At 37.7% G+C, this 117,193-nt stretch overlaps 4 protein-coding genes across 7 annotated transcripts; 2 read left to right on the top strand and 2 right to left on the bottom strand.

The window, feature by feature from the left end:
• Positions 1 to 6,564: 6,564 nt before the first annotated feature.
• RBP4 (retinol binding protein 4) lies at positions 6,565 to 13,323 on the top strand. The gene is made up of 5 exons (XM_086467287.1): positions 6,565 to 6,693; positions 7,325 to 7,461; positions 7,620 to 7,726; positions 9,395 to 9,607; positions 13,235 to 13,323. Exons 1-5 carry the CDS (start codon positions 6,565 to 6,567, stop codon positions 13,321 to 13,323), a joined length of 675 nt encoding a protein of 224 aa, XP_086323413.1.
• A 1,345-nt stretch (positions 13,324 to 14,668) lies between these two features.
• Positions 14,669 to 20,388, bottom strand: FFAR4 (free fatty acid receptor 4). The gene is made up of 3 exons (XM_086467222.1): positions 19,855 to 20,388; positions 18,946 to 19,074; positions 14,669 to 15,076 (listed from the first exon to the last, which is right to left on the bottom strand). The coding sequence occupies exons 1-3, from the start codon at positions 20,386 to 20,388 to the stop codon at positions 14,669 to 14,671; spliced, it is 1,071 nt and encodes a 356-aa protein (XP_086323348.1).
• An 11,292-nt stretch (positions 20,389 to 31,680) lies between these two features.
• On the bottom strand, positions 31,681 to 43,874 carry CEP55 (centrosomal protein 55). Of its 3 annotated transcripts, none has more exons than XM_086467062.1 (8): positions 43,817 to 43,874; positions 43,459 to 43,718; positions 39,097 to 39,162; positions 38,166 to 38,307; positions 35,826 to 36,142; positions 33,868 to 33,939; positions 32,940 to 33,065; positions 31,681 to 31,887 (listed from the first exon to the last, which is right to left on the bottom strand). In XM_086467062.1, exons 1-8 carry the CDS (start codon positions 43,872 to 43,874, stop codon positions 31,681 to 31,683), a joined length of 1,248 nt encoding a protein of 415 aa, XP_086323188.1. The 3 variants fall into 3 exon arrangements, with proteins under 3 accessions (XP_086323188.1, XP_009960420.1, XP_086323187.1); XM_009962118.1 differs by lacking the exon at positions 43,817 to 43,874 and adding an exon at positions 41,422 to 41,706 and having other exon boundaries at positions 43,459 to 43,641; XM_086467061.1 differs by lacking the exon at positions 43,817 to 43,874 and adding an exon at positions 41,422 to 41,706 and having other exon boundaries at positions 32,940 to 33,059; positions 43,459 to 43,641.
• Positions 43,875 to 45,726: 1,852 nt separating this feature from the next.
• MYOF (myoferlin) lies at positions 45,727 to 116,902 on the top strand. Of its 2 annotated transcripts, XM_086466707.1 has the most exons (55): positions 45,727 to 45,814; positions 51,763 to 51,818; positions 52,706 to 52,797; positions 63,078 to 63,186; positions 64,474 to 64,558; positions 66,753 to 66,913; positions 67,435 to 67,563; positions 69,046 to 69,108; positions 69,218 to 69,268; positions 70,866 to 70,896; positions 71,346 to 71,461; positions 72,177 to 72,303; positions 74,361 to 74,464; positions 75,340 to 75,408; positions 75,528 to 75,571; positions 76,001 to 76,083; positions 78,399 to 78,437; positions 80,936 to 81,060; positions 81,530 to 81,646; positions 82,013 to 82,190; positions 83,043 to 83,167; positions 83,691 to 83,797; positions 85,976 to 86,168; positions 87,194 to 87,349; positions 88,382 to 88,513; positions 89,884 to 90,047; positions 91,869 to 91,983; positions 92,103 to 92,208; positions 94,123 to 94,265; positions 94,570 to 94,743; positions 95,866 to 95,977; positions 97,405 to 97,482; positions 99,291 to 99,472; positions 99,566 to 99,724; positions 99,889 to 99,987; positions 100,280 to 100,441; positions 100,964 to 101,129; positions 101,748 to 101,824; positions 103,265 to 103,321; positions 105,554 to 105,565; positions 106,883 to 106,981; positions 107,544 to 107,669; positions 108,445 to 108,600; positions 108,718 to 108,809; positions 110,120 to 110,290; positions 110,809 to 110,957; positions 111,170 to 111,309; positions 112,289 to 112,377; positions 112,463 to 112,558; positions 113,175 to 113,316; positions 113,603 to 113,702; positions 114,608 to 114,801; positions 115,780 to 115,889; positions 116,267 to 116,414; positions 116,867 to 116,902. In XM_086466707.1, the coding sequence occupies exons 1-55, from the start codon at positions 45,727 to 45,729 to the stop codon at positions 116,900 to 116,902; spliced, it is 6,234 nt and encodes a 2,077-aa protein (XP_086322833.1). The 2 variants fall into 2 exon arrangements, with proteins under 2 accessions (XP_086322833.1, XP_086322834.1); XM_086466708.1 differs by lacking the exon at positions 103,265 to 103,321.
• The last annotated feature ends 291 nt before the right edge of the window (positions 116,903 to 117,193 follow it).

Below are 117,193 nucleotides of genomic sequence, written 5' to 3'. Positions count from 1 at the left end.
AAATTATTTCATGTTTCTGGCACTTTCAAACATGACTTTGCTATCATCTTTCCTAGCAGTTTTTTGATAAGATAACCTATTAAGAAAATACTTTTTAATGTAGAATCTACTATATGCATGGCAGTTTAGCAGTGAAAAGTAACCTTGCACAGTCATTTTCCCTGTACTTTTAAAGCCAATAATAATTTCCTTTTGGCTTTGATTCTTTTCTGTGCTGACGTTGTTTGATTTAAAAACATGAGCAGGGTGCTATATTTTTCAAATAGTTTGAATTTCAGAGAATATCAGAAATATGTATGCTTTGTGATTTTAATACATATGATATCATTTGCCTTTGACGTTCACAGTTACTACAGAAATGAAACTATTTATGGAGCAGTTCTTAGTTGTAGACCATTCCTGAGCCCTTGTGATACATGTAAACTCCTAAGAAGGATAACTGACAGACGTCGTTATTTAAACAGATTCAAGCAGCACGTAAATGTCAAAGGTATTTATAAGGTTTCCTGGTTCAGGTCAGTGTTTGCATCTGAGTGTCTGTCCCTCTTTATAGCAGTTAATATGGTTCATTCAGTTAAGATTTTCTGAAGAAACACAGATCAAATGTGTTTATTTCAATTGCATGGTTTTTGATGTGGATAACATTGTGGCCACTGTCTGGACATCTGAGATTCATATGTGTAATCCAAGAAATTAATATTCAGAAATATTATTGATTTTTTTGTAAATGATTAGGTAATGAGAGGTTCTGCAGGTATTTACAACACGTGCTGTGTATCCCTAACACAGGTTTTGGCATTGAAATGTTTTGGTGTCACTGATCTGGTATATTTTGGGGACCTTTATAAACAACCTCAACTTTTATATTTCTTTTAAAATATTTTTCTGTCCCTTTTCTTAAAGTAATCTTAAAAACGTGAACACAGAAGATAGTAAGTTAGCTTTTTTTTCCATATGGCTGCAAATTTTCATGGTCCCTTAAAACTATCAGTGATTAGCTCTGGGGGTTCATGAAATAGGTAGTTGTTGTGGTTAAGGCAGCCAGCAGCTAAACCCCACACACCTGCTTGCTCAGTGTGATTGGGGAGAGTCAGAAGGATAAAAATGAGAAAACTTGTGGGTTGAGATAAAGACAGTTTAATAGGTAAAGCAAAAGCCACGCACACAAGCAAAGCAAAACAAGGAATTCATTCACCGCTTCCCGTTGGCAGGCAGGTGTTCAGCCATCTCCAGGAAAGCGGGGCTCCATCACGCATAACGGCTACTTGGGAAGACAAACACCATAACTCCAAATATCCCACAGTTCCTTCTTCTTCCCCCAGCTTTATAGGCTGAGCATGACGTCATATGGTATGGAATATCCCTTTAGTCAGTTAGGGTCAGCTGTCCCAGCCGTGTCCCCTCCCAACTCCTTGTGCACCCCCAGCCTACTTGCTGGTGGGGTGGTGTGAGAAGCAGAAAAGGCCTTGACGCTGTGTAAGCACTGCTCAGCAGTAACGAAAACATGCCTGAATTATCAACACTATTTCCAGCACAAATCCCAAGCACAGCCATGTACTAGATACTATGAAGAAATTTAACTCTATTCTAGCCAAAACCAGCACAGTAGTCAATCGAGGTTTCAGATTTTAGGGGAGATTTCCTGAAGTAAAAGGCCAGTGTAGCATGAAGGGATTAACCTGGGTTGCCAGGTGCACTGTAGCTTTGACCATGAGCATGTGTTTCTTGGTAGCTTGGCACGAATTTTAGTATGGGGACTGAGCAAAGGGTAGCAGCCTTTTAATCTCATCCAGTCTCGCAGTTACTCTCAGGTGATCTTGGGTTACCTGACCATTTTTTAGTTACTGAGAATATTACTCAGCACTGCTGAGAACAGTCTGACTCTGTCTTCTTCATAACCCCCTGCCAGATATTTATCCACTAGATAAGATCCCCCCAAGCCTTCTTTTCAGGATGAACAGTCCCAGCTCTCTCAGCCTCTCCTTTTGTTTCTCTTATTGCTCAATGATGTTTGTGGCTCTTTGCTGGACTTGGTCCAGTATGTCTATGTCTTTCATCGTTCATAGTTTAAAGTTCTCCTCACCAGGCAGGCCAGTCTGTTGGCAAACTTTACATCTTTGTTTCCATTTTAGTAATACATCTAGAAAAACCTTTCAATTCAGCATCATAATCCTCAGAAAGGTTTGCTAAAGAGAATAAAGGTACCATTTTAAGCTGTTTGGTTTAAATATTGTTTATACAGAGTTCAATGTAAATTTACTCCTTAAGCAGAATGTCACGTCATTAAATTACAAAAACAGGTAGCACACAGGCTGGCATGGTGCAAAGGCCAGTCTTTTCAATTCCATTCTGTCCTTGACCTCTGTACTCAGACTGCCACCAAGGGGAACAGTTGTGATGGTGACAGTGCACATAGTTGTCACTTACAAAGTACACGGAGCTCCTTGGCTCCGTTCATGCCATTTGTTGTCTCTTGTTGATATGAGTCTGGTTCCACAGGGCAGTGGCTACACTTGCATCCACTGCTCTGTGCACACAGCAGTCATTCATTCCCCTGTAAAATCTGCCTCTAAGAGTTTAATGGATACTTGTGTTTGTGAATGGCACTCTATAAATAAATAACCATAAGACATCAAAAAGTCTTTCAATCTATATACAGTCTGGCTGGAAATGGATGCTCCATTTCCTTTTACCAGTTCTTCGAGTCAGCTTTCTTCCAAGAGCTAGACTTATTCTTGTGACCACAAATAAAATTCTAGTTCTTTTAGTATTTAAACTTCAGTGTTGCAGTGTTAAAAATGTTTTAAATAGTAATTTGGCTCTTGTTTCTTCCTTCTTACTATAAAGTCATAAATGAAACTAAAATAACACCTATAATGAAAGCTTTTTTTCTGCCATTTCCTTTAAAAATCTGACCTTTTCTGTCTATCTTCTGTTGCTATTCCTAATGGAAAACACTTCAGAATTTGAAAGGCTGTTAATGTAAAAAAAATTTCAGTCACAGAATTGCTGTTGGAAGTTAGTCCCTTTTTTGGCTTCTTGACAATGTTCAAAGGTAGAAGACTTTTTTCCCCCTTCAATTATGGTTCCAAAAAATATGTGCTAACTTTAAAAAAACTTTCTATAATATTCAAAATACGCTGCCAGCTTCAAACATCAGGATGGGAATCATATATGAAATATATCAAGCTTGGTGTTGAACTTGGCACAAATTTTGTAAATGTATTTTTTTATATTAGAAGTTATTTGCATGTTTATGTATTATCAATATTTTAATAACTATTTTAAATTTACTTGTCTGAGCTTTCACAGATCCCAGCAGTTATTTGATTCTGCAAGGGGTATATCCAGCTTCCAAAGATCTGGATGAGGATCACTTGCTGGCATCATTTCTTGACCGAACCCATAGCCCAAGTCAATCCCAATGATAACTAACTGAGACAAAGTTTACGCTGTTTGTGGGTTTACATAGTTGTGCTGGCATAGCTACATCTGCTAGGACTGAGAAAAAATTCACCCTTGAATTGCCATAACGATGCTAGTCTGCCAGCAACCTTCCATCCCTCTTCCAAAACACTCCCCACCTAGACGTGACTGACAAGAGAGGAGCCTTTTTGCTTAAAAAGTTTGTCTCATTCAACTAAAGAAGTGATTTAACTGTAACTGTGAAAGGACTTTATTAATGTAAACTGTGTCTCAGGTAGGCAGAGTTGGAAGTATAGCTAAACCAGAAGAGGCATAGAGCCAAACTTTCACTGTGTAACCTTCAAATTGTATTGACTTGCCCAGGACCTCTTCTGCAGCTCTTGAAATCTGAGTGAAAATGTTAGTCTGACTTTACTGTAGCTGTGCTCCCACAAGTCCACAATGATAACAGTTTAAAAGAAGAGTTTTCTCAGGCAATGCCTGGAGTTTATAGAGATCCCAGACTCGAGGAGCTGAATTGAATTAGGAGTTATAATTAATAAGTCTCTGCCAGGCACCTCCACCAGATATGAGTTACCAAACACTGCAGAGATTAGCGGAGGCACACGATTAAAGAAATGCTGAAGAAATAAAGAAATACAAAGTTACGTGCTTCTGATCTATTTTTCTTGATGACCTCTGATTAATTTAAGAGGCTGTAATGGCTCTTGCACATATTTAGAACTGAACTACTAAAAATTACTAACAGAAGTGAATTTTTTTTTTTCAGTGAAACCTAGGTTGGTCTCCTGTCTGTAAAACTGCTGAGGACAACATGTAGTAAGTATAATGAGACTACTGACCTAGATTTTCAGAGGTGGCCAAGTCTTATCAGGTTTCGATTCATTTGCACGGGTGACTGTAGATTCCTTTGAAAACCTCTGACATAATTTTCATGGATAATTATGTTATTGACAAAATTTTATAGGAATAGATTTGATCCTGAAAGAACCTCTCTGGGAATATAAAGCAGTATACAGATTTTTGAAGAGGACAAACTTAGGAGAAATAATAATATTTCAAACGGGCAGATAATAAAGAAATAATTATTTTCTTTGGTATTAAAGAAAGTAATATATTTAAAGCTTATAAATTAGACTATAATCAGTGATGTGAGACATTGAACAAAGAAAATCTATGTTAATTTTGATCTTGTAAGTACGATGAATTCATATATTAAGACTAGTGGGTGTTTTGTAAAAATGCATATATATATCTGGTATCACCATTGCCAGAGGCTGAGGAAAGGTTCTAAAAGCCACCAGAGGGATATAGATTGCTGCTGCTTCTCCAGTCTCTGTGGGAATTAGCAAACTTGAAAATCTCAGTTTAAAAATGGAAATGTTGCCTTATTGAAAACCTACTGTTGAAAGTTTCAGGACAACCAATATGCATCAACCTTTCTGGTTACCTGTGTTAAATATGTTCTTTACTCCATACAGAATCTTCGTATTAAACGTAATGGAATTTTTAGTGTCTGATGTTATCAAGGGAATCAAAGGCTTCAGACCAGACTTGGAACAGATCTGAGCATTTAATGTTTGAGAAAGTGAGCAAAAAGTCTCCAACACAACGCAGGAAAGGAAGATAAATCAAACAGACTGTGACACTGTTTGCATTGCATATGAAAGAGCTCATAACAGGCAGCAACAGTAAAAAGTTTGATATTTTTATTAATACGTGAAAGGAATAGAAGGCTGAATTAAATTTCTGGGACAGGCCATGCTGAATAAATTGTTTTAATTCTGTACATCAGCTGCTATTGAAGTGTTTTTTATACGACACTGGTATTTCCATATTTAAATTACATTTTTGCTTAAGTCTTAAATTAATGAAAACAGACCTTTCAACTAACAACCTTCTGCATTTATACTTTCAAAATTGTGAGGGGAAAAAAGTAGGTGAGTTCTCTTGCTAACAATCATTCCTACCCTGCTCTGATTGCATGTCTAGAAAATAATTAACAGGTTTTCTCTAATGCTTCCTAAAGATGTTGAAACAATAGAACAAATATTGACTGAGAGGCAGCAAAACTTGCCTGGACAGGAGAAAATAATGGTTTATATAACTGAAAACAGTTTGCCAAAAATGGAATAGAAATTCTGGAAGCTCTGATTTTAAATTGATTTAAAGGGCCAGATGTGGTGTGTACATGCACTTGCGTACTTGCAGGCCACACATATGTCCTGCCACCTTTGCAGTACCACACAGAAGTGCTCTTTTGCCTTCCTGAAGATTTTCAGGGCCTTAGTTCCTGTCCCTAGGAGCTGATCATGCAACAGTTTAGCACCTGAGCCAGGCTTTGGGAAGCAAGAGGGAACCAGTCACGAGTCACGAAGAGGTTCTGTCATGACCAGCCTTTCAGAAACATTAGCAGAAACTTGCAAGTATGATGTTTGCCACTGTTTATCAGGGGATGAGAGGAAAAGAATTTGGGGAGGAGGTGGAGGAAACAAGTCTGCACCTTGTAACTGGGTTGAGCACATTGGGCAAGAAGGACTTTAGACTGCAGTGTGTAAAAATCACAGAGATGGAGTCAGCTCACTCTCCCCCATGCAAAGATGGGGTGCCTCTCTTTCCCTTTGTTTTCCCCACACATGTGCACACCCCTTCCCCCAGGTGCGAGCTCTACCTTTGGGTTAGGAAAACCAAAGAGAGGCATTTGCTCCTAGCGCCTGCTTGGCTGCAGGTCAGGGTCAAAGACCACCGGAGCCCACGGGTGTTACGCAAGAGGCTGTTATGAAGGGCTCCAGCCTACAGCACGCATCAACCCGCCTCCCTACTCGCCCTCCAATGCTGGCTTTGTAGCTCAGGGGGTTGCGAAATACCCAAGACTACATAAAGAATTCTCTGTCTGTATGCCCCGCCACTGCCATCAACACTTGGGCTCTCAAGAGACTACAGGGACCAGCACAATTTGTAAGGGACTCTGCTGTGGTGGGCTGGGGACAACCACGTGCCTTGCCTGCGCGTGCATCAGGGAAAGCTGCACGATGACCTGGGGACCTGTCAGGGCGTCCTTCCTCCCTTCCTTGCTTGTGTAACAGAGCCTGTTTCTGATGCTATTCTCTGTCTGTTTGCTGTTGCTGCAGGGACGGGATGGCCCACACAGAGAGAGCTCTGCCCTGGCTACTGCTGCTGGCACTGGTCTTGCTGGGCAGCAGCACGGCGGAGCGGGACTGCCGAGTAAGCAGCTTCAAAGTCAAGGAGAACTTCGACAAGACCAGGGTAAATCTTCTTTCTCTCCTGGATCTGTGATGTCTTGCCTAGCTCCTCTTCCCAGGCTACAAAATCTGGCATTCAGTAGCACCAGTGTGTGCACATTTTCACTCAGTCGCAGACTGCAGTACTGAGAAACAGCAGAAGTGTGTGATGTTGCCTGCAACTCCAGAGATGCTGGATCCAGATGCATCTGATAAAGGAACACTGCAGAAACTGATGTTTAGCAGACTGTTCTCAAACTGTACAGTCTAAACAAAAGGAGGGTAGTGACTTGGTTGTTTCTACAAAAAATTAGTACTCCAGTGTTTTCAGATATCATTGCAAGAAAAAACATTTATACATAGATATGTTGAGATCTGCCCATTATTATACTCTTCCCACCGAATTTTGTGCTCAAAATACTGGACAACTGCAGATACAAATAAGATACCAAAAAATGTCGGTTCTTTCACAAACCCTGGCTGTGCTAGGACATTTTAGTGGGTTTATGCTGTTGGAACAGCTAAATTTGTTTCTTGGTTGCAACTTCGAGGCATAGTGTCAAAGATCTGCATGTCCTCCCCTTTGTCACCTCCCCTAGTCTATAGTGTTTTCCGTATTTCTAGGTCTAACTGCAGCCTTTGTTATTTCCTTGCAGTACAGTGGCACCTGGTATGCCATGGCAAAGAAAGATCCTGAGGGGCTGTTTCTGCAGGACAACGTGGTAGCCCAGTTCACCGTAGATGAGAATGGACAAATGAGTGCCACTGCAAAGGGCAGAGTCAGACTCTTCAAGTAAGCTGTTTGGAATCTTCCTCTTGTTCCAGTTCACTAAGTTTCTGCTTCCCTTACTGGTGCTTTAATACTACCTGTTATCCCTGTACTAGTCACACAGTCACACCAAATCTATGCTGTTAGGTTTGAATTGACGTTTTCTTTCTCTCTGGTTACAGTAACTGGGATGTCTGTGCTGACATGATCGGCTCTTTCACTGATACAGAGGATCCTGCCAAGTTCAAGATGAAGTACTGGGGTGTTGCCTCTTTTCTGCAGAAAGGAAGTGAGTACTTAACTATAGAAGATGCAGAACTACCTGGGAGCCTAGTTATGTTGTATGTCCATGCCTGGGAAGGAAAAAGTAGTGCTGGATTTCTTAAACACACTTAAAACGCATAATAACTGTCATACAGCAAAGCCTTAACATGAACAAGGTAATCACGATTTTTTTATATGGGACAGCTGGTTGGCTTTCTTTAAACAAGGCCTTTGTATATCTTTGCATTTCTTTTGTTTATTACCCATCAATATAATTGAAGGTTGCTGGAAAGAAATGAAAGGCGGGCGAAGTATTTTAAGTATTGTTTTAGTTCAGAACCTAGTTACCGGGTGCTTCTGTGCTCTCCAAGAAGCCTAATATCAGACTTGGCCAGGCAGAGAAGAGGATTTTGCAATTGTTATTTTCTTTGGTCTCATGTCTGCAAATGTAGAGATTTATCTGTTTTAAGAAACAAATACCATCCAGTGTGTGTTCATGTGTGTGTGTGTATATGAATATTTTTCTGTCAGCTGTCACACCCTATGGAAAATTAATTTGTTGAGCCAAGTAGTGATTCAGACACCTGTAGCTCAAGTAATTTCCATGGATTGTTTCCAAGAGAAGCGGGTGGAATGTGGAAGTGATTGGAGCTCCATTCTCTCCAAAGACACAGTTACAAAGAATGGTTTGGATGCCAGTTGCTCTTGAATTGTTGCTGAATCTGCTCACAGCATGCTGCTGAATCATGTTTTCTTGAATACGTTAGATTGCTGGCTGAACCCTGACTCTACCTTTCTAAAAACTGTGGTCCCCACTGACAGGAGAGATGGATGAGAGAACAGTGTTGCCTCCAGCAGTGCAGATATAGCTCAAGGGACATCTTTTGCTCCAGGAGGGGAAGGAGCAGAGATGACACTTTTTACTGCAAGCACCTAAGTTCGTTTCTGTTAGCACAGGATATCTGTGTGACCAGGTTTTTATCAGATTACCTAGCTAAACAGTTAAGAAGTCTCTGAAGTTGTAACTGTGTCTTGAGAAGAGGGTTTATGACAAAGCCTGTAGCAAGCACACTTCTAACACACATGGAAACTGCATGATAATATTTTTCCTTAAAAATACTGTTTAAGTAACATCCCTGGTAGGAATATAGTTCCTATGGTTTCCAGTAATCTGGAGCATGACCAGCATGATGAAGAGCACATTTAACTTTTCCGTTTTTTTTTTTAACTATTTTCTGTCTGACGGTTTGCCTTTTTTGATTTAAATAAGAAAACTTTCTTTGTACTTCATGGTGGCTACTGTAATACACAGTTCTTTTTTTGTGTTTGTTGCCACATTTTATAGTGATGTTCAGGCATGGATTTACAAGACATTTATTAGCACTTCTTCATGCTGCTTCAGAATAACTGTGCCCATGTTAGAGGAGAAGCAGTGGTGCCAACCATTTCCTCTTCTCTCCATCACTGTCCCTGATAAATATGCTTATTTTCCTTTTTTTTAAAAAAAAACTCCCTCCAAAACATGGAATGAAATACTGGACACAGGATTAAACCAAGAGCTAATCGGTTTTCACTTATACCAATCTTAATTGTACTATTTTCTTTACAGAGTTATGGCAGCCAATCTCTTTAGATTTACTAGATTTTACTTGTGTGTCTAACAGCATTGCTTCTGTGCTATGGTTTCTTCTAGATGATGATCACTGGGTAGTGGACACAGATTATGATACTTACGCTCTTCATTACTCCTGCCGCCAACTAAATGAAGATGGTACTTGTGCCGATAGCTATTCCTTTGTGTTCTCCCGGGACCCCAAGGGATTGCCTCCAGAGGCACAGAAAATTGTCAGACAAAGGCAGATAGACCTCTGCTTGGACAGAAAATACAGAGTTATCATTCATAATGGTAAGAACATTTTTTTTCTTAAGAATTTTATTTCAGGGTTTAATGAATAAAGCACTGGGAGTCTCTTGCTCATTGAATAGCAGATGCATTAGTCTTTTACTTAGTGGCTTGTAGTACTGTCTTTTGAAAACTGGAGGTTGTAGTAAGTTATTTCCAGCTTTTACTTCCCTTATCTGAAGGAGAGCTAAGGTGTATAGCTTTTTATGTGGCATATCACATCAGCTGAAAAAATAATTAGAGGGAGTTGTAAAACAATTAAATCAATGTAGTATGAGTAAACATAGTAAGGATAAACTCCGCAGTAAAAGAAATTGTGTCTCTTTAATCAGAACTCTTTGCCTTTCTCAATGAAATAGTTGTTGAAGGGAATAGAATGTATTTTCAAAAAATTCTTCCAAAAATTCTTCATGAAAGGCTTTTAAGGAAAATCAGAAATCTTGGAAAGGGTACCTTATAGCAGACTTTTTCTCGCAGGTCCTCCTGCCAACTGTTTCACAAAGAGTTGTGAAAGAGGGACATATCCCTCATGCTGGAAGTAAGACCATATCTTGAGTCATATAGTCAGGCTGAGTTTGCAACACAGGGAAGGATACGGATTAGCTCACTTGTGCCCAAGTATATTAGAAAAGGCCAAATGGTAATTTCTGCTACTTCTATCAGTGTTCTAGAAGAAAATGTAACATATGTACTGATAAAGATTACACCCAGAGTGAAGAATAATAAAGGATGAAGAAGACAGATCAAAATATTTAGGACAAATAAAATAGTAGTGTAGTCCCTACCCCACTCTTGCATTCTAGAAGACACAATATCTATAGAAGACTTGAGTGGTGAATCAGCTGAATGTGAACACCCAATGTAATGCTGCCGCCAAAAGAGTTACTGTGATTCCTGGATGCATAAACCAAGGTTTATGCAAAAGATGAATTTACTATGAGATGTTCTGCTCGGCATAGGTCTGCTTGCTATGTCACGTTTGATGATAATCATAACTGGAAAGGGTACTGAGGATGAATTAGAAGTTTCAAAGAGCAGAGAAAAGGATGGAAAGTTTGTAAAATGTGTCCTCTAGTGAGTGCTTCAAAGATCTCAATCTTTTCTCATCAGAAGGTTAAAGGCTGACCTGAGCAAAGTCTGTGCTTGCCCACACAAACAATGGGAATTGGATAATAAAGGACTTGCAAACATAGGAATAATAAATTAAAATGGATGGAACTTTAAACTGGACGCATTCAGAGCAGAAATAAATAGCCATTTGTTTAACTCCAAAGGTCATTAACCTTTGGAACAGTTTACCAAGAGCTGTTGTATGTTCTTCATCACTGAAGTCTGTAAATCAAGATTAAAGGCTTTTCTAAATGACATGTTAGAATCAAGTGGGATTGACTGAAGGAACTTTTGTGTACTATAAAGAAAGTCAGAATAGATGAGCAGTCAGCTCTTGTGGCTCTATTACCTGTTCATCTGATCTATAAACAGAGTAATATATTGCCGTGTTGTAAAGTAGGTGTGCTGATAAGAGGGTGGCTGAAAGATCTGCTAAGGTGGGTGGTGTTTAGAATACCGATTAGTGACCTGGAAAAACTGCCTGACAACAATAAAAATAAAAACTCTGTCTTGAATGAGAATTTGGAGACAACATAACAAACAGCTGAGTTTTAAGGCAGTCAAGACTAAGACATAAATGCAAGTGAAATTGGCTTTTGTGAATGATGTGTATGATTGCATAAAGGGTAGGATAGAAAAGAAACAATGTCATTATATAAATTGGTCATATGTTCTTGTTTTGAATGCTGCATTCACTGCTCTTCAAATGAAGTGCAGCAAGAATAAAAATTTCTGAAGAGGAGAAAACAAAATAATGAGACAACTGAGGATGTTTTTGCATTAAATCTAAGATAAAGTGTAGATAAACAGCTGTTGTGCTTTGACTTAGAGGTGTGTGTTATGGTGGTTCCTTGCATTTCTGTCAAATCCAGAGAAAGTACTATCCCCCTGTAAAATCAGGATATTGGGCTAGTCCAGGTACTGGTCTGATTCAGCATGGTAGAGTCTGTATTTCTTTTAGTTCTACACTATATGAGGCTTGCAAGGCAATAAATGTATTATCAGTCTTCGCAAGAAAGTATAAATCAAAAAGAAAAAAATGAAGTTATTAATGTATTCATAATTTGCGATATATTTTTTCAAGTATCTCAGAACTTCTATAATAGAATGCTTGTATATTTTCACGGAATATATAACTAATAGGATAATTAAAAAATAAAAGCTCAGAATGTCTTTTTAGAGTTCAGCCTTAAATATACTTTGACTTCCTAACCTTACTTTAAAAGTTGATCTTGCTGCCTCTAGTTTGTTATATAAATAGGAAATCTATCGAGTTGCTCCAGGAGCAGCATTCTTTGTCTGCTATCCTAACTTACATTCCGATGTTAGGTGTTGAATGCAGTGTCTGGTAAGACTGTGTGAGTTCCATACAGTTTGTAAATGAAGACGAGTAACCTGGGTCTTTAATGTTGTCTGCTTTTTATTGAATATTATGCCAGAGTTTATCGTTATAAGCCCAGCACCAAAGTGTAAGTCAAACTTAAAACCAGCAATTTGCATTTTCCCCTTACTGTGATGAGGACCTGTAATTACCTTAGTGTTAGTCAATTCTGAATTCTCCAGTATCATTAAGCCAAAGTTCCTGCAAAGCAAGTACATCTGGGAATGAGAGAAAGTTTGTGAACTACACTGAAAAAAAAACCCATTTATTGAAAGCTTTGTATCAGAAACTCTTACAAAATTCACTTAATTCCTCATGTGTGGAATGGAAGCCTTGCTACTTTATAGTTTTAATTCTGCTATTAAGAGCTACAAAATTGGTAGCAAAAAAAAAATCCAACTTCAATTGTGTGTACTGACCTGCATTCCCGTTACTGTGGTAAAATTCTGACTGACATTAATAGATGCTGCAAGAATAGGCTTGTATCTATTTCTAATTGTGCATACTCTGCCTATGTCTTGAAGCTAATTTTTTTCCCAAAGATTTTTCATTAGCTTTTTTAATTAATACTGTACTCAAATTACGTTCCCCCCAAACCCAAACAGATATACAAAATTCACCTGGATGGGAAAAAAATCTGAAATATCTGTTCTTTGTATACTGGCTCTTTAAGGCAAAAGAGAAGTCTAGGAAATTATGAGGTTTTATGGCTGTAACTTACAGGTAGCTCCTTTCCAAATATGGATCAAGCTATGAGACACTTAGTCTCTCAGAGCAATAGCTCAAGTTGCTTTAAGTTATGCAATGTGAGCGTGGATATCACAGTGGGACTACTTTAAATACAATATGATGTCACGTTAGTAGACTTGAAAGCTGTATATGCTGTTAGCATCTGCTAGAAGGAAAAGAGTGGTATATTCCTTCAGCTACTTTACCATTGCCATTAGAAGTTTTGGAGGTCAGGAGATTCTTATTTTGTTGAAAGACATTTTTAAATTAATGATTTTTTTTAAAGACAAATAATTTAAAGTAAGTGAATAACACTTTTATCACTGATCTATCCAGTACCTTGTTTGCCAAAGTATTAAAATGCTCAGGATAGATGTAACAGATCAGACGCATTCCTGTTTTGTTCCAAGTTGAAAATGCTTTGGAATTACAAACTGCAGAGCAAGGTGTTGGCATTATCATTACAAGTAACAGACTGCTGGGCTCAAGAGCTTTTTAAAGAAATTGGATACTTATGCATTTTAAATTTGGTGAAAGTTTGTATATTTTAATTTTGTCTAGTGTGGTTGAAAAACAAAATTTTTTCTGTGTGTGTGTTTCAGGATTTTGCTCTTAAGGAGATCCAAAACTATGGAAAGAAACCATGTAACAGCACCATGGATGTAAAGTTAACACATTGATCGAGTGTTCTCTTTAAAACCTTTTAAACAGCTTCCTTTAGATTTTGAGTATATTTATCTGAGCTGTGTAGCTCACCTTGTTAATAAACCAATGAAACATTTTAATAAATTCGGATTACAGGGGATGCAAATTGTTTGTATGCAAATCTGTACATATGTAGACATTGGGTTTATTAGTAAACCATCATCTTAATGCACTGTTTTGAACTGGTGACAAATCGCGATAATTAAGAATTTAATTTCCCTTTTTTGCGGTTTCAATTTCTGACTAAAAGAGTTTTAATTAAAAAAAAAAAAAGTATTTTAATTTCTTTTCAAATACAATTATCATATTTTTTCTAGGAAATAGTGGAAATCGTTCCCAATAGCATTTTAGAAAACAGGAAGGAATTTCAGTGACCCCATATATCACTAATTAACTTTATCATACGACTAATGAAGACACAAAAAATATGCATCTTTAAAAAAAACTACTTTACACACAACAAGTAAACATTCATTTATTATTTATTGTTTATAAATTAACAGGCATTATGTCCATATTTTTATTTTAGATGGAACCAAATTGGTCATTCACTTGGTGACAACACATGTTTATCATCTTGTTTCCTGCCCAAAATGGGTTAGTCTGCTCAAACCTACGCTCAGGCCGTCAGTTATCTAAGTGTATACTCAAGTGCATTTTTTAAATGGGATTTAAAAAAAAAAAGCAGATACTTTCTGAGGATGTAAATTTTCAGTAAAACGTTGATCTCTCTTACTCAATAGAAAATAAAGACTAAAAATGGATCAGGTGCCCTCTTGATATAGATTCACTATAACTTCATTCAAGTCAATGACATTTATGCTAACAGAAAATGTACCCTCACAGAAATTAATTCAACTGGTAAGTACTTATTTCAACTATTTTACAGTCACCAACTTCACTGCCGTATTCCTATTTATTTCAGTGTAAGTGTAGAATTCAATCCATTGGATTAAATTGTCCAAATCTTACTGAGGCAAAGCAGTGAAGTCAAGAGAATTTTACCTGCAGAAATTAAAAATACAGATTTAGCTTTTTTCCCTTCTCTGGCATATAGTACTATAACATAGTGACCTACACAACCTGGGATAGTGTAGACATTAACATCCAAAGTGTGGCACAGCTCAGACTTTAAATAATTATCTAGTAACAAAGGACAAATTTGGTTGTTCATGGTTAGTTCTTCTTGCAGTGGTTTCTGTACCAGCGCCATGCCTTACAGGGTTCCCTGTACAACAGAGAAGAATTTGCTGACATTTACGCCTGAAATGGGCAACGTTATACAAAATTGGATTGACAGCAGAGTTGGCAAATGTAAACAACGCTATCCAAAAGAAAACTGATGGCAAAATATTTAAATCATGTTTGTAGCTCTGGACTAAAATTAAAAGAATAATTATTATAATTGGGCTCCACATGATGAAGAAGGAGATCATCAACACAAAGAGGGCTTGAAATAGTTTGTAGTCTTGCTGGGAAACACGAATCCGATGATTTGTTGAATAGGCTAAACCAGCATTTAAACTCCTTCTTGATGCTTTTGTAATCTGCAGTAAAAAAGAAGAAAGTAACTTTCATTGAAACCTGGGAAAACTACTAACACATTTTTCAAGTGCAACAGTAAATCTTGGCGCATGATGTTTCCTGTTTTGAAAAGTGACTACAGAAAATGCAACACAGAATTCCACTTTTACGTTTTGTTAATACTTCCATTTCAAACGTTCTCACTTCACTAGGAATTTTTCTTCCTCTCAGCTGTGAACTCACCTCAATATTAGTCAAGCTGGTTCTTCTCCTCATGGCTCTCTACCGGCTATAAATACTTTTCAGCATAAAATAGCCTTAATTACTCATGAAATTCCATTAACTTCAAATTATGACCTCATTTGTTCTATCTAAATAACTCAATTTTTTTTTACAAATGCCAACTGGAACATAGTCAGCAATCCTGTTGACGCGCAAGAAGGAAGGCAGTCCAATTTTCTGATGGCCATGCTGATAGTATAAGGTAGGTATTAGAAGGAGCATGAATTTATTATAGTAACTAAATCACAGAACCACAGAATGTTAGAGGCTGGAAGGGACCTCAAAAGATCACCTAGTCCAACCCCCCTGCCAGAGCAGGACCACCTAGAGTAGATCACACAGGAATCATGACACCTTTTACATGTGAATGGGATTTTATGTTAGGTTTTGTGTTTTCCAGTGACTAATCAGAATTGCTTTCTATGAACTAACCTGGAATCTTACAGATCCTTTTGTCACTACGAAAATCTGTGTCATGTAAAAGTACTGTCTGATGTAATAACCAGACTATGGGTAGTTTGGGAATCTAGTACTCATAGGTGTGAATCATCTGTCATTAGGTAGAGTATTGAATCCCAATGGCTTGCAAAAAACTCTAAACCTCATCCTCTACATCGCTGTCTTCACTGAAGTTGGCACAGCACAATTAAGTCTGTTACATTCACATACCTGATGCAAATTAAATAAAATTGAAATATTTAGCAAACATATTTATGCTAAATAATTGAGATGCCGTTTTACCACCTGCATGGGTAAAGAAGGGATATTTTCAAAAGCCTGGGTCAATTTGGTATCTAAGTAGGAAAGTCAAAAGGCGTAAGACTCTTCCTGCCACTTCTGTGTGTGACATTTCCCTGTAGCAATAACTAAAGGAAGGATAACACTAATACTAGTAATGCTTAATAGCTTCCTGGTTCAAGTAAGGATGAAAATGGTTATATATATATTGAATAATTTGTCATTCTTCCTGCAGTTTTCTGAATTTGTCACAGAGGCAGATTGTCTAGAATAAATACTTATTAAAAACCTAGGCATCTACCAAAGATTTCAACAGAATGTAGGTGTATAAATCAAAACCCGTGATCCAAAAATGGGTTTCCCAGCAACTGCTGAGCCTGAGAAGGGGACAGTCTCACTAGCTGCTTGCCTGATTTAAAAGGGGCAGAGAATTCTGATGTTTTGAGCATGTAAAACTGTTCCAACCTGATGATCTTCTGCTGTAGCCATCCGGAATCCAGAAACTAGGCTAACTCCTTCAAACAATCCGATCCAAGAGCTGTTCTCAGAGAGCCCCTAACCTGTCTTAGTAAGAATGAAGGCTTCACAAAATACAAAGGACTAATAGCCACTTTAACATAAAAGTGGAAAACCCAAGTTCTGGACCCTCAGCCTCCACTGTTCAAAATGGCTACAGAATGCCCTCACCAGATACTTTTGCATCCACCTCTCCTGCTGGAGCTGCGCCACCCAGAACTACGACCGCAAGAATCACCAGGATTGCTGTAAAGAAGATGCAACTCCATCTTAAGGAAGTGCTCAACTGAAATGGGGTGGCAGTGATATGTTTTGGATCCCTTATTTTTCTGCCTAGCGTGAGGAATCTAGACACCTATCGTGGGCATCTGGACCACACTCTGAGAACCAGGAACTTAGAAGTCATGTCTATACAAGTGCGTAACTTCCAAAACATAAACGTCTTTACTAGTTTTAGCCTCTTATCTAAGTCTTGCCTGAGAGGGGGAACAGTGCAAAACCAAATAACTTAATTACAAATCATGGCTTCTAATCTGTCATTTTTGCCTGCCAGGGTTCTGGGAAGTGTTATGCAAAAGTAACACTCAGTTTCAGATTAAATTGTAAAGTATACATTTGTAGAATACAATTGTTAACAAATCTGAGACCTTAGATCTGTAGTGAATCATAATCATCATAGATGCTGTGTTATTTGACTACATGAATGCTTTGAAATGCTTCCAGCAACACTGAGTGTTGTACTCTGTGTACACCAACATTGTGGAGTCTTCTCACAAAGTGAGAGTGAATCTGCTCTTGGGAATGACTCAGGGGTTAAGACATTCTCCAGCTGAGTTCTAGTTGCTTCCTGCAGAGCTGCAGGAAGAGAGAGAGAAGATTCAATTATAACAGATGGGATCCTGCTATGGGCCTTGTTCCTTTTTCAGTTTAGGAGAAAAGGTAATTCATCTTAGCATCTGTGTTATCAAGTTGGAAAAGAAACATGAGCATGGCAGCATGGGGCTGTCTTATAATCCAGTATTCCAAACATTTTTGAGGGCTTCAAGCTCCCTAAGTGCCATTTTGTTTTCTAAATTTACTTGCTGTAATCTGGAGTCTACAAGGACAAGAGGAACATCGTTCCTGTCCTGGTCTCTGACCAAGGACCGCATCACTCCTTGGCCCCAGTCTTTTGAAGTTCTCTCAAAGGGCTCAGGCTCCCTGCTGAGTTACTGAATGTTCTTTGCCTACAGCAAATACAAGGTTGCAAAAGGCAAGTGGTTTACTTCACTAGAAGAGGTCTACCTAATGCATTTACCTCAAGGTTATAATGAACCTAGAGAGCGTACAGAAACAAAGAGGTTATGATTTTGATTACTGGTTTAAGCCTGATCAATAGGGAAGTACATGTAGAGTCCAGATTCTAGGTCCTAGGTTCATCAAAACGTGTATGTGCAGCTCTGGTGCATGTACCCACAGCCCCTTGGTGCTCGGCATTTCATCAGTTAATTCCCTGCTCAATAACCTGTGTATTTTGAGGTTCCTTTCCAAAACCTGTAATTTTCCTTATATATAACATGAGAAGTTTACTTACCTAACAGAAGAATCAAGAATCTTTTGGGGGCAGTTGCTAAAAACTAGGCACTGCAGCACCCAGTTTGAAGATTTTTAGCTCTTTCTCATTCAGTTTTTGGAAGAGGAAGGAGTATGAAATCAGATGGTTTAAAAGGAATTTAGGTAACTAATATCATGCTTGCTAGAATACAGATTAAAACTGTGGAGCCTGATGTCTTGGCCTATATTTCAGCAGTTAAACAACATCCACTCAGAAACAAAGCGGAAGCAAAGTATTTAATTAACAGTTTTTGCTTGCAAAGTTTGAAATTGTGGAAGAGTCAGTGTAATCAAACAAGATCTGTGTACTAAAAATACATGCAGAAAATGAGTAGATTAAAAAGGGATTTTTTTTTCTGGTCCTGCCTCTCTTTGCTTTCTTACCAATCCCTTGTGACTCAAGTTTAGGCTCAAAGAAAGCAAAACCTAGTTTTTAGTTATTTCAAATGCTTGACTCTTTAGGAGATTGACAGTCTTTAAATATGAACAGCACATAAATGGAGAAGTGTATTAAATAGTATATATAAATGAACTTTGTGTTTGGCTTCTGGTAATGTGCACTTCAAGCATGTCCTCAGTTGAAACGTATAGGCTGTTATGTACAGGTTGAAACGTCTCATTTTATATCATGTACTTACCATTTACTGAGCAAATTATGTCTATTCCCTTTAGGTGTATTTGTATTCAGTGACAATATGTTGATGCCTAGTGAGTTACTGTTTACTTCTCTTTGTTCTACAACAAATTTAAAGGAAAAACATACCTGTAAGATTTTGGAATAACTGATGACAATGACTAATCCTGGTATTAGAAAGAAAACAATGGCAAAGGTCACATCCCAAACTATTTCTCCTGCAATGCTGGGCCAAACCAAGGTGCAAATCTGAATCTCCTGGTTACAAAAAATAAAGAAGAAAATCAACATTGTACCATTATTTTTACTACACAGTTGTCCTTACCTTTCCCTGTGCCTACAGAGAAAATGGCTGCAGACTAAACAAGACTGTGAAAACTTTCTACTCAAACAGAGCATTCAATTAATGTATTACTTCATGGTTTTAAAAGCCCATACAATTACAAATAGATGTGTTATCCACAATCTAAGTATTACCATAAATTTCATATCAAACGCTAACGGCAGCTTTAAAATTGAAATTTATAGACCTCAAACTTAACCACGTATTCGAGTGTCACGTTGGGTGTGCTTTTGTACGCATTTCAAAATACGAGGCAGAGAAACCGGCCGCATGAGCTGGGCAGCTCTCGCGGGATGCCGATCCCTGGGGAAGGGGCGAGCGTGCCGACAAGGCGGTTTCCGAGCCGCACTGGGGAACGCAGTGAAACCCGTGCGCGCTTCACGCCGGCGGGGAGGGCCCGCCGGGGGAGCGAGGCGGAAGGGGGCGGCGGCGGGGCGACGGCGGCAGCGGGCGCGGGTCTGCCGGGCTGCCCTGCCGGGGGGAGCTCCGGCCGCTCCCCCAGGCACAGCCTCCGCACCCGCCCGGTCCGCCCGCTCCCCAGAAGCAGCCTCCCCTCGGTCACAGCGGCGGACGAGCCTCCCTCCCGGTCCGGCCCCGCGTCCGCCTCCCACACCTGACCCCTGCCGTCCCCCGCGCCCACCGCCCCGGCCCGGCCCGGCGGCCGCCCGGGGGCCCTCCCCGGCGCTCGGCCTCACCTCGCCGCCGGCGGCGGGCAGCCGCACCACGGTGAAGAAGCAGCAGAGAGGGAGGGTGGCGAGGGCGGCGAAGCCCCAGATGAGGAGGAGGGCGGCGGCCAGCGCCTTGCGGCGGCGGAAGGCGGCGTGGCGCAGCCGGGCGATGCTGACGACGCGCTCCAGGCTGACGGCCGAGAGGGAGAGGATGACGACGGTGCCGCTGAGGCTCACCACGTAGAAGAGCATGTGGCAGACGACGTCGCCCAGCACCCAGGACTCGGTCCAGCGCACGACGGCGATGAAGGGGATGGCGGTGATGAAGAGCAGGTCGGCGCAGAAGAGGTTGAGGACGAGGCAGTTCGCGGCGCACAGCCGCCGTCGCTGCCGCACCAGCAGGCAGATGCCCCAGATGTTTCCCGCCAAGGCCAGCAGGAAGATGGAGGCCAGGGCAGACAATTCACCGACGCGCAGGGCTGTCATGTTGTGGCCCCTTATGTCCGAGAAGAAGGGAAAGTAGGTCCTGTTCCCTCCTGGTGCAGCCCCGGACCCGGGCATGAGGGTGGCCAGTGGGCATGAGAGACCCACCGTGGGCAGCGGCCCCAGCCCTAGGGGAAGGGCTGCGCTCCCAACCACCACGGTGGCACCCGGGGTACCCTCCCGGCATGGAGCAGCGGGCTGGCTGCCATCCTTCTCCCTCCTCTTCCTCCTGCCCGTGCTGCCGAGGGCTTGACTGTGCCAGCCAGGCGGTTTATGGCCCTCGTGCCGGCGTGGAACAAGGAAGTGGGAGGGTAAACATGGTGCAGCTCACACAAAGGCGAGGCCGCCATGCGTGGGGAGGCAGCAAGGGGCCAGGGGCAAGTGGGGCTCCCTGACACCTCCCTGGGGAGGGCGTGGGTCAGTGCGCTGGCACCTCCATGCTGAGGGGCACAGGCCTGGCCACCTCCTCCAGGGCCAGCCCTGGTCTGCTGCTCCATAGGCAGGCCCCCGGGGCACCAGTGCCCGGATAGGCCGCCCAGGCTGCTCACCTCTGCTGGGGGTGTGTGCATGGCTTAGAACAGAGGGATGGCTGTCAGACTGCTCCAAGAGCTCCTGTTGGGAGCCCAGGATAACCAGCAGTGCTCTCAGATAGAAAAAGAAGAATTTACCCATCACCTCATGTCTTGACAGTGGCGTTTGGAAACAGCAGTCCTGTGCATTGCTTGTGCTAACAATGGCCTGGAGTGGAAGGGAAGTGTCGCTGTCTTGATTTTTGGGACCCATTTACCAAGTTGATCCGGAGTCTTACCCGCCTGTGTTATCTGTGTTATGAGTTCTTGCTGAAGAAGCCTGGTAAATTAAGACATAACTAGAAAATACCTTCCTTTCTCTGAAAGCAGTTGCTCAAATTGTAAATGGAAGTAAGTCTTTCCGCTTACACTCTTCATTCCAGATGATTTAGAAATGGACTGGGAGTGAAGTGCATAAATCGTCACAGACGAGCAGATAATGTCTCATAAAAGAAGATAAAATGTTTTCATAAAGTATGTAAACAGTTGTATAACTTTAGACAGCTCTGGATTAATTCATCTGACTCAGTGCCAGTGTAGGTGCTTAAGGGTGTAGTTACAGGCTTGGCCGTGTGGAGCGACACCTTTTGATTAGGTGAGAGTTATTCCAAACTGGTGTGCCAATAGGACTGGGTGACCGGGCGGTGCTTCCGCGGTACCCTGGGTGTGACCCTGCCATCAACCGCTTACGCAATGGCATTAGTGGGGATTCCAGATTAGTGGGGATTCCAGAAATTTGGTCCTTCTAAAGGACGATCTCCTAATGAGGAATGACAAGAGTGAGATCTTTCCTGAACTGCTTCCCACGTTTTTGCCAGTGGAGAATTTACATTGATTTTAATTAGCATGTTTTCTCTTGAGCTGTAAGTGATTCTGCCTATCTATGCTGTCTCATCAAACAGGGAGTTTGCAGGACAGCTTAAACAGGTGGATGAGGTGCTACTACTAATTCCTGCTGATTTCTTTGGCTGTATGAAATGTGGCCAGATTTGGTGTTAAGTGGGTGGCTGCTATGAACTATGAACTCAAATGAAGACAATCAGAAAACTTGCCAAGGCGATTTTTTTTGCAGCCAGCAACACAAGTGACTGGCAAGTGTCTCAAAACAGTATTTTATACTATATCATTTGCTGGGAGGAAAAAACCTCTGCATCTATATTGGGAAAGTTTCAGCAAATTTAATAGAACTGCTAAGGATGATTATTCATATTTATAATCAAAGCTTGACATATCTAGGCACAATTTATGTTGGCTCTGCTGTGGACTGATTCGGTGAAATTATTACTGAATCTTGAAATACAGCAAATACTTCCCAGTTGCTACAGCCTCAGAGATCTGGGACTTCATACAAGCTGACAAACTAGCCCCGAACTTCTGGGCAGTTGTTAATAGCAGTGATGTGGTCAGCTCTGAATAAAGGCTGGGATTGGGAAGTCTGGTTGCACCTGTGTGAAAACTTGGAAGGCATTAACAGGATGGGGGGGTGGGGGGCAGCTGGAAATGGTTACACAGATAAACACAAATTGTATGAATGAAATCTTTAGCCCCTTTGGCATTAGTGGAAAATGAAATTAGAAACTGGTCCTATCAACTCAGGGTAAAGTATACACATTTGAAACAGAATGGGGGAAGGAAAATAGGGAGAGAAGTATCTAAAACAGGATTATTGAAGAAAATAAGGTATTTTCAGTCAGGGAGGAAAGGAATGCCGTAGAGGAGCAGAAGGTTTGAAAATGAGATGATGCGTGGAAGTATCTGGATAGACCCTTGATCTTCTTCAGAAAGGATCACCTTTAGCTTTGGTCCTTAGGTGTGAATGAGAACCTTACTTGCTTGGCATAAGCCTGTTGTTTGCTCAGGAGAAACAAAGCAAAGTACTGCTTTTAGTATGCTGTTTTAGTGAGTGAACTTCACACTGACCTGTGTACAAAATCCTGTGCCTGGGGACAGCACAGGTGTGGAGAAACATGCATGTTTCCATGGGGTTTTATCAAATGAATGGGAGCTCCTTGCAGGAACAAAACAGTCTGATTACTCATGAGTGTAATGGATTCATTATCTGAAAAAATAGTTCTCTTTTCCCTCCCATGGAGCACAAAAGCTGTGTTTGCTGTTGGGTAGCTATAATCATAGCAACCATCACAACGTGAAATCTGAGGAAGGGAGGAACTGTAACCTTGATAGAGCTACTCTGGCATTACTGTAATAGGTGGACGCTGTGTGCGGTATGTGCTCCACATGCTCCTTATGACAAGGAAGTGATTAGCAGAATGCCTGGAAACCTGTTACGATTGCTTAACCTATATAATTTTTCCAACATATGTGCCTATGTGCTTTTTTATGCTCAGAAGTGGTGAAACACAGAGTCAACTCAGATTTCATTGTTCTAGGTTAAGTGAAAGTTGCGGGGACCTCTGTGGAGCTGGTTAGCTAGCCTAGCGGGGAAACATCTTACTTCCTTTTTTCTGTTTTTTTTTTTTTTTTTTTTCTGTTGTTGTCCTGAGTGAAAGCCTGAGTCTTTGCCTTTTCTATGGCAGATAAGGGCTGTGTTACCTGATACCGTAAGTCAAGCCCTGTTTTTCAGATTGTTCCCCTGACAACAATGAACTGTCGTGACATACGGGGATAGTTCAGCTTGTTTGTGTTTTAAGAAATATTCCCAGAGAGAGGGACCTCTTGGGCTAGGTGATTCTGGGAGGTGAGGATTCTTGTTCCATTTGGACATGACCTAGTAAAGGTTTTTGCCTTATTTATGCATCCTCTTGCATGTAGATTGGTGTATTGGTCTATTTTCATGCACCTGTATCACAATGAGTAAATAGTGCTAACTGCTGTGACAGATGTATTGCATATTTAATGTTTGCTAAGTGATTTAAATTCATTACATTAGAAATGTTGACTCTTTGTCTTCACAAAAGAGCTTACAGGTTGCAGGTGACTCAAGCTGTGCCTATATAATAAGGGTTTTAGCATAAGTTGCAACCAGGGTTAGCTTTCTATTTTCATTTTTGCTTTTACATACCGTACTGCAGCTGTTCTGCTTCTAGACACTATTAATCCTGTGTTTAGTAGAAGTTATGCCACTGTAAGGTTTGTTTCAAATACAAATCTGTTTTGATTTATTTTGCTTTTTAGGAAGTTTTCTAACTGCTCACCCACTGTATACTTCCATATCAGTGAGCTGAAGCATTTACACCAATGTCCAAGGGACAATTTTAAACTTGTGGTGCAAATATAAATGCATCTGTTTGTCTTCATATAGTAGCAAGCTCACCCACTCCAGTGTCCACTGAAAATACCAGATGCTTCTATCGATCTATGTGATCATGCCAAGAACTAATTCCTGTTTCTTCTGGTGAGTGAGCAAGTCACTGTTTCTTCTGCGGAGTCTTGTTCTCCTGTGGTCAGTATCCATCAGAAGCTGGCATGCTTCCTGGGATATGTGTGCCAGGTGGTGCTGTGGTTTCAAGCTGTAGCAGCAGCATTACTGACCAATGCCTCAGTCAAAAGCAAGGTGCTGATGATCCTCTCTGTGCTTTCTAATAAGAGCTGGAACAGGTTTTTTTGTTGTCAAGACCACCAAAAGTTTTACCAACAGCAACATTGAACAATTTGCTCATGACTTGCAGTAAGGGAGGAGTTTCTTCATGAACAAAGGGCAAATGTAAGTACATAATCCATGTAACAGAATTCCCCCAGGGTCATGATCTCTGTTACACTGCATGCTAACCAAGCCTCACCAGGGTGGCTCAGCTCCAACTAGACTGTTTTTAACTAAATGAGGTTGTTTCTTATCAGCTTTAGATACTGTATTACACTTACACATCTAGCCCATGGATTTAGGGAGTTTATCAGTGAATATAGGGTATCAGAATGGTTCATTTGGACATTGCAGGATCTGGTAGAACACTCACCAAGGAACTGAGACCCTGAGTGAGATTTACATGGAGAATTATAGTCTGATATTTAAGTGCCACTGGGCTTTTGCTAACTTTGAGGTGTGCATGAAGTTACTTACGTTCCTGCTGAGGAGCTTTGATGCAGAGCCATCAAAGCAAATACTATGGTGTGCCTCTGAAGGATTTACAAACAAAATTTGTCACCAGCCTCTCTCACTCATCAGTTGTACTCAGATGTTCCCTGAACACGTTGGTTTGCTGGGTTGCATGCAGTGCAGAGATCACAGATGTCATTGTTTTCCCTCATATTTAAGAACCTGGTGATTAGAGAATGCTATTATTCATGAGGTTTAAGGAGAATCAGCTTGCTTTCTTTTCCTCCTGTCTCATCTTAGAAGAGTAACGCTGGGAGCAAGAGGGGTTCTTCAGGTCAGAATTGGGGTAAAAGCATTTCTGAAATAAGGTCTATGAAGTGCCTGTCTGCTGCAAAGAAAATCTGTCCATATTGGGAGGCAAGGCTTGTGCTTATCTAGCATTAACTTAGGGCTGGAGAAATAGAAAAGTCATTCTTGCAACACCAATGACAGAAAGTGCAGATAACGCTTTAAATTCTGCTGTAAACCCTTCTGACTTCCCAAGTGTAATGCTAAATCATCTTGTTTTCCTGCACTGTTCATGTTTTTCATTATCAGTGTCTGTTTGGGGTCTGGTTGCATTATGATTTCATACGAGATGATTAGAGATATGACTTAGAGCTTTTAATAAACCATGCCCAGAAAGCATGGATGCCTAAATTAGGCTGTATAGTTTTCTGTCTAGATGAACGAGATGCTACCAGCCAAATCACACCCGTTACACTGATAAAACTTGTGCTTTTGCTGGTGCAGCATGTGCATTCAGCAGTTTTGTGTTGATTAGGGAAATTAAACCTAGTTGCACTTGTATCAAGAAGGTAGCTGGCTATCACTATGATGAGGTCCCAGGCTTGCTTCTTACAGGGTATTCTGAGGCCCGTTATCTTGTTTTCTCTTTTTGAAACTATTAATTCAGTATGAAATACTTAAACTTCTGTCTGGTCAGAGAGGCAGCAAAGTGAGTGTATGTCCCTGACTACTAGTGGGGAGCTCTGTTCCAGGTCTGAAGTGGGACTGGGTGTAAGGAGAGGTCTCACTTCATGGATATGTATCCTCTTTGAAGTCTGCTTTTTTTTTTTTGCAAGAAGAGACTCATTTGTCATAGGCAGCCAGTGCTAGAAGAGAATTTTTATCTGTGAATCCTCAACAGCACCTCCTTTCTGTGCATCTAGCCTTTCCTGAGGAGTCATGTTCCTCACTGTCTGGCTTGGGTAGCTCCCACTCAATAGACTGGCTTCCTGAGTCCTGTTCCTGGGCACCCCATGGAGGGGAGCCCGAACTCCTCAAATGCCAAAGAACTGGACACAAAGGCGCTGTTTGTTAAAGCAATGTGGGAACGAGGCATCTCCCGACACTAGGGAATTAAGTAACATCAGGTTGTGCTTGTGCTGTTTATCTTGTTTTCCAGTGGAGTTGAGATGCATAAGGGCAACTATTGATGCTAAGTGGCTTTGTCTGTTCAGACTAGAAGTTTATACAGACATAGGAATGCCCATAATTTTCCAGTTGAGAAACAAGGTGGAGTTAAACTGTTATATTGACTTACGGTGCAGTAGCTACTAATTTTGCATGGAGTAAAATAACATGAAAAGTTGGTGCAGGGCAACCATTGTGTTGCCTGCTTTTTTAAAATTTAAATCTTATGGGGTGTTGTTTGCAGGTACGTCTATACATTTCATTAAATACAGAGCTTCAAGGGACTGTGAGAAATCGTCTGGCTGATGTCCCTGACCCAAGGCAGACTGACCTGTCAGGAATGGTTTAGGTAGTTACATAAGTGTCCCTGTAAATCTCCAGTGGTGGAGATTTTGCAGCCGCCATAAGCGATGTGTTTCACTGCTCATCTGTTCCAACCACCAGATTTTCCTTATGTCAAAATTTCTCTTGTTGCAATTTTGAGCTTGTTACTCTTCTTGCTGCGCCTAGGAAGACTTTATTTCTTGCCTCTCTGAAATTTTGTCATTTTTCTTCATGTTTTTTCCAGATTGCATAACCCTGATTCTTTTATGAATTTGATCAGAAATCTGAAAGACTTCTACTACATTCACAGTAGCCTAAATTGTTCTTGAAGTACAATACTTAAACTGGATACAGTATTCCAGCTGAAAGTTTCATCTATATTGACTAGAAATGAAAGCTTACATGTAAAACATATAAGAGTCTGTTTATTCATTATGTTGTAAAACTTGCAAAATCATGCAGGTGGGATATTGAGTCATGTGTACTGTAATCCCACGAAACTTGCTGGAGGAGCTGATACACTGTCATACTATTTATTTGGGGTTTTGGTAGTTGATTATTCCTGCATGAAATACTTCATCCTATTTATTTCAGATCATTGGTGCTGATAAATTGAAAATTCCTGCTATCCTGTAAAGAGCTCTCAGTTCCTGCCTTGGAGTGTCTCAGACACTCAGTGTCAGTGTCTCATGTGTGCTCTAGTAGCATCTGTGTCAAGTGAAAAAACTAGTTTTGGAATCGGCTAGACTACCATGGAATTGTCTAATACATTATTCTTAGTCAATCATTTCGTGTTTTAAAATGGGCTTAAGTGAAGGCTCAAAGGTACTAACACATGGGAAGCACATCTGGCTCTTAAAGCTTGAGATTATTAGAAAGTCCCACATATACATCCCCTGTCCTTCGGCTATACCCTAGGCATCCACTTTAGGCTGCTTGTCAGAGACAGTGTATGTTCTGGCCACATGGGTCAGAACAAAGATTCATTTTTCACTGCACTTACATTATTAGGGTTATAAATTATTGATACTTAATTATGTAATGCAGCTTTTCAGCCAGTTGTGCCACCCATTGTATAGACTAGAGGAAATAATTGTATTTCCCTACATTGTTATGAAATTGCCATTTGAAATAAAAGGGCCACATTAGCACATATTTTGCTTTTTCCCTATCCACAGCACTTGCTTAGTTAAGAAAACTGGGCACATGTGACATGATTCCCGCTGCTGGTTCTATGCCAGTGGGTTTTATGCAGGAGCTGAAGTCAGGTTGATCTGGTCTGAAATTCTTTGGCCTCTTTTCTTCCTTGTTAGGCTCCACACTTTTATTTCCTTCCCCGCCTTTTAAAATCCCACCTACACTGCAGAATTCTCCAACACAGCCACTCGTGTGCGGGTGACTTCAGAGAGGTCCTGCACTGCCCTTCCCTGGGAGATAGGCAGCTGCCTTGTTCTGGATGGCTGCCTTGAAACTAACCCAAACAGACCTCCATAGTGACCATATGGCCATATTTTTAACACCTGGAGACTTAGCAGGACCATCCCTTACTGTAGGGAGTACCACTTGGCTACCTAGTGCTGTCACGTTTTCCAAATTAGAGAAGGGAAATGATTTAGAAATGCTGCAAGTAGTATTCAGAGTCGCATAGTCCTGCTGTACGTCATGTAGCTTCTATTACTATATATACTGCAGCTTTCTTGTATGGTGTAGATAATTGCTTACCGTTTTTAAGGTAAAACCATAGCCACAACTGTTACTGTAATCTTAACAGTTCTATCGGGTTACAAGATATGCAAACTAATAGACAGTTTGCTTGCCAGATTAAAGTGGAAATGCCTAGAGCTCCTCTACTGCTATTTTCATTCCTTGCAGACTCCCACCTCTCTCTGCTTTGTTATGGAGATATCACAAGAGCAGTATTCCCCCTAGTTTTCTTGAAGACACTGCATCATTTACCTTAGCATTCTTTGCCAGGTGAACAGTGACGCCCGTTGTCTCTAAATACTTGTGCTGTCAGCGTGATTCTTTTACAGTGCAACTGGCACTCTGCCTCCCTGCCACGTTTTATCTGCATAGTTAAACAGAAGTGCTTTATTGGATAGTTTGCCTAAACACCTGTGTTACAGTTATTGGCAGATGGCAAGTAGCTGTGTAAAAAGATGGTTACCAAAACCAAGAGTAAGAGAGGAAGCTGCACAGGCAAGTACATGTTTAGATGTTGATCCATTTGATAAAAGAAAAATAACAGCCCTCTTCCTGTTGTTATTACTTCACAAGCAGTTCTCCTGTGTAAAAAGTCAGTTGTTTTACAGGGTTTACCCATCTTTCCAACCACACTACATTGCATCAAACCCACTTAATTCACTTGCTGTTTACAAAGAACACTATGTGAAAGCCAGGGTTTATAAATATGCTAGCATTGGTGAACCCTTGTGCTAATCCAGAACCTTCCCCAACATCTTCAAGTGATGCAGACTTCACAGAATTTCTGCTAGGTTGAATTTCAACTACTTGAAATGGACATAGCTCAGAAAAAGACTGCTGAAGTTGTAAATACAAAGTGCTTGGAACAACAGCATTTTTTAATGCCTTCCTGCCTTACAAAGAACTAATCTTACGGCTAAATGTCAGCATTAAGATGAGGTCATTAGGCACAAACCTCTCTTTCCTACATATAACTAGGGAGCAGCAGACCTTTTTCTTGTTCATTTACTTTTAGGATAAAAAAATAATTTTCAGTCTTAGACTCCTTCTTAGCTTCTGAAGAGTGAAAAAAAGCAGTGATATGATGTGCATGCTTTATGGACTTGGAGTTTTATAGTTGGTTTTAGTCACATGTAAGTCATAATAATAATTGTGCTTCTGACTTCAAAATAGATCTTCTGATGCACTAGAATGTCATTTTGGTATTTTTCAACATATTAGTAACATCATCAGTGTGGTATATTTAGCAGGTAGGACTAAACGCATTGTTAAAGTTCAGAAGAGGTGCCAAAAGGAGCAAAGCTTTTTGAAGGTTATCATGTTATCAACTTTATGAGTCTCCCTCTACAGTACCAGCTTCAAATGAGAAAATGTCTTACGCCAATTTAAGAAAGCCCCAGAACTACTGAGGAATGCTGACCTGTAGCAGGCAAGCTTATTTCATCTATAATACATAAAAGATCAGAATTTCCTTTTGCAGAAACTATGCCAGGTCTGCAACTGGGAATAGGATGCTAGCTGATTAATGTGTTCTTCAAAGACAGCTAACTCAAACTTCCAAAAGTAGTTTAATTAGGGATTAATATTATTAGGCTGCAGTGAAAAGCATTATTATCCTGAATTTAAAAGATGTTTAGAAAGAAAGAAATTAAATTAAGACAATTTCTCTCATGGCAAAACCTTGAGATTCTGAAGCATAATTCACATTTTACTCAGTTCATCATATCTTGGTCAGAAAACCTGTTGCTACCATTCAGCAAATTGTCAAACACAAAGATTAGCCTGAGAAATGGTCGATGAAAGTGAAGAGTGGCTACATAGTGGCTAATACAATAGATTTGACAAAGATATTTCAGATATCAAGATGAGAGCTTTAACATCAGCTTTCTGACTCACAAACACTGGATTTAATTGATAATGACATCACTTGATATTATAATAGTTATTGAAAACAACTTTGAAAATACCCTAATATTTAAGAATAGGGTTTAACCAACAGATATTAGGGTGAACGTTATGGGGTAAATGCATGCGCTTTTGCGGCAAAGCCTGATGGAAAACACTCCTACAAGCTAGCAATCAGTCAGTATACCAAAGAAAGGTAGACCTTGGGTATTTCGCTGTCCTCAGCAAACCATAAACTTGTAAAAACAGCAGATTTATCTTAAACTACTGTATCTTTGTAAACTTTCCTCACATTAATAATTTTTGTGGAAGGAACTGCTTGTTGGACTTAGGCACAGATGCAAGGAGCAAAATGCTAGCAACAGATCCATGTTTACAGTAGGTGCTAAAGGAAAACAACACTGTGATTGCAAATCCTTAAGGAATTTTTGCCAAGAATTTATTGCTAACTCATCTTCTGTCTTAATACCAAAATACAGTGACACTAGAGCAATTTATTGAAAACTGCACTTTTAAACTGGGGCATTTGTCCAGTGTAACAGATTGAATAACTGACATTTCCCAACTTTAACCTCTAAAATACAGAAGTGCAAACAAGTTTACTTCAGCATAACTCTGTATCCAGACTTCAAAAATGGTCTCTGACATTGTCTGAAATATAAACTATTTTCAGTACCAAAGAAGTTTGTGTCTGCTAGGAAGCTTGTTTTGCCACTGGCTTTTTGTTTTGTTTTGTTTTTTTCCTGAGAAGAACTTAAACCTTGGTCAGCATTTTTATGAGCTATAAGTCACCCCTGACTGTGGTTCAGGAAAATAAGCTACTTATGATTGATGTTTTCAACATGAATCTTAAGCAACAAAGACTTAACGTGATCCTCTTGAGTTTTGATGTATGAAGATGGTGATACATTACATGATACATATAATACGTGTATATATACACTATACATCTACTCACACACACCATGCAGATAAAAATAAATATATAGTGCATCTACAAGGGCCAAAAATCTTTTGCAGCTGTTACTGTCAGTTAAGGTACAAGCACAATCATCAGGATTCACCAACCAAGAACCAAATACGCCAAACATTAAAATAAAGTCTGACACAATAGGTGTGCTTTTCCTGTACTCATTTTTAATAGTGCAAAAAAATAAGTCAGTAGTATACTATTTGAAGATATTCCTAATTCTAAAAATATTTCCATTTGCAACCAAAAACGCAGTAGCTGGTTTTTGCAAAAAGTCAGGTAAAATATTTGAGGGCAAATAAATTAATATAATGTTTTTGTGGAACTGAATTATAAAACTAGTAGTCCTTTATACAACCTTAACAAAAATCTTTAAAAATATCTTTTGCCTTTATAGAAGAGCATATTGGCAGTGTGTATAAAGCAAATACACTAAGTGCATTTGGAGCTCAAGCAGTACAAAAGTCAATATGCGCTAGTAATTCTCGATGCTGACTGGTTGGATACTGCACTTTACACCTGGGACACTCAAGAAAACTTTCATCAAGAAGGCTTGAGTTGAAACAGGAAGGACTTCTGTCATACATGGTCAGCTTCTCTTCAAACGCAGCTTGCAAATCTTCTTGGCATTCCATACATCCAGGTTCCTGGAGTTTCTGGAAAAGGAGAAGCTTTAGTGCAAGATCGGGGCATGCATGCGCTGATCAAATACTGTAGGGAAAACCACGGAGGTTTGATGGCACACAAGCCTTGTGTGCGTTATAGCACTAAGGGCAGAATTCTAAAGACGGCTAAATGCAGTTACACTACTCGTGTCAGTGACAGATACCATTCTAACACCACGTTTAAATTAGATTGCAGGTAGCTTTTCTGTAGACTGTTTAAGATGGATTTCACACAAGGTCTGACTGGGAATCCTTCCCCAGCCATCTTCCTAGCCACTCACTACCTTTCCCTAACAGAATGATGCCTCGGTCCCCTTTACATAGGATGCTGCCTACCTTCCCAAAAACTCTTGCCGTGATTTTCTCTTCTCCTCCCGATCCCATGTGTGAAATTTCTGTGCATGAAGGCTGTCCCTAACTGTGAAAGGCACCCAGTTGTCCATTTTACAGCTACTCCTCCAGCTTAGCACAGAGAAACTCAAAGCTGTAACTTCCCTGCTCTACTCCCAGCAGAGAGATTTTTCCAAGGGCCTCCCCTGGCAGCAGCAGCAACTGCAGTCCTAGCAAGTGAGGCTCCTGCAGGGCAACACATGAGTGAAGAACATCACTATCTCAGGATTCATTCCATTCCCTTCCTCATTTGAGAATATACTTTCAAGTTGCATACGACTAAGAGGGGGAGCAGTCTGGCAGAGTCACAGAAGAATTCCTCTCATCTGCAACTCGTTAGGAGCTTTTGCATTTATCTTCTCTGTAAAAATCACAGCAGCCCCAGACCTGATCTAATGAAGGACACAGGTATCTGATCTCCATTCTGAACCTCATTTAAGTACAGAACTGCAGTTTTGACAGTCCTATTCAGCTATCACCTAATCTTACAAGATGCCTTATAGGAGAGTTCCAGAAGCACCAACAGTCAAAATGCGTTTCTGCTCAAGACCGGGGCAATCCTGGATACACTTGAAATAAGATCCCCAAGTGAAAACATGTACATCTATGCAAAATTCCTGACTAAATTCCCCTGTAAGTTATTCAGGACATACCAGAGGTTCCAGACGGGTTATTTGCTCCCTGGCCTTGCGCAGTTCCTTAAGGACTTTGTTTAACTGATGCTGCAAGTTCTGGCGATCAAGCTTTTCATTCTCAAAGTCTGCGGTGCATATCTGGATCTGGCAACCCCCCAGAGTGAAAATTAAAGAATTAAAAGTCTTTATATATTTAAAGTAAGTTTTACCCTGCAATCATATCCTAAACTGAGATATTTTTTTTTTAAATTAAAAAAAAAAATCAGTTGTTGCTTTCACTACAGTGAAATTCATACACACCCAGTTATGAAAACCTTCTTCCTTAGTAGAAGTGGAGTTTGAAGTTATTTAGTTGTTTTGGTTGGAGGGTATTTCAACCTGTCTTGCAATCTTAAACTGAACATTTTATAGAAACCATTTAGTGCAAGCTCTATTTGAAATTCCAGTTTCTACTCCAGGAACTTTCTTGTAGCAAGATAATTAGGACAGGAACTATGCTTAACACCCCAGCTTAGCAAGTAACTATTTTTTTTCCTAATAACATCAGTTAGATCTGTAAGAATATCCTTGGAAAAAATAAAGATGGAAAAGATGGCAATGCAGTTATTTGCATAAGTTTATCAAGAGTATATTACAAAACTTCAATGAGCCCATTTGTTTTAGGGTGTTTCCCATACCTAATCTGAGATTGTACAGTTGAACAAGTGATTGTGGAGAAAATAGCATCAGGTTTAATCACACCCTCTTATCTGTAAAGGTTACAGACTTTCCTCTTGACAGACACATCAGAATTTTTAGAAGCATCAAGAGATTATTCACAGTTGTATAGTCATATCCAATATTACTTTATTTAATATACTACTCATTCTTAAATTTGAAGTTAGTCTAGAAAACCTTTATGTATAATACAGTTTAAGTATCAGCATCTTAGCATATAATTGGGTACCTGTTGTTCCAACAAAGCTATCCTAGTGCGTTCCTCCTGCTGTTTGGGCAATGACTTACGAAGAAGTTGCACCTACAAGGCAGAAAAGTATTTGTAACAAACAACTTCCATACACAACACTTAATAAGATTAACAAATAATGAATCTAAAAACAGATGGAAGTACATGTTTATATTCCAACACCAACAGAAAATGCATGCCTGTTATGCAAGAGCCAAAGCCAACTCACATTTCTCTACTTCCCTGGGGAAAACCCCAGGGAAACATTATTATTGCATTGAGCAGGAGGAATGCAGGATGATGTTAAAGTTAAAAAAAAAAAAAAAACGAACTTTTGTAGGCGATTGCCAGGATGCAAACAAAAATATACCTGTGAAACCTACATTTGCAATAACATATCATGATGTTAAAAAAAACAAGTAATGGAACTTTTTTTTAAATAGAACAAGTTTAAGACTCAAAGTACTACATTATAATGGATGAAGTAAATGCATACTTCAAAATACCCCCCATTATCAGCATCTGCCAACTTTTATAGGGAATGCTGTTGTTCAGCTGCAGAATAAAAAAAAAAATCAACACCTTTTAATCATTATTAACCAGTGAGAACCAGCCTGGGTTTAGAGAGTGAAATTGTTGTTCTAGTTTTAGCCTACTTTGGTGCCTAGTAAATTTTACTCTCATATTTCAAATTTCCGTCCTACATTGCATTGATATTGACCCCAAACTTCTCCAAGTAGCAAGTCTATCTTATTTGGATGCTCCAAGGACAGTCCTTCAAGCAGGACTTTCCAGTTTCTCTTCAGCAGATATGCGGTCATGATTTCACATCCAGAAGAAGAAACAACGGATTTTGCTGCTGTTAGCGTCACCATGCTGACAGGAATATTCCAAGACACCACTGTAACTCTCCATGTAGGGGAAGTGGCAAAGTCCTCATGAGTGTTCCAAACAAAAGGAGGTCAGCACTGAATATTTTTAAATACAAACATACAGCACTTACATGTCTTCCCCCATCTCTGATCAGCCAGAGTGGTTAAAGTAATTGGGCTCAAAAACAGAAGGAAGGAAGAATTAAGAACTTCACGCATGAACAGAATTATTTCGCTGAAGTCATCAAGGTACTCTCTGGGAAACAGGCAAGCCCTGCAAACAATTAGAATCTGATGCGAAAGCAACACAACAGATCTGGCAACAGCATAAACCACAGATACTGAACAGTCTGCCTGTTAGGGCAGGGCACTGCTTAGGCTTTATAAGGAATTACAGAACTCTTCTCAGTGGTTTCTACCATAGCCATCTTCAAGACGGTGATAACTTAAGGTCTGTCCCTTCCCTTGCTTATCTGGTGTTGCTTTCTAGTCCTCAAGTGTGCCTGCATAGTTGTTATCCATGGCACCATATAGAGAACCAAATGCGGGAACTCATCTGCATGGAACAACAAGCAAACAAGACGACCCCAGCTGCCTGGCCACAGTGGTTGGCTGGAGGCACTATCCAGGGACGCAGCTGCTTATCCAGTAAGTACGAAACTACAAACCTAGGTGTGTATTTGTAGTACCCAGGTGACAGCAAGTGTCAGTGATACTCCATAGCCAGGACCGCATGATAAAATAGCCTGTACAGACTTGAATTTTTACCTTTCCTGTTCGCATTGACTTCAGGATGAACTAGATTAGAATCAATTAAATATTCTCTCATTTCTCCCTCTTGTGTCCCCCAAGACCAGGGAAATAAGTGAAGAAATAAGTTCCTTGTTTAAACAAGGAAATTTCACAAAAGTTTGCATTTTGATTCAAACCAGTGTATTAAAGAAAGAATTCAGTTTTAGCCATGAGGACATGAGTCTAGATATACATGAAGTACTGATACCAGAGCAAGTGAGTGATGGTCTATTCTGATTAAGTATGACTTTTCAGCTCTCTAATGAACTTAACCCTCAAAGTGCATCCACTTACCTGACATAAAAGATCTTCAGACTTCTTCTTTTCTTCTCTAAGCTGTCCCTTAATAGTTTCATTTTCTTGTTTTAGTCTCTGCACTTTCTCTCCTTTCATTTTATTTTCATTTTCTAGAGTCTTCATTTCAGCAGCCTGTTGTGACTGCAATAAGGCATTTAAACTTGTTCTTTCTCCTTGTGTTTCTTCATACTTCTTTTTTAATTCGTTAAGTTCAGATCTCAGCTGGGTTACAGTGCGTCTTTCGGTCTCAAGATCACTCTTAGCAGTTAGTAACAGCTGGTCATAGTATTTTTGCTTTTCCTCTTGTAGATGACCTTAATGAGTCAGAAATAATTGGGGGGGGAAGAGAGATCACTTAATCAGAACACCAAGTCCTTGACAGCATTTGAAGGCATATTGATGGAAATGGACATCCTAGGCTATTACACAGCTCAGATTGGCACCAAACTTCAGTTAAAACAGCTTTCAGTACTTCTAATGCAGTAAAGTCTCCTTCCCAATACAGGTACTGGAAAACTGCAACTCAGCTTGCTACTTCCTGCACAAACCCCAATGGCAATACTCCATCCTTTGCCCTGACTACACAAGCTCCATGACCCACACGTAGTTCTTACAGGGCCTCTTGCATTATACTGACGCATGGGAACCAAGGCCCAAAGGCACTCGATTCTCACTTCCAGATTGAGGCTCTTTAGCCAAGGTTCTGGCATTACTCCCTCCCCAGAGGTACCCTGGGGATCTAATGAGCTCTGCTTCACCATTGTTGACCAAAGCCAGACCATACATTGTCTTTTGGAGACTATCTTCTTCAAATTGTTCTTTTACTTCTAAATTGCAAATAGAAGGGACTAGGATAGGTTTTTTTGATTAAAAAAATGCCTCTTTCTTGGCTAGCAACTGTTAGTTTAAAAAATTTCCACTTGTTGACCCAAGAAAAGTAAACAGGGAAAAAAAGAGGCAGTCTGTAGAAATTCAGTAGCAATATGAAATATACCTAGAAGCAGAACAAGAAATGTAGAATTTCACAGGCTTTGCTGATTTTTGGCACTGTAAATTTCCTGACTTCAATACTTTTCCTATAAAAGGCTTCTCCCCATTCTGCAAAGTGCAATTTACTAGGGAGAGTTTCTTGCTTGACTGTTCTCCTTCCCCTTGACTATGAACTGCCTTACCTTCTAGTTAGCAATACTGCTTTATAGGGTGGCAAGATCCTCAGAGATACACCAAGTTTTTCCTTGGAAAAAGCTGTCCTATCTACTTTGAACTTGTATAGCTATGTTCTTAGAAACATGGATTTCTGCTACTGTCTAGCTGCTTGAAGAGAGGAACTTTCTTATACCCTTATTTCTAGTCTCCTGGCTGCCCTGATGACAAAGATTTGACTGTAGTACCTCAGTTACATTTCCTGGTGAGCTACTTCAGCCTGCTTCCCTCTAAAATCCTGTTCATAGATTTCTAAACAGTACCAAAACAAGATTATGATGGTTATTTTACTGTTTTCCATAAAGGTTCAAGCAGTAAAACAGAAACCAAGCACTACACAAGAATGTGAAGTGGCAAGTATCTGTGGGCATACTCTTGCTCCAGATGATGCTAGTTCTATTTAGTGAATATACCTTGCAGGTCAGTTGCAGCATATATGAAATTAATAACTTGATAATAAGAAAAGTAAGCCAACCCCTGCTGTTTCTTCTGTTCAACATGATTTTAATTTTACTCCACATGCTGGTCAAGCACAACTCAAGCCAATCTGAATGCGCGGTACTGAGAGGGTGCTCCTTATTGAGGAACTGCATAGCCCAGAAGTGAGCTAGAGGGGGCCCGAACCATGTTGCGAAACACTGATTTGGATAGGTGCCAAAACCTATCACAGGTTTTCATGCCCTGTAACAATTGTTCAGGTGAGTAAAGAACATGACAGTCTTGAGTCATTTTTATAATATTTATTTTGAAAAAAAGTAAATTTAAAAAACCTGATCCACACCTAGCTAATAAATCCTTAATGCTTCCATTTATGTAGGTTGAAAGTGTACTTTGAAGGATGGGAGACATACATATATTTGTCTCAACACTTTACACAAACACAGAGGTTGCTAATAGAGTGTCAAGGCTGTAAAAAACCATCTTTGAAGTAGATAAGAGTACAAAATACTGTTGATCAAGTTACATAGCTACGTAACAGGAAGGAAAGAAATTTTACTTAACCAAGTTTTACCATTAAGAAAACAAAATGTTGAGAAGAAAGTCTTGATTTTGTTTAATTCTCCTATAATTTGTTTTCAGAAACTTACTCTACAGATAATTATGGTTTGGGTGGGGAAAAAATAAAGTCGATACCTTCTGAATTTAATTCTTTAGATTCTTGTCGGCTAACTATTTCTGACTTCTGTTCAAGTTCAAAGATTCTTCCAAGCAGTCCCCTGACATACGCTTCACGTTGCTGATCATACAGTAGCCACTGTTGGTTCTTCTCAAGAGCCTTCATGAAAAGGAACAGAAGAACAACAAAAAAGCCTCTGTTAATTTATCAGATTTTAAAAGTATTAGCCTTATTTCTTAAAAATGTTAAAAGTTATATTATACAGTGTAAAGATAAGCCAGTTAATTCTGCTGCAAGTTGTAGTAATCTCTGTACAATAAATAAAACCCATCTTCATTTGGAAGGATAAATCAGGTTGCAGAGCACAAGTTAAAATCGCAGCAATATTAAATACTGATTGGCTTACTTGCTGGAACAGGAGAATGACTTAAAAACAAAGGGTTTCATGAGTCATGCCCAGATCATGAAGAATTAACCTTTCAATCTCAAATATAAAATAAAACATAACTGATCTTGAAAATGGAATAAACAAAGACTGTATCATTGCAGCTTTAAGTTTGTAAGAACAAGGACATGAATTTTATATCTGATTGGATCATAGAATTATTCAGGTTGGAAGGAGTCTCAGGATGTTCACTCTCATGCCAACCCAGGCAGGGTCAGCTCTGAGGTCAGACCAGGTTCCTTGGGGCTGCTCTTTTGTCAGCAGTCACTTTGTTCTGATGTTCCAAGCAAGGTTTTTCAAAGATAATGAAAATACTGTCTTTTTCTTCTTTGCAAGTCTTTTTTTTTTTTAATTTTCATAAATGTCTTGTCACAAAATAATTATAGAAGGAAATGTACCCTGTGAGGTCTCATACTACCCAAAAATGTATATAGTGATAATTTACATTCTTACACATCTTGGTACAGATGATTTGTACTTGCAGTGTTGTACAGGAAACTTACATCTTTCAGTTGTTTTTCAACTTCATGAAGATGAGTTGGTGATCCAGTGCTGTTTGTTACAGCTTCCTGCAGGCAAAGAACAACCTGTTACTGTTCTTTAAAACAGATGGCTGAAACAGTAAAGCTAGTCCTGTATAACTATTAATCTCACATAAATAGCATATTTAATAAATGGAAAACAGATGCATACATGTGCCTTTTGTTTTTAAAGATCTTTATAGTCTTTTTTTTTAAAAAAAAAGGATCTAAGTTATATAGAAAACCATTTCATAGATTTAAAATAAAATCTGCAAGATACAGGACAAAGATTTACATTTAATTTATTCCATAACTCCGCAACTCATAGTTACATTAAAACATTTCCTAAGACAACTATCATGTCTCTTCTGCTGAACTGCTATCTTGGAAGACCTGAAGGGTGCAGGAGAGCTTCTGAAAAATGGAGATATTTAGGGTATTATTTAAATACACAAAAAAGGTAAGTGTTTGTTCTATAGGTCTGGCTTATTGTCAAACTGGTATGAGGGTAAGAAAACAGGAGTTGTTGGGGAAAGCGAGAGACCTGACAACTTCATCAGGATAACAGGAGGATTATAAACAGCTGGGAAACCACGCAAGCCTGTCTGGAACCATAAGGACACAGCGACTGATTTTCTGAGACCTGATCCACAGTAGAGTCCTCAAAGTGAGTCAGAGAGTTCTTTAAACCCTTCTAAAACTAGAAAGCAGTTAAATAGTTACACGTCTTCCATATTCTGACATGTTTATTCACTGCATGACAGAAAGCTTTTTTGAAATTGTGTAGATAAGAGTCAGAGAGAACTTTAAGGAGATAAAAATGAGGATTGCTACCCAAATACAAACTATGTTTTTTCCGGAGTTTTCCTGTGATTTTTGGAACATGATTTAGAACAAGCTTTATAACTGAAAAAAATACAAGAGAACTTTGAATGTGATTATTAAACTTTAGCACTTCTTAATAAAAATAGGATTTAAAGACACTACAGTTGCTCACATTCCTATTTCTATGAACATTAGAACTTTGCCTCAGCAAAAACTCTCTCAAAGTTGTCATACACCTGTTATTTCCATTTCTGAGTATACCTGCTGCTCATATGCCACCTAGCAGTTTCAAGCAGCATTGCTAGACTTGTTTTCAAGTTTTCCAAGACATCCGGTCAAAACATCAGTCACATTTTATTGTCCTCTGTTGATAAATCAGTAAAAAATGTGAAAGAAAATTCTGGTTTTAAACTAAAAGACATTTTGGCAATTCATTGACAAAACTATCACGGAAATCTGTTGAATTAACATACATTTTAAATTCTCTAACAACGTTCAAAGTCTCTCTAAATTGAAAATAAGCATGTTGCATTTAAAGAGGTATTTCCCAAGATACTGCATGATTAAAGTGATATATATGTATTATCACTGAAAATGAATAGGTTAAGATATTTTGCTATGTATTTGTCTGAATTTCTAGAAATAAGCCTGCTTCCGTGTAGCGCATGGGGAACCAGCACCATCTGCAGGTCAAATGCCAGAAAAGACTTTACAGACACTACCGTTGGGCACCAACTTCCCCGCGCCCCTTCCTGAGACAGTACTGCATTTTCCATGGAACATTAGAACAGGCAAGGGTGGAAAAACAACTGTAGAAAACTAACCGCACTTGTAAAAGCTGCCAAATACCTGGCACCACACCTATTAACCACTGTAAATGAGAGAAGCAACTCATTATTCCTGTCCTGTCTTCTGTCACATTGACGTATTTACCACAGGTGATTCCACGTAAAGTACAGGCAACTGGTTTTAACAACCAAGGAGCAAATGACTCATAAGAGCAGGGAGGAGAAAGGTATTCTCATGACTGAAGCTTAATTAAGTGAGAAGCTTAGTTTGTCTTTGTTAATGCCCCATGTCTCTGTTAGTGCTGTCTTCTCAGTGTGTTTAATCACTGAGCATACAAGCCCAAGAAGGGCATAATAAACGCTTAAGCGACAGCGGGTCATTACAGGTGGTACCACTGGCCACACCACCTGCATGTGAGCTTGAAAAAGGGACCTTGTGGTCCAGCACTAGAGAATCCCCTCCCCAGCTGCGTTGCCTGAAGTTGCGCTCCCTGACTGTTCCTCAGTTACCATTCAGGCCGGGTACCGTCTCTCTTCGTACAGGAATAGTTCCGCATGCAGCGCAATTTGTAAGATGATTAAAAATCCATCCTATTTTATAGCAGAAATCAGTACTTAGTGGGCACAAATTCCAAGTCTAACCTAAACAGGTTAGACTTGGAATTTGCAATTATAATATTTCTTCAGTGCTCACCTGGGATGCCCGAGAAGTACCCACTTGGTTTTCAAGCTCAGAACATTTTGCAGTAACAGTGGATAAATTACATTTTAACCGGTTCATTTCTTCTGAGAGAGAACAAAGTAACTGTTCTCTCCTTTCTCCTTCCTTTGTTTTTTCCTCTAGTTGTTTTTGTAATAAGATGACTTCGCTATTCTTGTTTTTGGACCTAAGCTTGTCTTTCAGATTTTGGATTTCTTTGTCCTTCTCTCCAAGAAGATGGTTGTGTTTTTCTTTTTCTTTTTCAAGGGAAAGTATTTTCTGAATGAAACAGAATAAAAGAAGTAACACAAATTAATAAGTGTCAGTCTATGCAACAAATGCAGTAGCAAGTTTACCACAGTTTGAGAAGATACTCCCTTTGAAACGTTCTTAGCTTTTAATTAGCTGAGAATATTACTTTTTACTCAAAATGGACAATACTACAGTGATAATCACAATACTGTGAACATCTGAAATATTTCAAGTGATCATAAAAACAATCTGAAGTAGAGAAAACAAGGAAAGAATGCAAAGAACCAGCTTTCACAGACTTGGTAGGTACTCAGTTTTGTATGTAAATACAGATCACTACAGTTTATGAACCTTAAAATGCAAGCAGTACAAGAACTCTAAAACATTTGCTGTTTCTTAGTGTTCTAAAGTTTCTAAAATACTAAGTGTTCTAAAACACTTTATTTCTTAGTGTTCATTAGCATATTTAGTAGCTTTTAAGAAGCAGCAGAGCCTTCATGAAAACTAAATGACAATAAGTGACATTACAAAAGTTATAATAAAGCATTCAGGAGAATGATCCTGTTTTACAAACTATCTGGCCTTTTAGTTTCAAAATGTGCTTTAGTAGATATTTCCAACAGGCACTCTCTTCTCAGTAAGGCTCCAGCACAGGTAGTTGTTACATAGCATTAGTACTGCTAGTTCTGTGTTGGAGATACCTTGGGGCTCTATGCAAACTTCTGTTACAATAGCATTTCATTTTCTGTGAGAAAGGCTGATGTTGAAATGCTACATGTTGCCATCAAGTCATTAGAAGATGACAAAGAAATTGAAAGAAACTGAATTTGAGCACGCCTCATTTGGGGAGTGGTTGGAAAAACCACACGGTATTCACTAGAATTAAAATACTGACACCAAAGAGTACCTAGTGTATCTAAATATGCCTGTGATTTCCCACCTGTAAACCAGGAACTCAATATTAAGTAACCAACACTGAGCAAGCAGCAAACTCCACCAGACACAACAAATATATGGAGGAATTTAGCTACAGCAATACATAAGCCAGTGCTTGGGTGAGCATTTCTCAACTGGCATTGTAGCACAGACATGTGAAAAGACTTATTGTCACAAAAAGTAGCCTAGAAATATTAAGTGTGCCTAGTCTCCACTAGTTTTATCCTTTGAAAGAGCAGATTTGAAGTTTCCCAGTCCTTCTGGGAAGCATGACAGTATGTGACCTGGCGACATACTAAGTTTTGAACTTCTTTCTATGCAACCACAGCTTTACTTTGAATGGACTATAAGGTGCAGAAATGTCAGTGTCTGAGCTTCTGCTCTTTAGCTGTAATGGAAGAACACTGTGGTGAGCTGATTAGTTTTCTTTACCTACAGCACAGCAGGAGCTTGAGACTATAGTTAAGCAAATACTCAGCAACTTTTAGCATGTTCTTAAGCACCCGTTGTAAACACTATGTTCTCTGCAGGAAGTGCTCAAAGTAATTCTGTGGGACCAACTGTTCTGAACAGTCAGATATGTGAGGACAGGCCTTAATGGACTAACTGGCCCCTCTGCCCTCAAGCGTTTGTATTTAACAGCTTCGTCAGATGATTGTGATTTTATTAGTTCGGTCATCACTGAAAAATATTTGAGAACGACAATGTCAAACTAAACCAGTAGTGACATCAAAGTAAACTAAGTTCTAAGAGGAAAGACTGGTATCCCGCTTATGAAGATAACATACGCTCAGACTGTATGTTAGCTGGGCCCAATTCGGACACCACAGACATCCTCCTCACCTCCCGGAGCCTGCTCCTTTCCGGATCGAGCAGTTGGTTTTCTCCTCCATCGACCTCCTCCGTTGACTTTCCCGGGGCAGCGTTCTCCTGCTTACACTTCTCGGGAGAACTCTCAGGTCTAGACCTGCCCGACTTTAAGCCCCACCTGCCGATAATTATATCTTTGGCGGTCTTGGAATTCATCTTTAAGCACCTATAAAAAAGCGGCGCTCCGGAACGACGATCCCTTCTACCGGCAGGACATGGCTTCCGACACCGTTCTGGTCGAGCAGGGCCGCGGGCAGCAAACGGACCCGTGAGCACCCGGGACACGGCGAGGTGGCGGGCCTGTGGCGGGCCTGTGCCCGGTAGCGGCTACGGCGGCCGGCCCCGGCCCAGCCCCGCTTCCGGGAGTTTGAATCTCGCGGCCCCGGCATCGTCACTTCCGCCTGAGCCGCCTCACGGTCCAAGCGAGGGCTATGGCGTCTCCTCTGGGTCAGAAAAGGCGGGGGGCGGGGTTAAAGGACGCTCCCGCGAGGACACTGGCCAGAGGGGGCTGGGCGAGCAGGCGTGGGCGGGGTTCTGCCGTGTTCTCCGCGGAATGCCTGAGAGGAGGCTCCCCATTGGCTGGTGTGGGCGGCGGCGTGACCTGGCTGGCCAATGCCATGGGGCCTTTCCTCTCGGCACCTCGGTTTTCTGGCCCGGGGCACGTGCTCGCGGCTGGCAGCTGTGAGGCGCGGGCGGCCCGGCCCGGGTGGGGCGGGTTTCCCCTTGGCGAGGCCGGCGTTCGTTCTCCCTGTGAGGGGCTGCCGTTCTGTCCCGAGGGGCGGTGTAGGAGGAGGGGCGGTGTAGGAGGAGGGGCGGTGGCAGGCGAGCGCCCCTGGCATCGCTTCCTGGCGGTGGCTCTCCGCCCCCCGCGGGAGGCTGTAGGTCGCTCGTTGTTGGGGCAGAGCGGGCAGTGGCTACCAGCTGCCTGGGGCCGCCAGCCTGGCCTGGGGCTCTGGGGTGCGCCGGTTGGGGGACCCGTCCGGGATTGCGATGGGCGACAGTGGAACAGCCCGCCGTGATGCTCCAGCTGCGTATTGTGGGTCTTCTCAGCCCTGTCTTACATGTCTTTATCCTCGTTCCTTCCTGAACGTGTTGGCTTTAGATTGCCTTTTCTTCCCCAGAATTCCTCTTCCTCAGCTCCCCAAAATCTAACCGCTTTAGAAAGGAAGCAAGGTCCATCTTGGCTTCAGAAGTAATAAGCCAGGACAGTTCTTGTGTGACCACATGGAAACCAGGCTGAACTTTGACCACATGTGGCTCATTTTGCTCCCCTTTCATCTCTACTTAAAAACATACATAGTTTGCCAGGGTACAGTGCGCATCTGGTCCGCAGCTGAGGAAACCTGCTGCAAAATTGAACACGGGGTAGCTTAGAGCAAAGAGGTCTTTTTACTTATCATGTTGGTTTTACCTAGTTTTGTTTTAGTGGAGTCTACTGCGTGTATTTGTGTTAAAATATTTATAGGCCTCCAAAGAATACAGCGGGGGGGGGTGTGGTGTGGGGTGTGTCTTCTCCCATTTTTTGCACGTATTTCCTTAATTATTCTTTATTTTTACTTATGTATGTATATTTTAATAATTTCTCAAGAGATTTACTAAATTCAGCGTGTTAAATGCGGAACCTGTAGCATTTATTGTGTAAAAGGTAGTTGTTCCAGCGCACAACCAAAGGGGGAGCACTTAAACTATTTTTGAAGACTGCACGTATTTTGTGATTGTACACTGACACGGAGGCAAGCGAAAAACACTTACAAACAATGAAGTTCTAAAAATTAAGAGGAAAAAAATACAAGCTATCGTGGAATGTATTATCTTGGTATACCAAGAGGCAGATGTGATGTATCTTGAGTGCTACAGTTGCGCTTAATGTTGCTTATGCTTATTCTTGCCTTGGTTACTTACAAGAGACTTATGCAGCTTAAGAATAAAAACAAGAAAAAAAATCTGCACTCTTTTTTACACTGTGCCCTTTCTGTTACTGGATTTCACTAGCGAGAGCTCTTTTCGTGCAGCAGCACAGAACTTGGTGTCAATTTACAGGTACTTCTTTTTTTTTTTTTTTTACAGCCTTCAGTAGCTAGTCCGTCATAGATCCACCCATAGACCTTCTTTACTGTAAACCAGCTATTCCCTGCCTCCTCTTCCTGCTAGCATTTCAGTCCAGAAGTTAAGGAGTTTGAAACTTAAAGACTTCCTTGAATTTCTTTGGTAACAATCGACGTTTAGTAGAGACTGGAAACAATGCTTCGGGTGATTGTGGAGTCTGCTACCAACATCCCTAAAACCAAGTTTGGGAAACCAGATCCTATTGTTTCTGTTATTTTTAAAGGTAAGGAAAACTGTCATAAACGGGTTCAGGGATGAGGTTTTCTGAAGGATGGTGCCCTACGTAAGTATTTGAAAATCTGTGAAGACATGTTTTCCTGAAGTTACATTTGATGTAACTTTAGGAAGACTTTTTAATTAGAGAGGCACAAGTTACCTGAATGAAGTCTGAACTGGGTGGAGTGCATTGGTCTTCTCCAGCCAGCAATGCTTCTGTTTCAGGATCCATGTTTTACAAGTTTTTGCAAAGGCTTAGCCCTTTGCTTTAAAAACTCATATCTAACTGCATAGATAAATCCACTTTTAATTCTGGTTACCTTGTTTTCCATCTGAAAAAATCATTCATCTGTCTTGATTACTTTGTACAGCCACTGCTCACCGTTACACCAATTTTTATTGTGACTGGTTTATTGTTGTTATTACCAGCATGTTGAAAAACAGTTGTACCATTACTGAAAGTGTTTGGTTGTGTTGTTTTTTTCTTCTTACAAACTCAATTGCACTTTAAAATTTTGCCTGTTGAAATTATTTAATTTAAAATAAAGTTTTACGAAGGAAACCACATTTTAATTGCTTGTCAGATACGTATGAGAGAAGGAGTAAACAGTGTGATAAAATTACCATTTATATGTAAAGCTGATTATATTTTGCAGTATATTTTATTTGCCATAATTTCCTCACTTGGCTAGACTAAAGGAACTTAATTTCAAGTATTGATTTATCTTTAAGGTGCAGAAACCTCCAAGCAATTTTGGATCATGTAATACATTCAACCAGACTGTGACAAAGAGTCATCTTAGTGCCTGGTGGCCTGATTTCCTAACTGTGCATTGAAATGGAAATGGGTTTTCCTAAAGTATGAAAAATCATTGCAGGGTTTTGTCACCTTCAGAAACCAAATCTGAAATCATGACATTTTGCTGGAGGCTGGAAAAGGATAAGGCAGTGCACATCCAGTATCTTAAGTTCCAAAATAAGAAGTTTCCATATACTTTATTTCAGCATCAGAAAGATGTGATATCACTCCATTTCCTTTCTTTTCCTCTTCTTTTTCGAGTTTGTTTTTTCACCCCGCTGTGTGTTAGGGCAAGTGGCTGAGCCTGTCTCAGTAGCTTTTGGAACTTCCTAGTTCTTAAAATACAATTTTGTTTGCCCTACAAAAAGTGCTGTTACTGGTGTACTGTAATTTCTCTGGTTTGTTCTGTTTGTTTCTGCTGCTTTTTTAAGCATTCATATTCTCTTTTCAGGTCCTTGTCTTTCTCTTTGCTTTACTGTCACAGTTTTGCCTTTCTGTGTTACCTCTGGTCCTGCAGTTTCACACTCCAGAGTTGCTTTATGCCTTTGCTTCTTTATGCCTTAAGTGTCTGTTTAATTCCTCCTTGTAATCTTTTGTTCCTACTGTGTGCTCTAATGCAATTCAGGTTTTCCTAGTAAATGTAAGTTACAGATTATTTTTTTTTCTGCATTGCTGGATTTGTTTCTCAGCCCTTCAGTTATCCAAACATAGGGATTGGGCAACAGCCATTAAAGGAATGAGTTTATATTTACCCTTTATGTGCTATAACTGGGATTTTTAATGTTCACAAACATGATTAACCATTGTCTTAAATACAGCTTTGTAAGTGGGACAGTTTTTTAGTAGGATATTTAATTTCTCATTATACCTGTCACTTATTTTTATGTGGATTTACTACATACCAACAGTCTTGATTTTTTGCTTTCTGTCCACAGTCATTCAAAGGGCCATAAAATGTCAGGCTTTTGCCACCTATTGAGCAGCTCTGATTTAATTTGTAAGTGGTGTAGCTGGCTGCCAGGTGCAAGGGCATAGGGATCATATCTGAAATGTGTTGAACTTCTGGCTGTTTATGTTTATAGTTGTTTTTTTTTATATACAGCCTGTTCCCTCTGACCCTGTTGGTGTGTAGAGATGGGAAACCAGTCATATTTTTGGGAAGGTGTATGTCAAAGGGCAGCAGTCTTTAACAGTTGTCCATACACACTGTATCTCCTGGAGGACATAAAAAAGCACAATTGGGAGTTCGTTTTCCAGACTGGGAAAAACTCAGGCATTTGCAGGACTTTGGCCATAGCCCTGCACTACATTTTCATGTTCTTGTTTGACTCTGGACTATTCTTGGAGAAGTCTTAGAGAACAGCACTTATTTGACAGAAAATTGCCATGGAAGTTAACACTTCATTGAGCAGTGTTTTGTCTATTAGCTTTTTCAAACTTTAATTTACATAGCCTTTGCTGGCGTCGGGTTTAGTAATTTTAAAACTTCAGTGAAAATGTGCAGTATCTCTCAGGATTAGACCTTTATGGCTATGCTGTGAAGAAAAAGGCCATGATCCTACAACTATTAGTATGTGACTCTGCAAACACTTTGTATGTTAACACACATGTTAGTATAGTTTCATCTATGTATAGAATAGAGTTCATCAAATTTGTGTACCTACGCTAATTATAGGCTATACAGCCAGTGCACTTAATACAGTGACATGTATTAGGTACGTATTAAGAGGAAATAGGCAGGTGTTTCTGTTGTGATATCTCATTTACAATAGAGGAGGTTTGTGCAGGCATTTGACTTTTTTTACACATTTATATTCAGTCGAGTGGGATGGTACTTAACTTTTATTTACTTTAAGAACAGCTCACTGTTCAAAGAGAACTACACCCTGAGTAAACGAGTATTGCTGTCTGGAACTGGGTGCTGTTACTGCAGAATTCCAAGTTCAGCATCACTCTACATGAGACAAATTATTAGTCAAATTAATTGCAATTGTTGCAAATTGCAATTTGGCACTAAGTGGTAATGATTAAACCAGCACAATTCTTTTGGTTTGTCAGATATACCGTACTGGAGAAAAATGTGTCAGATTCTTGGTTTTAGGTGTAAAAATTTTACACAGTTGCTTATATGTGCAGTCAATACTGGGACATTCAGTGCTTTGATCTTTGATCTTCCTTTTCACTGCCTCATTCAGCTTTATGCATCAAAAACTGATGTGAAACAGCATTCGGTTTGATTGGGCCAGCTTAAATTTCTTTTTCCATTTGTGCTTAATCTAAGCGCTTTCCAGCAGGCCTGCAGCTATGTTAGTTTATGTTTCAGTGTGTGGAAAAAAAAGAGTATTAGAGTACAATTATGCACTAAACTGGTATTTTCTGTTTTGCGGAGAGATAAATTACCCTAACTTTAATTTCCTGGGTTTTGGAGGTCTGCCTGTTTGATCCTGCAGTGGCTGCCACCGTGCAATCTTAATTCTTCATTCACAAAAGTTTTACGAAATGTGATTCTCCCTTGAATCTTAGACTTAAGACTGTTCTAAAAGATTATGTTTGCTTCTGCTATTCCCCACCTGCTGAAATTGATAAAATTCTAGTTATAATAAAAGGAAAAAATTAAGATTCAAGCATGGGTTGTTTTGCAGTACTGTAATTATCTTTCTAATGATGGAACAGTTATTTAAACAGCTCATCTTGAATGAATTCTTTTGAACACTGTCATCTCTTGGACAATCACTAAGTTCTTATTACATTCATTTCCAATTCAGAATATTGAACATGTGGTTATTGTATAATGCCTCTATCAAGATAAAGCAAATAATGATTTCTCCTACAGTACCAAGGTCATTGTAATTAGTTTTTAAAGGAAACAAGCCTATAGAGTGTCCTACCTGTATCCGTTATCACTTCTTACTCTTATTTCTTCATAGGGCCAAATTAAAAATGGTGACTGTCCCTGTCTTACAGTTTACCCTGATGTGGTTTAGTCTTGGCTACTGTAGCTGGATTAATTACCATGGAACAACTGGGCAGTCCATCTTACTCTGCTTGGCAAAGATTTTTTTCAGTGGGAAGAAGAAAGCTCTTTGTCAACAGCTTTTAAAACAAAAAACCTCCAGTGCATTAAAAAATGATAAAAAATGTAATAAAAAGAAAGTCAGTAAAGTGAAGTGAAGAAAATACATGCTCGAGAAATGTGACTGCTATACTCAGCCTGACTAAAATTGCAACTAAAACCAAAACCCAATGTAAGCTTTGTTTCCCAGTGTTTTTCGTCCAACACAAATGCTTAACGCAAAAAAGTATGTTTCTTGGTATAATCTCAAATATACATGTTGTTAGTGGAATCATAAATCTTACTCTTGATTTTATGAAAATGGATAGTCCAGAATGGAAAATTTTACTCATTGTCAAGAATTGTCTTGACTGTTGCTCAATCCAGCAGGGTTTCCTTACTTTACAGAGTTCCATTTGAGCTTAGCCAGGGATCACAGGACTTTTATGGTCTGTGATTCATTATCTCCTTTACAAACAGCTGCAACTGTTCCTTTTTTTCACCAGCACTGAGAACATCTTTTCCCTGACTCCCAGCTCCTGTTTGTAGGGGGTCTTGGAGTACCAGTGCCAAACCCCAGATATTCTGGGATATTCAGTTTTGAAAATGCTTTGTCTTCTATTAGATAATAGGAAGTTAAATTTCTCTTACTAGCATGTTAATTAGTTCTTTGTTCTGCAAAATGCAAGTCCACAGCATGGTATGTTATGAATGCTCTTTCCTTTGCGGTATGATGTGAGTCAATATCCTGTACAAATTGTAGACAATTCCTGTTACATAAATGTGAGTCAGTTCTTGCAATTTGCAGTATGGGCTGACTTTTTTTCTTTCAGTACATCCCACTCTCATCCAATAAAAAGAGCCACCACAGCCTACTGCTGAAATAGTGGGTATATGGACTTGCTCATGTGGCATATCTTTACCCTCGCTTCCCAGGCCTTTGCGATGTTCTCCTGGAAAAGTACAGCCATAACTTGCAAAGAGTAAAAATGCTATTACCTTTACTGTAGTCCTTAAATACAAGGAGCATGTCTGAAACTCAGCCTTCTTGTGGTGGCTGAGCATTTTATGGATCAGCAGATAGGTTACTGACTGTACTTAAGAATACTAATTTGTTATCACTAATATATGCAATTTCTGTTTAGAAAGCTGCGTGTTTGCCAGTGTACTTTTGTGCTTCTGAGTGTCATCTCAAGACTTGTTTTCCGTTAGAGCTATATACATGCAGTACAACTGAAAAGTAAAAATAAAGCTGTGGCATGTTACTTGCTTTGAACCTGTTTAAGAACAGAATTTTGTTTCCCTTTTTAATAGGTGAGGGGGGTCTGCAAAGGGCCTCTGCAACACTTGAGTTCTATTATTCCTCTCACAAGAAGGAATTTGAATTGAAATGCCACACTATATATAATTTACACCACACTCCATGCTCCCATGATTTCGTAGGTTGATCAAATGCAAATTTTACTATGAAGTATGGAAAATTTATAATTTTTAGGCTCAGTAAGTGTCAGTGAAGTGACCTGCATAACCTCTGCAAACCATTTTTTCAGGAAGGACTGCATTTCCTCTTATGTGCATGTGTATTTCTGCTAATATTTGCTCATTTAAAGCAGAAAGTGCTAACACTGTAAGCATACCTTCTTAAGATTTTTTTTTTCCAAGTGATTTTATTTCAGAGCTAAGCACTTAGAAGTATTTTGTAACTCGGATATGGTAAACGTGTAACACATTTTCTTTGCTACTAAAGTTCATCACTTTGAGGTTACTATTTGGCTTGATGTCTTGAAGTCTTTTAGTCTGTCTTTTTTTATCATTACTGAAATTGCAGTCAAGGGTCATAAAAGGTTGAGAAACCTAAACATTACTTTTGCTTTTTGGGAATACATCTAGCTATGTCTAAACAAAACAGAATAAAAAGCCTCAACTACTGAAATTGCCCAGGGGACTTCTTGATTATAAAACATGCAGCTACTGGAAAAGGCAAAAAGAATCGGAACATTTGGTTTAAAGCTCAAACTTTCCTTTGAAAAGTGAAAGGAAAAATCGTGATATTTGTGTAGTGCTTTAGCAAAATCAAATCATCACACTTTGTTTGTATTTGCAGATGAAAAAAAGAAAACAAAGAAAATTGACAGTGAACTTAATCCTGTTTGGAATGAGGTAATTTTTTTTAATCAATTCTTGCTTTTCTTTTAAGACAAAATGCTTGTAAAATTGGTAAGTTGATTTCTAGAGTTGTGAATATTGGTTAGAAGCAGGAACTAGTGATCTATGTTCTTTCAAGGGGTTAGTAAATGCAGGTGAATAGATTAGTCTTGCACCATGTACTACAATTCATTAAGTAGTGTCTTTATGTAAAAGTAGATGGATATCTGGTGAGTTTGTGGCCTGGTTTTGTTCCCTCTTTGGACTATATGATATTCAGCCATTGCTTAGCCACATGTATGGGAACATATTTGGATCCTTTATCATATACCAGGAAAAAACCCTGCAGAATTAGAATGAATCATGTAGTGAAGTTCCTCACGGATTATTTGTAGGACTGGTCCTATTTTGCAACTTCAGTAATGCTTTTCTGAGGCAAATATTTTCTTAGTAGTGTTTTTTCACAACCAGAAATGAAAGTTAAAGATTATTCCTATATTTTGTAATTAGGAATATAAAGAAAAGGAACCTAAAAATATTTGTCTAAATTCCACAGCAACTGACTTGAACCAGTATTGCGGGGGAATAGTATCAGATCTTATGAATGGTAAGAAAATACTTATGTTAGTGTGAGGAAGTGGAACGCAAAAGAGGTTATGGCTCAGAATTGAACAATTTAGTTCTTTTTCTGTTATTGTCACAGTAACTAGCAAATCAAGAACATGCTGTGAGCATGTTCCCAGATTTTTAACATTGCTTTTGCAAATGTAAGCTGGTCTGGTCTGTTTCTCACTAAATGCAAAATCTATTTCTGATACTTTGTTGTATACAGTACCCTGCTGTTAATTCATTTACACGTAAGTTGCAATTATAATTTGGTTTTGCTCCATTTTTTTGTTCAGATTCTTGAATTTGACTTGAAAGGAATTGCTCTGGATAATTCATCTTCCCTGACAATTATTGTGAAGGATTTCGAAACGATTGGACAAAACAAGTATGTTGGTATTTTGGTGTGTTTTTTTTCCCAGTATTAAACACAACCTTCAACACAGAAGTCCAGGGAAAAAAATGGAACTGATAGTTGCTGGAGAGAAATGATGGATGCAATTAGATGGTTTCTGATATAATACCTACTTGTAGCGTATAAGCCAGTGGGCTTTCCATCCCTCACCAGTTAATATGAAGAAAAGCATTGGCTTTCTTTTCATACTTAATTTTAGACATACTGAAACTAAATTCAAGGAACGTTTTAGGCATTTAAGGCAGAATTTGGGTAAAATTTAGATCCCTTCACCTGTTACTGTCATTTGAAAGCCACGGCTGCCATATTTCAGTTGGTCCTTAACTTGTAATAAAGGTCCTTGTGTAACTAGATTTATGCCACTACAGCTACCTGGTGCAGGTTGACAACCTTCCTGGCCCAATGAATCATGAGTTCTCTGCACAGTCATTAAAAAGCTTGAACTTGAAAGCAAAAGTAACTTAGCCAAGATGAGCTTGTAGAACTCTCTTTTTGATGTCAGATGTGAGAGTAAAATCTGTGAGTAGGGAAATTAATCTGACTCCAATTGTTGGCCGAGTGTTATAAGCCTCAGGCTTGTTGCATATATGGAAGATTGGCAATGCTGTTGCTACGTCCTCTTCTTGTTATGTTTTAAAAACATGTTTAAAAATAGATTGAGGATTTTTTCATTGGTCGGTGGTTTGGGGTTTTTTGGGGTTTTTTTCTGTTGTTTTTTTTAAAGGAAAATGTGTAGTTTGATATTAAGAAAGCCTTCTGTGAAAAGTAAAGTGAATAACCTCAGCAGAGGAAGAAAATGGATACCTAGCTTCCCGTTCCTTAGAGGAGGGCTCTAGACTGTTATAAAAATGGGGTGGGAGGCTGCTGACACTTGCCTTTTCTGCCATTCATTTCTTGGATAGGAAAGGCAGAGACTCCTACTATCAGTAACTGATTTAGACTATAGGTCTTCAGCAGGTAGAAATACCTGTTTTCATGATGCCCCTAACATGCAGGAATTTAAGACTTTTTCCCTCCTGTGCCATTTTTATTTTGGTTAGTGCTGTTAGTGCGTGTCGATAGGCTTGAATCCTACTCTAAAAGCCTAAACTCTACCAATGCAGTATGTACAGCCCCTATATACCTAAAATTGGGTTCTGCATTTTTCAGACATCTAAAAATCAAATATCATGGGATCTAAGTCTGCAGATCTTTTTGTGTATGGTCCTTTGTTTCATTTGTGAGAGGCTAAAGGAAAGTTTCATTTGTGCAGTTGTTGTTGAGTCCTCAGTGCTCAGACAAAAACTTCTTCAAGCAGTATTAAGATGCTTAGTTTCAGTTTTGACAAAATCAGGTTTTATTAGTAATTTTAGGGAACTGAAGATAAACAGTAGCTATATCTACATGTGCTTGGAAGGCTATCACACAAAACACAAATAGATTTCCTTCAACTCAAAAATGATAAATATGTCTAGTTTTCCTACACATGAAGTAATTATAGCAGAAAATATGCACAGAGTGTAAGATTTTCTGGAAATGATTTTTATTTTTTTAGTTTAATCTTGTGGCCAAAGACATGGAGAAAGGAGCCACCTTGAATTGAGTCTTCTAGGTTTATATGAAAGGAGATGACATTATAAAAAGTTTTAGAGCACTGAAATGCTGTCAATGTCTATGGTGGCATTTAAATATTTTTGGTAGGTTTATACTCTTACAAAATAGAAACATGTGATAAGTGAGCATGTAAGTAGTTAAGGTGTCTTGTTTTATGAACTTTTAAGAGTAATCTTTGTATTTTTCAAACTTCTTTTTTTAAAAGTAAGACTAGATTTGTTCTTGTGAATTGATCTGATAGGACCTTTTGACTACAGCCATTGCAAAAGTTGTTTCTGTGAAAAATTAAAATGGTGTGTATGGGAACACTGGAATATATGAAATTCAGTAAAGCTGGAGGGTACTTTTTGTCATTTTGACCTGAGCTTTGAGGTTCCTGCTGAATTTGTGATGCAACAAATACATAAGGCAGACTCTAACAAGTTTTGTGTGGTTCTGAACCACATAAATCTGGATAGAGATTTAGAAAAAAAAACCCCAAACATGTATCTGGAGATTTGTAGGATTTAAACTGTAATTTAATATCAGAATTAGAGGTGTACAGGATACTTTAAGTAGTGCATGCTGATCATTTCAGTGAAGAAGACTTAAATTAACAGTTGAAATTGTTAACAGCCTCTTGTGTTCTGTGTGCCATTTGTTTTATGACTCGTTGCACAAATAAACCTGGTCTCTAAAATCAATTGCAGGAAAAGGGTAAGGTCTTGGATGGGGGCAAGCTAATCAGAAAGCTTTTCTTTTAGATAATCCACAGCAGGGATAGAGTGTCTAATTTTGTGTTGAAACATGCTTGTACTAGAAGCTCCGGCAAAGTCTAGGAGTTCTTTCTTGATATGCATAACAAGATAAAGCTTCATCAATGTGTTTGATCTTTAGCTAACCCATAGAGGTTAAGATCTGCCTATCTCTGCTTGAATCATAGGATTTTTGTCTAAAAAAGGTAAATATATACATTTGGACAAGTGTCACTCACAAAGATTTTTTTTGAATCTGTGCAGGGAAAAAAGAACAGGTTAACAAAAGTGAAATGCCAGTTCCCTACTTCTTTGTATAAAGTCCTAGATTTTAAACAAGGATCTACTTCTCTGCTTGCTGTGCTCTCATGCTCTCTCTTTTCTGTCAATGCCAAGTAGTGTTGGCTATTGCTGTTTTGAAAGGGAGTATGATATCTTGTCATCATCTTCCCTTTTTTTTGTGTGTGTGTGGCAAACTTGGATATATTACGACACTGAGCTAGGCATACATTCATGTTTATTGACGCTAGTCCATTTCCATTGTTAGCTTTTCTTTACTACTTTGTGCCTCTTCCCAATATATGAATTCAGGTTTTTACAATACTCCCAACAGCTCTGTTGTAAAATCACTGCGTCAAGCCAATGCCCCCAGATCTCTCATTCTTGAAATTCCTGTAGGTCAGTGAAGCAGGAATACATTGCATGCCTCTGACTTCAGGGAAATCCCAGAAATCACAGAACTTGATATGGGAAAGCTTGGCAGTAATCAGAATTTTGTAATGGATTTCATAACATATTGGAAAATAAAGGGAAGTGCTTATCTGAAGCCCCTAAAATGTTTCACTCTCTACATAAGTTCAAAGTTAAGCAGGCATGTGTTTGTTTTTTTCAACCTGTATTTGTAAGTGTCATCTGGACTCATATTTGTAGCACTTAACCCCCAGCTAATGCAAAGGCCTGTTTAATTTGCTTGGGTTTATGCACTGCAAGTTGTCCACCACTTACTTATTCTGTGTACAATTAGAAAAGTAAACCAGTAAAATTCTTTGGGAAAGTGACTTCCATGTATGGATCTGTGCAAAAATATATGAAGTCCATACGAAAGACAGAGCAACACCTTCAAAGTAATGCTCTGAAAATAAACCCTCAATACCTGCCACATATTTACCATGATGTGTTTGGAAGGGCTATTGGCTGGGAAACAGGATAAGGGGGTGAGAAGTGGGAAAAACACATACATAGCCTTCTTGACTGTAACAAGATAATAGAAAACGTCATCTTGGATTCCTTTTAAAGACACAAAGTACTGAAGCAGCAGAAGAGATTCGGTACTAATGAACATTCACATTTAGTCAAAAGAGCGTATGAAAGAGGGAATGTAGAACGAATTTCCCACATACTGCTTGCGTGTATGTGTAACCTGTATTTCTGTAGAGTTACTGATTCGATTTACTAATACTGAGTTTGAGAAAGATTTAGGATTACCATGTCATAGTTTTGCCATTCTTTCACAGTATCTTCTTTTCATAGTTAAGAAAACATCTATAGTTAGATGCATGTCTGCAGTGTTGCAGCATTCCAAAAAGACACTCCATGGAAGAGTGTGCAAATGACACTCCCTTGCTTTGTCTGCGTGCTGGTTCAGGATTGGAAAGATGGGGTACGATGCCTACCTAATGTCCTTTCTACTGAGAGTTATTATAATGACAGTTTCAAAAAAAAAAGGGGGGTGGGGGTGGGGGAGTGAGGGCTGGACAATATTGTATTAATTTTTACATGTAAATTTGATGTGGTTAACTGAACTGAAGTCTTTTTGAGGTAAAGGCCCATTATTTCAGAAACTCAGTGTTTGCCTTGTGCATTTGACAGTATTCATCAGTAGACCCATTAACCTGGGAGGTATATCTGGTGCTCGAACTTTCTGCCACCATTCTTTGCTGCAGTGCAGGCTAGAAGGAGAACAATGTGTTTCTCAACCCAACTCCCTCTTGCTGGCTTCTGCAAAGTTACTAGCTAATACACACTCTGCTATTCCATGCAGTGTTGCTCCTGATAAGTTCTGGGCACATATAGTCTGTTGCTGCACCTAGGAGGTGACTACAGAACCCGTAGTCCCCTCTAGAACAACGGAGCTGAAGTTTGCAATATCACCCCTGATTTGTTATAGCTCCTAGAAACTTGCATAGCTGTTCGTCCAGCCCGTTCTTATACTGACGCAGGAGGAGCAGCACAGTGGATGTTATTCTGGTTTTACACTGTGCCAAAACACTTTACTCATTGCTTTGGCATGTTTCTGTAAATCAAGCCTGAAAGAACATTTGAATACTTTTCCATTTCTTTTTTCCTGGAGATAGAATTTACTGCTTCATTTACAAGATCACTAAACTTTTGCAGATAGATTAAATAAGTGCTTTTCATGCTAAAAAGACACAGTCATTGGAAAAGATAAATAAAGCAAACCACACTGACATGTATGAAGACAGACCTTCATAGGAATAAACTAGAGAGGGCTCATATGATCCATGCTTAGTTAGATTTTCCAGCATAAAGATGTTTGAAAAGAGAACACATATGTTTTCTATTATGTCTGTTAGTAGAAAGATTTCAAACTCTCAGTACACAAATCTTTATGCACTTAAAAAAACAAAAAAAAAGCCCCGAGTAACTTCAATTGTCCCAGTGAAGTTAAAGAAAAATCTTAACAGGAAGTTACGGTCGTGTCTGAATGAAGTAATTTTCATTCTGTTTGAAAGAGAGTTGGGATTATGTGTTTCCCCATGTTCTTTGCATAGTTAGTAACCTAGCGACACAGAGGAAAAACAGATTAGGCATACACACCCTTTTCTCAAGCAGAAAAATGCAGCCACAAATGAACAGTGCAGCAAATTATTTGATTATGTTTAAGTATTTTCCATAGTTAAATAATTTCTAGATTGTTTGAATCCTCCTACAGCTGTACCCTTTTGTGTGGATTCTTTTCCACAACAGTGTGGCTGTGCATAGTTGCAGGTTTTCTTTGCATACATTTTAGGCAAGATCCAGCTTGGTTAATATTTTTCTGCCTTATACAAAATAGTATCTATGCTTTGTTTCTTTTTTAAAGTTTGTACTGCAAAGAGTATTATCAAATAACTGAAGAAGATAAAAATAGTTGGTTTGCTCTTAAAAAAAAATTTTAAAACACAGTATGATTAACAGAAGGTGGGTGTAAGGTCTTGTAACGTAGAATCTATAATGGAACATACACACTCGAGAAAGAAAGGTTGAGTGTAGCAATTGTAACAGCATCGTGGGATCAGGTTTTTTGATGAGCATAATCAATGCATACCTCTGCCAAAATAAACACTTAAAAATAAGTCAAAAGAATTTAAATGCCTGACTCTGAGGGGATTAAAACCACTGGGCTTCCAGTAGAAGTAGCATGTAAGCAGCTGAATGACATGATATGCTAAAGAATTTAGTACAAATTGCTACCTTCAAACAGAGGAGGGGTAATAAAATGATTTGTACTGTGAGTTAGCATTTCCTGATCCAGGCATGGGTGTGAAGTTTCACTTCTCTTGGTTATTTGGGCAGATAACAGGAAGTGCTAACCGCAGCACTAACGGATTAATTAGCTTTGGCACAAATGCAATACTGTGTTAATAGTTGGTCATCAGTAGTTCATTGATTTCGTACTGATAAACTAAGTATTCCCCTTTGATTACTGGGGGGGAGTATGGTAGGCCTAGTACTGATAAGGTATATTTGAAGTGGTTTAAAATCTGCTTCTAAATGTGGCCTTTGCGTCTATCTTACTCAGTGGTGGACCAGAATGTTTAAACTGCTTGTGGCAGAACAGGTTTTTTTCTTTACTTCTGCAAAGCTGGAAAAGTTTAAGAGACCTGGCTGACTGGGCACTATATATATGCAATTCTTAGGAATGGCCAAAAAGATACTTAGGCAGAGTTAAGAAGCAATACTCATATGCTGTCTACTGCCAAAACAGCTGATGAACAAAAGGTCAGAGGATGTATTGAGCTATTCCAAAAGCAGAAACTATCCAACTTGATTAGGTCAAGAGTCCAATGTGATCTGGAATTAAACAGGCAAATGTCTGCCTAGGCAAGAGGAAGAAAGCTGAAATAGCTGCAGCAAAGAGCAGTGTCCTTTGAGGATGAACAGGTGACAGAAAGTCTTTTCAGCTGTGCTGGAAGGAAAGGACTCCTTGTCACCTTGAAAATCGTGACTTCAGAGAGAGATTGCATGCAGTCCTACTTGAAGGTAAAAAGTCTTCAAGAGTTCAGAGGAACACAGCAACTTTGCAGTAGTCATGCAGAGAACCACGGGTCTAGTTACATATCAGAAGGTAGTACAGTAGCAGACCTTGCAGCAAAGCATTAAACAGCAATGAACTGTTAAGGGACCTGTTGTCACAACAGCAGCTGCTGCTATCTGACTTAGCTGGCTTAGTCTTACCTGACTTAAACCCAAAGATTAGAGACCTGAGAGAAGCATTTCAGGAAAAAGGCTTTCTCCAAGACCTGTACAAGTGACAAAGATGAGACCTAGTGATGACCTTGAGGCATTCCTTGTTACTTTTGAAAATATTACTTGAGCCGTAGCTGTATGATCGAAACCAGACTGGACATGGTCCTGGGCAAGCTGTTCTAGCTGACTCTACTTGAGCAAAGGGGTTGAACTAGGTGATCTTGACCGGTCACTTTGGTCCCTTGTGACCTCATCAGTTCTATGGTTCTGCTAAGGGAGGGGTGAAACATCCCAAATCCAGTGAACAGGACCATTCGGGGAAGGCAAAAGTCTAACTGCCTAAAGCTTAGAGTTTGGTCAAAGCTTAGAAGTAGGCTAAGATAGTGTATAGGCTGCATATTAGACTTCTCACTCTTACTAGAGTGGAAAAAGACTACAGACTATTGTTGCCCAACCTGTTAAAAGTGGAGGAAACTAAGGACACTAGAGGCAACTGGTAGCAAATGAGTAGTCTATGTAACTGACTCCCTCTTCAGTATTCTGAAGGTGATCAGGATTTTTAAAACAATTACTATGTATTCAAATATGTGTGCAGTTATCATTTGCACAGGACAGATGAGGATGTAGAAATGGAAATTTACACTGGAAAATTTCAAAAGCATTGCTGTTTGAACAGCTGGTTTTGAGTTAATGTCACCAGATAGGAGGGTGTGGTTGCTGAAACAGTCATCCAGATGATTTGAGACAGAGTGACTTCTCAACTGAAGTTCTTTTTGGAGTTAATATAAGTCACTCGAGCTCATATCAAATCAAAATAGCAAGTCTACAATTTTTTTCTACAAATGTACATAGGAAAATACTTTCTTTGCCTTTCTCTAGAATTAGATTTGGCCTAGCTGGTTTTGGCTAGTCTTGCTGTTTTTTTCCCTTCTATGGTACCTCAAACTATGTATGTTTCTCTCTGTATGTATGTCTTCTCAAATGGGAAGGCATAGTCACGGTTGAAGGATTTGGGGAAAATAAGAATATCTGGAATTTAAAGTTTTTATTGATTAATTTTGCATTGAAGGAAAAAGAGTGAAGAGATATTGGTTTCTTTTAGTATATGGCTGTGTGAATGAAATTCAAGCATTTGTTCCTTCCAACTCTAGGAATAGTTTCCCATTTGCTTATATTATACTTGCTTTCAAAGCTATTAATATGTTACAAAGCCATGTAATAAAGAGGAAAATGCATTAAGATACCCGGTATATTTTGCTCTTAACTGCTTTGGAATTTGCAGTCATTGTGGAATGAACCTTTTCTGCTTTTCTTTGACTGTTGCATAGTATCAGTGTCTGTCTACATGACACCTGCTCTTTACATAGAAAAGTTTGGTCAAATATAGAGGGAGATGTTCTCTGATGTCTAATGTCAGACTTACTTGACTTCTATGTAACACCAGTTTTTGGAATGTTGAAGCCACAGGGGAAAAAATAAAGCCTCTTTCTGTTTGAGAGAGACCATCTGCTGCTGTTTCATGAGCTAGGTAGACATTACTGTTTAGTGTCAAAGCAATGCCAAATAATACTACAGTTGGAAGGCTGAGTAAGACCACTGCATGTACAGCTGATGTTCCAAATCTAGGTTTGTCTTGTGGGTTGAATGCAGTTTTGATTGCGTAACAGGAGAAATTGCTTCTTAAGCTCCCTACAGTTGAGAAATGCATGGAGTCAGTGTTTCAGCTAACGTCCAGCTCTGTGCAACAATTTGTAAAAAGTGAAAATGTACCTAGGGTTAATCTAATGCTCACTGAAATAACTAGGTGCATTTCCATATTTTTTAAAGGACACTGAATGAAGACTAAAATACTGAATCCAGGTGCCTGTTCAGTAAAGGGAGGACAGGCAGGTGTTAGAAATGGCATCAGAGTTTCAGTTATGGTCATCCTAAAGGTTAGAACAGCTTCATGCACTTCCTCTGCAGCATGGCCTGATCTTAAACTGCTTTTCACATCTAGCCCATCCCCTGTGTGTGATGAATACGTGAGGCATAGCTGGAATAAGACTGTGCTCTGGCAACTTGGGAGGCAGAAGTGAAAGGTTTGAGTAGTGAGTCAAAATTATCAAAAGGACAACTGGGATTGGAGGAGTGAGATGGACTGGGAAAGCAGAGTTGACTGAGCAGGTAACAGCACCAAAGTAATTCTACAGGTCATTAAAACAGACAACGTATTTTTTGTGCTCAGCTAAACAAAAGTTGTCATGTGTATACCTGGAATGTATATTTGCAGGAAATTAATTATTTCTGCTTCCCTGTCCTAATATGCTTTGCAAAAAGAAATTATGTTCTCATGACAGAGTACCTGAGAATAGCCATAATAATGCTCTTGCTCCATGTCAAAAATTGCCCTTGCATCCTTAGCTTCTCCATGAAAAAGCATTGTAATCTATTCAAAGGGACCTCAGTTAAGTTCTCTGCATACAGATCTTTTTTCCACTTTGGCAGCAAAGCTGGTATTTTGTTTGTAAGACATGTTCTTTATAATATTTACAGGGTGAAATTATCTTGGGTTTTTTTCATTGGCAAAAATCTCAGTTATTCCAATAATCCACTTCAGTATAGGAGTAAACTGTTATTACATACTATGGGAATGAAATACAGTGCCAGGTATCATGAGATCAATGCCACACTGTTAGAAACTCTGCCTAAAAGAAGTTTCTCAGGTTAAAAGTGCATGAAGTTTTCACTTTTTCGAAGAGGATGGGGGTGACAGATGCAGTCACAAAGTAGGCAAGAAGGCGCTCAGGGGAGTCAGATCTTCTGGGCAGCTTCCTTTGGTAGGCCTCTCCAGAGCTGTATCAAAACATTCTGAGAATTCAGAGGCAAGGAGGTGAACGTATTCCAAAGTGTAGAGTATGGGCAAGAAGATTAATTTTGTGAAACCTCTAAGCACACTGATTGTATTTGTTCTGTTTCATCGTTTTCATTGGAGATGTGTGTGTGTCTTTCTGTGTCTCTTTCCATGTAGTACACCACCTGTCCTATCTAGCTTTTATACATTACTTCTAAGCCGAGAGTTTGCAAAGGTATATAGGGAAAGAAAGTATTACATCCTTTAGTTTACCAGTGAGAATTCAGTGGCTGAAACAAATTATGTGGCTGTTGAAAGTTATACAGAAGATTATTTTCAAAAATACACATAAAATTTATTTAAATTTAGGTTTTTAGCCTCTTTTAAGTTAAAGCTGTGTCTTCCGTAAAGAACACCAGTGCATTTAAGTGCAGTGAAGCAGAAAATACAAATTACCAGTTCACAATCATTGGATAACGTTTGCAATGATCTTTTGTTATGTCTTGGGTTTTCAAGTTATGGCTGGAGTTATTTGCTTGACTAACAGACACTAGCAAAAGACAAAAGGGAACTTCTGTTTAATGTATACTTCCACTCTAATAATGATTTTTACTTCATTTCAGATTAATTGGCAGTGCATCCGTAGCACTTAAGGATCTTGTAGGTAACCAAAGCAGATCTTTTCCCTTCAAACTCATACCTCTGCTAAATGAAAGGGGACAAGAAACTGGAGTGAGTGGCTTACATTTCCTTATTTTACTATATTCTTGATCAAAATGCTCCAGCAACAGGACTAAATAGTGAAACAAAAATATTTTCAAGTTATTTTTACTTTATAAATTAAATGCTTGGAATTTTGTAGCAAAAGCTCCAGACAGAGGAAATTTATAACAAGATATAATTATGTCTATACCATCTGAGTTTGTTTAATATCCTTTAAGTTAGATAAGTTGTTTTCTGTGTACGTGTTATGTATTTGTATATATATGTTACAAATGTTATGCCACAGAATATGCATGGGAATCAGCCAAATGTTGAAAAGGACCATTTTCCTAAGTACCAGATGGAGTTCCCACATGCCCTTTCTTGCTGTATTCTTTCTAATGTCCACCTGTGTCATAGCAGTGATTCTGGAAAGCACTTAATCATGTTCATGTTCACTGCCAGCTTAGTTCAGAAGGTTACAAAACTTGCTTAACTTGGTTTAGCATGCGTTTAAATTTAGCAGTTTTTAACTTAGTTAAGTAGTTTCTAGAACTGGGACCTTACTGTGTTTTTGCAGTCTAGCTGTTAAGGCACTTCACATTGCGTTCTAGTGCCATAATAATAAGAGGCTTTAAGGGTAATTTCAGTATGTCATCAGCTGTAGTTTAATATCATGGTTAGCTGGTCACAGGGTTGGGCTTTTTTTGCTGACTCCTCATGTTACTGTGGCAACTGGGAATAATAATGCTTTGTTCAATAATCCAAAACCGCAGTCAAGCACAAAAAAGTCAATTCTATAATTAGAATGGAAAATGACATACTGTTTTTCTTCTAGGATGGTGGTATGAACAAGCGATTAGAAGAGCCAGATAGGAAATTTTACTTATGGTTCAGACTTGTATGTTGTTGATCAGATAGTGTTGTTTCTCACTGCCTTTGTTTTTCCATCTGCAATATTTAAGGTGTCACCTAGTCTGCCATAAATATTGTGGAACTAGGTAAATTAACATTGGAGGAACATCTTATATACTTGTACTGTGACAGATTTTTCTGAATACAAACACAGCAATTCCATTTGTTAGATATTATTTCAGAGGCTATTCCATTTGCTGTGAATTGTGTAATCTTTATTGTTTGTATATATATGTATAGCTTAATAACAGTTTATTAATTTACTAACAGCTGAGATTTTATTATAAACTGGTTTTGACTATGAATAGTTAACTGTTCATGCAGTGCTAGAACAACTTACTGCTTTAAATCAATTGTTGTGAATAATTTGTGCTACATGAAAAAAAGTGTGTTTCTCTATAGGCGACAATTGATTTGGTAGTAGGCTATGAGCCACCAGCTGGACCTGCAAACCCAAATGATCCAGGAGGGACAAATACACAAGAAGGTATTTCAATCTTTTCTCAGAAAGTTATAGTGAAAGATCATGGAGATATTTATGATAAGGAAAGAAAGTGATTCAACAGCATTGTTCATCAGAAAAAAATGTAACGAGAAGCAAGCATGTCAAGACTGCCAGATAGTGATTTTAGAGAAATTAAGGATGATTCAGCTAGGAAGAAAATTGGCATTTCCCGAGATAAAATGATTTTTAGAATCATTTTCTCCAGTGAAATCAGGTTACAAAAGAATGAAGTTACTTAAAAGCTTTTCAAAATGGCTTTTGTTTAGGAAAGAAAGTTTTTGAATGCTCAAAGAAACAGCAGTTATCTGCTGTAATGCTAGGGCTAACCAAAAAAGCAGGGAAGTCACATTTTTGGAAAAATATATTCTATTACTTTCAATGTCAGGAAGCTCTGTGAAAAGATTCTCTTAAATCATTAAGCTTTTTTTTCCCTGTAGAATAAGTAAATTTTGAAAGACAACATTGTATCTTATATTAGGCTTGATATTTGACTAGCCTATGAAATATGGTGATCGGTTGGGAATGTTCTTTGGTCTCCATATATCATATCAACCAAGCTTTTGCTGAAAGTGGTTTTGAGATCTTCTGGTTTTCCAGACTCTTTAAAGAACTGTGAAATAACAACAGCTTTTTGCAGTTGACAGGCAAATAATTACCCTAATATCCAGGCTGTGTTTGTACAGAAAGAAGTAAACGTGATAAATATTATATGTTTGAGGAGTAATAAGTCTGTTTGACCATTATCTGCTGATATATAATAACAAAAGAAGGAAAAAATTGAAATGAGGAGTCTTCTGGGAGGAAATTTTGATTCCACTGACTTCACTGAGACATATTCTTGGGGAGTAGAACAATAGGTAATGCAAACACAAAAGCTGTGTGTTAAATTGCTACACTTCAAAATAATTTTACAGAAATGTGGACTTGAAGGCTAAAAATCCAAATTGACTTATATAAGGTTATTTTGATAGCTTTTTAGAAATGTATTTGAACTATAAGGTAATACAGGTAAAATAAAACATGGCAGGTTTTTAGCTGGTATTCAGCAACTGCATGAAAATTATTTCAGTGCAAATTATCAAACACACATTAGTTAATTATTGTAAATACCTATTTCCCATGAAGTGAAATCACCTCCCTAGCTGAGATTGCTACAGCTCAGTTTCTGAAATTAAAAATGAAGTGCTAAGTCAGGGTGTGTAATCAAGCAGTTGCATGGATCCATCCAGGCAGATAGATTTTGAGAGATGTTAGGGAGGTGGGGTTTTCTGGTTATAAAATACATGGTATGTCAATCTCTGGGTTTTTATACATCTCTTACAAGGATCACTGATGACTTCATTATGCAAAGTAGTCATCACCTTGTGTTGGCAAACTAATTCATAAAGTTAACAGACATTCTGTTAATGCTAACCTTCAGAGACACAGCTTGTTCTTCCTGTAGATTTTACCACAGTCACTGTCCTTCAGTTAAGAAAAGAAGCTGGAAACACAAGGGAGTGATGCACTTTTGTGGTCTAGATATTTACGGGTCCTGTTTTGCAATACTGGAATCCCACTGTATGATCTGGTACTGTAGTGTCATGTGGTTGTAGAACAGTCTTCCACAGAGGTATTGTGATTTCAGAACTGTCAAAGAGGCTTACTAAGAAACTGTAACTTATTGCACAGTTAAATGCTGTGGAGGAGGATTCAGAGTTGTGTTTTGGATGGCAGACCCTAAATGTCTTCATGTTTTCAAGATTCTGAAGTAAAAACGAATGCTATGCTATAGCCTAGTCTTGCTGCTGGGAAACAACTTCAACTGGAATAAAATTAATCACTTGCGCTGTATTGTGAACTACTCTGGTGACGATTAAAGCTGAACTGTACTTGGCTAAAACTTCAATTGATTGGTTCAAAAAAGTGTATGGGAGTTGTATTAGATACTCTGCATCCTGAAGAGGGACAGATCTATGGTTAATTTGGTTAAGATAGAAATTTGTTCTTAAGCAGGCTAGAATAACTGGCTTTCAAAAGGAGTTGGAAGCATGTAGTTAGCAAAAAAAAGTGTTGAAATGAGATAATAATACAATTTTAGTGGAATTCTTGGATGTCAGCCTCTTACTCCTCTAGCTTCAACATCAAGCTGTTGTACTGTTTGTTTATTAATTGCAATTTCTTTTTACCGTATGAGATGGAGAAGATGATGGAGGTTATGAGGATTACTTGGATGGTCCAGTTGGTGGTGTCACACCAGCAGTTCCAAGTGGCACAAAGGAAGCCCAGCTAGCTAAACGCATCACCAAAGGAAAGAAAACACGGAGAATCCTTTCTAACAAACCACAAGATTTCCAGGTAATAGATTTATTAAATGTGGCATGCTCTCTTTTTCTGCCTGGCATGACATTGCTCCTTTCACGTAGCCTGAGAATAATTTAATGTCAGATCGTGCAAATCTAATGCACTGTAGAAACAATTAGCCTCTTCATTTGAAAGCCTGTATTTCAAAAGAATTCTTCAAATTTGCCTCTTACAGAGATGTCCAATTTTGTACAGTTCTGATTGAAATCTAGATGAACCCTATTTAATATAGTTGTGTCGATGTCAAATTACAATAGCGGCCTTAAAAAGAATTAGTAAAAGCAAGTAAAAAAGATTTTACTGAAATGATTATCCCACACTTGTCTTGTAAAATTCAAATAAAATTATACTTGCTAGCATAATTAAGTTTGAAAAGTCTGTTCAGTCCATATCTGCCAGGTACCTCAGCTGTTGGCTAACTTTTTTGGTGCTATAGTAAGAAATTGTAGTCACCAGGATGATAGATAATGTAGGGAATGAATTAATACAAATATTTGAATTTATATTTTTTTCAGATTCGTGTAAGAGTCATTGAAGGTCGTCAGTTGCCTGGAAATAACATAAAACCAGTAGTCAAAGTTCATGTTTGTGGTCAGACACACCGAACAAGAATCAAAAGAGGAAACAACCCATATTTTGATGAAGTGAGTGGCATAAGAACACTGTAGCTGAAATGTTGATGCTCTCAAGTGTAGAAAAATAGTTATTACAGCTTTCATTATGATCATTTAATAAGAATTGGCAAATATTTAAGGCTAATTGTGGCTAATACGCGTTTTGCAGTTCCCAGTTCCTTTCTTTATGTATTCACATCACCAAACACGTCTCTAATCGCTGGCAGTCTTAGCAGATAAAGCTATCTAGAAGGAAGTCAAACTTCGTCTGAGACGTATGAAACATGTTCTTTGATACAGTTGGCCATGTGACATGATAATAACTTTGAATAGTTTTGTGCAGGATATAAAATCACAGAAAAATTAATTAAGAATTATTGTAGACCTCTGTGGTGTGTGCAGATGGGTTTTCAGTGAAATGTTTTGGGTCAATAAGACTGTCACACAGAATCTGGAAATGTCATTGCCTTTCTACCCATGATGTGTAAAAGTACTAGATTTTTTTTTTTGTCCAGACAGGGATTTGTACATCAAACGCACTGAAATACAGGAAAGAATTCAGAGGTGTATAAAGAACACAAGAATGATCACATGTCTGGAAGACTAATGTTGCAAAGCTTAAGCTTAATAGGGTGAATGCTGAGAGATAACCCTCGTTGTGTGGACATGTGTGGAAAATTCAGAAGATTTTGGAACTGGGTGGCAAGCACATTTAACACACGCAGGCAAAACCAAGGAAGCTATAAAACTTTGAGACTTGAACTAAGCTGTAGGTAGCAGTCCAGATTTATGAAGCAGTGGTAGAAAACAGGGAAGGGAGAAAGCCAGTCCACCTTGTATTGAATCAATTCCCAGGCAGTCTCAGTACCCAGACTCTGCTAAAAATCGAATAGTGGGACAATGTTTATGTACCCTTCCCTTTTGTTGTGTGAAGTACTGACTGGAGTATAGGTGGGCTCAAAGACCAAACTTAGTGAGGCATATACTGTTAATGAAACAAATAAGCTAATAGTGTATTTATCTTCATGCTGTCGAACTATCAGATTTATTCCTGTGGCCTTGAATTTGAAAGATGCAAATCATTACAATCACTGTCACTACTAGTTCTAAACAAGAACTTTTTGACAGCTACAACAGAGAAGGCTAGACCAGGATTGAATGTCTTGGAAAATGAACAACCTTGATAATTCCCAAAGTTTTTCCACTGAGGAAAATGTGAAGTGCAGAGCAAGGAGCAAGGGTAGTGCTGAAAGTTTGCAGCACAGCTATGCCTATTGCATTCATTCAAGTGGAAGTTGTGACTGTCTTTTGTCTATTTTGTACTAAGTTTATTTACTGGATTTAGTTTTTTATTCTGCGCTACATTATCATATATGTGTCCAGCAAGGAGGCAGGGCAAAGTACCGTAGCAGACAGGCTTCACAAGCCTCTTAATGTTTTTGCATTTTCTGTTCAGAGAATTATGTGCTCGTCATTTTGAGACAGGGTTTTTGTTTGTTCTTACATCAACAGATCTTTTTCTACAATGTCCACATGACTCCTTTAGAGTTGCTTGATGAAACAGTTAGCATTCGGGTAAGAAAAAATGGTGCATATTCAAAAGGCCGGATCCATATAGTGTTGTCTGGCCATTTCACTGGGATGTTTAGGAACATTCCTGTTTGACGCTTGTCTGTCTTTTTAGGTGTATGATTCTTATTCTTTACGAGCAGACTGTCTAATGGGAGAATTTAAGGTGGGTATGAAACAACTTCATATCTTAACTAAATTAAATAAAATGAGAGCATTTTTTTAAGTACTTGTTTTAAATGTTTAAATTTATACTACTTTAGTGTGGGGCCAAAGAATTACTGGATGATGTCTTTTTTCTCATGCTAGAGAGCATTTGCTCAAAGCACTAGTAAACGGTTTTCTTATTTGAGTAGAATATTATTGTTAAAGAAAATTGTATGTTTTATATACCAAGTTGTCCAACTTGCATTCAAGAGAAAAATTGATTTACCAAAAGGTAAATTTTTTACTCAAAAGGTATCAGGGTGATTATTTGCTATGAGGTTTTGCATTTGAAGACAGAATTTTATTTGATCACTAATAGGCAGAATAGTGGTGTGTATGGAGGCATAAAGATACACATTCTCAAGTGATGTGGAAAGGTGTTCCTTTGGTCAGAAGTTCATTAGGTAAAAGAGATGGTGTAAAAGTCTCTTAGTTAAAGTAATTTCTGTGGTTCTGATGATATTAGTGAGATTGTCTTTATTTGTATTTGTTATGGCAAATATGGAGAGGTAGACATCTGCCTGTTGAAGGTATTCCTAAAGCAATACAGACAAAGAATTCACATGACAATTATAATGGCTACTGGGATCCCCTATCATAACATTTCCAGTATCAATGTTGGCTGTATTTTCTGTTTGCTTATTTTGTACTGCATAAATTCAGTAGGTCTCTAGATCAGCTTTTCTCAAGAATATGTAAGTGTGGAAGATTGCTCTTTTCTAAATGAATCAGTTTCTGCCAGAAAGCTGGTTGCTTTTGCTTCTCACTGCTTATTATCTATGTAATTTCTAGTGACTCAGACAGTGATATATTGCTTTGTGGAGGATTGATCAATCACAAAGCAGGTGACAGCATGTTGTTCAGCTGCTTTATGTTCCTGCAGGCACATGTTCCAGGAGAAAACCCCAAGGGTAATTTTCTCTAGAAAATCGCCCTTTCAGACTTTACCTGCAAGGAATACTAGCCCAAATTGCCATGAGCAAACACACTTACATTCCTGAATGTGTTTGAAATCTGATAAAGTGAATACAGTAGTGGTATACGTGCAATCTTGTCCAGATTTGACACAGTGGGGGGAAAAGTTGCCCATCATCTTCATAAAAGCAAAAGGAAATTATTCATTAAAAAAACGAGCTTCGTTTCTGGAACTGAAGGATGAGATGTTGAGCAGGAAGAGAGTTGTGAAAAGCCTGCCTGAACATAAAATAATGGGGAAGCATAGGGAATTCAAGAAGCAGTAAGCTAGCCCCATCTACTGTCTCTGATAAATGAGAAAGCTGGGGATCTGAGGAAAAAAAAGAAAGTAATTACAACTGGTAATTCTAATACATCTTTTCTTGTATTTTCTTCTTGTCTGCTGTATCTATTCAAAATCTCTTATTTTTCAATGTAAGGCATTTTCCCTTTCTCTTCCCAAGAATATGCTATATAAACTTTCTTTTGTTTGTGACAAGAGAACAATGTAGCAGTACTCATGAAAAACTTGAAGGGAGTTGCCCTAACATTTTTCTGTTTCACTATTTCTTCAGCAGTAATGCCTTTGATCTTTATTTCAGATTGATATTGGCTATGTTTATGATGAGCCTGGTAAGTAACAGTTGCTTCAGAGCTTCTTTTCTAGCTCAAAACATTTCATTAGATTTATAAAGTAAAGGAAGAAAGTCAATGGAAAGTTATTTGAGATTGCTGCTTTAAGTATTAACTTAAAAAAATCTAACAATATATAACCCCTTTCAGTGGTTTCAGGATGAAGTACAAGCACCTAAAATTTGGATGTTAGTTTTGGTATCAAAGACCTAAAATGTGAAAAATAATGCAAAAATATTTGGCGTTTATGTCCCTGAACTAGTATGCCACAACACTAGATTTCTTGTTTTGAATGGCACTATTGAGACCTGTCTAGGACAGAATAAATTTTTAAAATAAGTAGTTTTAGGATAAAGCATGCTTTGGTACATTTGACTTTGATTTTATGATTTCTGCCATTTTGTGATCGATATTACTGGGGGTGGCTGGTGGTGTTTGTTTTATTTCAGGCCATGCAGTCATGAGAAAATGGCTTTTGCTGAGTGATCCTGAAGATACAAATTCAGGAGCTAAAGGCTATATGAAAGTCAGCATGTTTGTCCTGGGAACTGGAGATGAGCCACCAGTAAGTTTCATTTAAATGTTTTTCTTCCCCTCTCCACACCATGGATATTTGTTCATGTACCCCTGACATTTTTTTGAATACTGTATAATTCACTCTGTGAGCAGTGTTTAAAAATAAGACAAGATTTATGGGTTGTTTCAGGGGCATCTGGTACCAACTGGCTGAATCAAAGCTCATTTTGTTATCCTGTCCAATTAAGCAACCTCTGAACCAGCTCTGGGTGTGTTGATCTATCATTTGCAGATACTTCTTCACATCCTGGAAGAAGCAGAGAAGTGTTAGCCTGGTGTTGCATTTAAGCTAATAGGCAATTCTCCTTAGCATAGCTAATCAAGCTGAGCAACCAGTTCCAGGACTAAGTCAGGAACACCTCCACTACTATGTAACGTAGACAAGCCTGTAGGGAAACCTGAGTACCAGAAAGCTCCAAATACTTGCCAGGTGAAAATCAGACCCGTCAATGATGACAAGTTAGGCACAAGTAATTTGATGCATATGAAAGCAATAGTTAATTTTAACAATCCAACCCTTAACTATCTGCTGTTCTGTCAAGGTAAAAACAAGCCCTCTTTTCTGTGTGACGTTTTTCTTTCTTGGCCATTGTCTGGAGTTTAAGTTCTGCTGTTCTTCCTGCCTCAGATTTTTGCATACTGAATATGCATTACTCTGTCTTTCTTATATACCAGATACTATGTACTACTGCATCTCCCAACAGGTTGAAAAAAGGGAAAGAGATAATGAAAGCGATGATGTGGAGAGCAATCTGTTATTACCTGCTGGAATTGCACTTCGTTGGGTCACTTTCCTTCTCAAAATCTACAGAGCTGAGGACATTCCACAAAGTATGCAGTTTCTTACTAGTTGTCCATGGGTGTGTTTGATTACCATTAGAAATATTTCTGTTAGCTGTTCAGAAACATTCCTTGAACATTGTCAAGGGTTGAGGCTGGGCTGACCACTAACGAATGACAGATGCTCGGAGGGGAAGGGAGAGGGAATAAGAGAGTGAGATGTTTTAATGAAACAATAACAATAAAAGAAAATATAATTACAAAAAAAGGAAACTAATTAAATATATACAAAACCAATACCAAACTCATCTCCCCACTCTACCCCCGATGACTGTACGGCACCACTGGTGCTGCAGGGCTGGCACTGGGGAAGTCCCAGGCTGGACTTGGCAGCAGATGGGTCCAGGAACTGGACTTAGGAACTGGATTCAGGAACACACAGATTGGGATCACAGGCAGAAGAACAGACAGAGTCCTCCTTGGATGTTGTCCATCGAGGAAGAGGGCTTGACCCTTGTGATCCCTCAACTTTATACTGAATATGATGTGTGTGGGATGGAATACTTAACTGGTCAGGTTTGGGTCACCTGTCCGTCTCACTCCTCCCTACAGGTGCGACCTTTTTACATACTTGCGACCCTTTTCACTTCTGGGACCCCAACATGGAGTACAAGATTTAGCAGTGACCTTACTTGCTATAGGAGCAAGTATAAGCAAGAGCCTTTCTGCATACCCTTCCTTTGTATTAACTATAAACATCAAGCGCTATCACTGCTAGAAGCAGACACTGTCTGGAAATAGATGCTGTTGATTTCAGAAAGTGCAGTTGCTTAGGAGAGACTTAACCGAAAAGTAAAATCACTGAACAGAATTAGTTCTGTTTTAGCTCAAATCAGGACAAACATAAACCATCTTGACTGTTTTACAGTGTTACTTGAGTCAGTAATTCTGTGATGGCTGAAGTAACCCATTTCAAGTCCTTTGGTAGCACTCAGTAAATCTACTTAATTCTTGTAATGGATAATTTAATGTGTCACGCATTAGATTAGTAATGTTCATCTGCTGCTGAGTGGGACACGCAGCTTCTGGTAGTGGGACAGGACCATCTTCATTTGGACCAACTTCTCCAGTTGCAGAAGTTATATGCAAATAACTAACATTGGAGTACAGTTGATCTGCAGATAAGCTGGATGTTCTGTGCATGTCTAGCTCAAGTATACAGTGCACATGTCAACTGTGGGATCCCAATCCCTGCCCGCTTTCCAGAGGTTATCAGACAGCTGGTTCCCTGCAGCCCTCTTTTCCAAGGCCATTTATATGCTAGTAGATAAGCGGTCTGCTGGTGGCCCCCTGCACCTTCCTGTTCCCAGCAATCCATTAATTATTCTTCATAGGTGCCTATAGCTGCAGCCAGTTTTGCAGTGGGGGAAGGGCTGCAGGACTGCTGAAATCAGTCAGCCGCTGCTGTGATCGCCAGGGCAGGCTGTATTGCCAGCAACCTGCTCCTGGGTGGCCACAGGAAAGAAGTAACTATGAACTGGCTGTATCCCAGAAAACTGCATGCAGTTTGTGGGCTATAAGTGGAGTATCATAAGCTTAAGTAGCCTTGGAGGGCAAGGGAGCTTGTAAGCAGTTTGATCTTATTTTTTTAGTGAGATTTTACTTGTGTCAACTCTATATTGTGGAGACAAAGGCTATTTCTCTTATTATATGCTGTATGTGTTTTCTGACAGAGTAGAAGTGGGGTTTTATCCCTTTTTAGCATAATTTCTCACCTGTATCTATGACAACAAATGACAATGTCTACAAATATATGCATAATGTTTTTCAAATACAACTGTTCCTCTAAATTCAGGAGCACATCAACACTCCTTATGATATTTCAAAAATTTATATTCTTGAAATTGCTCCTGAGTCTCAATTCTCCATTTTTACTATCAATGCTGTTCAGAATTTTATTTATCAGATTAGACTTTACCCTACCAAATCTGTAAGCTGGTTGATTGCAGTGGGATTGCTATGGGCAATTTATTATTTAGGCTGAATAAATAAATAAAATTAAAAAAAAGAAAGCATAAACCTTAATTTATTCTTTGACACTTCTCCAGTGGACGATGCTTTTGCACAGACCGTCAAAGAAATATTTGGAGGAGAAGCAGACAAGAAAAACCTGGTAGATCCATTTGTAGAAGTTTCTTTTGCTGGGAAAAAGGTAATATAGTAAATATATGAATTTTTGTATTCTGGTCGTAGTCGTAAGAACAAATTAGCATTAGCCCTAAAGTTCACTTTGTAAAATGAGGACAAACTACAAGGTACAGTAGAATGGGTGTAAGGCTGATGACTAATAAAAGGAATGTATGACTAAATGCTAGGAACTGTTGCATGCCAGACCGCTTGCCTACCGGTTGATCCTGATTGCTTTTTGTGACAGATGGTACAAATCTTTCTGGACAGGTTAACAGCATTTGTACATTTTATTACTAATGTGTTCCTTAGAATACCACATTTGAGCTGATGCACAATCGCACAACCTATATTTATTGCTAGCCAACCTTTTTTTTTTTTTAAAGAAGAAAAATGTCACTCCTTTATTATGTTATATAGTCAAATTGCCACACCCAGTAATGTAGAGGATCTTCAATAGACATGACTAGCAAATAATAGCACTCCCATAGAATATATTCTTCATCTCCTCTAAAATCTGCATAAAGCAAGCTGGAATCAAGTCATTCCTTCGTCTTGTTTCTCTGCTGTGATAAAAGAGATCAGTACTAGTGTGAAAGCACATTGAAATGTAGCTAGTGGAAATAACAAGCATTTTTCCTGTACGGTAACTCCAGTCTCAGGTTTAAACACTGTTTTAAAATTTTCTTTTCCCTACAATAGTCATTAATGTTGCATATGCAGATCAATTTAGCAGTATTTACCAGTTGAAGACTAATGGCTCATTGCAGCATAAACCACATTAACTACTACCCCTCATTTTACCAAACAGAATGTGATTTAGCTTAAATCATAGCTAGTATATGCTTTTTTCTCTGTTTTCTCTTTGATGTGCTGTATAGTTGATTTAATTTTTTTCAGGTTTGCACAAATATAATTGAGAAAAATGCTAATCCAGAGTGGAATCAAATTATTTATCTTCAAATCAAGGTCAGTTTTTTTTCATGTTTCTGTAGAAGACAGACATCCTTTTGGAATTCAGGGCATTGACATTACAGAGGTGAAATAAGTAATGGGTTATTTTTTTTTAATTGCTTTTTTTTTTCCAGTTTCCCTCGATGTGTGAGAAAATAAAGCTTGCAGTTGTTGACTGGTGAGTTATGACTTTTAATCAAAGTGCCAGACAAGGTAAATTATGTTAAGTGAAGAAAAGTCTGGTTCTATAGATGTCAGGTATTTTTATAGCCTATGAGAGTATTTAAGCAAATGTTTAAGTGTCTTCCTTTATGGTTTCTCTACAAGAGACCTGACTAGTGTAACACGGAGTATTGTTAATTTTGTGGGTGAGCACTGAGCACTATTGCTATTTCGGTGATAGTGTAAAAGTCAGGTGACTTCTTCATGATACATCTCACTTTTGTAACCAGCTTTTACCATCTGTGTAAGTAATATTAAGGTATTCCAGGTGATATAAAATGTGTGTACGCCATCTTGGAGTGCATTTAGTCACTGGTAGCTTGCTTCTGTGTAGGATGACCAGCATTATATTTAAAGAAAATGTTCCTTTTTTTTCTTTTTATAGGGATCGTCTTACAAAAAATGATGTAGTAGGAACAACGTATTTAAGTCTCTCAAAAATTGCTTCTTCTGGAGGAGAAGTTGAAGGTAATCCATTGAGCAGTATGTAACTTACTGTCTTCTCTTGTGTTACGAGGAATAGCAAAGATCAGTGTTCTAAGAAAGTGTATTTTCCTATAGTTCCTCAATTCTGTGGCAACAAGAATGTCTGTTTCTGGAGTTTTCAAAACAATGCTCCTAGAAAACATTTTGGGGGATTTTTCAAAGTAAAGTATTAAAATTTTTATGTTTAAACCACATCATCATGGAAATAGCGGTAACTAATTCAAAATTCAGTGTTCTGGTTTTTTTATATATATATATATATATATATATATATATATATATATATATATATATATGTATCTAGTTAGTGAATTAATTAAATTTGTGAGTACTTTCCCAAATTCAGAAAACTATGTGATATCACAATTTATCATGAGTAAGATATGCAAATTTACTAAGATATTTAATAAAATATTTACTTTTAAAACAGTCCAGAGTCACAGAATCACTACTTCATTGGGCACTAGTAGACAAGACTTCTTTTGCCACTTTCTGAGTATGTCTCTGCTTTCTCTGGGAAGAGAATCTAAAAGCTGGGGAATGTTCCTGAGTAGTTAGCCTATAGGAACTATCTAGAACCACCTGCTTGTTTCGTGTATACCACTAGGCTGCTTTCCGATGCTGGGGGAAACTTGGATCAGTCTCTGCTCTGATCCATAGCTTGCCAGAAATGGGCACTGCATCTCATTGTCTGAGTGCTCCAAATTACTACTTAGTAACCCTTATTTCAGTAGCATCAACAAATGAAGATTTTAATTGCAATGCTATGATCACAGGCAGTTAACTTATGTGCTTCAATCAGTATAGATGACTGGGTGTGTAATTTCATAAATACTAAAACCCAAAACTGATTAACGGCAAGGAAACAAATTTAGTGAGGCAGGATATGAAGTTCCTAACATGTTGTCCCCGTTGGAGAATACCTTTGTAATAAAACTCCTCTTTACAATTTTATAAGAAACATTTTTTGTGCCAAGATTTTGGGAAATATATATAAAAAAAATCCTGTTATGTTTCTATTGTAATATAATATTGTGATTATTGATTATTTCTTTGTCATCTATATCTAGAATCTCCTCTTCTTTCTCTAGCAAGATCTTTCACACAATTGAGCCAGCTCCATGACAAGGATTCTGTGTTAACTTGCCAGAAAAAAACATTTTATCTTTTTCATGAACATAGTATGGCATATTGTCCATACAGAATTGTAAAGTTCATGGCTAAACAGACTTAACATTTATTTCTCTGAATGTCATCACTAGGTTGAAGGACACTGGCTTAAAAACGATTTCCATCATTGCCACAATAAGAGTCTAAATTACTATTTTTTTCTGTTGAAAAACAGTAAATCATGAAAGCTACATGATATGTGCTTGTCTGAGACAGACCAGTTTGTCCTTAAGTTGGTAGCTATGTTAGGGGTTTAAAAACAAAATTAGAGGCTCCAATTCTGTAGTGACTTGAGCCAAGTATTTACCTTGTTGGATGGAACTTTATTTTCAGTCATAGAACTTCAAGCTTACAACCCAGTGTGCTTAGAAGTACTGCCATTGAAGTAAGACTTTGTGCAAACATTCTTTTCATATATCCCACACACAACCAGAGGCAAAAGAAAGGGTTACAGAAAAAGGCAATGGGAAATTAAAGACAAAAGGGCTGCGCTGTTGGGAAAAATTCAGCTCTGGAGACATCACTTGTTCTACCCACCTAAGGGTGTAACTTGAACTGCTGCTGAGTCACAGCTCATTTGTACTTCAAACCCAGGCACTTAGTAACTAAGAAAATCTTATTTGGATTCTCTCTCTACTGAGGTACTGACATGGGAATAGCCATTTCCATGTAAAATCAGAGATTATCTTCCCTTGAGGTCAACGCCATGCCTGAAGCCTGTTCTGGTTTCTAAAAGACTGGGAATTGAACTAGTCTATGGTCTTCAGTAGATGAAGATGTCCTAATGGGCCCTGAAATGTAGTGGTTTTCTTAAACGTTCTTAAAATTTTTAGATAATTTTAAAAATAAAGTTTTATTTTATGCAGAAGAGAACTATACAAAGCTGAAACAGAAGCATCAAAACAATATGTTTTGTCAGCTACGTGGTTTTTTTTTTTTCCTTTGGAATTTGTGCAGGAAGAGTAATACCTTCATATTTTAATCAGGAAGCAAATTTCTAGCCCACACGAAATTTATTTTTTCTCAGGCCTTCAACTTCATTTTAAAAGCAGATTGCTTTGTGATGTATTTGTTTTTAAAATGCTATTGTCACTGCTCATGTAACTTCTTCTCTTTTCATAATATAGAATTTTCATCTTCGGGAACAGGGGCTTCATCGTATGAAGGTTTATATCTTCGTCTGTTACTGATTTTGCTTTCCATTGCCCAAACTGAGAAGTATTGCCTAAGAAAACCCATCATCTTGAAAAATATATTTTATTAATTTCTTGTCCAAAAGACTTCACCATTATGATTAAAGAGTATCAAACGTAACTAACTGTATAAAACAGTTTTGGCACTGGAACTGGTTTCAAAATATTTCTGTTTGGCTGGTGCTTCAAGCTGTGTTTTAGAGTTGAGTATGCCGTTGCTTCAATTATAAAGTGCTTAGTCTAACAATGGCTTGTCGCAGTTTTTAGCTTAGTTATGAGATCGCAGCTATGTTTGCAGCTGCAGAGCCCTGCAGAAGTAACTAGCTGCCCAAAATAATTAGTGGCTGCTTTGCTTATGCTTAGCTAGCTGTATAAATACGGTCTGAAAAATGAAATCCAATTCTGTTAAAACGTGGAGAGACAGCTTTTTAGGTAACCGTCTAGGTTGACATCCAGTTTTGAAAGACTTCGTGGTAAATATTTATATAGTGAGAAATAAATACAGTTGGAGTGCAGTTGAAAGGTAACAAACATTCATCTGCACAAATACTTAATTTACTATCTTTCTTAATAAAGTAATATTAAGTTAGAGGCTGAAATAATTTTTTGGAATTACTTTCTGTAAGACATGATCACCAGCCTTCTAAATGTAAACAATTTAGTTTTAAATGTAAACAAACCCAAAAATATTCTTTTTATTCCAGGTTTGTGAGGGAGGGGGGGTTGGTTTGGGTATTTTTGGTTTTAAATTTATATTCTGTTTAATTTATTACCCTCAATAATTAGTGAATGTATTAATTTAACACAAATCTGTATCTTAAAACTGGTTGTATTGAGATCTGATGTGAGCAGTTCAGTGTTAGAATTTTGTTAAAATTGGATGGTATTCCAACAAGAGCTGCAATTTTCATTCAAATTTTGATCTGTTTCTGATTCAGATGTAAGGATCTGAAAGTATCCAAATGAAAAATAGAGAACTGCAAGTATTTAATATTTTGCAGATTTTATATGGCTTTGTGTTGACAGGAAATTACATCAAGACTTTACATTCATTTTTGTTATCCATTTGTGTCACTCAGTAGTCACAGTGGCAAAGCCACACGAGGCATAACCTTTTATTTTCACTTTCTTATCTCAGCCATCCTTTCCTGTGATAAATGCATCCTTCTTTGTGTTGCAGATCACTCTTAAGGGATACCTGTTGCATGGTTTAGAATCCAGTTCTTATCTTTTTTAATACCAGGATTATTTGTCTGAAGGCAAAAAATAGGATACAAGAGGAAAAGAATATAGACTCTTTCCTGCTTGCTCAAAACTATGCAGTATTTTTCTGCATGTGTGTTGCTTACCTTGTTCTAATTCTCTTTGCACTACTTATCAAATTTATCAATTAATAGCCTTGGCATGTGTTTGATTGTTACTGAAAGAACAATCTCTTAAGTATAGATTTTAGTTGGCTCTAAGAAGAGCTTTTTAGAATCTCATACATCTAATAAATTTGTAAGGCATGAATGCAAACCCAAAAGATAACAGTAGTAATACAACCAAGGCTTCCCTAGATATGTTTTTCTGCTACAAAACAGAACACTGTTCAAAAATACAGGTATGACAGTAAGTGTTAGCAATGAAAATACCTTTTCAAGTTCTTAGATATCTTAAATATCTGACAATAAACAATAGCTGTGGTTTCCTGGCTTAGCTATTAAAACTAACAAAAATATCTAAATCCTTATGAATTGGTTTTTTAGCTAGATTAAGACATTGGGAAATTTTAATTTGTTAGTAATGGAATAAGAATAGTATAAAAATTAGATTTTATTGTAATCAGAATTAACTGAGCTTTCAGACTGTCAGTCTTGTGTGAATTTCAGCTTACTGAAAAGGGAGTTTGTGAGAAACAATGCACTGTAGCAGTTATGATTAGAGTTTGCAGTAGTCTGTGACTTACCCTGAAGTATAACCACAGAAATACTATACAAAAAATTACAACAGTAGGATTAATTATACTGATAGGAGGTTTTCTGCTATGATGTGCATCTTCTTTGTAGCTGTTTATCTAGAACAATGGCCTATGCATTTACATGATTGCAAATGTTGGTTTACTCAGCTTCAGTTATTTCCAGAAAACATGTTTTCTGTTAACGTAAGAGTATATTACTCTTTTACATAAATGAAAACCTGGTATTTGGAGTGGGGCAGAAGTTCTGTTTGTTCTGTGGGGTTTTGTACTGCATGAAGTAGTATCTAATAAGTATTGTACAATGAAGGAGGTTAGGAACAAGTACAGTCACTGCTATAATTACTTTAAATTCATATAGTATACTCAGAGAATAAAATGGTTTTAATTTACTAATAACTAATACCTAACTAATATAATAACATTTGTTCTACTTGGTTTGATAGTAATGTTACTTGTTTTTCTAGCCCTGAATGATAATTAACAAAGATATAATAGTAATGTTTTCTGTTAGTAAACACTGGAGAAACTGAAGTTGGCTTTTTACCAACGTTTGGGCCCTGTTACCTAAACTTTTATGGAAGTCCAAGAGAATACACTGGATTCCCAGACCCATATGATGAATTAAACTTTGGAAAGGTCAGTTTCTTTAGTAATTGTTTTTAGTAAAAGGATTAAACCCAACTGGTTTTAATCAATGAATGAATTCATTTTAATGTGGGGTTTTTTTGTTTCACATTACATTCCCTTTGGTGTTTCTTTTTGAATTATTTTTTATATTTTTTATTAATAAGGAGGTATGATAGCATTTTCCATTCTTAGCTGTTTCCACTTTAAAGGTGTTTTTGAAGGAGCAGCAGTGGATTTTGGTGATTTTCAGTATCTACATCTCTTCATATGTTTGTATGTATTTCCTTGTGGTTTTTTTAAAATATGTATTTTTCACTTCTGGCAATAATTAAAGCTTTGTTTCATTTGATCAAATATGTACATACATGCATCTGCAGAAGTTTTAAGAGCACTTCAGTGAAGCTAGAATCACGTACAGCGAGTACGCCACTTTAGGAGATATATATAAAATTCAATGCAATGTGTGATTATGTTGCAGGGAGAAGGAGTTGCCTATAGAGGGAGAATTCTGGTTGAACTCTCTACAATGCTTGAAAGCAAACCTGTTAATAAGAAGTTAGAGACGATTCCTAATGATGACTTACTGGTCGTAGAGGTAAATCCTTGTTTTACTGTCAGTGTTGGTAATGGAGATGTGCCTTGGCTTGTTATTTTTGGAGAATGATCTAACTTACTGAAATTTAAACAATTGAGCTGTGTCTCAGAATTAAGAGAGGTGGTTATTGATGGCATGACTACAAAAATGTCATAGCCTTGTAGCATGAAATGTTAATTTGAAATGTTTTTATAATCTCAAATACAGTAATTTATTATATACACATTATATCTTCTTGGTTGCTTCTCAGAAATTTGTAAAAACATTAAAATTATTATTTCCATTAAGAAATTGCTAATTTTTTTCTGTAATTGTGGATCCTGTTTTACAAATATTGAAATACAACTAAAAAGATTCTTCTTGTAGAAATACCAGCGCAGACGAAAGTTCTGCTTGGCTGCTGTGTTTCATTCTGCTACCATGCTGCAAGACACTGGGGAGCCTATCCAGTTTGAAGTTAGCATTGGTAACTATGGCAACAAGTTTGATACCACCTGTAAACCTCTGGCATCAACAACTCAGTACAGCCGTGCTGTTTTTGACGGTAAGGATGCTGCTGGGGATAAAATAACATAACATTCTCTTTTCGAGATGCTATTTTATAGCTTTGGAATGACAGCTCTAACTGCACTAAAAACTTATTGAAAATGTGACAGAAAAGAACACGTGGCTCTTCACAGCTTTTCAGATGAAGTTACATTTGTGGACTACATGCTGCAAAGCCTACTGAGGTTGTTAAAGAAATTTTCACAGAATTCAGTGAAATCTTTTGACCGTGTACTAGATGTGTACAGGAAAATTGGCAAGAAAAAAATCACGTTATTTTAAGGTATCTAAAAACTAGGGATTAAATAGGGAAAATACTCTTTGAACATTCTGATTTAGAATAAAATAAAAACTTGTTTTTAAACTAGGTGGCTGGCAGCCTAGAAGAAAGCAACCTAGATGGATCACAGGAAAATATATTTTGGCTATAACTTTTTTATTAGTTGCAAGCAGTAGGAGTCCTTTTTCTTTTTTTCCTGGATATTACGTTAATTAATCAGGTTTACTCTGCAAAATAATTATTTTAATATTTTATTTCAGAGATACGCTTACATTAATCTGCTATCTACGTCAGTAAGAATGTATTCTTATGGGAAAGAATAATGAACAAGTTAACAGATAATTTATTGAAAAAAATCCATTGAATTTTGGAACAATTTGGAGTAAAAGTTTACCATCCAACAGACACTATAGTGGCTGAAAAATACAAATATTTTGATAAGTTTGGACTAGCCTATATGTTCTTAATGGATTGTAGTACATAAACGAAATAAATATAGCAATTTGTGCAGTGCACAGTACGTATTCCTGCGATTAATTCTAACTCTAACATACAAATGTTTCACGCCAGGTAATTATTACTACTACTTGCCATGGGCAAACACAAAGCCAGTTGTAACACTGACTTCCTTTTGGGAGGACATAAGTCATAGATTGGACCCTGTGAATGTAATCCTAAACATGGCTGAAAGACTGGTAAGACATTTAAGATCTTTCTTTTGCTGTTATGTTTTTCATTTTTACTTTTTCTTTTCATTTAGAAGTGTAATCAAAATGTGACATATTGAGCAAATTATGAAACTGTTTTCTGGTACTTTCCCCTCCTTTTTTCCTGTTCAAAATTAAACATAGCTCAGTGTAAAAAATGGCACTGCTAATGACAGGTCTGCATTCTGGCAAGGCCCAGCATACTCCTGCTTGAATCTGCAGGGAATTCCCACAGGAAGGAGTCGTCCTCGGTGTTGGTTAGGGGCATATTAAGTCTGTAGAACTGTTATTTGCTTTGGAAGTTAGGTGCAATATCATGTATTGTTAAATACAGTGAGAAAGAACATAGGAATAGTCCTGTTAAATATGAATCAGCTTTGAACATCTGAGTCTTTTTTTCATTTGGGCTTTATACATACAAATAAATAAGATTAAAGTCTTGAAATTCATAATGACCATAAACCACAATGGAAGTTCATAAGTGCAAATCCTTTTCTTTTAAATTCCTCAGCAATCCAACTTAGCCACCTTAAAATCAGGAATGCAGGCTAAAATTTCTGAAAACCGATTAGCTGAGATGTGGCTGAAGCTGATTGATGAACTTACAGAAGATATAAGGTAAAAGTACCTTTTTTATCTCTTACATTATCATTCCAGGCCTCCTCAGAATCTTCACTATTGCCTTTACTAAGTCAGAAAACAAATTCTAAGGACTATAAAACTGATTAGCCCTATGAACCGACCTGTGAACTGGAATTCCACAAATCTCTGAGAGTAGTAAAACAGTATGGATGTTGCCAATGAAGTGAACCATCTAGTTTTGTAATTCTCCTTTATCTAAGTCACTGACAGTAACAAAACAGCAACTATTGAAAAATTCTTAAGGCAGGACTGTTCTGAAAATGTGAAATCGTGGATCTCTGCTGCCTTTCTACCATCTTGCCTTCTTTAGAATTCCGTATGTACCATTTGTTTACCTGTGTTTCAATGTTATTTCTGAAACCGAAGAGGGAAGAAATTCCATGATTTACTGGTAAGCCCAGAATAAAAAATTTAAAAGCTGTTTAGAGCTTAAGGGCCATAAAGATGACATTTTTGATTAAGCCTTTAGTCAACATGTCTTTGTTGTATGGGAGTGTTCAGAGAAGGCAATAGGAGTCAGCACTTAGGGTTTTGAAGGAGAATAAATACTAAATAGAGAGGAAGGAGTTGTATGAGAAAAACGCATTTAATAGAAGGAGATGCCTGAAAAACATTAAACAAATGGGTGATGAACCAGCACAGGAAAAGGAAAGGGAAAATGAGAGAACAGTTATCCATTAGAGGAAATAACAGAGAACATGAAATGAGAGAACATATTCATCAAGCTGTAGAGCCAATATAAAAGTGAACAGAGGAGAAAGGAAACAGTGGAGATCAGTATATACTAGCAAAGAATTATATGGTAGAAAGCTTATGTCAAAATATAAACTAGTAACTTCATAGAATACCTGCTGTGATCTAGAAGACAGAGAGAAAGAACTGACATACTTTAGGAAAGCAAAATGTGAAGGGCAATCTGTTGTCACATGGAGCCATCTAGTGAGTGTAGGAACTTTGAGTCTTACATCAGTTATATCAATCCATCCTCCTGACACACATCTGCGTTGTTACTAATTCGGTGCATTGTTTTATAAAATACCTTATCACTCAACAATTACGGAGCAATAGCACCTAGATATATCAAGCAAGTGAGCTTCCTGTGGTTCACAGGAGACAATTTTTTTCAGCAAACTGATCAAACCTGTGTGAAAGACACAATTCCCTCTGTTGAATTCATAGAACAATTTTCCTTGCCATGCTAATGTTTAAATGAGTTAGGAGTTTAAGAGAGTTTTCAGTGCACTATTTAAACCTAAAATGAGGTGACTTTCTGGACGTTCTGATCTAGTACTTTTGATTCATGTGCAAGTACTTGCACCCTGGGTAGTCAGAAGTTGCATTCAGATTAGTAGAACTAACTGTAGTGGAAGGCACAATAGTCAGTATCAAGGTTTTGCAGAATCAAAGTCCTTAAAAATAGGTCAGAGAAGAGTCAGTCTTTTCAAACTTGGCAGTGTTTTTGGAAATTATCCTTTTTTTTAAAAGTATCATATTAAAGACCTCTTAATGAACTCTGTTAAAGGGATATAGTCAGTGGTCGTTGAAAAGCTGCCTTTTCCTCAAGCCTGCACCAACTGAAAGAGGCTTGTTGTTCCTGGGGTCTACTGATTCTATAGAATTTCTTGGTTCCATTGCCTTCTGGTGACTCAGAAGTTCTGTGTCATAGATTTCTTTTAATGTTCTTCGATGTTTTCATGCCAGAGGGTTAGATAACTAGTCATAGACACAAGCTGTATTTATATATTGAATTTCTGAGAATTTACAGTTTCCAGTAAAGGAGAAGAACCTAATTTTGATCTGAAGACACTCATTTAATCTTTGAGATGTACATTCTGAGACAATAATTTTCCAATTCGAATGCAGAGGGAAATGGATTTTACTTGGTTTGGTTAGCAGCAATTACATTGCAGCATATACCTTGAGCTATTCTATGTTGGTGCTTGTTCTGTAAGCCCAGCATTTCCCTTGCTTACTGTGAACACTTTGTCAGGTGGAAATCTCTGCAGAAATAGATGCTATAGCACTATTCTGGTGTTTTTCAATGACATGAAATAATAGCACTCAATCTGTTGATACTGTATGCATGTCCACATTTAGTGTGTGGCTGAATAAAATCCATGTAGATTATTAACCATAATATGTATTCTCTTGCAGTAAACCATTTCCCCTCATAGAAGGCAAATCTAATATTACAGTCCTTGACACTCAGATAGAGAAACTGCGCCTCAAGTCTCTCAAACAGATTGGAGAAGCAGCAGCAAGGATGAGAAACGAAGCTACTGATGTGAAAGCCACTCTGACAGAAATTGAGGATTGGTTGGATAGATTACTGCAACTAAGTGAAGAGGTTAGTACTACACAATACCAGTGATTCAGTTAGTGTAGAAATAGCTGTCTAACACAGCTGTGTAATGTTCACTGTTGATCAAGCAATATCCACTCTTCTTAGAATTGTAATTTTAGATGCTGTGAAAGTAAACATGTTCCCCTCTGTAATTAGGATTTATTTAAATATAATATTCTGGTGTGTTAGCTGTATTCACTGAGAACGTGTGTTTAGAAATAACCACTCTGTGATTTGTAGAATAGGCTGTATTCTGTTTAAAGTGCCAGTGTTTTGTCCTTTCCTTTCTTTCAGAATTGCAAGTCACATTGCTGGTTCAGGGACTGCAGGCTATATGTGGTACTTCTGCAGCTTGTTGGCCATAGTAATCAACTTCTAACAGAGTTAGATCTGTTTGTTTCTCTGCTTTTTAGATTTTCAGCAACATCTTAAGTTTTCATCCTGGTTATCTCATAATTGCTTTTCACGACATTGTAGAAATGTTTTATTTTCTTTATCACTTCTGCTTTGAAAAGATACTGATTTTAAAAAAGAAGAGCAGTTATTTTGTCAGACTTGCAGCTAGCATACAAAGGTGTGCACAAAGCTGCAAAAACGTAGTAGGCTGTTTCTGTCTTCTGCTGAAAAGTCTTATGATGGTCTACTCTTAACATGGAAGCATTACAAGCACTTAAAGCAGTAGTAGATTGACCCAAAGCATTAGCATTTGGGATCCTTCACTACAGTCACCATAAAGGAACTGAGATACAAAATATCTTTAGAAAAATTTGCAAAATATATAGGAACTGGTTCTTTTAATAAAATTTGTTTGCTTTCCAACAATCTCAATGGTATTTTTAATGATTGTTTCAGAAATATATATTACATTACTTGCAAAGTAAAACAATTTCCTCTATTTATCATAGTCATGTTAATTATTGATTCAAATCCTTTGACGTAAATCCTAATTTATGTTTCTATTGTCTAAGCATTAGATTAGTTTAACATTCTATTTATTAGACTTTATTTTCCCCACAAATAATCCACAGCCACAAAACAGTATGCCTGATGTAATCATATGGATGATCCGAGGGGAGAAAAGACTGGCTTATGCTCGTGTTCCTGCTCATCAAGTGCTGTATTCCACAACAAGCCCCGAATCATCTGGTAAATATTGTGGAAAGACCCAAACAATCTTCTTAAAGGTACTTCCCCCCACCTCCCTCCCCCCGCTTAAAAAATAATTAACTTTAACTCCCTAAACTGTCGTGCCTTCTGGCAGGAGCATGAAACGTGCAAACAAACTACGAACAACTCAAGACAGATTAGAAGCCAACTGCATATAGCGTCTTCAAAATATCACAGAAATTGTAATGTAAAGTTCATCATAAGCCAGTTAGAACCAGCATCAGCCCCTAACTCTGAGGATTTTCTGGAAGAGCTCAAAATTGTGATAGAACTTTTAAAATGTTACTGGGGTTGGTGCTTTGGGGTTGGAGGTGAACGGAGACTTTCAGAGGGAATAATTAGTGTAAGTCAGAGAAGTTCCAAAAACTTATTCAAAGTTTTGGGTGGTTTTCTGCAAGCAATACAGGGTGTGTCTACATCGAGAAGTTCCCTAGTAAGGCTCTCTGCATTGAGTCTTAACCTTGAATAAGAATACCTTTCTTCATTGAAGTTTATATTGTCTTTAATTGGAATAAACCAGACAAAAGGCAATCTGATGGTAGAACAATAGCATTTACAGAGTTTGTCAATGCACTAGTAGTTACACTGCTTAATGTTTCGATGCAGTCAAGCCCGTATCTTCATGTTTTTATGCAAGCCCCCTTATTATGCATGTTATGCTGCATTGCTTCTACATTTAGTGAAGCACTCTGACAAACCTCTCTGTTTCTGGAGTCTCCTAACAAGAAGCACTAGCAACAACACTGAAGTTTTAAGTTATTGTCATAATTAAAAACTCATTGCTGGATAAAACTTGGGAGAGAATATACAGGAAGAGGGATGATACTAGTGTTAATGGGTTTGTTTTTTACATGCCCTAGGCAGGTACCATTTAAAGAATGTTTCCTTCCTGAACTATTTCTTAGTGGCTTTTGAGGAAATGCGGTACAGGAAGAGAGAAATAAATCACGTATTATTACTTATATCTGTATATTATTGTGTGTATTTTACTGAGAGCTACAATACCTGCATAACATAACAAAGAATTACTTCTTTTGTTCATTTGCCAGTACCCACAGGACAAGACGAAAGATGTCAAAATGCCTGTGGAGCTGCGAATTAACATTTGGCTTGGGCTCAGTGCAGTTGAAAAGAAGTTTAATAGCTTTGCGGAGGGAACGTTCAGTGTTTTTGCAGAAATGGTATGTCCATCATTGCTTTCTTACTTTAAACTTGGACTTGAGTGTTAGGAATTCAATTAAATTGGAGTTCTTTTGAATTTTTCTTTTGCATGCTGGGGAGAATGGGAGAGTAGTATTTATTATACTGAAACAACTAGACCCCATTCAAAGAGATTAATGATCAAGTTCATTGTGCCTACCAAATGACCTTCAGCAGACCAGATTCTGAACTGGTTAATTAGGTAAAAATCTGGTTAACTCCAGTGATTTCAAAGACATTTATTTTAGATTTTTATCAGTGTAATTAAGATTGGGATCTAGACCATTATGTTTTGGCATGTGAATAACCCTTTTATTTTAATTGCTTCTTCACTTCTACAAATGATACTTGGATACAAGTGGTTTTGCTTAATAATGGTTCTCTTGTAGCAGTAGAAAATATACTGTTACAGGAAAAACTGGTCAAAACCAGTAGATTTTACCGACAAAAGGCTGTAATATGATAACTTTTCAATGGTAAGAGTTAATGAATTCAGAATAAAAATCCTTGAAATAGTCCACAGCATATAGTAGAGATTTTGAATCATAATCGTAAGCAGCAGGTGTGTTTTATATGCCCCATCACCTAATGGTGCATATTATCCAATATTAGTATAATAGCTAATGAAACAAGACATTTTTACAGAGGCTTGTGCCACCATTGCACCTATGCTTAAGTATTTAGTAGCGCTGTAGTAAGCCACTTAAAACAGTCAATGGATGTTCAAAGCCATTATTTAAGTACAGAGTTTAAGGTGCTATTGAATATCTCAGTTTTTACTCTTCATACAGCAATCCAACAATTTTACAGGAATAAGAGCAGAAAACTCAAGACCATCATAAACTACAAATAATCCCATTAGCATAAAGGGAAAGATACTATATAAACTGGGCTCACGTCAGAATCATGCCCTAGTAGCTTTCATGATAAGACTATAATTCAGTTTTACATGTTATGAAAGAAGAGATTAAATAGGAGGAGATTTGAGATGGAAAAGAATGAGAGGATCATGCATTTGGGGAACAGAAGAAACTTGTTTGAATAATGAAATGGAATTTTATTTAAGAAAGCTTTAATTTGGAGAAAGTTTGCCTGTAGCTGCAGAGGCATTAAACTGAGAAGACAGTTTAGTTTAGCAGTGGAATCATTGTTTACCAGGCAGCATAGAAAAAAATGAAAGATGGAAATTAATTATGACATTTTAGAGTAATGTGGGAAGGGCATACTTAATTTCAGAGAAAGGTAATGTGTAGTAGTGTGTTTCAGTTGTAACAGTAACATAAATATCTTAATTTTTTCCTCTCAAAAGCTTTTTATTATTCCTAAAGTTTTTTTCTTTCTTCTCAAATAGTATGAAAATCAGGCTCTTCTTTTTGGAAAGTGGGGTACCTCAGGACTTGTTGGTCGCCACAAGTTTTCCGATGTCACAGGGAAAATCAAACTGAAAAGGGAGTACTTTCTACCCCCAAAGGGCTGGGAGTGGGAAGGAGAATGGATGGTTGATCCTGAAAGAAGGTGAGACTTTTTTTAATTTTATGCAGGCAGGAATAAAGGAGTTTAATCTAACTGTAGAGTAAAAGCTCCTCTCTGTTTTCTTGGCTGAGAAAGAGATTTTAGGCTGAACTTTCCAGGACAGCAAAAGCCAGCCAATAGTCAAAACTAGTTAATAACACTAAAAATAACATTACCTTTTTTAAAAAGTAAAATAAAACTTAGAACAAAGAGAATATATCCATTTCCTAGGAACCAGCTTATGGTTTAGAAGTCCCCATGTGATGATAGGTGTATTGCTTACATTCTCCATGTCTCAGTACCTCATCTTCAAAAAAGGGATAATAATACTTTTCCTTTCCTAGAAAGCTACTGTGAGGATCACTTGTGTCTGTGTGAGGTTCTCAGATCCTGCTATGATGGTTTCAGACAAGACCCTTAAATAGCTAGATCTTCCACAGGTAGAAACTTAACTCTGACATCCAGTATAAATCTGCAGTTCCTGTTGTGTCAACACCATTACAGCATTTGCATAGTCATTTGCATACAATGGATAGGTTTTTGTGTTTATTTCACTAAATGCTGAGAAGTTCCATTGCCCTCGTCAAACAACTGCCACAAGTTATTTCTCAAACTGACTCAAGGCAGGGGTTGTTTTCAGAGCCTGAGGTTGTGGTGCCATATGACAATTCTTCCCCTGGCGGATGGAATTCACAAGGTGTCAATCCTCCCCCTGGCTCTAGCAGGTTCGGTCTTGCTCTGTCAGAGGTTTTCAACTCCTGAGTTGTGCCAGTTCAGCTATTTGTGTTGCCACACTTCAAACCAGACTGACTGGGTAAATTATTTGTTTCATAGAGAAAAGTCAGTGTGAACAAGAGATGATTTTCTTTTTTCTTAAAATAAAAGGTTGAGCCTATTTGGTATTCTTGTGTTCTGATGGTAAAAAAAATACAGGACTGTTGCTATAGAAAAACTGTGCGGGAAAAATATGTGCTATCATTTGATCTGTTTTAAAATCATATCAGTTTATAGGGATGAATGGGTGGATTTTTTTTTTTTATTCAAGGAAAAGTTTTTATTTCAATGAATAATCTGACATGAAGAAAATCAGTTACAGACATGGAGATATTTGCTCAGATAATGGAAAAAACCCCCCTACTGTTAAAGCACGTAAGCATGTATATGCCTGGCATCTGCTTTTATTGGAAAATAATCTGCATAGCTTTATTTGACCAGCAGATGGCATTTTAGAACATACTTTCTGAATCACAGTTATTCATAAGTGCCAATCAAGGCTATTTTGTCCTATTTAATGTTTTCTTATTTCTTTCTAACTTAAAAGTTAGAAGAATAGTAGCCAAGTGATTCCTTGCCTTGTCAACAGCATAAAGGGACACAAAATTAAGTACATTACCAAATTTTAGTGCATAGCTAGATATATAAAAATTGGAGATGCATATAACTGTCATGTGCAGTCTGGGTTTTTCTACACTTAAATATATGATGCTTTTTCTTTTTCCAAGAGGAAGTGTTGAAAGCAGGTCCTGAATAAGACAGCAGTTGAAAGTCTAGTTGAAAGAGCTAGTCACTCGTTCTTATGAGTAATGTTCCTCCTATTGCTTACTACTACTGGAGTTACTTCAGTTTTAGGAAGACATTCTGAGGAAATAAGTAGCCCTCATATAGATGAGGGCTACACTGTACTCTATTAATAAATAGAACTTCACGAAGATGGACAATCCAAAATTCCAGCACGTGTGCACATTCTCTACATTGTTTCTATATATTCTCTGTAGCTAACTAAAATACATTTGGTTTAGTATTATATTTGCTTTGGATTTGCAGTTTGTTGACCGAAGCTGATGCTGGTCATACTGAGTTTACTGATGAAGTATATGAAAATGAGAGTCGCTATCCTGGGGGGGAATGGAAAGCAGCTGAAGAGAGTTACACAGATGTGGTGAGACTTACATTTTTCACTGGATAAGTAAAAGTTTAAGGGAAAGAGTGCTAGGATTTGCTACACAGTGTATTTCATCTATTAATGCACAGAACTGTTGTGTTTTCACTACATAAAAGAATGGAGAAAAAGCTCCACCACCACGTGAGTTCACATGTCCTCTTGGATGGATGTGGGAAGATGATGCTTGGAAATCCGATTTAAATCGAGCAGTGGATGAAAACGGTAAGATTTATGGTTTATCAGATGGTTATTAGGACGATCTGTCATAGTCTGTACTGAAGGAGCACACGTGAAGACTGTAGTAATGTCCCAACCACAGTGGTAGCCCTATGGAAAAATGTCAAGGAAATATTTGGATAACAGTTGCTTAAGGAATCAGATAAGATGACATTGAGAAAGTGTTCACTGTCTGCATCTGTTTCTATTTCCATTTTAATCACTGTTCCATCAAACTCACTGTTCTCATTGAGCCTTTTCTGGATCAAAAAGAGCCAGTATTTTGAACAGTATATGTAATAAATGCATTTGTAAGTGCTTACTAGAGAGAGAATTAATTTAAAAAAAATGAAGGCTAATACAAACAACAATTTACTAACATGAGACACTCCAGTTGGGAAAAATATGTATAAACAATGTGATTGGAAATAGAATGCATCCCCGTTTCCAAAACGTTTTTCCCCAAGTCCAGTGTTAATGCAGCCCGATGGTTAGGATTAGGCCTGTAAGATACGGATTAGTAGCAGTAACTGGGGCTTTTTTAGAGAGGTCAGAAGCTTAAGTTGAGACATGAAGGCTCTATAATTCCACCAAGAATATGTGGCAAAGCCAGGTTTGGCTCTACCTGGTAATTTAACTGGGAGCCTTTAGCCAAGTGACAAGTCACCAAGCAATGCCAAGAAGTGAATCAGGAGGTCTGGGGACCAAAGGAAGTCAGGAACCTGTTTGTGTTGGTCACACACCACACAAGCGTGAGAAGGATTCCTATATTGTTGGGAGCAGAATAACTGCACTGAATTTGTGCGGGGAGGGAGCCATGCAAGACTGATCGTGATGAAATCTTAACAGTATACAACTGATTGTTACGCAATTCTGAAATGAAAAGACTCCAAAGTCTTTCTGTGAAGAATCTGATGCTGCTAGACTGAGTTTTCAGATTAAATGTAGTACTGGCCTGATCAAGTTAGTACTAAGCGCATAGAACCGCCATTTTTCCTAGGGTTGCTTTGACTTTTATATGCTTCTTACTTACACTAAATTAGAACTGTTACCAGCTTAGAAAGTTGTGATATAAACAACCTCATGAGACCATGATTTGGATTCTACAGCAACAGAAAAGCAGTCAAGTGCTTATAGCAAAGTATTTACAGGACATTGATTTGATGGTTCAAAACCAAAATGGATAATAAAAGCAGAAGGGTAGACTGTAGAATATTATGGAAAGCCCAGAATTTTGCAAAACTATCATGAATTTTAATTTGTTCTAAAACAGCTGAAAACTCTCAGATAGTTATTGCTTTTAAATATAAGTGAAATAAATAGCTATTTGAGTAGAAAAAAAAAGATTTTATTAAAGAGTACTGATACCTGTCTTAACTGGAACCTCTGGTAGGATTCTGCAGTACCTTTTTAATAAGAGATCAATCTAAATAAAAGTCTGAGTCCTAGATACTGACAACTGAATTATAATATGAAGAGCCAAAATACAGCAACAGGTTTACCAATTCTCAAAGTTTTATGATCACAGTTCAGATAGCTGGTGTCCTTTAAAAGGCAAGCTGCTAGAGTTGCAAGAGTACACAGGATGTTCTACTCTTATTTAAAATCAAGGATGAGTTTTCCCTGTGGTGAAGTATTAAAATGTGGTATCAATACACCTCACACTTGGAAAAACAAGAATGCAATGAAAACAACTTAAAATGTATTGTATATATTTTAATGTTGAGATTTTTATTGTCATACATATTATAGTATTGCCATAAAATGTCATCAGTTGCCCCCTAGCTACCGGGAATTTAGGGTTGGCAACATCAAATACTCTTGTGTGACTAAAGCTTCATCCTCTGTTTCCCATGCTTTTCTTCCTTGTATCTGGCTTGCATATTCTGGACATATACCAACTAATCAATTCTGTTTTAGGATGGGAATATGGAATTACTATTCCTCCAGACACTAAACCAAAGTCATGGGTTGCTGCAGAGAAAATGTACCATACACATCGACGACGAAGACTGGTGCGGAAACGTAAGAGGGATCCAGCTCAAGCAGTAGCAGCAGGAAGGGTATGCAGAAAAGACATGCAGTCAGAGACTTGCACATTGCAACAGTTTGAGTTTCTTTTTAAAAAAAAAAAAAAATTCTGCATGAGATTATTCATTTTGTAAATAAAGAAAAAAAATTACTACCAAACAAAAAAATCTAGAACAACCTTGTATGTTTTCATCATATTCCTTTTCTTTGTCTTTTTGTAAACTGATGTTTCCAGCTTTGGTTTATGAGGGGATTATTATGCTTGCCAGAGCAAGTGCAAATTTTTTTCATTAGCATCATACAACACTGTGGATAACAAGGATTTATGTCTTCCAGGGAATGTCATCATATGAAGACCAAGAAGGATGGGAATACGCTTCCCTGATTGGCTGGAAATTTCACTGGAAACAACGCAGTTCTGATACTTTCCGTCGAAGACGGTGGAGACGAAAAATGGCTCCCTCAGAGACACATGGTGCAGCAGCTATCTTTAAACTTGAAGGTGCTTTGGTAAGGGATGGAGTATCAAAAAAATCTTTTAAAGTTCCATCTGTTAATTTGCAGTAAATAAACAATTAAGTTGTATGTTAGCTATTTTAGTCCCTGAATTGTTAGACTGATATATAACTGAGGAACTAATACAGTTTGTTTAAATTGGTCTGAAAGGGACCATTAAAGTCAAAGTTGAGACTCTTCCATAACATGCTTATTACTTTATTTTTCAAGTTATTTTTATTATTACATTATGTGAGATTTAGAGCAAAAGGCCAAATTAGTATATGAGACTTCTGTAAGTAAAGTGAAGATAGCTCAAGCTTTTCATGCGCATAACTTAGGTGTATTAACATCAGTACAAGAAACAACAGGCACTAAAATAGCTGCCCGTGATTAATATTTCTATTTATAAACAACCAAACACAAGAAAAGATAGCAAAGTATTGGAGAAGCCAGAATGTGATATGTCACCAAGAGATCATCAGAATGTAATTATTCCTTAGGTTTCCAGGTTAACACAGCTTCACAGATAAGCTCTATTTACCAAAATACAAGTTGGAGCAAATAATGTGAGAAGGCTACTTTGTTTTTCTAAAATAATGATTCTGAGTCTGACTGTATAGCATTAACGAAAGTTTGCGCTTTTTTTCTTGGTTTGTTTCTCGTTTTTTGCACCACATGACAACCCAAGATTCATTGATAGTATTTTCTTTCTCCACTTAATTTGGTTCCTCAGAGTTTAAAAATTCCTGTTCCAGTTTCTCTTCTGACTATACTTCCTGGGCTATTGCTAGGATAAAGCCTTAGAGAAGTTCTCTGCAAGAGCACAGTGCAGAAGACCTGCAACCCCTCCTTCAGTAAGAGCTGACAGGTAGCTAGTGTATCTCCGCAAATAAGACTTTCTGGAAAGTAAGATGAAATGACTGGATCTGATTTCTGCACAGCTTCAACAGCAACAAGAAATGACCTTTGGTCACAAGTAAAGGTCTTTTAAAGAACGTTTACTCGCGGAAGTAAACTGCTGCTTGTCCTGGAAAAAAGACTGAAGCCCATAAGTTCCCACACACAGTCCACTTTTATGGGGTTCCTTCTAAGTTTGTAAATACACAGTAACTTTTTTTCTATGTATAACTTAAGGGAGCAGACACTAGTGTTGATGACGGAGACGGGAAGAGTTCAGACAAAACCAAGGAGTCAGCTACAAAGGTGTTTGGTGCCAATACACCACTTGTTTCCTGCTACTTTGACAGTAGGTTCTTTAACAATTTCTTTCTTATAAATCATGTCTGTTTCTCCCTGGCCTCAAACAGAATTGTAGTTCTTTGTTTTACCTCTAGGTTTACATAGCTTCTCTTATAATTACTTTCTGATCCTTGATTGGGCCCTATTTAGGCTACTTAGGCCCAAAGTTAGACATTTCAACATTTCAGCCCACTGTCACACAGACTTTTTTAAAACCTGTATGGGACAGGAATTCTAAAGCTGACTATTGCACCACCTGAATTTTAGGCTGTCTTAAATGATGCATTTTTAGCATTAGGATCCCTTCATAACAATGCAGGGAGCTAAGGCAGCAGAGATGTATGTACACGTAATTTTTTGCTGGTTTAGCTCTTAACCAGCTCAGTGCAGGGTCGGACAAATACCTGACCCAGAGGAAGCAGTAAGACCATGTAGTTGAGTTGTCTAAGTGAAAAAAACTGTAACTTTGCCAACCTGGATTGGCTTTAAATGCCTTGGAATTGCTGTAATGGGACTTACAAAAGCAGGGACACTGAGGTGGGAGACACCAGAGTTAGTTAGTAGGAATAGAGGCAAATCCCATCCACTCCTAAGACTCAAAATCCTTTTTGATGATCTCTGACTGGAACACTTGTCTTTATTTGGACTCCACAGAACTTGATCTCCCTGCTAGGAATGGGTGCCTAAATCTTAAATCTTGTCTGTCAGAAGCTGAGGAAGATTATTGCAGTTTTGTTTTAAAAATTACTACAACAGGAGGAAAATGGCACCTTTTCCTGCCAGAGTTCAGAGGTTTTGTCTCATTGAGGCTATGAGTGGCTCAGATTTTTCCAAGGGCTGAAAGGGTCAGAGCTGACATCTTTTATAGAAAAGCTGTAGTAACTTAGCCACATGCTGTCCTGGGTTTGGGCTGCTCTCAAATCTTCCTGCTAGACTATTCCACCTTGCCTGCAATGATTATTCTTTTTTTTTAATCTTTTAGTGAAAGAGTCAGAGTGGCAGTTGGATTAATTCCCTAGTGCTAATAGCTAAAAATGTGAAACTCCCAGGTCCCTACAAGTGCTGTAGTGAATACTTAAATTAAGCACAGGAATGCCCGGTTCTTGATTCCTTTCGGAGGTGCTAGATTATCACACCATTTCAAACAGGAATTTTTGAATAGAAGGATTTTTAGACGATCATATGGTAAAAAAAGCCAAATAGCATTAGCGGGTTTTTTTAATTTCTCCTTGAAGTTGTGTTGGAACAAATGTTCTCAGGTACTTGCTTCTTGGTATTAGTACACTTTTCACTAGAAAAGAAAAGCAGAAATGTTACTACAGTGCTTGTGCTTGAATTAAAATGTGTAAGGCATTTTTATAAACTCAAAGTATTTGAATTACAGAAAAGAAGCCTGTATAATGCAGTTGAACTCTTTTTATTTATTTAATACAGGAGTATATACTTACCACCTTCGCTGTTACGTCTACCAGGCAAGAAATCTCATGGCTTTAGACAAAGACAGTTTTTCAGGTATGGAAAAATCTTGCAGAAAACCCACTTCTACAGTGAACTAGTAACTACATTTAGCTATAGAATATCTTAAATCCTTAAGGTCTATGTGTAGATCCCACCTACTGAAACTATGTTGTAAAGGAAGTCTCAGCTTCATTACATATGATCCAGATTTGGTTAGTACTGCCCCAGAAGCTGCCAAAAAAAGGAGTGCTCTGAATGTGCAGCACCTGCTGCTGCGAACAAATTCTCAGTGAGGGAATGGGAATGCAAATAAGGCCTGAATTCATCATGACCAATCCCTTCCCTGTGCCTTAGCTTCTCCTTCTAACCGAAGCCTACATACAGTTCCTAAGCTGTCCTTCAGGAAGCTTGCACAAAAGCAAGGATGAAGAAAGCTGGATGGCTGTTATGTCACCAACAGCCCCTCAGTGTTCAGTATTTTATATTAATGCAGTACTGAGATAAACTTGTAGAAAACTACACTGTGCAATAATAAGTGTGGCTTTTGTTTGTTTATACAACTGTACCCATTGCCCTTCTATTTCCAGCTCTTAGGTAATCCAACAGTGTTGTATCCATTTGGCATCTTCATAGTCAGGCTAATTCAACACTCAGGTTATTAAGTATTTAAATTTTGCTAATTAGAATTCAAATTCCACAGAGAAGTCAGAGAGGAAACTGAAATTAGAATTTGTAAGAATATGACTGTACACTTCCTTTAAATAAGTTCAGCCAAAGATAAAGATTAAATTGACAGCTTAGAATTTTCTTTCCTCATCAACCTCCATTTGCGTCCTTCTTTTTCTCCCTGTTTTAATTAATAATTTATTAAGTGTAATGCATTTGCTAATTTGTTATGGACGATATAGAGCTACAGATATTCTAGTGGTGTTTTCTGAAATGAAGGGGTTTTTGTACAGCTGCCTGTGTGTATTTGATCTTACTTCAATATGCAGCACTTAAAAGCAATCTAAGAAACAATAATAAATGCCTCTAATTTGCATATGTAGCATTTTCAAGATAGGGACCTCAGATGCAGTCACACATAAACTAGCACATCTACATTTTATTTTCCTCTAAAATTAGTTTGAAGAGTAAGCCAAATTTTTTAAAACTCTGATCAGGTACCTAGCCAGAAGCTGTTGAAACTGACCTAAAGATAACCTTTAAAATAGTCTCTAGTCCTTAGTAATTGCAATTTGTACAGGAAATGTTAATGAGCATCCTCGGATACCTTCTACAGAGCTCTTGATGATTTAAAGACCTGCCAAACACTGGGCCTAGACCACTTAAATCATTCAGCTGTTTCATAAGAAGAGGTTGCTCTAAATAAGCATGTTTGAAACTAAAGCTTGATCTGAGCAATATAGCCTGGGAGAATTTGTTGTTTGACAACTAGTCAGAACTAGAATTATTTCTTTGTATTATTTATGAGGCTATGCAGTTGTACATCAATGGAGAGAGCAACAAAAAAGGCTTCTACAGACAGTATTTAAGGGGAGATTAGTATAGCCAGTGTTGCATTTTAGTTTTCAGGTTCTCTTTCTGATTTGCAAGATGTTTTATCGTTTTCATTTATTACTGTGTTAATCAAGACTTGTATAATGGAAGCTATTTTGTAATCAAATGGAATTTGACCTATTAAGTGTAAATTATGTCTATGTGTGGGGTTTTGTTTCATACAGAATAGCTTATATAACTGGTAACAACAGAAGAAAAATAACATACTACATTTGATAAAAATTGTGCTTGTGTGCCTTATGGCTCAGTGGGGTTTTGTTTGTCTGTAACCCAATGCTTTTAATCTTTGTGTGATGTTTCAGATCCATATGCTCATGTTTCTTTCCTCCACCGAAGCAAAACTACTGAGATCATTCATTCAACTCTCAATCCTACGTGGGACCAAACTCTCATATTTAATGAAATTGAGATCTATGGGGACCCACAGACAGTAGCCCAAAACCCACCTAATGTGGTTATTGAACTTTTTGACAGTGACCAAGTGGTAGGTGAATGCTTTTTACCCTGATTGCTTTTTAATTTATTTATATTAATTGAGACGATCATTAATGCTTATGATTACTATTTTTGGTTGCAGGGTAAAGATGAATTCCTTGGAAGAAGTGTTTGTTCCCCCATGGTCAAGTTAAGCCCAGAAGAGGACATCACACCAAAACTGCTTTGGTATCCTGTAATAAACAATGGCAAAGCTAGTGGAGACATTCTTTTCACTGCAGAACTTATTTTGAGGGACAAGGTATACATTTCTTATATACATTTTTTGTGTGTATATATATATATATCATACTATATTATATATTTTTACATTGAGTTGCAATGTGAAGAATTGTCTTAATATTTGCAAGGTATTTAGTCTAAGGAAGATGAGAGGAACTAATACTCATGTTTGTGTCTTAATAGGGTGGTGCCAACCTTCCAATTCTTCCATCACAAAGAGCACCACAGCTTTACATGGTACCTCAAGGAATCAGACCAGTAGTTCAACTCACTGCTGTTGAGGTATGGTTTACTCTTTAACAGAATACAAGTACAGTCATCTCATCCTCTAGATAGTAAATCTGTGTGTTTGCTTCAAGAAAAAAAAAAATCGTAGTAAGAAATATGGGACATTTTTTCTTCAAGTGTTTTTGAGTTTCATTTCTCCCATTAACTTTCTGAAAACAAGCTTGAAATATTTTGCCAGTCAGATTTTGTTATTGAAAATTCTTCCTTTCTTTTCTACTTTTTGAGTATCATATTAAGCATATTGATATCCTTCCCACTTTTGCTTATATTGGATTTTATTTTACAGATTCTGGCTTGGGGATTGCGGAACATGAAGAACTACCAACTGGCACCTGTTATGTCTCCAAGTCTCATTGTGGAATGTGGGGGTGAAATGGTGGAATCTGTGGTGATCAAAAACCTCAAAAAGACACCAAATTTTCCATCTTCTGTTCTCTTCATGAAAGTTGTACGTTGCAGAAAGCTATATACCAGTTATCTATAGCAGAATCAGTTATCCCATACTCTCAAAGGTCAAGGATTTGTTATGCTCAAATGAACAGAAAAACTTGCACATCCTTTTTTGACTTAACAGAAGCCATTTATTGAACCTCAAAATTCTAATAAAGATTATGTAACCATGTCTGTACAGTCATTGATAAATTAAACAATTTTATATGCACAATCCAGTGCAGTATACATGTATTTGTTTGAAAAGGCATCAATTTACCTGTGTGGCTACTTTCCTACAGCTAGGATGGGAGCTGTGCAAGAGTCAAGAAAATTCAAGATTTGAGGCAATTAAATTTATTCTTACTGATTTTATTGAATCATAATATAAGGTTGGAAATTTTCATTCACCATACAGCCATAGAACATAGCAGTTCAATATTAAATAAATGAAGTAACAGCTCTAATTTAGGGGGGAAATCTTTATTCTTCATTTTTCTTCTGTTTGCATTATAAACAAACTCTAACCTTTCATTTTTAGCTTTTGCCAAAAGAGGAGTTATACAGTCCATCTCTTGTTATTAAAGTAATAGACCACAGACCATTTGGACGGAAGCCCATTGTGGGACAGTGTACTATTGATTTACTGGAAACCTTTCGCTGTGACCCCTACACTACGAAAGAAGACATTGCGCCACAACTGAAAGGTAGACAGCTGAAAATGAAAAGTTCTAATTTCTTATGAGATGTTAGAATAACCTATCTTCAGTGTTTATTCTGCGTACTGTAGCGAGGAATGGCCGTCTCGTGTTGTATACTTATTTGGAGATAATGAGATCTGAAAGAAAAAAAAAATCTAACTCAGGGTATTCATTAGTGCAATATTCTGTGGAGCATAGGAGGACAGTATGCAAAAGCAAGTCCACTCTCAGACTTAGCATGCTGGTTCCCTGAAGTTCCTCTTCAGTATCAACTTGGAATTTAACTACCTGCAGATTACCCCTGCACTAAGTACCAAAGTAATGATCCAGTATTCCAGCAAGAATGCTCTGAATACAATGCTGACATTTTCCTCTATGCTTTTTTCAAGTTTCACTCTTCTTTTAATTCTATATATTTGAGAAATATTTGCATTTCCTGCACAAAAATAAATTGTTTGTTTTTAGCAAACAATGGCAACTAATTGTTTGCTTTAGAGGATCAAACATACAGCAAATGAATTATTTTACATATTCTGTAACTGTTTGGATTTCAAATCTGATGAAAATGTTTAGTAAGCTATATTTCCTACACTATATTGCCTTAATAAAATCTTTGGCTTACAGTTAGTCTACTCTCTGCTGCACCTCGCCAGGACACGGTAATTGAAATGGAAGACACACAGCCACTGCTAGCTGCTCAGGTAATCTTTGAAATTTGGTGCTTGACTTTCTTCTTCAGATCTGTGATTTCTGAGAAACAACTTAGACAGCAAAATTGTCAGAAACATATGCAACCTTCTGGAAAGCCAGATGAAACAAAGTTACTTTGTGACAGGAAAGCAAAGGAAAAATGTTGATCATTTTAACCTCTGAGTAAACATCAATCTATAGCTTTTTGTGCATGGTAAAGTTCACCCAGCAGCCTAAGAATGAATTCAGTTGTTTAATAGCTAGCGAAAGCACATGATAAAACATTACCCAGTTCTCTACTGGTGGGGGTTAGAGCAGCCTGATCTTGCACAAACAGAGCAGTTCTAAATAAACAAGCTAGAAGTAGGTACAGAATCAAAGACACAGTAACACAGACCTTCAGCCATTTTATCACAGTCGTGGCTTGGCTCTCTTACCATGAAGTCATCCAAAACTGATAGGACTGAAACAATTTTTTCTGCACTAACACTTTTTTCTTTCCTTTTCTGTTGTGCCTTGTGAATCTCTCTACTGGTCTGGTTCTTTTAGGACCACCATAATACAATTTTACTCTCCAGGTAAAAAATAATCCAGCTTGCAGAATTTTACTTTTGAGTGAAAACGTCAGTGGAGACGAATTCCAGACAGCACATTTTCAAGGAGATATTTTAGGAGTGTAAAATGTTCCACTTACCTAGAAGGTGTTTTCATAAATTTCTGATGGCCTGTTATTCTAAAAGAAGCACAAAAGTTATGCCCTTTAATATAGTAGTTTCGCAGGCTCTTAATCCACAACTTTGATTCTTCAAAAATGCAGAATTTTTTGTTACAGAGTTTCCAAAGTAAATACTACTGAATTTAAATGTTCAGACTCTCACTTCTATTTGAGTATGTTATTGATTGCATTGTTCTTCCTTTACTACTTCTTCTGTATCTTAATGTCATGATATTCAGACTCTAATTTAAGTATCTCATAGACCATGTTCTTGTATTTACTTTCATCATACATGTAAATTCTCCTTAATATTTAATTAGACCAGTCTCCAACTTTTATCTGAATTAGGCTGTCTGTTCTAATATAAACGCTTTATAGCTGGTACAGAGAAGTTTTATTTCCTTTAAAGATTTTAAGAAATGAGATTAAAAAATAAACAGCAATTTGAACTCACTGGCAAAATTGATTTGAATTTGTGCAGTTGATTTCAACTGTAAGAGGGAAAATTTTAAATGCTACATAAGTTGAAACACAATTTCTTTTAGAGCTTGACATCACCTGAGGCAAATATATTATAACGCTAGGTACAGTGATAGCATCCATATGAGAGTTGAAAGAATATTCAAAACAATTCAAATTGAAATAAGTACAACTGTGGAAAATATAAGTAATATGCAGACAACACCCCTGAGGACACAAAATGCCAAAATTTCATCAATTACATTCCAATTTCCAGTGTTTAAGCAGTATGTCAACGGCACTCAGCAAAATGGCTTCTCCAACAACAGTGCATGTATGTATGTACAGAGCTAATGCATGGAGATGGCCAGAACGGGGTCGGATGGGGGAAGATTGTTAGTGTGATGGGGTCATGAGGCTGTTCTTCCCTTGGCAATTATTCATAGAGAGATTTTGGAGGAGATGATGCCTGTAAGCCTAGTATGATTAGTTACAAATATTAAGGTATCCTTCTTCTGAAGTCTTACTATGTGTGTTCGATATGTATGAGCTATTTAAAAACTTCTTTTGTGGGTCAGCTTATTTGGAATCTATGTACTAAAAGCACCAAAATCAACAGGAATTATTTAACCACACTATTAATATTCAAACTTTATTTAAAAGTCTGCTTTCTGGAGAATAAAATAAATCTACAGTAAATAAATTCTAATTCTAACTTTTGTAGGGATCCACTATATCTCTTAATTTTTGCCATTATTTCAAGTTCAAAAGCTAACAGTTCAGGGTTCGTGTCTTGGTAACTTCATGTATAACAATCTGCAGTGAAGTCACTGGCTACATTTAAAATGGTTACATGATCTTTACCATGTGAATATTTCACTCCAAAATCTCAAATTTATCATATGGTATTTTATTCTGTGTTTTGGGATTCTGTGAGCACATCCTGCTTCCCAGTTTTAGTAACAGTAATATCCAAATATTGAAGACTCATCATTTGCTTTGGGAATTTTTAAAGAAGGTCTTAAGGTTTTGATTTATTGTTTTTTTCTTAACCTTTTCTTCCAAAGCTACCAAGTGCATTATTTGAAGAGACATTTGAAGGTATATCAAGGGAAAAAAAAAATCAAACCCACAAACCCTAGTTTAAACTCTTCCAACATTATGCTTTGATGAAAGATTCAGAGTTCTACACAATGTATTTTGTGAAAAGGCTTTAAATTGGGAGTTTAAATTATTATTGCATAATTATGCAAGCCACCCTTTATGTTGTCAGCATTACAAACCAGTGTTTAAACAAACATGGCAAAGTATTCAAAATTACCTTATGCATTCTGCCTGTAAGTTTTGCAAAACACTAACAATACGGTTTCTGAGAAAAAATCACTCCAATTGCCTTTAGAAAATCTGACAGTCCCATGCAAATCTGAAAAAATTACGCCCTATTTCTGATTTGAAGTTAAACAAGACTACTAAAATACAGTAGACCTAAATGTCCCAGCAAGATAATTACTTACAAGATAGAAATGGGAGTAAACGGGTATGATATACCAGACTGATGTCCTGACCTATTGATGCATTTGGCGTGCATTCATAAAATGGTTTGCATATTTCTTCTGCTTTGCACAAAAATTTATGGTTTATGTCTTTAAAACACAAGGTATGATATATAAACACTAGCACAAACCACACTTGCTAATCGGGGCTTCCAAACGGGATGCATGATGCTTGCTCTTAATGGACTATGGGGTCATAATTACGGTATCTCTGATTTAACAAGTGAAGCATTTTGGATTGTGCAGATTGTTATTACATTTAAATGGATACATCTATAGACACATCTACTGGTTGTTACTGTACTTTATAATTCTTCATGCTTTGTTTCAGACTTCTGAAAATCTACAGCCTATAAACAATTGAAAAATGATAGTAGAAGGAAAAGGGAAAAGGCTGTTGACCATTAGCAAATTGGTTTATAAACAAATAAATATTCAAAAAGGGCAAAAAAATCACTTGAATTTTATGTATGTGAAATTTGTTTGGAAAAGAATCTCTGGAATAGATTCAGTTTTGAAAGTGCTCTTAAAAAACATTTTTCATCTGAAATAAATCAGACCCAGTGCTCTCTGCAACCACAGATGAAAGCAGGGAATGATGCTACTGTGGAAATCAATAAATAGAATCCAGAGAGTAACACCACAATGATATGATATGAAAACCAAGTTTCTCTCAGTTTTTGCTTTATGTGAAGAACAAAGCACAGGGTGATAATGTCTTCCATTCCTGAAAACTTGCTTTTTAAATTTTTTATATATGTGCTCCAGTTTAATATCTAGGACATATTGACAGCAGAAAGAAAAGAAAATAATAGAAGTTAAACATATGGTGTCTGAATATTCTTCAAAAGTATTTATAAATTATTCATGTTAGTAACTTACTTTACGTACATGCTATACACAAACCCCTAAACTTTTAAAGACTATTTAAATGTACAGAATTCTGTAACTCGTATCCTTACCATTGTTTTTATTTTGTTCTTTTTTTTTTATGAATTGGTCCTCATGAGCAGCTTACGGAAAAGGTAATGTACACTACTTTTAAAAAATCTACACATTGCTTTCTTGTAAATGAGATCTCAAATTGAAAATCAGTGTATCAATACTGCCTCCTAAATTAGCATTTTAAGCATGCGGATGAGAACAGTAATCTCTGAAAATGTTTGACATAAAACCTACAGTCAACTTTTAAAATGGTAAATTTAGCAAAAATATGCAAGATGGAAATAACAACACCTAGATATTTTTTAAAAACCCCTCACATTTAATGATCTGTATAATACTTTAAGACCTTCTTTAAATCCAAACAATCTTAAAGATTTTTTTCAACTTTAGACAGTGAATGAATACTATTCATTCTATTCATTCACAGTGAATGAATACTATTCATTACCAATTGAAGTATGTTTTCAGGGGCAAATAATTATATTATGCAATCCCTATGGATAAATACAGAAAATAGCACTCTGTTGAATAAAATGATTATCAGATGTAAACAAATAAAGATATAAAAACCTCCACAGAAATACTGTCTTAGTGGAATGTATAGCTTGCTGGCATCTAGGGTTTCATGAAGCTTATTGAAGTATTATTTTTAAGAAGGCAAGACTCAGTGCTCCTTCTTGGCAACTGCATTTGGTAAACATTAAGGAAGATCTCCAGCTGCAAGATTCTGTCACAATACAGTCTCCACTGGTTTAAATGGAATAATGTACTGTTACAGCAGTTACAGGCCTGTCCCAGTGTTATTATATGGCAACTGTTTTGAAATAAATGGGAATGCTGAAAGCAAACTAGCACATTTATCCCTCAGGAACAAGTTTTCAACATGTTCACTGCAGTTTTTACAGTCATGCAATTCCTGTAATGAATACCAACTATGGTGGTGGTTTTCCTCAGCAGCCGAAACAGTGACTGCACCGGCTAAGTGACCATTCACTTCCTCTGACTTACTTAAGTAGTCTAGAACTGAGGTGGCGAGGCTGTGCTGCGCTGCCAGAAGGTGGAGGAGAGAAACATACACACCTCCAGAAATCAGTCCTTTGAGACAGGTATCTAGATACTAGCAATTAATTGCTTGCTTGGAGATGGCTGACTGTTGACTATCAACACAGCTGGATTTTAGACTAGATACATAAACCTGGGTAAGACAAATTCCATCTTTTAAGCCTTAATATTTACATTCTAATTCTCTTTCAGAGGAACCTTTAATGATAATATGTTTTAGAGTATACTGTCTTTTAATATATTTTTTTTAATTGTTCATTGTGTCTGCTGTACAGCATGATATAAAACAGGCTTTATCTCCCAATAAAAGACTTTTTTATTTGTTTTTCTTTAAGGAGGAAGAAATTGTTGATTGGTGGAGCAAATTTTATGCTTCAGTAGGAGAACATGAAAAATGTGGACAGTATATTAAAAAAGGATATGACACTTTAAAGGTATTGATCAGGATAAAATAAATTAACATATCTCAATGTTTATAGGCCCAAAACCTGGTCAGAGCTGTGCCCCTTAAGAAGGTATCTGTACTTCTTTTCTACCTAACTACACTTATTAAGAGATGTATTAAAAGGTTAACCTAACCTTCAGTCAAATGGAATTTTACTCTTGATTTCTTTGGGTGCCAGGCAGATCCTAAATGAACATACACATTGAGAAAGTATGAACAGAGAAGATCAGTACTTTTTACTGTCTGTTGGTTAAAAGTTGAAGCCAGACTACTTTAATTTCTCGTTTAATACACCTAACAAAGAAAGTAAAGCTAAGCTTGTGAAATGCTATTTGCACTGTTTTTAACAAGGCCTAAACGAAGCTTGATAGCATGTTCTCCAAACATTGCATTTGATTCCACTTCGGTGTAAAAACAAAAATAGTTCCAAATGCTTTGGTTCCGTCAGATATTCCATCAAACGTACAATTCCCTTTGCAGTGCCACAGTGGTGGAGCTGATATGTCTGATAATTTCTAAACTGCACTTTTTTCCATTTTCCTTTTTTCAAGGTGTATGATTGCGAATTGGAAAAAGTACCTGAATTTAATAGCTTAACAGACTTCTGTGATACATTTAAACTATACAGAGGCAAATCTGAGGACAGTGATGATCCATCAGTGGTTGGAGAATTCAAGGTAAATTTCAATTAATGGGCAACAGCCAAATGCTACATGCAGTCTTTTGTATGTAAGTGGTTATCATTTAAGTAGGTCTACATGCAAGCATTTCAGCTTAAATATGGGTGCGTGAGTTTTAATAGGGCCATCATGCTCATAAATACTTCGGTACAGGCCCTTCTTTTTCAAGGAAGGTACAGCTGCTCTTTGCTCACACTAAATGTGATACATGCTAATTTAAAGGAAACACCATTCCTGCTAATGTGAGCTTCCCTGGTACCTGAGAAACAGAACCTTTGCAGATAACCTCTTGAACAGGCTAAAGTTTCACCTGCAGATGTTCTGAGCAAAGTCCATTTTTAGAATTAATTTAGAAAAGGTGTTATGTACTATTTCTGTGCCTCTGTCTATTACTTTTAAAGATTAAAATAATGTTGTGATTGCATTTAAAACAAAAAACGCACACGCACACAAAAACCCCAAACAGTAAATGTTGCTTTTGAAGAAGGAAACGAACATGAAGTACATGTTACGTGTTCCTGGCTGGAACAAACTGAGTAATTGTGTTGAACTCAAAAGAACTGTATTGATTTAAATTGGCTGAAGATATAACGAAGTCTTATCCAAAAACCCACTCAAGTAAAATAAAAGACTTCTAAGAAGTGACTGTGGATCAGGCTATGATTTTGCTATTCCTATATAAAACACGGTGTGTAGGTAAATAAGAAAAAATAAACCTAGCAGAGTGACTTTTCTGCATTTACCTTGACTGAGTCTTTATATTATTTTTTAGGGATCCTTTAAAATCTATGCATTACCTGATGATCCCACTATTCCAGCTCCTCCTCGCCAGTTCCGTGAGCTACCAGACAGTGGGCCTCAGGAGTGTATTGTACGGATTTATATTGTTCGAGCTTTGCAACTTCAACCCCAGGATAATAATGGGCTGGTGAGACTTTTTGGTTTTGGAATGTCTGTGAGCTAAGTCTGCTGTAGTATATTTTAAATGAAGTTAGTCTTGATAACTATTTCTTCTTAATAATATTTTTTTTCTCATTTTGAATAGTGTGATCCTTATATCAAACTATCCCTAAGTAAAAAAGTAATAGAAGACAGAGATAATTATGTGCCTAATACTCTCAACCCAATTTTTGGCAGGTAACAAACTTTTTTGTATTTTCAATTTAATGTATTTTAGAATGTTTTCCTGTTTTTTAACATAAGCCATAGTTTGAAATATCCAGTGCTCTATTCATAGGGTTATACTGACAGTTAATTGTAAGTAAAGTTGCATAAGGTATTTCCCTTTGAAATCATTGGACAACACAGGTGTTTGGCTACAGATTTTATGTATCACATGGGTAAATTGCACAGTCAAACAATGTACATATCTTAAAACTACCCTAAGTTGTGCATACAATAATAACAAAATAAGCTTATAGAATATGGCAAAAGTTTTAGCTCTGAAAACTACTTGGATGTCATGATGAGTAATCAGCTTAACATGTATTCTCAGTACACTGGTCTTTCCTTCAAAGGCTAGTGATATCTTTGAAATATATGAATAGAAAAACACTAATTAGGAATGGAGAGTTTATATCATCTTTATAATTACTAATGAAATTCTGGGTCTGGTTTGGGGTCCAGAGTTAGAGGAAGATTTTGATGAATTAGAAAGTTAGGAGAGGAGGACTAGAAGAATTAAAAAGAGTTTGGAAAGCATACTTTGCAATGGCATGCTACAGGATTTCAATTGTTCAGATTATGCAAAGAAATAGACAGCAAAGAGAGCTGATTCTGGAAGTCAAAGTTAAAAACTTGGACTAGAAATAACACAAACAAACAAAAACAATGCAGAGAATAACTAACCATGGAATACTTTACCTCAAGGGTCATGGATTCAGCAGCAGTAGAAACCACAAGGCTGCATATCTTGAAAGTAAATTCAGATAATTAATTTGAGAAAACACTACAGTGTTTTGTGTAGGACAGCTAGATGACAGAAATCCCTTCTAGACATAGAAGCTAAACATGTGGACCGTATCTTTTAAGGCTCCAACTGTGTTTGTATTGTGGTTAAAAAAAAAATCTAAAATTTCTCATCATACAGAAACTGTGGATTGAACAACCATCCTTTTTACAGAGTGGATGGCAGAGCCACACTAGTTTCTTTCTCAGTCCCGATTTAAGTTGCTGCACAGAAAACATCTAAGTTACACATTGTGCAGAAATGAAGGATGTAATATCCATAGGAGTACAAACAGAAATATTAATAAGAGTAAACAGAAACTGGAGCATGTGTGGTAACTACTGCTAGATTTGTCAGCATTGGAAGCATCTCTTTAATCTTATAAAGTCTATTGCTCAAAAATAAACTAAAAAGTGATTTGTTGGGGGTTTTTTAAGTTCAAAAATAAAAAGCATTGCTCAAAAGAGCAATAGTGTTAACTAGACATTTTTACGTTTAGAATGTATGAACTCAGCTGCTTCTTGCCTCAAGAAAAGGACCTGAAAATTTCAGTCTATGACTATGACACATTGACTCGTGATGAAAAAGTGGGTGAAACTGTAATTGATCTTGAGAACAGATTCCTTTCTCGTTATGGATCTCACTGTGGCATCCCACAGCAGTATTGCATGTAAGTCATTTTGTCTACTGAAAATTATTATCTGTAAGATCTAGTACCCAGCCTCTGTAAAAAATCTGGGCTTCCTTGATCTTAATTATACAGTTAAAAAATGATGCTATGGCTTCTCATGAGTGTTTGTTGTGCTCACTTTATCATTTGAATTCCACGTTAAGCTACAAAGTCTTCAGAAGAGCCTTGACTGAAAACCATGATGTCAAACTTTTTATTTTCTCTTTATATGATAATGTGTGTTATTTCTGTCCAGAGAACACACACTTAACAGAAATAAATATGAAAGCTTCTGTTAGTGTAAATTATTTTGATATGTAAAGAAAAAAGCACTCTGTCATGCAAGGTAATAGAGCTGGTACAAAATTATGTCACTGTACCAAACTCAAGTGCCCTCAGTCAGCACCAGTTACAGTGCTGCCCTTTCTGAATTAGTGTAATAAATGTATTTTACATGACGTGTAAATGCCCTGAATGGTGAATAACTTTAGAATGTGTTTCTGTTGCTTTCCTAAAAGTTCAGGTGTGAATACCTGGCGTGATCAACTAAAACCAACCCAGTTATTGCAAAATGTAGCCAGGTTTAAAGGCTATGCTCCTCCTGTCCTCTCTGAGAATGGCAGAAAGATTAACTACGGGGGACGAGACTATACTTTGGAGGAAGCGGGTGAGCTTGTTCACTTGTATTTTTGTCTTAAATTCATATTGATACAAAGTTAAAACTTTTCAGTCATTTACGGAAAATTAGAATAAATCTTTGGGGTTTTTTTAATGTTGACCAGTTTTCTGCTCAATTTTAAATATCTGATTTTAAATTTTTTAAAAAGTTCAAATTCTGATTCATAAGCCCCTGTTCTTTTTCCATTTCTTTTATTTCAGAAGCTAACAAAATTTTGCATCAGCACCTTGGTCCAGGTGAAGAGCGGCTAGCCCTTCATATCCTCAGAACCCAGGGTTTGGTACCTGAACATGTGGAGACGAGGACCTTATATAGCACCTTCCAGCCCAACATCTCCCAGGTACTATGACCTGGTTTACTTCTGGTTTCTTGAATGCAGAAATGGAGCATTCCTGCATTTATATCCTTGTCAATAATAGAGTGGTATATCACTCAGGGGGGAGAGGGCTACAGATTAATATTACTTGGCTGAGAAACTAAAGCAGGTTAGTCTAGAAGCGTAACAAAATGCAGTTATGTTTTGCCATTAAGACCCCCAAATGACATCTTATACACTGACAGAGTGAAAATTGGGAAGGATTTATTTATTACTGGAATAAGTATTTAATACGTCACCAACAATAAAGGAGACAGCCTGGCTCAAGACCTTCCTAGCTGCGTTCAACAAATGAGACTGAACTTGTCATTCCCCTACAAGGACCAGAAGTGCTAGTTTAAACATGAAGTCTTATATTGGACACCTCTGTTAGAGAGGAACGAAGGCTGACATTTGTACTCCAGCGTTTACTAACTCTCCAGTGGTTGTTTTTTTAAATAAAGTTTCTGCAGCAACCAGAAAACCTGTCTGCAAAAATAAAGGGGCTTGCATTTGAAATAGAGTATAAAATCTACAGTGGTTGCCTTACTTCAGAGTCTGCGTAAGGGCACTGATCATCTACGCTGCATAGGCCATCAGCTGCAAACTATCAGCCACCTATATGACACTGTACTCAACACCACCTCTGAGAGAACAGAAACTTGCACCTGCAGAATGAGAACTATTTAGGCACCTAACTTGCTCTGAATTCGCTAGGAATTAATGTCCCTACCATCTTTGCAATTCTTGGCATTGTTCATTTGAAAAAGCAAAGAAGCTTATATAACATGAGGGAGTGGGCTTGCTCCTATCTGAAGTCTGTAGAAGTTCTGACATTGGTAACTTGAGTGAGCTCTGCTCTGTGGCTAAAATTAGTACTAAGCATGTCAGTAAGCACTTCCATGGAATTACCATGACAAACCTGTATGCAACAATCACTCGTCTGTTTTCTCCACTGCTACAGGGAAAGCTCCAGATGTGGGTTGATATTTTCCCCAAAAGCTTAGGACCACCAGGCCCTCCCTTCAATATCGCTCCCCGAAAAGCCAAGAAGTGAGTATCTGTATATACTACACACCATCTGGCAGCCCTGACAAAAGCAATTCAATTCTCTTTCCCCGAACAACTTCTCTTTTAGGTATATCTTGCGAGTGATTGTCTGGAACACGAAAGATGTCCTTCTGGATGAAAAGAGCATCACAGGGGAAGAAATGAGTGACATTTATGTGAAGGGGTAGGAGCACTCTGTCATGTAACACTTACAAATCAATGACGTTCAGAATGTCCTGGGAATGCCTAGACTATGGGCTCCAGATGTGATTTGGTTCAGCCAAGTCAATGCACACTACAGCCTCTGAAATAGTGCTCACCTCAGAAAAGCACGGAAGTATTATGAGATAAAGCATCACCAGTTAATGTGCAGTGAAAGATCCCAGAAATTCATCTCTTGAGAGGGGAAGCAACTGAAAAGACAGCAAGTTGGCTTTGGTGCTGCATAACCTGTTTTCTTACTTTCTATTTCCTGGTGTTAATGTAAAAAATTCAATAGAAATCAGAAAAGTATACTACTAGGCTATTGATCTATTTTCTCCTAAAAAAGAATTTTTAAAAAACTGCCAATAACTCACCACTGATACAGTCCTGGTCTTAGCAGATCAGAAATTCAGTTCAGATGTTCCTATTCACAGTGCCAAATTCAACCAAATCGAGAAAGGGTGTGAAAGGCTCTCCAGCCCTCTGTGAGCAACTCTTATGGCTTGTTTGCAACCACTTAAGGACATGATTACAGTACAAACAAGCACCAGTGTAGTCCCACTGCAAACACCAGACACATATCTCTCTATTTTCAGATGGATGCCTGGTAATGAAGAAAATAAGCAGAAAACCGATGTTCACTACCGATCATTGGACGGTGAAGGAAACTTTAACTGGAGATTTGTTTTTCCTTTTGACTATCTCCCTGCAGAGCAACTCTGTTTAGTTTCCAAAAAGGTAAGTATTTCTAAAGGTTTCAATACTTAGAATACAGACTGTAATTAGGCTGATAATTTTGTACATACATATTGAAAGAGAGTGTTCTATTGCAGACAGATTCTATTTTGCCTTTGAGTCAGGAACAACAGACTGAAAACAGCAGCAGTCTCCTCTTAACAAGGGCAAGATTAGATCCTAAATGCTTCCACCAACCCCAGGATTTGCAAGTACTAATGGACCACAGCTTTGAATTTCCATAAGTGATTTTAAAAAGGTGCTTGGGTCTTGTTTTTTTAAATTTTAGGAACATTTTTGGAGTCTTGACAAGACAGAGTTCAGAATCCCACCCAAACTGATCATTCAAATATGGGATAATGACAAGTTCTCCTTGGATGACTATCTGGGTAAGACTTCTAAGAAAAGAATTATTGTTGTCTCAAAGCGATAAAAACCGAACAATTTTAAATTGTCACATAAGGATTGTGTTTACAAAGTGAGCCACCGAGCATGCAAATACACTCCTGCTTTCCCACACAGTACAGGGTTACTTGTGCTTATGAATGAATGAGTGAACATTCACTCAGTAAAGGCCCATGTGCAGGCAAACCAAGATACTTTTCATTCAGGTAAGCCCTGTCACAAAGTGCATGAAATTATAACGTGCATGAAAACTGAACTTTGCTTCTTTCTTTACGGAAAATTACTTAAAACAAGAGTACTTCAATTCCAAGTAAGAATATTGACATAGGCTGTAATTTAGATTAAGCCATCTACTTCACACTATTATTAATCCCTACTTTTTGCAGAGCTGTGGCTCTGCAGAAGATTCTCTGCCCTGTATTAAGACATCTCCAAAGTCTTTAGCTTACATGCCAAACATATAGTCCTCAAAATCTGAAAACAAATAATTGATTTATAACCATCATTAAAGTTAGCTAAATCATTCATTTAACTATCAGTAATTACATTAGTATTACATTGCTGTATTTAGTTATCTTCTGTTTAGGTGTGTAGGGAAAAAAACCCTCTATTAAAAATCAAGTGATCGTGCACTAAAGAGGGGGAAGAGAGCTTGCCAAGTCCATTTTATCAACAGCAGCACGTTCAACACCAGCAAGATGGGCTTAAACACAGCCTGATGTGTCCCACTTCCCTGCCTCACAATACTCTGAGCCAAACAAGAATGTAATGTGCATGTTGATTGTTTTCCTGTTTAACACATTTAGAGATAGGGAAGGTTGATGTAGAACCGCTATGCTGTATGGTTGTGTGTGTTATGCAGGCTGTATTTTTTCTATCCATCTCTTAGGCTTTGTGGAACTTGATTTACATAAAACAATCATTCCAGCAAAAGTTCCAGAAAAGTGCAATATAGACATGATTCCAGAATACAAGGCAGACGGTTCTCAGAAAGCTCCCAGGACTGCCTCTCTCTTTGAACAGAAATCCATGAAAGGATGGTGGCCATGTTATGTTGAAAAGGATGGCTCCCGTATTTTAGCGGTATGATTATTACTTCTTTTAAAAGTACTTAAAACGTGCTTACCTTGCTTTTCAATTAGAGTCCCCCACTTAGCTGTTAGCTTTCAGTAAATACAACATTCCATGCAGAAGTTCAGGAATTTTGCTCCATCAACAATTTTTTGTTTTAAAGTATGGGTTTAATACTTAAATTTATTTATTTTGTTTTTAACTCTGTTTAACTTGAAGGACTTTGGTACCAGGTTGTCATGTTATCTCGTCAAAACAGCCAATAGAGTTACTGTGTGAATGCATTCATCAAGTTATTGCTTAGGAGAAACACGATACATCCTAAATGTGTTAAAGACTAAAGAAAAAAGTTTAAATCCAAAGCAATTCTGTACACAGCAAATATAATTTACATACTGAGAACCCAGAGTAGCTTCGTGATTACGAGGGCAATCAGAAGACCTAAAGCATTTTAACCTATTCTATGAAGAATACAGATGTGTATTTATCACTTGTTAGAATCTTAAGCCTTTTTTTTAAGTGTGTCTTCTTCTTCTTTGTAATGTTTTTGCATTTAAACTTTATTATTGGAATTTAATAAATGAGGAAAATATTCAGAAACATCTATTGGCCACAGCAATATAAAAAAATGAGAATGAGGTGCTTAGTCGTTTGTAAAAGATGCAGTCCTTGGGTTGTTCTTGAAAGAAGAGAAGAATTTGGTTTGGTTTGCTAAATTGGAAAGAAACAATGTATAGCTTAAAACAGAACTACTAATGAATTAGCAGAACCATTTCATGTACTGGGTTTTTTTTTTTTTTCCTATTTGTCGTTCTCTGATGCTGTATTGTGATGCTGTCATAGTGCAGAAATAGGTATATTTTGAAAAGGAAATGGAACACATGGGTGCACACAATGAGCTGATCCCAAACTCTGCTGTCTAAGTGCCAAGCAAGTACTATTAGTGCTGTTTGAATAAGATGCTTGTCTCATGCCACATGTTTTCTGAAGGGTAAAGTTGAAATGACATTGGAAGTTGTCAATGAAAAAGAAGCCGAGGAAAGGCCAGCTGGTAAAGGACGAGATGAACCCAACATGAACCCCAAACTAGATCTACCAAAGTAAGATACTTTTCTCTCACTAGTTTGAGAAATATGTAATTCTAGCTACTATTATGTTCTTGACAAAATCTGCATGCAGTTTTTTATATATATGTATATTTATTTCTATGTTTATAAGGATCTACTAGACATCAGTTATCCTTTGCAAAACTTCATTTGTAAAAGCCAGTCTTGTTTCCTTCTGCAAGCATTAGGATAAAATGCAAGGTGGTTTCAGTGTTAATAGCACACGTTTACTGAAACTGCTATCTTATGTTACAGAACTATCTATGTTTTATTCAGCCTCCAAACCAGAGTGTTTTAATGGGTCATACTCTCATGCTTAAGTATTCCCTGGTTTTATAGTGTGAGTAATATTTGTTTCTTTCAAAATGCAGCCGACCAGATACTTCCTTCCTTTGGTTTACAAATCCCTGCAAGACAATGAAATTTATTGTGTGGCGCAGGTTTAAATGGCTCTTTATAGGCCTTATCATCTTGCTGATTTTACTCTTGTTTGCAGCAGTACTCCTCTATTCATTGCCGGTAAGAATTTTTAAATGTTACTGTTCTTCAGCTGTGGTCTGAAGCTAGCTTATGTATAAGTCATCCACAGGAGACATTCCTTATGCAGACAAGAGATTTTATCAACTCGATTTTAGCAGGGAGACAGGGATTATATCCTTATAGCTATAAACAATTCCAACTGATTTTTATTGTTAAAAGTAACCTATTAACTAAAGATGGAGCAATGAGAGCTTTAGAAGTGTTAATAACCTACACAATTAAAAATAGTTAATAGATGGTCTAGAGTCGGGATTTCAGTTTACTTCAATCTGAAATATCTTACTCATTTTTACTGTATTTTAGCTGAAATTACCATACCTTAAATACATTCTCATCCAGTTTAATATCTTAAATGTCTCTTACAAAACTGCACTGAAGTATTTCGTGTACATCTTTTTACCTCTGTTGTTTCTTCCCTCCTCCCCTAACAGAACTATTTGTCAATGAAGATCGTGAAACCAATTTAAAGAAGAGTTTTTTACCTCATCTTTTTAAATAGTAATGAGGTTTTGCCTCAGGCTGTGGACCAAAGCCAGCAAAGCTCTCCATCTTTTTTATCTGCAAGTATTTGGAACTGTAAAATAGAAAAATAAGAATTTAACCAAGGTTAGCCAAGGTTCAAGGGGTCATCACAGGTGTTTTTTAAAAAACAAAGGATAAACCCCCTCATATTTCATGCACATTTTTTTACTTCAGTAGTATCTGCACATGGCAAAGTTCTGACTTCCTTGCCTTTAAACTAGATTTTTCATAAAAAT

This window comes from Leptosomus discolor, chromosome 6 (genome assembly GCF_034619465.1).
Source record: "Leptosomus discolor isolate bLepDis1 chromosome 6, bLepDis1.hap2, whole genome shotgun sequence".
Classification (NCBI taxonomy): Eukaryota; Metazoa; Chordata; class Aves; order Leptosomiformes; family Leptosomidae; genus Leptosomus; species Leptosomus discolor.
The sequence above is the reverse complement of the archived record's forward strand: the minus strand, read 5'-3'. Positions and strand labels throughout refer to the sequence as shown.

What these genes read in the sequence shown, in the direction of transcription:
- RBP4 (XM_086467287.1), top strand. Translation starts at nt 6,565, where the DNA reads ATGGCCCACACAGAGAGAGCTCTGCCCTGGCTACTGCTGCTGGCACTG. An exon ending in AGAACTTCGACAAGACCAGG is followed by an intron (nt 6,694 to 7,324) that starts GTAAATCTTCTT and finishes ATTTCCTTGCAG; the next exon opens with TACAGTGGCACCTGGTATGC. An exon ending in CAGAGTTATCATTCATAATG is followed by an intron (nt 9,608 to 13,234) that starts GTAAGAACATTT and finishes TTTTGTTCCAAG; the next exon opens with TTGAAAATGCTTTGGAATTA.
- FFAR4 (XM_086467222.1), bottom strand. Translation starts at nt 20,388, where the DNA reads ATGCCCGGGTCCGGGGCTGCACCAGGAGGGAACAGGACCTACTTTCCC. An exon ending in TGCCCGCCGCCGGCGGCGAG is followed by an intron (nt 19,075 to 19,854) that starts GTGAGGCCGAGC and finishes TTTTGTAACCAG; the next exon opens with GAGATTCAGATTTGCACCTT. An exon ending in GTTATTCCAAAATCTTACAG is followed by an intron (nt 15,077 to 18,945) that starts GTATGTTTTTCC and finishes TTTTTACTGCAG; the next exon opens with ATTACAAAAGCATCAAGAAG.
- CEP55 (XM_009962118.1), bottom strand. Translation starts at nt 43,641, where the DNA reads ATGAATTCCAAGACCGCCAAAGATATAATTATCGGCAGGTGGGGCTTA. An exon ending in TAGCTTTGTTGGAACAACAG is followed by an intron (nt 33,066 to 33,867) that starts GTACCCAATTAT and finishes GGGGGTTGCCAG; the next exon opens with ATCCAGATATGCACCGCAGA. An exon ending in TAACCCGTCTGGAACCTCTG is followed by an intron (nt 31,888 to 32,939) that starts GTATGTCCTGAA and finishes CTCCTTTTCCAG; the next exon opens with AAACTCCAGGAACCTGGATG.
- MYOF (XM_086466707.1), top strand. Translation starts at nt 45,727, where the DNA reads ATGCTTCGGGTGATTGTGGAGTCTGCTACCAACATCCCTAAAACCAAG. An exon ending in AGCTGAGGACATTCCACAAA is followed by an intron (nt 72,304 to 74,360) that starts GTATGCAGTTTC and finishes ACACTTCTCCAG; the next exon opens with TGGACGATGCTTTTGCACAG. An exon ending in AGACAAAGACAGTTTTTCAG is followed by an intron (nt 97,483 to 99,290) that starts GTATGGAAAAAT and finishes GTGATGTTTCAG; the next exon opens with ATCCATATGCTCATGTTTCT.